At 41.9% G+C, this 144,179-nt stretch overlaps 2 protein-coding genes across 2 annotated transcripts in view; both read left to right on the top strand.

Annotated features, from left to right (window-relative positions):
- The window catches only part of MAPK11 (mitogen-activated protein kinase 11), a 53,260-nt gene extending 8,082 nt beyond the window's left edge, over nt 1-45,178 (top strand). The window contains exons 2-12 of the mRNA XM_065423308.1: nt 14,123-14,252; nt 15,354-15,412; nt 16,985-17,096; nt 18,512-18,541; nt 18,672-18,719; nt 21,922-22,036; nt 22,163-22,234; nt 24,319-24,398; nt 30,031-30,109; nt 32,601-32,774; nt 44,513-45,178. Coding sequence (XP_065279380.1) covers nt 14,123-14,252; nt 15,354-15,412; nt 16,985-17,096; nt 18,512-18,541; nt 18,672-18,719; nt 21,922-22,036; nt 22,163-22,234; nt 24,319-24,398; nt 30,031-30,109; nt 32,601-32,774; nt 44,513-44,586 — 973 coding nt within the window. The 3' untranslated portion in view covers nt 44,587-45,178. The remainder of the gene's footprint in view (nt 1-14,122; nt 14,253-15,353; nt 15,413-16,984; nt 17,097-18,511; nt 18,542-18,671; nt 18,720-21,921; nt 22,037-22,162; nt 22,235-24,318; nt 24,399-30,030; nt 30,110-32,600; nt 32,775-44,512) is intronic.
- Nucleotides 45,179-72,158: 26,980 nt separating this feature from the next.
- MAPK12 (mitogen-activated protein kinase 12) lies at nt 72,159-142,942 on the top strand. Its single transcript, XM_065404039.1, has 12 exons — nt 72,159-72,274; nt 73,817-73,946; nt 100,427-100,485; nt 110,545-110,656; nt 119,652-119,681; nt 121,598-121,645; nt 128,669-128,783; nt 131,322-131,393; nt 138,155-138,234; nt 139,205-139,283; nt 140,174-140,347; nt 142,872-142,942. Exons 1-12 carry the CDS (start codon nt 72,159-72,161, stop codon nt 142,940-142,942), a joined length of 1,086 nt encoding a protein of 361 aa, XP_065260111.1.
- The last annotated feature ends 1,237 nt before the right edge of the window (nt 142,943-144,179 follow it).

Genomic DNA, 144,179 nt, shown 5'->3' with positions numbered 1-144,179 from the left:
AGGTAGTTTACTGAAGTGGGCTTTGTAGAGTCTGAAAGGTGCACTCATTGGGATCCCTTTGCAGGATTTGGGCCTACATTCAGCCCTGGTGAGGGTTAGCTCCATTGTCTTCATTGGAGGCGCACCGCTTACATCAAGGCTAAACTTGGACCTAAGTATGGTTCTGCTGATGTCTACGTTGGTTCTAATGAGGTCTGTGTTTTAAAGAGGATAATGATTCTCACTGAAGATGACTATGCAAAGCTTTGTAGTGAATTGCAAGATATGGATCTTATTTACAGGAGTTGTAGACTGATTTCAAAGCAAGGCTGGCAAAGGAAATACAAAAAACCTCTGTTTTTGGCTGCAAGGGGACACTTACTACTGAAGATTTGGGTTTTTTTCTAACACATTTTGTAGAGAAAATGGAAGGACTCCTGCCAGGAGACTGACTTGTTCCCTTGAGTTTGCATTTCTGTTTCTTGGTAGAAATTGAGCGACAATCCTGATCTGATGAAAAATGAACTGAGCAGAGTCTTTGACAGCTCTGCCATTTTGGGTTTTTGATGCAATCTCTCCTGCTCTCATTCAGTGTCCCCCATTTCATGGTGAATCTTGACACTCGCACAGCAGGATTCTGATTGCTTGGGGACCTTGAATTATAGCTGCTGTTGTTGTTTGTTGTTGTTCATTTCTGTTACCACAGAGCCTGGGAGCCCCTAGTCATGAGCCAGGACCCCACCGTGCAAGACAATGTACAAAATCAGAACAAAAAGATGGTCCCTGCCTGAAAGAGCATGGAATCTAAATATGGGACAAGACAGCGGATGGATACGGACTTACAGGGTGCACAAGGAAACAATGAGACTATGTTGGTCAGCATGATGGGCGGTGGTCACAGCACACCCGCATCCTAACTGTTGTCATGTTTTTTGTAAGCATCATGACAAAGGAGAATTTCAAGGAGGGGTTTGAAGAAGGATAATGCATTAGTTATTCAGATGTTTACCGAGAGCTCCTCCCAAGCATGTGGGGCAGCATGGAAGAAAACATGAAGTTGCTTGTTTGAAAATTTAACAAGTGGGCCGTGGAGGTTGGCATCGTGTGTTGATCAGAGGTGGAAGTCAGCATCTCAGTAGCTAATAAGAGACGATAAATAGGGTGGGAATAAGCTGTGAAGGGCCTGCAAGTGAAGACAAGTGGCTTATGACAGATGCTTTAGAGAAAGGCGAGCTAACAGAGGGATGCAAAGAAAGCTGTTTCATGGTTAAGCTATAGGCTAGAAAAATGATCTTTGCAGCAGTATTACGAATGGATATGAATGGGGCAAGATTACATTTGCCAGTGCCAGAGAAAATGGTATTGCAGTAATCGAGATGTGAGATGCTGAGAACCTGGAGGAGAGTGCTAGCTGTGTGGATGGATCAGAAAGAATGTATCTTAGGGCTGGTCCACACTACCCGCCTAATTTGGCGGGTAGAGATCGATCTTCTGGGATCGATTTATCGCGTCTCATCTGGACGCGATAGATCGATCCCAGAAGCGCTCCCCCGTCGACTGCGGAACTCCTGCTCGCCGAGAGGAGGAAGCGCTGTCGACGGGGGAGCCTACCTGCGCCGCGTGGACCCGAAGTAAGTACTTTTAGTTCGATATAGGAAACGTCGACTTCAGCTACGCTATTCTCGTAGCTGAAGTTGCGTTTCCTATATCGATCCCCCGCCCCAGTGTGGACCAGCCCTTAGAGAGGCAGACAGAATTAACAAGACATAGACGTGGTCTGAGTTTGAGGATCTAGAGAACAGTCTGAGTCAAAGAAGATGCTCAGGTTATGGACCTGAGTGACTGGCAGGATGGTGGTGGTGTCCACAGTGATCAAGAAAGGAGGTAGCATGGAGGGCTGAAGTGGACAGGAAGAGATTAGAAGCAAGTGGAGCGGTCAGAAAAGGATGGCAGGTGAGTACTTCCGCATCTGCTCCATGGAAAAAGAGCAATTTGTAGTGGGGGGGAAAGGAAGGCAAGGTGTGTTGAGAGAGAGTCATATTGTATTTGTCAGTTTTCTCTTGGAAGAAATTGGTAAGACCCTGTGCAGAGAGAAAAGTGGAGGCGCATGAGAGATGGTTTGAGGACCCAGTCAAAGGTGGCAATTATGGTGGCTGGGATTGTGACTATCGGATTCAATTAAGCAACTAGGAATATGGTAGAACAGAAAGAGGTGAGAACAAATTCATAGTGGAGGAAGTCAGCCTGGATGTAGCATTTCCACCAGAGATGCCCTGCAGCACAAGAGCTGAAGCATAGGAAGCAGATGTTGGGGGCAAGCCAGGGCTATGGGTTGGTAGGGCAAAGCTTGTGATGGGAAAGAAAAGCAAAAGAGTCAAAGATGGAGTGAAGAATTGAGAGAATCAACAACCATATCAATGGAAGAAAGGGAAAGAGAGGGCAGGCAAGAGAGAACAGATGAGAAGTCATCAATGCAGATGAATTGGAAGTCATGGAATGGTCAAGTGACAGTGTTGGGGGAGGGATGCTGAAAGAGACCAGGTGATGGCTGGAGAGGGGGAAAGATCAGAGAGAGAGCAGTGCTTGGTGAAGACCAAGTCCAGTGAATGTCCTTTTGGTGAGTGGCAACAGACTGAGTTCAACAGGGGCTGCAGGTCAAATGAAGAGGTGAGGGCAAGGAAACATGCAGCTAAGGGGTCGCATGGGTCATCTGCATGAAACTTCAAGTCACCAGGGATGAGTATAGAATCATAGAAGATTAGGGTTGGAAGAGACCTCAGGAGGTCATCTAATCCAAACCCCCTGCTCAAAACAGGACCAACCCCAACTAAATCATCCCAGCCAGGGCTTTGTCAAGCCGGGCCTTAAAAACCTCCAAGGAAGGAGATTCCACCACCTCCCTAGGTAACCCATTCCAGTGCTTCACCACCTCCTAGTGAAATAGTTTTTCCTAATATCCAACCTAGATCTCCCCCACTGCTACTTGAGACAATTGCTCCTTATTCTGTCATCTGCCACCACTGAGAGCAGCCTAACTCATCTTCTTTGGAGCCCCCCTTCAGGTAGACTTCTGGGAGGGAGACTGGCTCATCTCATCAAAAGGGCTTTAAACTAGGAAATTGGGGGAGACGGTTGGGAGATGTCCAGTTAATCTCCACGCCAGATTCCAACACTGAAAAGGAGGGTGAAGAGATAAGCACAGATATAGGTAGGGGTAGGGGATTGGACATGAGAAGGAGGGGGCGGTTGGACAGTACGGGGTCCGTACCAAATTGCATAACTAATGGGAGAAAGGATAGACAGCATACAGTAAGATGCTTATACACCAATGCGAGAAGCCTAGGTAACAAAATGGAGGATTTGGAGCTCCTGGTCCAAAAAATGAAACCTGATATCGTAGGAATAACCGAAACGTGGTGGAACAGTAGTCATGACTGGAATACAGGTATGGAAGGGTATGTGCTGTTTAGGAATGACCGGAAGAAAGGTAAAGGTGGGGGAGTGGCATTGTATGTCAATAATGAGGTTAATTGTAAAGAAATAATAAGTGATGGAATGGATAAGACGGAGTCTGTCTGGGCAATAATTACACTGGGTAGAAGAACTACTAAAGCCTCCCCTGAGATACTGCTTGGGGTGTGCTATAGACCGCCGGGATCTAGCCTGGATGCGGACAGAGAACTATTTAATGTTTTTAGGGAAGTAAAAACTAATAAGAACTGTGTAATCATGGGGGACTTTAACTTCCCAGATATAGACTGGGGTACAAATGCTAGTAACAATAATAGGGCTCAGATGTTCCTAGACGTGCTAGCAGATGAATTCCTTCATCAAGTAGTAACTGAACCGACGAGGGGGGATGCAATTCTAGATTTGGTGCTGGTGAGTAGTGAGGACCTCGTTGAGGAAATGGTTGTAGGGGACAACCTTGGCTCGAGTGACCATGAGCTAATTCGGTTTAAACTAAATGGAAGGATTAACAGAAATAAAACTGTGACTAAGGTTTATGATTTCAAAAAGGCCAACTTTAATAAATTAAGGCAACTACTTAGGGAAGTGCATTGGGCTAACATACTTAGGGATCTAAAGGCAGATGACGCCTGGGATTATTTCAAGTTGAAGTTGCACGAGCTGTCCGAGGCCTGTATCCCGAGAAAGGGAAAACGGATAGTAGGCAGGAGATTTAGACCTAGCTGGATGAGCGGGCGTCTCAAAGGGGCGATTAAGAAAAAACAGAAAGCGTACAAAGAATGGAAGAGGGGAGGGATCAGCAAGGAAACCTACCTTATTGAGGTCAGAGCATGTAGGGATGCAGTGAGAAAGGCCAAAAGCCGTGTAGAGTTGGACCTTGCGAGGGGAATTAAATCCAATAGTAAGAGGTTTTATAGCCATATAAATAGGAAGAAAACAAAGAAAGAGGAAGTGGGACCGCTGAAGAATGTAGATGGAGTGGAGATTAAGGATAATCTAGGCATGGCACAATATCTAAATGAATATTTTGCATCGGTCTTTAATAAGGCTAATGAAGGGCTTAGAAATAGAGTGAGCAGGACAGAGGGGAATAAAGGAGGGGGGATTGACATTACAGCATCAGAGGTGGAAGCCAAACTTGACCAGCTAAACGGGACTAAATCGGGCGGACCGGATGATCTTCATCCTAGAATATTGAAGGAACTGGCACGAGAAATTGCAAGCCCCTTAACGATAATTTTTAATGAATCTGTAAACTCGGGGGTGGTACCGTTGGACTGGAAAATAGCTAATGTGGTTCCTATTTTCAAGAAGGGGGAAAAAAGTGACCCGGGTAACTACAGGCCTGTTAGTTTAACATCTGTAGTATGCAAAGTCTTGGAAAAAATTTTGAAGGAGAAAGTAGTTAAGGACCTTGAGGCGAGTGGCAATTGGGACAAATTACAAGATGGATTTACGAAAGGCAGATCGTGCCAAACCAACCTGATCTCCTTCTTTGAGAAAGTAACAGACCTTCTAGATAAAGGAAATGCGGTGGATCTAATATACCTCGATTTTAGTAAAGCGTTTGATACTGTGCCGCTTGAGGAATTATTGGTTAAATTGGAAAAAATGGGGATCGATATGAAAATCCAGAGGTGGATAAAGAACTGGTTAAAGGGTAGACTGCAGCGGGTAGTACTGAAAGGTGAACTGTCAGGTTGGAGGGAGGTCACCAGTGGGGTTCCTCAAGGTTCGGTTTTGGGTCCGATTTTATTTAATCTATTTATTACTGACCTCGGAACCGAATGTAGGAGTGGGTTGATAAAGTTTGCGGATGACACAAAGTTGGGAGGTATTGCCAATTCGGAGAAGGATCAGGATATTCTGCAGGGAGACTTGGATGACCTGGTAAATTGGAGTAATAGTAATAGGATGAGATTTAATAGTGAGAAGTGTAAGGTGATGCATTTAGGGATGACTAACAAGAATTTTAGTTATAAGCTGGGGACGCATAGGTTGGAAGTGACGGAGGAGGAGAAGGACCTCGGAGTCCTGGTTGATCGCAGGATGACTATGAGTCGGCAATGTGACGTGGCTGTGAAAAAAGCTAATGCGATCTTGGGATGCGTTAGGCGAGGTATTTCTAGTAGGGACAAGGAGGTGCTGCTTCCGTTATACAAGGCGCTGGTGAGACCTCATTTGGAGTACTGTGTGCAGTTCTGGTCTCCTATGTTTAAAAAGGATGAAATCAAACTGGAACGGGTACAGAGAAGGGCCACTAGGATGATCCGAGGAATGGAAAACCTTTCATATGAAAGGAGACTCGAGGAGCTCGGTTTGTTTAGTCTAACCAAAAGAAGGCTGAGGGGGGATATGATTGCTCTCTTTAAATATATCAGAGGGATAAATACCAGGGAGGGAGAGGAATTATTTCAGCTCAGTACTAATGTGGACACGAGAACGAATGGATATAAACTGGCCGTGGGGAAGTTTAGGCTTGAAATTAGACGAAGGTTTCTAACTGTCAGAGGGGTGAAATTTTGGAACAGCCTTCCGAGGGAAACGGTGGGGGCGAAAGAACTCCCTGGCTTCAAGATTAGGCTAGATAAGTTCATGGAGGGAATGGTTTGATGGGATAACGTGATTTTAGTCAATTAGGCAATAACGTGCCATCGCTGGTAAAATGAGGGTCCGGCTGGAGATTCTTGCCTGTATGCTCGGGGTTCTACTGATCGCCATATTTGGGGTCGGGAAGGAATTTTCCTCCAGGGTAGATTGGCAGAGGCCCTGGAGGTTTTTTGCCTTCCTCCACAGCATAGGGCAGGGGTCGCAAGCTGGAGGATTCTCTGCGACTTGAAGTCTTTAAATCACGATCTGGAGACTTCAACAGCTGAGTTAAGGGAAAGTGGGTGGGTCAGCTTTTGTGGCCTGCATCATGCGGGAGGTCAGACTAGATGACCACAATGGTCCCTTCTGACCTTAAAGTCTATGAGTCTATGAGTCTAGTTGATGGCCACTATCAAATCCCCCCTCACTCTTTTCTCTTCTGCAGACTAAATAAGACCAGTTCCCTGAGCCTCTCCTCATAAGTCATGTGCTCCAGCCCCCTAATCATTTTCGTTGTCCTCCACTAGACTCTCTCCAATTTGTCCACATCCTTTCTGTAGTGGGGGCACAAAATTGGACACAATACTCCAGATGTGGCCTCACCAGTGCCAAATAGAGGGGAATAATCACTTCCCTCGATCTGCTGGCAATGCTCCTACTAATGCAGCCCAATATGCTGTTAGCCTTCTTGGTAACAAGGGCACTGCTGACTCATATCCAGCTTCTCATCCACTGTAATCCCCAGGTCCTTTTCTGCAGAACTGCTGCTTAGCCAGTCGGTCCCCAGCCTGTAGCGGTGCATGGGATTCTTCCTTCCTAAGTTGTCCTTGTTGAACCTCATCAGATTTCTTTTGGCCCAATCCTCCAATTTGTCTAGGTCACTCTGGACCCTATCTCTACCCTCCAGCATATCTACCTCTCCCCCTAGCTTAGTGTCATCCGCAAACTTGCTGAGGGTGCAATCCATCCCATCATCCAGATCATTAATGAAGATGTTGAACAAAAGAAGACTGAGTGGTGGAAGACAGAGAAAGCCAAGAGTCAAAGAGAGGAAGGCTGATGGGGAGGAGTTGGTGGGCAGTAGGTGACAGTAACATTGAGAGGCAGAGAAGAGAAGAGTTGGATGCAGTGCTGGTCAAAAGAGGAGAAAGGATGGGACAGGGGACAAGGGGGAGGTGGGAAGCAGCAGGAGAGGCAGAGGAGAAGTCCAACACCCCCAACCTGGGCTGATTCAGGGTGGGGAGTGGGAGAAGAAGAGGCCTCTATAAGATGAAGGACTCCAGGTCTCTGTGAGAGCCAGGAGCTGGAGGGAGCAAGATATGAAGAGGTTGGAGATGGCTGGGAATTTTTTTAGAGATGGAGTGGGTGTTCCAGAGAAGGGCAGAGGAGGAGGAGGAGGATGGGCGTGAGGTTACAAATGGGGACACGAGAAGGGCGGCAGTGGTGGCAGAGATGAGCGTAGGAGGTAAAGAGGGAGGGCCAGGGCTAGGGCAAATGTCACCAGAGGTAAGGAGGAGAAGGCAGAGGAGGGTGTGGATGTGGGATCTGGATTTGTGCTGGTAGGAAGAGCAGGGAGATTGGGATGAAGAGGAGCATGTAGAGGGGGAGAGTAACAAGGATGTGGAAATGGAGCCAGTGAGGGGAAGGAAGAGGGAGGAGGAGAAGGAGATGGATGGATGATATGATGTGCCAGGGGTGTGATGAGAGCCATGGGTGAGCAGCAGATGGACTATGATTACAAAGAGAAAAAAAGGAGAGTTTGAAAAATGCAGTGTGGGTACTTGGGGTGGAGGGATTGGGACAGAATTGGTTCCCTGCTGCTGATACTAGACAGCCTGAGTACTTTTCCCGGGGATGGGAAGGAGACAACCAAGTTGCACTGCTGCAAGGATCTGGGTGAGAGGGGAGGATCACTGAAACAGGGGTGGCTCCATAGTGGTTGTAGCCATAGGGCAGGGGAGTGGCCTCATGGAAGGGGTGGAATGGGGGCAGGGCCAGGGGTGGGGGTCGAGCACCCATGGGAAAGAGGGGAAGTCGGCGCCTATGCTTCTAGCAGGACCCTCTGGAGGTCTGGTGAAAAAAGTAACTATAGAAATGATGCTCTGAAGAACTACAGCTTTCAGCAAAGAGAAATACCAAAAATGAGCACATTTTTCTGCAGAGTACAATTAATTCAGCCTGCTATTTGGAAATTGAGCAGCTTCCTTTGTGTTTCCAGCGTTGTAACTATTAATAAAGTCATTAGTTGTTTATCCAGTGCCAAAACGAGCATGGCAATTTACAAATGGAGTAAAACAGGGTCCCTTGTCCCAAAGACCTTTAAGATCTAACGCCTGGCTGCATGTAGCTCTTTGCAAGATCAGGGGCTAAATTTAGGCACGATGACCAACATTTTCTAGACTCCTAAGTCTATATTTATGGCCTAAGTGTGGGATTTTCAAAAGTGACTTAGGAGCCCAAGTCCTGCCTCTGAAAATGTTGACCATTATGGAGAGAGCGAACAAGATATGGGAGGACTTAGGGAAAAGGAGGACGTTGGTAATGTAAATGAGATTGTTTGCTTGGGTTTATGCATGCATCTTGATGGCACTTTTTTTTTAAAAAAATAGTAAATTTTATGTGCAGCCTAGAAGTTGACAGTTTTAATTATAGTTTCATATTCCATAATCTATAGCTACCTGACAGTTTTCTTTTTTGATGGTGGAATAAAATGCAGCTTGATCTTCAATAGTATATTAGCTTTGCAACAGTGACAGATCTTTATTATTTAAACACTGGCAGTCTACTCAAAAGCTGTATAAGAGACAGATACCACATGGTCCCTGCACTAAGAGAGCTAATCATTCCAAGACTCTAACCCTGCATACATTTACACACATGAGTAACTTTACATGTGTGATTAGTCCCAATGACTTCAGTCATAATGTCTATAACCGTTCCCCCAAAAAAGTCTTTAGTGTGTAAAGTTACTCATATGCACAAGTATTTGCAGGATGGAGGTCTGAAAGACAAAAGATTAGACTAAATCTCCCCGGTAGCCCAATGATTGAGTATAGTTAGTATACTGATTATTTTTATTTTATAAATTGTGTTGGTAATAGATTTATATTGACATTGATTAATGTTTGTAGTTAAGACCTAGGTTTCTTTGCTAGTAAACTAAGGCGACATGACTAAATAGAAAAATCATAGGAAGCAGATATGTGCAATTTTAGTATCTGTTTAATACAGTATATGCAATGTAAGTTAATATAATAGCTGTTTGCTGCTTTGGCATTCAGATGCTAGCTGTAAATTCATCTTAAATAATTGACACTGGTTGTGCTGGAGTTAAAGCAAAGCACAAGTTCTTACATACCTTATGTAATGCTCACAAGGTATGTAGGAACAATATCCACGTGATACTGCATTGCAAAACCATAATATATCGCATCACCATTTGTAGGGTGAAGTAAGTGTTGTTTCCTGTAGCAATGAGATTAGTATGTTGTTTTGCTGAAGACCATTACTCATCCTCTCTCCTTTTGTCTCACTACCTTTCATATTTTTTATAGATTTATTCTTACGCATGTACCTGTACAGAATTGTGTGTTTCCTAGTAGACAAAGAAGCACTCTGTGCTTTGTAGGGTAAATGTGGCTCTCTGAAAGTTGCATTCACTAACTTCCTTGAACTGCCATAAAATAATAAAGCATTTGTTTGGGGGGTGAGATGAAGGGAATATTTCAGTTCCCTGTGTTCGTTTATTTTGTTTGTTGGCACCACTTATCCAAAGCTGACAATGGGAAATGCTCGCTTCTTTACATTGGGACTGCAACATAGCTTCCTCCTGATTCTGCCATGCTGCCAATTGCTCTTATGGCACATTTCCTTGTGGTTGGATTGATGGCGTATGTGCTCTTTCCCAAGACTACACTCCATAATTCAGTAAACAGTGGCTGCTTTAAGAGCAGTCTCTTCTGGGTCCTTTCCAAGACACTGATGTTTGTAAACTTTGTGATATCTTCTCTATTTAGCAGTTTTGTTTTTATAAAAAATAAACAAATTGTCATTTTCACTCACCTTTATGGCATAACATGAATAAAATAATCAACAGTCATCACAACTGTACAAAAACCAAATTTCATGATTGGGAATGGTAAATATATATAAGTAAATGATATAAAATAAAATCATTAGTTTCTTTTGAACTGATTCAGAAGCACACTGAAAGAAACCAAGAATTCAAAATGATCATGTAATTACACCTCTACCCCGATATAACGCAGTCCCCGGGAGCCAAAATATCTTACCGTGTTATAGGTGAAACCGCATTATATCGAACTTGCTTTGATCCACTGGAGTGTGCAGCCCCACCCCTCCAGAGCACTGCTTTACCGCGTTGTATTCGAATTCATGTTATATCGGGTCGCATTATATCAGGGTAGAGGTGTATTTTTTACTATGTCATGCAATTCATAAGCATAAACCACATAAACCATACTTTTTATTTATAAACAGCTGTATTGCCAATCCCAAGTATTCCAAAATCATGAGTCAGGATTCCAAAATCATGAAATTGGTTTGAAAACCATGAGATTGTTTTAAAATACTACATTTTGCGTTCTTTTCATTTGACTTCTGGTTTCTGAGCGTTCAGCTACTCTTGCTTCATGTGTTCTCACTTTTCTCTGCAACCATAAAGTCTGGAAAGTTACTTCTTTAGGAAATGAAAGGTCAGATTCTCAAATGATCTCATGATTTAAGCAGCTGGGGCTTTCAGAAAAGCACTAAATATCAGGAGAGTAAGCAACACTGAAACAGTCTCTCTAAATTAAGCAGTGATTTAAAATTACACTGAGCAGAAGGTTTTGAACAGTGCCAAAACAACACTATTGCTCAAGCTTGATATCTCTTGACCACTTCCAGGTAGCAAATAAATGCTTATAACCACTGAGAGTTCTGGGTTGACAGAGATCACATCTGAAAGGAACACTGCTAAGAGAGGTCCCAGAGTTAGCTTTTATAAAAATAACATCAATAACAATGTTTTCAATAAATTAATGCTTTTGAATTTCTGTGGGGAAAAAGCCCATTTAAAGAAAGATTTCCCAGCAGTGTTTGCAGCCTGAACACCATGGCATACTGCTAACATTTGAGAACCAGAAAGTGAAACTAAAAATATGCAGTAACAAAATTGAATAGTTTATTTTTATTGTCCAAGGTGAATTAAATTCAAACAGTGAAGAGCATAAATGGTGGAAAGGAAACTAGATTTCACAAATTTCAGTTTTAATATCCAACATGGATGATGGGGCTGGTGAGACAAAGTGAGAAAAACACTTCAAAAATATAATGGGCCAGCTCATCACTTGGTGCAGTCCACTGGCTGTAAAGGAGCTGTGCCGATTTAAACCAGCTGAGTATCATGGGCATTCATTTTATATGCACAGTTTCACTTTAAAAGTCACACAACTCCGGTTGCTACTTGCTTTTTCTCCCTCATTCTGTTCCAATCTGGTCTAAGCCCTGCTGTTTTAAGAACTGCTAAGGCTAAAAAGCAATGCTTTATACCATCTGAAAGCTCTGACTCATTCAAATGGTAGAAAGCAATCCATCTCTAAGTTGAGCTTTTATCAAGCTACTGAATCCCACAATTGAACTGAAGCGGGGGAGAAGATGTTTATCGGAATGATGGGTCTTCCTAAGTCCTTCTACAGAGGGCCCAGGTTCTGCAAGGCTTTCATGTGCCAATGAAAGTATGAGTGGAGATTTATGCATTGGTACAAATAAGGTTAGCTACTTGCTAGGCAGTGGTCTGCAGTAGACGGTACTAAGCGTTAAGCCACCTGTCTATCCATTTCCTTCCTCACAAATGTGCCAAGTTTAAAAGACTAGAATGTAAGTGAAGAATAGGTATTCCTGAGGAGACATGGGGTGAAATATTGGCCCCATTGAAATCAATATATTTCATTCATTGACTTCAGTGGGGTCAGGATTTCACCGTAGGATCTAGGTCTAGTCCTCATCATGCTAACGAGGCATTTGGCTACATATTTCTCTTGCGACTTACTCCTGTCCACATCGTCCCCTTTTCCAGTCATGAAAAACATAGCCACTAAAATCACCTTCCTTGCCTGTACTTCTGATCACACCAGCCCATGTCTGAACCCCTCCGCTTGCTCAAGCAACACATCAGATTGTCTCCTTATCACCATCATGTCTTGCATAAATCTGCCTCCTCCCTACTTGTCAGGCCAAGTCTCTTATCATATCACTCTGCCTGCTCCTCCTCACTGGAGATGCCAGCCTTTTCCTGCAACTGCCTGTGCTTTCTTCCCTTTACTCATGGAGTCTCTTTTCTGGAGTGATCTACAGAGCTACTACCCTCTCCAACTTTAAATCCCTTTTTAAGATCCAGTTCTGTGATGCTTACAAACTATCTGACTAAATAATCACTTATCTGTTTCATTCATCTCATGATTGACTCACTTCTTCGCTGATCCCTACAAAAAACTTGCTGATTAAGTCTACTTCCTCTTTCAGTGTAACTATAATTAAAAACAAATTCATTGCTCCATCCTGCTTTGCATTGGCCTTTGCTGAGTTTCTATGTAATCTAGAAACCACTGAGAGTTCTGGGTTGACAGATAGATAAGATAACCAGTTGTATAATCTTACTGATGTTGCCCTGGTTCTTCGTCCTCTATTTTTCCCCATTGTCTTGTTTGCCCCCTTTTTTGCGTCTAGTCAGAAAAGAGGTCCTGATCCTGCAATGGGCTTCAGATGAATAGACCTCTGCCCCACATGGAGCGCCATTCAGTTCAGTGAGGTGCCATGCAAATGTGGAGCTCCATCCACATGGAGTACAGGAACTGGGCATTAGTTTGTGAACTACTTATGGAAAAACTTATGTCTTTATGCAGGAGCTCTTAGCACAATTTTGGGAGCCATTAAAATATATAGTATGACTACTAACCATTGCCATCTCACTCTTACACATACTATTGTTGTTGAATTTTCAACTAGATTTGTTACTCAGTAAAAGGCTTCCTGTAAGTTAATGTGTTAAAGATTATCCCTTTATGCTCATGCTGTCTCCAGCAACTGCAGATTGTGTTCTCAACACTTTCAGTAGGCAACTTCAGTTTTCTTAGCTGAACTGAATTTATTTTAATGGGAAAGTAAAAATGCAGGGATGGTATTAAATAGGGGAGGTAGAGTTTGATTATTGATTAGCCGAACAAATAGTTTTCAAATGTCCTATGCATTGTCAGGAGATAGTGTAAATAAACCAATTTTTCCCTCATTCGCAACATAATGAGCAGTATTTGTTTGGGGCTTGCTATATGTTATATAGACTTGCTACTACTGTATTGAAAATTAAGTCCCTATTCCTTCAAATGGTTACATACATGCTTAACTCTATGTATCTGAGTACTCCCACTGAAGACTGTGGGTTGCTCAAATGTGTAAAATTGAGTACACGCTTAAATGTTTGTGGGATTGGAGCCTTAATTGCATATATGTTCATTTATACTGGTGATTTGTTTGTTAGTAATGGTTCCTGAGGCAACTTTTATAGTCTGACAGTGGCTATTTCGAAATTTTAATCTGGTGTCAGTAGATTTATGAAGACGCATATACCATGCAAATGCTCGCTAGGCATAATTAATATTTGCTAGACAGTGTGGCATCATCCTATAATTACTAAAGGCTCCAGTCTGTTCACTAAGGGCTAGAGTTCAAATCCTTATATTCCCTAAGAGCGCCTTGAGTTTGGGCAGGAGTTGGAAAGCAAAATTAATGAAGCTAATTCTCTGGTTATTTTCCATGCCAGATGGGGACAGGGTAGTACCTAGGGATGAACAATATCATTAGGAGTTGGTAATTTGTCAGGAAGATTGCAAGAGAGCTATTTTTGAATATTGGAGGTTGTCTCCAAATAGCTCTCCCAGAGATCACTTTCAGGTGATACAGCAGGTGGAAATAGAATCATAAACTCAAACTTTCTCATGTTGACTTTGGACTGTTACATCATGAGGCCTTGCCTAGCAATGCCAGGGTAGATCATGTTTTTTAATTTTTTTTAATTTTCTCTTAGTTCAACTTATGATACCAAAACAAGACAGAAGGTGGCAGTAAAAAAGCTTTCAAGACCTTTTCAGTCACTTATTCATGCAAGAAGAACCTATCGAGAGCTTAGGTTGCTTAAGCACATGAAACATGAAAATGTAAGTGAAGAGTTTGTACTTTGCATTCTGTGTCTATAAATGAAAGTTTATAAACTGAAGTTTAATTTACTTTACCTACACTTATATTGGAAAAGTATATGTGATCCCTGTCTTTTCAAGAAACGGTTGCTGGTTCAGGGATTGATCCTAAATCCATTGACGCCAATGGGAAGACTTCCATTGACATGAATGGGTATTAATAGACACTAACGAGGTGTCTTTTGTTGAAAATGTGTTGTTACCCTAGTAGAGAAAGGCAGAGTAAAGCATCAAATGCAAATAAAACTCAAATCTGCATTTGTCAGTTTGGGATTCTACTGAGAAATTAAGGCCAGATTCTGTTCTCATATACGCTCATAGAGCTCTCACTGAAGTTAATGGGAATATAACGTACTTATCTGAAGACTGAGTTTAGTCTTTGACCTGGGTGCAAGCTGCTAGGATTTATGGCTCCGATTCAGCAAAGTACTTAGCATGTGCCTAACTTTAAACCCAGTCACATCAATTTCAATGGGACTACCAATTTACTTAAAGTTAGGCAGACGCTTAAGTACCTTGCTGAATTGGGGAATTCCTGTTAATTTCCCAGACTTAAACTAAAATGAAAATGAATCCAGTCTCTGACAGGAAATTACTCAATACTCATAGTTGAGAAGTGGTGTTACAGTAGATTGAAAAGTATGCTGGAGGGAGGTTACAATTATTTCAGTAAATATGTTACAAGAAAACATGTAAAGCATTACTTAGCTTTAAGTACAATAGAAGCAAATCGAAATCATACACTACTTGTTCTATAATGGGAGATTAGGTCTCCTCCTTCTTGACTTTAGATTGTCTGAAGTCTTGTTCCATTTTTTCATAAAGTAATGTAATTTTGGTTTGCCCTGAGAGATAATTTTTCTTCTAGTGGCAAAAACAAAACAAAAAAACCAGTCCTCTCCATTCAGGTTCATTCAGTACTATGCTGGTTTTGTTAAATATTCAGGGTGAAATCATGTTGTTCATATACATAGTTCCAGGGATTCTGAGGACAGCTAGCATAAATGATGTGTTATCTCATGAATTTCTGAAATAAAAAGGAGATCACCTTTTCTGTTTCAGGTTATAGGATTACTAGATGTTTTTACACCAGCAACTTCAATAGAAAATTTTAATGAAGTGTAAGTAAAATTTAACATCAGTGTGACTAATTGGTAAGCTATGAAGATAGATGCTTCAATGTTGCTGGAAAACAGATACACAGTTTTCTAGTCTAGCTACAGCCAAAATGAGCTTCGAGAGACTAATGTGCCTTTGGTCCCCTTTTCAAAAAAAGGGGAAGGGGATTCTGCCCGAAGGCCTTTGGGCATGGTACTTAATAGATTGCAGGGACTCTATTACTGTACCTGGCACGTGATTTGATCTAATGTATGTCTCACTAAATTTGTGGTCTGATCACCTTAACCTTGTTTTGGATGTGGAGTGTTTATTCTAGCCAGCATGAGTGACGTCAGCCATGTAAGGAATGCAGGAAAATATTCTGCAGTGGGTGATGACATCTCTGGGCCTGATTCTCCTCTCATCTAGTATTAGTTTTACACTGGTGTAGCTTCATTAACTTCAGTGTAGTTACTACTCCAGTGTAAGTCAGGAGCAGGTGAGAGAACAATTAGGCCCTCAGTCTTTTAGGAGAAACACTGGGTGAAATTCTGACTTTATTGAAGTCAGTGGCAAAACTCCCATTAATGTCAACAGGGCCAGGATTACACTCTCAGAATCTAGAATCTAAGGCATAGCCAGTAAATTAATTGGTTAAAGTTGATAGAATGCTTTGAACACTTGAAGTGCCAATAAATAAAAAACTTGATTTTCAAATATTTGTTTTTAAAATGTAGTTGGTTATAGGTATTAGCCTGGATGTTTGGGGTCTGATCACATAACCCTTGCTCGCTCCATTCATGGGATTACTCATGTGAATAAGGGTATGAGGTACCTGAGCTACATAGTTATTCAAGTGGACACATTTCAATGTTGAACAGAGTCAAAACAAAACAATTCGATCTTGGTTGACAAACCAAATGAAACGTTTGATTCAGGAATGTCAAAATGTTTTTGTTTCAGTCAAAAAAACTGAACCAAACATTCTGATATTTCCAAATGGAAATTTTTCAGAATTTTCTATTCTGTGAATTTTGACTTTTCATTCCAATTTAGGATGAAAACTAATTTCAAAATATCAGAATTTCCCAAGGGACTCAAATTTTGTCCATCTCTACTCATTGAACGGAATCTGTGTTGTAGCAGGAGCCTTACAAGCAAAACCAGGCCTGATTTTTTTATGGGAGATTTGCCTTTGACTTCAGTGGGAACAGATGGGAACTCAGATAGATTCAGTGTGGTCTTTCCTGGCCAACAGTTCTCTTGTTCTATGATCATTGTTTGTCTTGCTACAGTTGCAGTGAGAATACACTGACCACATACCTATGGCTATGAACTGCTATTGTTATATGATATTTTTTTCTTAAATTTCCCAACTTACTGAGTTTGTACAAACTTGTCTGGCAAAAAGACATTAAATGTCTTATGGACTGTAAGGCAAGTGATTAAACTCCTAATTTGGGGGAAGGAGGTGATTTTTATCTCTCTATTGATGGATGGAGAAGGAATATACACGGGAGTGAGTAATTAATATTAAATTAAACAAATTAGATTTACCTGCTGCTTGTCAGAAATAAGTTATTTTATTTTTACAGGTATCTTGTGACAAATTTAATGGGTGCTGACTTGAATAACATTGTAAAGTGCCAGAAGCTGACAGATGACCATATACAGTTTCTCATCTACCAGTTACTTAGAGGTCTTAAGGTACATGCTGCATGATGGCATTTATTTTATACCGAGCAACCAAAATGTTGTAATAATGAATATTTCAGTGGAAAGGCAATATTTGAATTCATTTTCAGAGCTGAATAGACTTACAAATACTCATGACATCTCTGGTGATTTATTTTTATAAACCATAGTAAATTTACAACTCCCCAGATTCCTTTCAGAACTAAAGACAAGACCCCAATCCTTCAAATACTTACACACAAGTTTGACTTCACACACGTGAGTAGCCCCATTCATTTCAGTGGGACTACTTGTGTGTAAAGTTAAGCACCTCTGTAAGCATTTGCAGGATTGGGGCCTATGACTCGTAAAATGCTATAGTGGGATTACAAGATTATAGACTCGCAATAATTTCATATCTAATCAGCTCAATTTGTACATAAAATATATGTCTATTTTTCTAATTGTCAGTGCTGTAAACTCCCCCTTGGATAAGAAAGGCACATCAGGTTATTTCTTTCTTGGATATTGGCCTCAGTAATAAAGATCCTGCAGGCCTAATTATGCCCTCTTGTTGATATGCCAAGAAGGAAAAAATCCATCTTGACTTTCACATCCCAAGGCAAGTTCACAGGGCTGAAAATTATAAGAAACAAATGCATCTTTTTACTTGTAAACGGATCAAAGTTTGATAAGGAGATACTGAGAGACAATAAACATGAAACCCCAAGGTGCCGTTTATACAGTCATTTTTCAAAGTACAGTTGCTCTTCAAACTTTAGGTAAATTGTACCTGAAATATGGAACTGTTCTTTTTTTAAAAGTCCTTGCTCGGATTTCACCTTATCTTATCAGCATCCTAAGAATGTTTTCCTCTTGTTTGTTGTGAAAAGCAAGGACTCCCATTAAAATGAGCACATGAATATCTGCTTGTAGCGAACCCACCATCCCTCTTCAATATAAATGCAGTTACACAGCCGTGTATTTTGTGTGTGAAGAGTCTAGCTTGTAGCTAGGTTATGCATCTATTGACTTGCATAGGAAGGCGGCATGTGGATGCAAACAAAATGGAGGTCCAAACTGAAATGAAATGAATGTCTTTTTATCAAATACTATATAGTCAATCAACTTTTGATAAAAGGGTGTGTATTACAGCTCTAAGGATATCAGTATAGTTTTCATGGTTAGTTTTCCTGAAGTGTTCATATTTGAAAGAGAGAGAGAACACTTATATCTAAGAGCAAGTCAGTGACACTTGTGCTACCTGCCTGTTAGTATTTGTGATTGCTGCTCAGATAAGATTTAGATCAGGAAACATTCCTAACTCTTTATAAAACCACCAAACATAGGGGACAAAAAATATGACTAGAACAAGTGACTGTTACCTTTTTTCCACTTTTTTTCCTAATCTTGCTTTCTTATCTTCTTTTCTTTTCTTTATTCCACAGTATATTCACTCAGCTGGAATCATCCACCGGGTGAGTTCAGTTAGCCAGAGAATACGAATCAATGCAGTGTGCACTGCCCAATGTCAGGCTTGATATTGTTACAATACTAATTTAACCTTATTAGGTGTGCATGACTAACGCTGTGTTTGTTCTGATACAGGACTTGAAACCCAGTAACCTAGCTGTAAATGAAGACTGTGAATTAAGGGTAGGATTCATGCTATTGTGATGAAGGTTCTTGTAATATCTCTGGAACTAGAACTTTAACTGCCATTTTTATGTTAGTACACATCCATGTATTTAGTTACTGTTGCCATACTGGCAGAGGAAAAAATAAATTGCATTAACAATATTTGTGAGGATACAGATATTAACTACTATTTCAGGTACCGTGTGCAAATTGTTTACAGTGAATAAAAATCCTCTTAACATTTAAAAACTGAGAATAGGAAGCACTTAGGTTAAAAAATGGGCTTATGGGCCCAACATTTTAGCTGATACTCCAAGTGACAAGACTCCAGGATCTGGCCCCAGATGTTGAGGTGAAGCACTACATACAGCAATTACTCTACATGTACAGGACATATACTTATAGAAAGTTAACAATGATTAAACTGGCTGAAATATATAAAAGGGTACTTTGGTAAAGCAAACACCCGTATTACCAACCCCAGGTGTTCAAAAGTCATGAGTCAGGCCCCAAAAATCATGATTTTTTTTTTTTTAAATAAATTGTGGATCGTTTTTTGTTGGGTTTTCTTGGCCTTCTGGATTATCGGTGTTGTTGTTGGTTGTTTATAATTTGTATCATCGTAGCACCTAGAAGCCCTGATGGTGGACCAGGACCCCATTGTGCTAAGTGCTGTATAAACACAGAACAGGAAGACAGCCCCAACCCCAAAAAGCTTAGAGTTTTCTGAGCCTTTAGGGTACACTCCCTTCCCATTTTCAAGTCTTTCTCCATAGTCATCAAAGTCAGAACACACTTCTTTTTTTTTTTTTTTTAAATGAAAGCAGAGATATGATGATGACGGCTTTACTCTGACATTTTAAAGAAAACACCAAATTCCATGAGACCTGCAACAAAATCACAGTAGTTGACAACACACCCAGTACAGTGCAGTTGACCTGAGGACTAAAGCCCCTATTCACCTCAGTGGCAGTTGAGGAAGCTCAGCAAATATCATGACTGGCCTTTAATATTTTCATACCTGTATGTGGAGTCTCATTTTTGAGGGATTATGGGAAGTCTTTGCCTGATCATTCTCTTTATAAAAGTCCATGTTATTCTTTATACTCTAGGGTGATAAAGGAGACTTCAGATCTTCTTTTCTAAAATTTACACACCACCCAACCTCCTCTCTCCTCACCTACTCTTTGGCTGGGTTCCATTCCATTTTTCATTATTTTCATTACTTATTCGCTTGTATGAGGCCAAACTATTATGGGAAAATCTAAATTGGTGGTGCTTTAAAAAGTAGCCAAAAAGGAAATAAAAAGTGTATCAACATATTTGAGCAAGAAATGATCAATAATGAGAAATCTAAAAATACATTGTTGCAAAATGCCCTTTCCTTGTCCTAGGCAGATGAAATTCAATGTTGATAAATGCAAAGTAATGCACATTGGAAAGCATAATCCCAACTATACATATAAAATGATGGGGTCTAAATTAGCTGTTACCACTCAAGAAAGAGATCTTGGAGTCATTGTGGATAGTTCTCTGAAAACATCCACTCAGTGTGCAGTGGCAGTCAAAAAAGTGAACAGAATGCTGGGAATAATTAAGAAAGGGATAGATAATAGGATAGAAAATATCATGTTGCCTCTATATAAATCCATGGCCCACATCTTGAATACTGTGTGCAGATGTGGTCGCCCCATCTCAAAAAAGTTATATTGGAATTGGAAAAGGTTCAGAAAACGGCAACAAAAATTATTAGGGGTATGGAACGGCTTCTGTATGAGGAGAGATTAATAAGACTGGGACTTTTCAGCTTGGAAAAGAGATGGCTAAGGGGAGATACGATTGAGGTCTATAAAATTGTGACTGGTGTAGAGAAAGTAGATAAGGAAGTGTTGTTTACTACTTCTCAAAACACAAGAACTAGGGGTCACCCAGTGAAATTAATAGGCAGCAGGTTTAAAATAAACAAAAGGAAGTATATCTTCACACAACGCACAGTCAACCTATGGAACTCCTTGCCAGAGGATGTTGTGAAGGCCAAGACCATAACAGGGTTCAAAAAAGAACTAGATAAATTCATGGAGGATAGGTCCATCAGTGGCTATTAGCCAGGATGGGCAGGAATGATGTCCCTAGCCTCTGTTTGCCAGAAGCTGGGAATGAGTGACAGGGGATGGATCACTTGATGATTACCTGTTCTGTTCATTCCCTGTGGGGCACCTGGCACTGGCCACTGTCGGAAGACAGGATACTGGGCTAGATGGACCTTTGGTCTGACCCAGTAGGGCCATTGTTATGTTCTTAGTGTTGCAGATTCTAGTCATTATTCATATGGCTCTTGCTTCAGATGTTGTATTTCATTATTTGCCTATTTAGAGAAAACTAATAAATAGAAGTAGATACCAGAAAGCAAAGAAATAAACTGAAACATAATGCTTTCTCTTGGACATAAGCTTTCCAAAAGGAGGGCATTCATTGGGCACTATTGTGCCATCAAATGTGTGTGTGGTATTTTTAAGAAAAACTCACTTTTCATTTCAATGGGGTGTTAGATGGTACTCTGTGAGCTTTTCCTTATGCATCTTACATATGCTTCTCTTAGTGGCATCAAAATGTGTGTGATTGAATAAATGCTATATGTGTTACAAGGCCTAAACACAAATAGCTGAGCTAAGGAAACATTGGGGCATTTGTGAGTAATACAGTGGTGCTTTTAATATGTCATGATTTGATGTTTTTGGGTGTTGGCATTTTATACCTATACAATTCAGGCTTAATTTTCTTTGTTGATATTCTTCAGCTCTGATATACTAGCAGTGATTATGGCTATCAATGTAATGTTACAGGAAAAATAAATTGAAGGTCAAATTCAGAGTTTGTGTAAAAGGGTCCAATTCCATTTAAGCTCCAACTTTGCCATCATATTACCATGGAGAGACCCTGGCACCAGCACATAGCCCCGATTACTTTAATGGGGCACTGCATAAGTCGGTCCACTTACATCAAGGTCAGATTCTTAGTCATTAAAGGACTCCATCTTTCTTAGTATTACCAGAAAGCATGAGATGGGGAGCAAACTTGGCTGGGTATGAAATGTTGAGGGTCGAATTCATTGCAAGCTGAGGTGTTTTGATGGCTGAAGTAAGCCAGAAATAAAGAACAGGGAACAAATCAACTCCTATAATAAAAATAATGAGAAATCTTGATTTTTTTTCTTCTGTAGATTTTAGACTTTGGTTTAGCCCGACAAACTGATGATGAAATGACTGGATATGTAGCAACAAGATGGTACAGAGCCCCAGAAATTATGTTAAACTGGATGCACTATAATCAAACAGGTAAAGTAAGATACTTATTTTTAAACTACAAACAATATAGTCACAACAGGAAAAAGCAACTGCATTTAACCATTTTTATTATGTTTATCATGCATCTCTCTCTCTCTCTCTCCTTATTTTTGGCAGTTGACATTTGGTCAGTGGGATGCATCATGGCAGAGCTATTGAAAGGCAAGGCTCTTTTTCCAGGAAATGACTGTATCCTTAACATAAAATGCAGTTACATGAAGTGCAAGTGCACCACAGTTCTTCATGTTCTCTAATCACCAAAATGTTCTTAAGGCTATATTTGCCAGGTAACAAGCCTTCAATACAGCAAACTGAGCTTTGCTAATTGTTCAATTTACTATATATGACTGCTGAACATAACAACCATCAGAAGAAAAAGCAATAACAGATGTTCTTAAACCACAAGAAGCTACATGCAATCTTTATTTTATGCCTGATATTTAAATAATGACCTAGTTGCAGAAGGATTGATTTCTTTCATTTGTGCAGCTTCTCAAAAACAACATACATTTATTAAAATTGAATTAATATGCATGTCACTTACTGTTGTAGAACTGCTGTTTTTATTTGTATGTAGGCAAGAGAGGCAACATAAAAATCCCTCATTCCAACATAAAGTAGTGGGACTATTATGGTTCATGGTGCAATATTGATGGGCTCTATTGCAGCCTATGTTGTTTCTCTGACTGATAGGAGGGCAGAAAAGGCAGTTGCTGAGTAGGGTAGAATAATAGTAAAAGGAAATGCAGAGGAAGTAAAAATGGAGACTGAAGAGACTGGATGACAAACAAATGATTGCTAGATCACATCAGAAAACCTCTCTGCATTCAAAACAGAGGCACAGTGTACATCAGATTCTGTTGTGTTCCACACTAAGGGCATGCCTACACTACTGTCCTAACTCGACCTATGTTAGGTGAACTTACAGCCACCACAGTAATTATTGCAGTGGCTGAGCTAACCTCCTTCTCTTGGTGGTGCGCGTCCTCACCAGGAACGCTTCCACTGACCTGCTGGAGCCACCTGGGCTTCTTGCCTCCCTGAGTGGGAAGTAGGGAGCCTCTGGGCAGCAGCCCATCTGGGAGCGTGGTGCTGGGGGGAGCTGGGCTCTAGTTGTCCAGCTTTCTTGTCAGTTTCTGGAGCTGTGAAATTGACAAGACAGCCAACAGCCCATGTAAGTAATGCATCTACAGAGACACTGCATCACCCTAACTTCACCGACATAAGCCCTGCACCTCTTGTGGAGGTGGCATTATTATGTCGGTGTAGTAGGGCACTTACATAGTAGCTGCCTTAGGTTGACCTAACTGTGTAGTGTAGGCCAGGCCTGACTGTTCTCGCTACTCTGAAAAGCGAAAAAATCCTAACATTGCAGCTAAAGCTAGAATATGGCCAGGTGTGGAAAAGGCATGATGATATTATAGCTCTCTGAAAAACAACTAAGACATGGTAACATCTTGCTATTGAGCTTTCTGAAGTGTTTAAATCGGTCAGACTGTATTGTCAACAATGGCACCAGAGCATCACTCAGATGTTCTTAATAATACCTGTTGCTTCACATCCCTTGACTAAGGTGGTGTTTCTGACTATTTTTGGTAAGCTGGTATGTATTGTTTCCAAAAATAGGATTTTTACATAATATAGACTTACCAGGGTTGTTGTTTCTTTTTTCTTGTAAAATACAATCTAGGGTTATAGTTTCATCAACTTCACTGAGACTTTAATTTAATCTTGAATCACTAGAGGAAGTGTTAATGTGGTTCACTTTTCAGATCATATACTAACTCAGGAAATGTACATTTTAAAGATTATGGGCCTGGTTCTACACTCCTTTGCCCCAGTGCAAAGTGGGTGTAATATGCTACCCAGTCAGAATTCTCCACTCAGCCCCCGAGTCAGCAGTCATCCCTGTTCAGCAAAGCACTTGAGCATAGGCTGAAATTGTTAAGCACATGCTTTAACCCCATTCAACTCAAAGTTAGGCATATGACTGTGTTGAACTGGGACCTTACACTGGTGGTAGCATTTTACACTCACATTCCACAAGTGTAAATGAATACACGATGTTCTGGGCAGTGGACAATAAGACACTCTGGACCTAATCTTCAGTTGGTATAAATTGGCTAACTCCATTGCAGTCAATAGAACTGTGTCCCTTCCTCCACCTGAGGATCTGATCATCTGTGCAGGAGTTCGGGGTTTATTTAAACACACAAGGCTTGTCTGTTGCTTACTTTTACTATCTTTCCTGGAGTTTTCTTGAATACTTGCAGATATTGACCAACTAAAGAGAATAATGGAAGTTGTGGGAACACCCAGTTCTGAACTTCTCAAGAAAATATCATCGGAACATGTGAGTTCACCATTCCATAATTTAGCTGAGTTAATAATTTACTTTTTCATAATAATTGATGTGGTATGCCATTGGTTGTGTTAGATAGCGTGCTGCTCAATTCCAAATACAAAAAGCTGTTTAAAATCATTGCTTTTTTGCTGCTAGTGGCAACATTCAGCAAGTGGGGTAAAAATTTTCAAAAGTAACTTGAAGCTGTCATCTTTCAATAAGACTTATCTCCTAAGTTGCTTAGGTGCTCTTAAAAATGTTAGAGATTAGTTTTAGTACTTAGAAAAACAATCACTGAATATGTGAGAATGTATTCAGTAATCTCGCAGTCAGTTTGGATGATCCTTTGTTTTGCTGTGGTACTTTGAAAAATAAATAAAACTGATATTTAGCGAAGAGCATTAGATTATTATCAACTGATTTCTATTTAGTTTTTGCATTCTCAATACTAGAGATACATCAAAACAAAAATGCTGGATCCAAACACCACTATGTTCTGAGTAGGGCTATATCGTTTGGATCCCAGTTTTGTGGCTCATATGCACTCACCTTTGCTGACTACTTATATGGGATCTGCTTTCATTATGCGACACCAAAGGCATAATTTTATAATTAAAACTCTACACATAAGATGCATGAATGGGATAACCCATTAAAACAAATGTTTTCTAGCCAAACTACTGTTTCTCTTTGTGTGAGTTTCCCTATTAAATCTATAATAATTTTTTAATTTTTTTTTAAATCAAGAATCTAGATTTTTAAGCAGTAACAATAGAGGCCCCAGGGGAGTCCTTAGGAGTGTTAATTAGCTGAGAGTTGTGACCTGGGTTGGGCTGTCAAGGCACTGAAATGCTATGGTGATGGGCACAATATAATAAACATTTGGTGAGATAAACCACAGCACATTTATACCTTCTCAGCAATAACAACTTTGGCTCAGCTCATTTAGTTACATATTTTACATATATAGAGCTCAATCCTTTACATGGCTAAATCCTTTACGTGGCTCCCAGAGTAGTCCCTGGAGAAAGTGAGAGCAACCACCCTTGCTTGCTTATACTGTCTAGAACATCAGAGGACAGACCTCAAGGAGAAAGAACACATTTTTGGTGGAGAAATCTGTGTGGTCACAAGACTGCTTTCTGAGGCGCTCAGTGGCATAGGAGCATGATGGACTGTCACACACTGGTTACACAGGCAGTCAATATTTTTCCTCTGTGTTCAATGTGCTACTCCAACACTTAATGCAGAATATAAGAGCTGTGTAGGTGACAAGTAAATAAAGCTGGTCTAACACCGTTTTGCTAATTTGCTGGATTTCTAACAGTGCTTTATTTCTCATTCTGTAAAGGCTTTTTTTTTATTTATTTTTTTGTTTGTTTTTGTTTTTTTGCCTTTGTGTGTTTTAATGTTTTTCTTACCGGTATATTCATATCTGTTGAACAACTGAGGAAACTAACATGGCTAGGCTAACACTCTGTTTTCTTGCAACTTCCAGCTTTTTATTTTTTTTAAATGTAACCGTTATGGGCTTGGGGCAGCCCCACAGTTTGTGAGCATTCAGGCTCCTGGGAAGAGTTGAGGCAGGAATTAGGTGATTAGTTGGCTCTCCCTCCATACCCTGTGCTGAGAGACTGGGCCAGCCAAGAAATGTAGGGAGGGCTCTCCAGTGCATGGTCACTTGGTTGTTCTTGAGGCCAGTGTAGTACAAACCTCTGTGCTTTGAACCTATCTTAGGTTCAGAGGTGTATCATATGTAACTCATTAATGCTCAGAGTAATTTTGTGGGCTCACTGGTAGGGAGAGTAGACTTCTTATTATGGTGGCTTTTATCTTTTCATAGTTCATTTCTTTGGTTCAGAGCCACCTTAATGAGTCAGATTGCGTGTGTATGTGCCCCAAAGGGTGGGTTTATTTCTGGCGGTAATATTTCCTTACAGGTTAAATTCCTATGCCTTATCTGGAAGGCAAGTCTGTTTAGTTTTGTCCCAGTTGGGCACTAATTTGCCTGTACAAATGTCATCTGTTTGCTATTCCCGTACAGAGCTTTACACAAATATTTTACTATCTTATCTGCAAATATGAAACTCGCTTAATAACAAACGATTGCATGTTCTTAGATGTTCACTGACTAAAGCCCAGTAAGTCTAATTCATGGATGCCAGGAATCTTTTTTTTTTTTTTTTTTTAATAGTTCATGGTTTTTTTTTTGCAAAGGTGTCTTTTGTGATTCCTTGGAAGATCATGTGATGGGAAATGAGGTTTAAGAAGCTTTACAAATTTGTATTTTGATGTATTTGTAGATCTAAAACTTGATTATTAAAATTCTGATTTTTCTAAAGCAATTGGGAATTTGGGGGAGGAATTCACCCCTTGCATTATATCCTAGCTGATCCAAAGTAGTGACAAAGGGTCTATACAGACCCTGCCTCCTTTATGACTCCCCCCTCCTTTGGTGTATTCCCCCCACTGCAGAACACACACCTCTACCCAGGGCAGAGCCATCTCTGTATCACCTCCAAAGAAGCCCTGGGACAGGGGGAATTCTGGAGCAGGGTGGTGGGGCATATTGGGGACCAGGAAAGGGATGAGATGAATGGAAGTGTGACCAGGGGAGACCTGCACTTGGTGATTCCTCACTGCTTCAAGCCCCATAGGGGAAATGGCACCAGGAGGCACAAATTAGATCAGCCCCAGGGCTTGCCCTATATTGCAACTTGGGCACCAGCAGCAGCAATAGTATAAGGGCCTTTGTTGGCCCTAACTTTACCACAGAGATCTGGCCTGTCCTTGAGTTTTTTGGCCTGATGGGTCAGACAAAACAATGGAGCAATCTGGCATAGTCAATGAGGCCTTCGGGTGTTCACCAGTTTCTCAGAATATTTGGCTCTTGGTTAAAATCCCTCTTTCTCGCTCTAAATTTAAAATGAAAGCCCATCCTCTTCTCTCGTACACTGAAAAAACCTGTTGTCAGTTTCTTAATCTAGGTAAAGTAGAAGGTTTTATTTTGCTTCCTTATAGCTTCATCCTGCACATCGCAGGTTAAAAATGTTGTGTGTACAAGTGAAGAAGTGCTGTGCAGCATAGAGAGTACAGGAGAACCAAGAGCAGCAGACCCCAGTTAATGAGTCCTGTGATATGACCTCCAAGTTACTGGAGTAATGCCAGGGAAGCTGGTCCATAACTGTATACCTTGTTTTCAGGCTGAGGATAGCACTTACCTCCCCATCTCCTCAAGTAAGCCCATTCTCTACCTGCATCCTGTTCCTTTTACTTTTCAACTTCTGCTCAGAGGACTATGTCTACTTTTTAATGTTGCTTGTGGCCTCCATTTGTACTTGTCCTGAAGAGCAACAATTGTGCATTCCCAGCTACACTCCACTCAAAGCAGGATCAAGACTTAAATGGAGATTCCAAACTTATTTTCAGTGATAAACAGAGGATTAAAAAAACTGGAAAAAGACAGGGAATCTTTATATAAACTTCACCAGATGTTTCCGAACAAGTCTCTGAGTTAGTTTGAAGATCTGATGTCTTAATTTGGGATTAGCCCATAATCCCACTTTCAGTATTTCCAATGGGTGGGTTTCTGTGGAGATGACAAGGACATGGAGGAAAGGCTGGTGAGTAAACAAGATACAGCCAAACTGATGTTGGTCGCAGTTGGAGGTAGCCGGAAGACAAAACAGGCCTGGTCCCCTACAATCACTGATGGATTCTTTCAATGAGGAATTGGGATGTTAATAAATCAGCACAGATTAGGCACAAATATATTCAAATGCACAGATGTCTGATGATTTCTGTTAAGTAATGGTTGATTTCCATTTTAGCCCATAGTTTCCATGCAAGAAAGTGTAGCTGCTATATATTTAAAAACTGCACAGCAAGTTATATCAACATATGTCCCTAAAGGTCTGATTCTCTGAGGTGCTGAGCTCTCTCACCAACTATGGGAGGAGAACATGCTCAGCATCATCTCCCAGGAGTGCACAACACCTTTCAGGGATGTATTCTCATGGGAGGGGAAATTAATCCTGTTCTCTGTCCTTTAAACCTGTACTCTCTGTAGATGACTGGCTGCCACTGGTAACAGCAATCACACTTTTAGAAAGCTGAGTTGCCAACCTCCATAATAAAAAGAGGAAAATATTTTGAAATATGTTAGTAATGGCAGCCATATTGGTCCAACTCCTCTTGACAACTTCCAGTAAAATAGAAAGTAAAAAGAAATATATTTCTACTTCTGGTTTCACAAGTTTGTTGTAAATTAAAGATTAACCCTGTACTAGGATACATTTTGAATGAGACTGTAGCTTGGAATGACCTCTCAAAATACTTTAAAGTATCTTTTGTTTTAGTGCATAATTGAAAAGCTTAAAAAGATTGCAGGGAAATTAGAGAAATATCAGTGATGTGTTGTCACGCAGAGAGAACGGAGTTCAGAGCAGGATTCCATCTCTCCAGTGGCTGTATCCTGACCCAGAGTACATACCAGGAAGGCTCACAGTAACCTCTTATTAGTATGTAACCAGGATGTGCAGGGCCAATTGATCCTGAAGATCATCAGATCCAGAGGAGAAGGGAAACGCAAGTCTCAGGGCCTGCTCTCTGACCAGGAGCCAGGGAGTTGGTCGGCATGAGCTCACCACCAGTTTGAGCAGCTCTTTGCATATTCTGTCCCGCTTGCTGTCTTCTGTGGGGCCCTGGAGAGTTTCTCAGTTTCCTGCAGTAACATGTGAAGAGGGGAAATAACCCGTGTATAGGGAAGAGAGATGGTCAGGGATGAAATCCCTGTATTATTAACAACCTTTCTTAAAGAAACTACAGTTTTCTCAGAGACTCTTTTTCATGCATGCAGGGATGCTCTGTCCTCTCTCCTTTGACAATTCCATTTTCAGAGCTGTCATCTGCGAGGGTCTGTCTGTCTACCATCAGGACCCCATTTAGTCTCTTCTGTCCCATTAACAGTAGGTCACCTGCTCATCAGCTTGGACATCAGGAAAGCAATGTCTTCAATGATGTCAAGTCCCAGCACCTTGCCTGCAATATGTGGGTTAGGCAGCTGAGTATGTGCTATGTGGCTGTCTCTAGTGTGGGGGGCCTGAGGATTCCAGTTCAGCCCCACAGCCATGGAGCCAAGGCAAGCTACAAAGGTCCTGAGGCTCTGCACCTTGGAGGCATCTTAGGTCAGGATTTGATCCTTAGTTGATTAAACATTAGTATTTGACAATGGTGAGCTGTATGGGAAGGGTAGGATAGTACCCGTTTGCCAGTGGTAACTGAAAGGAGATATAGGCTGACTTCCTGCTTGAAAGACGTGGCAGATATGATGGTTATTTTAGGATCTATGGTGATAAACCAGTTATGCAGGTAGATGAAAACATAAACAAGTGTTTCCATGTGAAATAACTTTAACTTTAAGGGGAAAATTCCACCTTTTAAAACCTTCTTGCCTGTGGGCTTTATAATTATAAGATATATAAAGATGATTGACTATATCTAGACACACACAGAATGAGTTTGTATAGACAATGTCTTCCCTGAATAGGAAACGTAGCAATTAGAGATTTTTATTTTCCAGAATTGCCATGCTTACTATTGAGAAAATGTAATCTGTATGTATGCCTTGATCTATTCCCAGGCTAGAAAATACATTGAATCTCTACCACATATGCCTCAACAGGATTTGAAAGCAGTATTTCGTGGTGCCAACCCTTTAGGTAAGAATTTGTTAGGGTTTTCAGACTGATGTAATTTGGTTCCTTCACCAGCATCTGAGCTCAAGTTTTACACTTGCTATATTAAACCCAGCCGAATGACAATGGTGCACAATGTCATAAGCATTACCAAACCTCTTGATTCTGAGACCACCATCTTACTCTAATTAAGCCCATTCAGACCCTTTTCTGGGTAGGAAGAAAAGGCAGGTAGCTCCCAGTGAACAGCAATCCATGGATTAGAGGGCAAATGGCTGCTTTCAAAAAGTAAAAGCCCGTCAAATATTGCATAGCTACACAGATAGAAAGCTAACCAGAGTTAGAGCAAAGAGAAATTTGGAACTGCCTAACAGAAGAATGATCCAAAATGTTTTATTTGAAATGAGTACCCATCATCTTTTTGCTCCAGAATGGTTCAAACCAAAGATCCTAGAATGTAATGACTCTCCTGGGACATATTAGGCCATCAATATTTTATTTAAATGGGGTTCCTCTTAAATATGACCCACTGTTAGGAAAAAAATACATAAATACCGAGAATTAATGAGGCAACATTCTCAATACTCAAATTAAAATGTAGCTAAATCTGTAGAAAAATATGGGGTTTAATCCTACTCTGCACAAACTCACAATAAAACATTAAAGTTACAATTTGTCAGTTTTTCTAATCCCATGCAAAGGTAAAGCAGAAATGTTTTTAATAATTAGTATTTTTGTCTGATAGTGAAAATGTACTGAAGTTAAGCAACATTTTTATTGATAAGGTGTTGATTTGAGCTCTCACAATTTAATTGGTAAATGGAGTGCCGTTCTCTGATACAAATGAATTAAAAGATAAATTGTCTGAATCAACATTTTGCCACTTGCTCTGGGCCACTAGAACAAATTTAAGCAGCAGATAGTATGATTTGAGAAAGATGCTAGTAAGAAATACAATACATTAAAGAGAAAAAATCAAACAAAAAATCTAATGATTGTTTATATATTAAAGCAATAAAACTGCTTAAATTTTCATATATAAATTATAATATTTGTATATTAAAAACATGACATATAAACCACTTCCAGTCCTCCAGATATCTCTCATGTATAATATTGTATAGTTTTATGCAAACTTAAAATGAATACATTTTGTATGTATTTTGTGACTGTCCCCTTTAAGGCTATTTTACAATTGTCATATGAACATTTTGTATGGATACAAATAATTGCAAGTGTAATCTTGCAGGTCACTTAGGCCCTGATACTGAAGACACATATGCATATGCTTAATTTAAGCATGTGCGCTCATCATATGACTACTGATGTGCTTAACATTAAGCATGTGCTTAAGTGTTTGCAGGGTCAGGGCCGTAGAAGGAAGTCTAAATCAGGATTCAGATGTCTAACATGACCTAACTTGCACCCATTATAGCCTGTGTCATGCACCAACCAAAACAGAGGCCTGTTTAATGGCTGAAAATTCTACTCTGAATGTGTATCTTCATAGGCTATGGGCTGTATTGCACAAAAGGATGCTTTTTACATGATCTTGGGAGAAGTGATGATATACTGTGTGTGTATAGACACAGTATGTGTCTAATTTTTTTCTCCCATTAATTTTCCTTTTTCTTGCACTAAATATCAAGAACAAGGAAAAGGATGATTCTGAGGTTGCATGTAAACTTTCACTATGAAATATCTTCACTTCTAGACTTTCTCTTTAGCTACTGTGATAGACCCAGGCCAGTTGGGTACAGCAGAATAGCAGAAGGCAGATATACTGGCCACTGGATTAACAGTTTTCTGTTCCCTGACTGACCAGAGCAGGGGCTGCTCCAGGCTATTGAGAACACCTGACTCCAATTAACCTGCAAAGAGTCAGGTGAGGCCATTAAGCTAATGTGATCACCTGACTCTAATTAAGGCCCTGCTGATACTATAAAAAGGGCTCACTCCAGTCAGGCAGAGGAGAGGCAGTGTGGCTGAAGGGCTGGTTAATGAAGGCACCCTCAAGTTATTGATAAGGGAGCCCTAAGGTAAGGGTGAAGAAGGGAGAAGCAGGAGAAGTGTGGGGAAGTGGCCCAGGGAAATGTAGCAACTCTGGCAGTGAAAGGTTGGCTGCCAACAGCTGCTACCATTAGGGTCCCTGGGCCGGAACCTGGAGTAGAGGGTGGGCGTGGGTTCCCCCCAACCCACCACTACAGGAACACCTCCTGGGAGGGGAAGTCAGGCCCCTGTCAGGACAGGAGGCTAAACTGTTCAAAAACAAGCCCTCGGGACAACAGAGACTGTGGGAGTTCTCTCACCAACCTCCTTGCTGGCTTATGATGAAAAGGGCTCAGTAGACTGTAACCCTGGCCCTAGAGAGAGAAGGGCTACGTGGAGGGTCACAGAGAGCCACTGAGGCTAGCATATACCGCCTAGAAGCGCAGGACCCACGGGGACAAGGTCAGAGCTCTGCCACACTACACAATATGTTTTAAGTTTAATTTGAGTTTCTTTTTTGCCCTAGCTGTAGATCTTCTTGAGAAGATGCTTATATTAGACAGTGATAAAAGAATAACTGCCTCAGAAGCACTCGCACATGCTTACTTTGTTCAGTATCATGATCCTGATGATGAGCCTGAGGCCGAACTATATGATGAGTCGATAGAAAATAAAGAACGAACCATAGATGAATGGAAAGGTAAGGGAGAATTGTATGCAGCTGTTCAAATGTGCAGCAAAAAATTTATTTGCTTAAAAAACAGTTTTTGTCTGGTTCTTGCCCAGGGAATTGCAACACAACTTGAACTCAGAAACTTCAGAATAACAAGGCAAATCTGTGTGTATTTCCCCCCTATGGTTCTAGTCCCTCTTTCCATTATCTGATCGCTGGATTTTCCTCAACACGCACAGCCCCACGTGAAGGCAGGTGCAAGTGATCTTGTAAGGATCCTGTATTTTTATTCTTCTGTAAACTCTTGTGGGCCAGATCCTCAGCTGGGATAGTGGAACGATGCCAGTTTACTTCATGTTTGGTTTTGGCTCTGATCCTTCTTCTGCAGTCATAGCAAATGTGTCAACAAATGGCCTGTTAACTGTTTCCTATGCATGCAATCACAGTAAAAGCTAAAGCAAATTAGGCCTGCACACCCAGGGTGAAATTCCCCTTTGTGTAGAGGGCCAGCCTGTGGCCTTTGCACCATTTCAATTCCAAAAGGATTATGTGGGATTAAAGTGCTGGGTATGTTTTTGTTGTCCCTTTCTACAGGGTGAATCTGAACCCCAATGCTTGCCCAAACTATTTGTTCCAGTTGTATAGTGGGCTTCCTGAAATTTGACCCCATATGTGCAGCTGCTATGGCCATTAAAAGATCTGTTGTGATTCTACCTTTCAGCATACACACATAAACAAGAAACTCACTCTCAATATTTTTGGAAATTTTTTTACATATTCCAATTGAGATGGAAGAAATTGAAAACATGGCAAGATAAAGTGGAGTGCACAAGACATCTTGATTCTTTCTTAAATCTCCCATCCATGTGTATGTTGAGAGGGTGCAGGAATAATCATTGCCCCTGGCTGGGTTCTCTGGGGATACTCTCTATTTAGCACCTCCTCCTAAGAGCTGAGACCCCGCAGTCCAACTGCCTAACCCCTGGGACCAGTGGTGATCCCTGTAGTTTAAGCCCACCCTTTCCCAGGATTCCACCTCCTGGACAGTGTGGGTTTACCATTTAACTCTGCAGGGGCACATGACAATGAAAGCCAACAGACGTACAGACAGCCTTTGCATAGGATTCTAAACATAATTACTCTTTACTTACCATGATAAACACACGTATATGCATTTTTGCTGCCTCAGTTTCCTTACCACTCTATAGAGTTCTTTGGGGTGTCCAGGACCCTTCTCGTGCAGCTCATGGCTTCTCTTCAGAAACTTGGAACTTCTCTCCCTCTCTGTCAGCTAACTTTCTCTGACCTCGGCTGGTCCTGCTGTTAAACAGGATGCTCCTCTCTCCTGCCCAAACTTTCCCGAGTCTCCGACCCACCCAGCCTCAGTGGCTTTTAAAAGCCAGCATCAGTCCCTTGGTTTCTTTGTTCTGCTGCTGGGGATTTTCCACTCCCTTCACCGAAGTCTGAGTAACTAACTCCCAGCTTCAGCCAAGCCATTGTCCCAAGGTGATTCCACCAGAATAGGTGACCATTTTAGGTCTAATGACCAACCATTGTCCCTGGTCTGATTGACCCAGAGACATAATACAGCCCCTGTCAGCAAACAGTGGGTTCCACATACACAGGCATTCAGAAATACAGCAATTTCATAACATCAACCAGAATTCATAAATGGTACATAGACAGATTCCCCAAATTATCATAGCGGTACACAGGGGGATAGTCTGTGGGCAGAGGGTGGTGTTTCTTTATTTTTGATTGGCACCCAGACTCTAAGGTTTTGATTCTCTATTCCATCCAAACTATGGGGCTTCATGTAGCTGGTTGCAGCCCCTTAGTTCAGGACTGACCAGTGCAAAGGGAGCACTAACTAACGTATACTACTGGCATAAGGAACTATAGGCCAGTGGAAAATCTGTGTAGTGAAGCTCCAGTCTGGCATGCCTCCTTCTCTCTCAGACCTTTCCTATCACACCACCACCACACCACCACTTCCCCTTATGCAAGTGGTGGGGACAGCTAGCACAGGATGCAATGGAGCTACCTCTGCCAGCTTTCCACTAGTGGAGAGTTTAGGGGGCGTGGGGGAAGGGCAAGAATTCTGTCTCCAGCCAGAGCAGAGTGCTGAGTGGCCTGAGCAGAGAATCCTGCCCTGACCCTTTGTGCGGTTCCCTCATCGCAAAATGGATATGGCAGAGCTGGTTTATCCAGCATATTTCTGCATGTAGTTTAGCTATGGGGAGCCTGGTTCATTGTATGCTCTTCTATGGCTATGTGGATGTGAGTGCTATAAAGTGGGCGCTTGAGGAAACTGCTCTTTGTGAGGAATCTCTAGACTAGATCTTGAGCTGTGACTGGTGAGGGCTCAGTGCAGAAGGGGTGCTGCAAAAATAACTGTAAATGATCTTTTCACTCCCCCAGTTCTGAAGCTGGTCCCTGTTTTAAGTGAGAGCAGACTGATGGCTACTCCAAATTACACTCTTACCCAGAGCTCCAAGGATCTGTTCCAGCAGCTGGAGATACCTGGAGTTTAAGGGATCCTCTCCAGTGCCCTCTTATCCTCCCTTCCCCCCTCTCCCTCCCAGTCGTGTCCCCATAAACTGGCTGCCTATATCTGTGCCACCCAAGAATCCCTCCACACTGGTGAAATCCTACAGAGGCTGAGTTATAGTAGTGGTGCAAAGCTACGCTAGTGCAGGGCAGGAAATGGGTCACAGTGTCCAGTCAGGGAGGAGCAACCCTCTGTTAGCTTGAGGAGGGCTGTCCCATAATTCTGCTACCTCTGGATAGATGATGAGAGCTGATTGCCATCAACTGCTCCCTCCACAAAATTTGTCTGCTGCAAAGCCTGGAAGCATGTGTTGCCTTGCAGTTATCTTGTCTAATATGAATCCATGCTGCATTTGCTGCTGTAACTACAGGTGCTTAATTTGTTTGTCTGCTGTTTCCTCAGATGGTTGAGACCTTGACAGGAAGGTTTAACAATTTCCTTTTCACAAAATTAATTCCTCTTCATGATGCAAGTCTCTTTTAAAATGGTTGCAGGGGCAAAGTTGGTTTAACGCTTCCTGAGCTGAAACTGGGAAGTGGGGATAACTTCTCTATAAAAAGCAAGAATGTTTTATGCAGCAGCAGCAGATTCTGTTGCATCAAAAAGATGGTGAAATTAACCCTTGTTCAAAGGGCCAGCCTGAGGCCTATGGGCCACGTAAGCCTAGGGTGACCAGATGTCCTGATTTTATAAGGACAGTCCGATTTTTGGATCTTTTTCTTATATAGGCTCCTATTACCCCCCACCCCCGTCCCGATTTTTAACACTTGCTGTCTGGTAAGCCTTCAAAGTAGGGCTTGCATGGAATTGAAGCTGAGCATAGGTCTTTTTGTTGGGCCTCTGCACAGGGCAGGGCCGGCTCCAGGGTTTTTGCTGCCCCAAGGCGGAAAAAAAAAAAGCTGCAATCACGATCGGCGGCAGCTCCACCGCGCCGCTTTCTTCTTCGGTGGCGGCAATTCGGCGGCAGGTCCTTCCCTTGGAGAGGGACCGAGGGACCTGCCGCCGAATTGCCGCTGAAGAGCCCGACGTGCCGCCCCTTCCCCTTGGCCGCCCCAAGCACCTGCTTGCTGGGCTGGTGCCTGGAGCTGGCCCTGGCACAGGGATGAATTTCACCACAAGAGATGTTTCAGAGTAGCAGCCGTGTTAGTCTGTATCCTCAAAAATAACAGGAGTACTTGTGGCACCTTAGAGACTAACAAATTTATTAGAGCATAAGCTTTCGTGGGCTACAACCCACTTCTTCGGATGCATATCATATGCATCCGAAGAAGTGGGTTGTAGCCCACGAAAGCTTATGCTCTAATAAATTTGTTAGTCTCTAAGGTGCCACAAGTACCACAAGAGATGTATAGCTCTTCTCATTCTCTTCTCTACATATTTAATCTATCATTAGAAAATGGCCCTTGAAAATACCTAAGGCTCTGAAAATAAGACAAATACTAAGTCTGATTCTGCAGTCTGATTATTTCAGTTTAATTATTTTGACTTTTAATTGTATGAATAGAAGCAGAAACATCTAGGTGATCAAACAATTTATCTGAGGAAAATCACAATTAATATTTCAGATGCTGCATTCCAGCAAATGTGTGTTCTCATTCCATGTGCTGAATAATTAAGTGCACAGGCAGTCTTATATAAGAATTATTTGAGCGGTTTGTTTGGTTAGCACAGGGGTCGGCAACCTTTCAGAAGTGGTGTGCCGAGTCTTCATTTATTCACTCTAATTTAAGGTTTTGTGTGCCAGTAATACATTTTAATGTTTTTAGAAGGTCTCTTTCTATAAGTCTATAATATATAACTAAACTGTTGTTGTATGTAAAGTAAATAAGGTTTTTAAAATGTTTAAGAAGCTTCATTTAAAATTAAATTAAAATGCAGAGCCCCCCGGACCGGTGGCCAGGACCCGAGAAGCGTGAGTGCCACTGAAAATCAGCTCGCGTGCTGCCTTTGGCACATGTGCCATAGGTTGCCTACCCCGGGTTAGCATATCTTTAATGGGCTCAGGTAAAAGCATTCCTTAGTGAGGTTAACCTGGTTGAAATTCTTGAAAGGGGAGAAATCAAGGGTTTCTGATTGTTTAGAAAGAAATGTCCTTATCTCCTTTGTAGGTCTAAAGAATGGCTTGATTGAAATAATATTTTTGCAGCATTAGCTAAGAGAGCATTAAAACATGGCAAAATACTGTCCTTTTGTTCTTATTAGAGAAGAATAATATTCCAAATGAAGAATAGAGCCATTTGTGCATGATCGCTTGCAGACATTTACTAGAAGATCCCTCACAAAACTGAAGAAGTTGCAGATCCTCTAATTTTATCACAACTGAGTTTCTGTATTACCAGAAACTGACACATTCTGAAGCTTTGATATAGTATTTTTGCCTCTCTTCTGTTAGAATTTCTCTAGAGACTAGGAAGCTGCTCCTTCTGAGTCTTAAGACATTTATGGTAATGTTACTGCTGTGTTGAGGGAGGGGTTTTTCTGCTTCCACCACATATACAAGTTCTTGATTTTTATCATTAAAACATTTACTTGGCTTTGCTAAGTAAAACAACTGTATAGGCCCAGTTATGGGCTGCTTTACTAATGGCTGTGGGTTTCAAATAGAAGTTTTTAGTCCTTGGATATATTCCATATTTGAAGCTTATTTATTACAAAAATGTAAATAGGCACTTTGTAAGTATAACAGCTTCCTGGGGGTCAGGGGTGAGAGATGGGTTAGTCAGTATGTTCCTGACTGTCAGTGGAGTTTTGGCTTAGAGATGCTGCGTGCATGCAGACCTGTGAAGTGTTTACGTCAGTACATTCAAACTGTTGTGTTATATTGACAAAAAATTCATTACATAGATAAGTACCATATTAAATCTGTACCATAAAGGAAGGAATACCAGGAACTAAAACTCCAATACAGAATTGTGGTTTACGCTGCTCTGAATGCAAGAACTGTCACTTTCTTATGCAAGTTGCCCATTTCTTATTTTATAAGGTAATACATTCAAACTTGTACTTAAAAGATTATTTCTGTTCCATTTCAGAGGAATCAATTTTTCTTTTTCCTTAAACATTATTTGTATTGTACCAATATTGTGGTTTAAATTGAACACTCTGATTAGACCTTTGTAAACTAGCTATTGGTATTTTTAATTTGAAGGGACTCTTTGAATGGCTACATAGTCGGACGTGAGCTCCTCTTAAACTATGAATTGGAGAATCATCGTTTACATCACTGAAAAAGCAACGTTACCTAGATCTTCAGTAAAGCTTCAGTTTTAACTTATAGGCTACATCTATACTACAGCACTTACAGCAGCACAGCTGCACCGTTGTAGTGCTTGTGATGGAGATGCTGTAAGCTAAGAGCTCTCCTGTCAGCTTAACTCCTGCCTCTGCAAGAGGCAGTAGCTGTATTGGCAGGAGAAACTCTCCCGCTGACATAGCGCTGTCTACACTAGCGCTTGGGTCGGTGTCAATTACGTCCCTCAGGGGTGTGGATTATTCACACTCCTGAGCGACATAAGTTATACCTAAGTAACCTGTATATAAGGGGAGAGTTTGGCCATTGGTTAGCCAAACGGTTCCTTGACTGATTATTGTCTTCTTTTAAGAAACGAAAAGTTAGAGACAAGTGCCGTGGGCATGTGCTTTTTTTAAACCATGTTTTCCTTGATGAGGGTAGAAGGGTTGTCCATTGAAATGCTGATTTACTACCTAAACAAAAAAGACTGGGACAGGGATTTTTTAATTTTTCACACAGCTGCTTAGCTCAGTTTGTGAATCTAGTTTCCCATCAGTTTGTAAGATTTTTATGCATGTCTCTCCTCTAGCTTTTATGGAATTAACTCCTGTCCCCATCAATGTAAGAATTATACTGTATTAAAGAATCTAATATGTGCGAGATATCTCTATTCCATTTGTGAGGAACTTCGTAGGAAAATTCAAACAACGAGGGGAAGAATGCACATTATTCCTTTTTTAGTCTGTTTTAAAAAATATATTTTAATATGAATTTTTTATTGGTTTGTAAGGAAAAAACTATGTTCCATTTAAGCACGTTCACAGAGTAGTACAGTGTACTTCATTTAGTTTGGGGACATTGAAAGGGAGATGTGGGAGGTATAACAATATACCATCCGTTGTTGGTTGTCAGTGGTCTCAGGAATAAATGAAACAGCTAATCTCACATTTTGTAAAAAGTTCTATGAAGGATCTGTTTTCTGAGACATGAATCCTGCAACATGTAAAAACAGCATGTTGCTTTAACATTTGTGTATTAATACATTTTGAACATTCTGTATTGCATGGGCCTTTTAGAATCAAAAGCCTTAAATATCGAATTATTTACCTTGTATCACTTGATTGCAGGAGTTACAGTGGAATGGGATGGTATTTTTATATCAAACTTTTTACATGCTTTTACTCATAATATTTGTTTGCCCTAAATCTTTCCTGCCTATTTTTATTTTGTTGAGGATTTTTTTATATCTGACATTTTTCATATTTTGGTATTTATAGTCCCATGTGAGCAGTAATAAAGGACAGATTAGCAAACACAGTATTTACTATATACCCTAACCAAAAGCATTGGTAAGGTAGAGTTAAGACTGTACATCAGCCATTAATTGATAATGTTTTAATAATATGGTGATTTCAAATCAGGGGTGTTTGGGGGTGGGTTGAGAGTCTGGAATTTTGAATGTTTTAGTCATTGAAAAACAAAACAAAAAATCCAACACCTAACTGCCGAAAAGAATACTTCTGTTGAGGTACCCAAAACAACCTTAACTCTGCCCCCTTATCCTACTTCTCCTGCCAGTGAGAGAACTCCACTAGCTGCAACAATAATGAAATTAAGAGCCTGACCCTCTTTTTACTTACACCAATCAGTGGAAATCAAGAGTAACTCAACTGAAGTCAGTGAAATAACACCTTTGTGACGACAGCTAGGCTTGGTCATTCCTGTTTCACATATGAATTATTCTTAGAATTGGTTAGAAACATTTTGAATTTCAAAACTTTTTGACAAAAGAGAAATTTATCTGGGAAAATCCTTTTATCTGCAAGCAGCTCCAATTATTATGCAACTGATATTTCAGTTTTGGGTGATATAACCCGCTGCTACCCTTCTAACCTAGATCAGGGATGGCATCTCAGACGTCCTTTGGGAGTGCATGAAGGGTCGTATGGTTTTTGGTCAATATGTTCAGGATCAGGCAGTCCTAAGAGATTTTGAGAGGATGTACAAAAAGTACCCTGGGAGTTCCTGTTCCCCAAAATTCACACAATCCTCCCTATTAAATCCACCCCGGCCCCGCCCTAATTCCCCCTCCTCCCTCCCAGCCACGCGAAAAGGGCTGCCCGAGCGCTACCGGCTTTACGGTTTGCCGGGCAGCCTCCAGACCCTGCGCCCCCGGCTGGCGCTTCCCCAGCACAGCTGAAGCCCAGGAGGGGAAGCGCCCAGCCGGGGGCGCAGGGTCTGGAGGCTGTCCGGCAAACCATGAAGCCGGTAGCGCTCGGGCTTCGGGCAGCCCCTATGCCTCCGGACCCTGCGCCCCCGGCCGGGCACTTCTCCCTGGCTCCAGCTGCTCTGCTCCTCCCCGGACTCAGACTTCGGCTCTGTTTAAGAGCCAAACTGCCCGAGCCAGCGCTACCGGCTTTGGGCAGCCCCCGTGCCTCCGGACCCCAGCCACCGGCTGGGCACTTCTCCTCCCCGGCTCCAGCTGCTCTGCTCCGGCGGCTCGGGGTCCGGAGGCAAGGGGGGCTGCCCGAAGCCGGTAGCGCTGGCTCGGGCAGCTTGGCTCTTAAACAGAGCCGAAGTCTGAGTCAGGGGAGGAGCAGAGCAGCCGTGGGAGAGGAAGTTCCCGGCCGGTATTTTTCCCGGACATGTTCGGCTTTTTGGCAATTCCCCCCGGACGGGGGTTTGATTGCCGAAAAGCCGGACATGTCCGGGAAAAACCGGACGTATGGTAACCCTATATTAATACTCGTCTCCCCACTGCCACCTCCCAGCCCAATTCAGTCAGTTAGCAATTTTCCCCCAAGAGGCTAAAGCTTTTCAACCAAAATTTGTGACCAGACTGGAACAAAAATATTGTACTTTGCTTAACAACATGTTAGTCACTTTAGAAGAACTGTCATTTAATGATTCAGCTTTTAAAGTGTACACCGCCTTAATATTCATCAACTCATATAGTATCTACAGAGATTCTTTGAGCTAGTTTATTTGGGGGGATTATTCCGTTGCTTTGATACATGCTATAAAAATTTGGGGAATAGTCTTCAAAGAAAAGTTAACATAATCAGCAAAGACAGAAAATTTCCAAGTGCTTAGGTGTCTGGCTTCCTTTATTCAACTCTCAGGTAAGAGATTCTCTGGTGGATAAGCCTGAGCATATGTGTAATTTTATTTAATGAAAGCCATCTTGATAGTAGAAAAGTCCTACTATCTCCATGTAGTCAATAGAGCAGGACACATTAAATGGATGACAATAGAAGAATCCTTCTAGGAAGACCAACAAAATAAATAAGAACATTCCAGTCAAAATTTTTGAAGTTGGGTGCTTAAAGTTAAGTCCATATTTATTCACCTGAATGAAGGTGGCCTGATTTTCACCATCCATCAACACCAGTGCCAGTTCAGCAAATCAGGTTAGTCTTTCTTTTAGGTGCCTAAGTAGGTAGTCAATCAGGTGGCTGACTTTCAAAATCTGGCTTTTATGTTTATAGTGACTCAACTCTCAGCAGGCAACTAAAATTCATATTCAAGTGGAGTCAAGTTTGTTGGACTCAGCATTTCACTAGGCAGTAGAAAACTGATTTTCACCCAAACAATATACCAAGGGAAACAGGGTTGATTTTTCTTCTTTTGATTCAATTCTGTAAAGTTAACAGTCTATTTTTATTTTATATTATGAATAAAAATAAAAGGAAACACGTAGCATTAATTCAAGTGCTTACCCAAATATCTTTATACAAATAGTCTAAAGTGTTAACACTTCTTGTGAGAAAATAGAATAAACCAATTCTGGATTTCTAGATCAAATTGTTTGTGTGGCAAAAAAAAGGGCAAAGATAGATTTTAAAAAAAATGCACTGTACTGATTTTCCAGCCTGTTTCAAGAATGCCTTCATGATTTCCTCTAAACATTCCAAAGTGAATTTTCCTTGGCACAGGATACCACAAGAGAAATTTCAGAATAATAGATATAGGTTAGATGAAAGTAGAGAAGTGATCATAACTGGGACTTGAATAGAAACCAACCCATAATGTTAACTGCAGAGAGACTATGTCCTCTCATTAATCCATACGAACTCCAGGCTCATGTATCTCCACAGTGACAGCATTTCATGATGGAAACAAATAATCTCTCTTTCCATTAATAATATGATCCTGAATATTTCCTGCAAGCAGAAATTTCTACAAGTTTTATTATGACAATTAATATTATTTATTACTGCTTCTCAAGCACAGTAAGTGCTACATTGAAATAGGGAGACCCTGAAGGCCTCATTTACATAAAGGATTTCTCTGAGTTGTTAATGGAATAATGGCCTAATTTCAAAAGAAATTGATAGCACATTTCTCCCTATTTTTTATCCTTCAAACTTAAAAGTCCCTAAGTGGTTGATCCTGAGCGGGGAACCGAGCACCTGAAGTTAATGGGGATTACAAGTGCTTGGCATCTCTCAGGGTATGTCCTAAGAGCTTCCTAAGTCTCCATGACATATTGCTGAGGTTTGCAGCCAGGAAATTCCTGGCTGTTAAATCAGTTAGAAAATATCTCAAAATGCAACGGCCTGGAACACACCATTTGGAGTTGAATGTATTATGCAGTACGTTTCCTTAGCTGCTGCAGCACTTCCCCTCATTTTGGCACAACATCTGCAGTAGTACTCTCAGTAGAATAGATGGCGTGAGAATAGAATAAGCAGCTTAATAATCACAAAAGCACAACATACACAACCTACAGTATTCATTTCTAATACCGTCTCCGACACCAGCTTTTGAAGAAATTAAGGCCTTCACCCTAGGTTGCATCTGAGCAAGGCTCAGTGGCTCAAGGCTGCTCTTTTCTATACCGGGCTGTCTTAGGCTCAGAGGGGCCATTCTAGGAGCTAGAGATCAATCACTGGGACATAGAGACAGCCCAACTGTTCCCACCTATTTTAACTATTTTAAAGAAATGCCATACATGCTTACTGCACATGTGCGCTCGCTCTCTCTCTCTCTCTCTCTCACTGCCCCAGTACGTGGATCTTTTTACTAAACCAGTTCACATGAGCAGTGTTGATCAGCTCTAAACACTGGCCAGTGATCAAAGGCTTGTTCCTGCGCCAATGTGAAGTATGTTATTTACTTCAGTGTGGAGAGGAATAGGCCCTTAAAGTCTCTTTCCAGCTTGAGAAAAAGGTGCATTTAATAAAAAGGAGCCATAATTGTGATCTTTTTTTTCCCTGTCAGTTAAAAGACATAACTTGCTCCTCGTTGAAGGGAGATTGCTGTCATCATGGAGAGAAAAGGGTTGGGCAAAAGGCAGGGCAAAATAGCAATGCATAGTACCACTTTGGGCGAGTCTTGGGGTAAGCAGGCTTGAGAGCTAACATGCTGTACAGCAAACGAATATCCTGTAAGAAAACCTTAAATCTACATACATTACAGCACAACCCTCAAAGAACTTAGCGTAACTGCAGAGTTTCAAGTGTTTCATTTATGTTTGAATGCAATGGATTGAGAAATAGATGAAGAACACTTTTCTGCAGCTAAAGAAATGTGATGGCAAAATGTACATTAAAATAAACATGTTTGGACTTTTCTAAAAGGTTGCATGTTATATTATATTTTGTCTTTCATTAAGCCATTCTGGCAGCTCTTTGACAGCATACTCTGCATTTCCTTTTCAAGGCTAGTGTGTTTTAGTAGACAACTGCTGGACATAAATATGTCATAAAATAATATCTTAGAGCATGATCCGCAGTCTATTGAAGCCAATGGAAAGACTCCCACTGACTTCAGCAGGCTTTTGATTAAGTCCTTAGTAAGGTTAGAAATACAAATAATTTCACTGTACCTGTGTTCTGTTTTGCCTTGAATATTTTTTTTTAAATCAATATTGTATGATGCCTGTCAGCTACTTTAGGCCAAAGGTCTACATGCAGTCACTACTTAAATGCGATGTATTTCAGATAGTTCACACCTATTTTTCTTTTTTGTCCCCTCCAGAGATTACGTATGAAGAAATGATTAGCTTTAAACCACCTGATTTAAAAATGGATAGCCTGGAAATAGAACAGTAAATACAACCAGCTGTGTTTTGCCATGCTGCACTATCAAGACTGTTGAAAACATAGCATTACAATTTAACCTATATTCCCAAGAGTAGATTTCACTATCCAAAGATGTTGGAGAAGGAATGGAAGAGCAGGTAAATGATACTGAAGTCAGATGTTTTTTGCCTTGTACTATGAATGTAATCACAGAACATAAAAGGCGATAAAGAACTGCTTCATTCTGACAAAATGATGCACTGAGTTCTGTTTTGCTGGATTTTTCTGCATGTTTCATTTTATCGGTTGTAATGCCAAAAATGAAGGTAACTTTTTTATTATTTTGAATATACTTTTTTGAAATTGTACATTTAAAGCATGAATGTGTGCAAACATGAAAGTAGACGTCCATACACGCAACCAGTTGTTTCCTGGCATTACCCTAATTTTATCTGTTTTTTGTTTTTTATTTATAGCTAGTGCCTTTAAGAAAAAGAAGGCATGGTAGTGAGTTAGACATAATATGCAAATGTAGTCATATCTGTGGTGGTCTTATAAACATATTGGATGTCTCTTGAGTGGTTTAACACCAGTTGGAAATCAATGAATAAATCTTTGTCATGTTGCCATTTAAAGTGTCTGTTCTCATTATTTTCCGTATAGTCTTTAAAACTGCAGAGGATAAGTTTTTGAGAGCAGTGTTTCTGTGTGATGCTACTATAGACTGTGTCATCAGCGAAGAGTTAGTGAATTTGCACAGATTACAAGAATTCATGCCACAGACGCTTTGTGGAATTTCTCTAGTTTTCCAGAAATCTCACCAAAGATACCACAGATTGTAATGTAGGGATAATGTGTTCATTCATTGAACTCAACATCTCCCTACTCTCTTCTTTTCCTTCAGTCAATCCATGAGAGGCCAACGTAATAATTGAGATGAAAAAACAAAGCAGGGATAAGACTTAAGAAGAGTTTGGACATTTGTGAATAGCAAAATATCACCATCTCATTGGAATTGCATTTTATGCAGTATTTTAAAAGGCCCAATGTCTCTGAAGAGTTAGACAAACTAAATTTAAAGCTAATTCATAGCAGGATGTAGCCGATGCCAAGATGTCTTAAAGAATTAACCCTATAATCTCATTTATCCCCTGGAAGTGTAACCATGATAAAGGAACATTATTATTAACATCTTTTGGTCTGAGATCCTCTGGTTAATATATGGCCATGTTTGTCTCATTCCTTTGTGATTCACAATTGCAAATACCAGTAGATGCTGTCCATTTTTTGTGTAATTTGTCATGCCATGTCTCATTCTGTCAGTGTCTCATTTCGGGGGGTTGCTTGTTTTCATATTAATGTTGTTACTTTGTTTTGCTGTGATGACTTTGTCATTAGTTTGGCTTGTACAGCTATTCTATCAGCTGATGAATTTGAATACATTTGTTTACTTTCTCTGTATTTTTGCTGTTTGATCTTTTTTCTTAATAAACAACTACAAAAAAAGGCAAAAGGAAATTTTTTTTTCCATAGCACTTGACTACTATCGATGACTGAATTAACCTAAATTAAAATATGTGAACACTGTACAGGCGCAGGAGGTAATAATTCTAGGAAGGGAAAATAAGTATTCACTTCATGATAAATATTCTGATGCAGCAATATCGTCTTATTTGTGAGAACTTGTTTTCTTTAAAACTTTACTAATTAATGAACAAATCTAGTGCTTATGTTAAGCCAATTGAGACTCAGTAGAACCTGACCATGGGAATAATTTGTCTTCATGATTTTTTTCGTTTGAAAATTGCTGTGTATATAAGGCCTCATACAAAGGCAATGGGAGTCTTTCTATTGAGTTCAGCAGACTTTGAATCAGGCCCATAGTGGCCGCTGAGTGATTGCTTATGATTTCACATTGATTAAATCAGTCAGATTTCCTGGGAATAGTGAATTTTGTGTAATCCACCCCCAAATGACTTCCCTGACTGTATAATGAAAAATCATGATCAGTTCATCTCCAGAAATAGAAATTTCATGTAATTGATCTACTTTTTCTCTTAGCAAGTAGTCAATGCCTGATCGTCTTGAAATATTTTAATGTTGAGTCCCAGCCTGCTGTGCAGCTACTTTAACACCTAAGAGCCACAAATAGTAAGGTTTGTGAACAGAAGAAGATAAGAACAGCCATACTGGGTCAGTCCAAAGGTCCATCTAGCCCAGTATCCTGTCTTCCGACAGCGGCCAAAGCCAGGTGCCACAGAGGGAACGAACAGAACAGGTAATCATCAAGTGATCCCTGTCGCCCATTCCCAGGTTCTGGCAAACAGAGGCTTTTAGGGACACCATCTCTGCCCATCCTGGCTAATAGCTATTGATGGACCTATCCTCCATGAACTTATCTAGTTCATTTTTGAACCCTGTTATAGTCTTGGCCTTCACAACATCCTCTGGCAAGGAGTTCCAAAGGTTGACTATGCGTTGTGTGAAGAAATACTTTTGTTTATTTTAAACCTGCTGCCTATTAATTTCATTGGGTGACCCCTAGTTCTTGTGTTATGAGAAGGAGTAAATAATACTTCCTTATTCACTTTCTCCACAACAGTTATGATTTTATAGACCTCTATCATATCCCCCCTTTGTCATCTCTTTTCCAAGATGAAAAGTCCCAGTCTTATTAATCTCTCCTCATACGGAAGCTGTTCCATACCCTTAATCATTTTTGTTGCCCTTTTTCTGAACCTTTTTCCAATTACAATATATCTTTTTTTTAAGATGGGGTTACTATATCTGCACACAGTATTCAAGATGTGGGTGTACCATGGATTTATATAGAGGCAATATGATATTTTCTGTCTTATTATCTATTCCTTTCTTAATGATTCCCAACATTGTTAGATTTTTTTTGACTGCCGCTGCACATTGAAAATAACAGGAGTACTTGAGGCACCTTAGAGACTAACAAATTTATTAGAGCATAAGCTTTCGTGGGCTACAACCCACTTCTTCGGATGCATGTTTTCAAACAACTATCCACAATGATTCCAAGCTCTCTCTCTTGAGTGGTAACAGCTAATTTAGACCCCATCATTTTATATGTATAGTTTGGGATTGTTTTCCAATGTGCGTTATTTTGCATTTATCAACATTGAATTTCATCTGCCATTCCACATTGTTGAATGTTTTGCATGTAGCTAAAGATTTCAGTGTGGGAACTGAGGGAGACAAGGTGGGTGAGGTAATGTTATTTAGTAGAACAACTTCTGTTTGTGGAAGGGACAAACTTTAGAGCTTCACAAAGCTCTTCTTCAAAAAGCTTGTCCCTTCCACCAAGAGAAGTTGGTCCAGTGAAAGTTATTACCTCACCCACCTTTTCTCTTTCATATCCTGGGACCAACATTGCTAAAACATCGCAACCGTCATGCTGGATCAAACCCGAGGCCCAGTGGCCAATACCAGATGTTTCCAAGGTAGGTTAAGAACCCAGCAGTAAGTAGTAGATCCAGGATAATCTACCCTCAACATAGGTCCCATCCTAGTCTCTAATACTTAGAGATTTGCTTAAACCTTGAAGCACAAGGTTTAATATCGCTTTCAAAATTTGTTATTAATTATGAAAACTCTGGATCTTCTTGATATCCATATAACTATCCACTCCAAGAGAGATGGATTGATTAACTCCGTTTTGCACTCAAAAAAGTTGTCAGTCTTCCATAGGATGGGTTTAAAGCTACATTAACACACACACATCACAGAATCATAGAAATGTAAGGTTGGAAAGAACCTTGAGAAGTCATCAAGTCCAGCCCGTCTTATTGAGGCAGGACCAAGTAACCTCCACTAATAGGGATTCCACAACCCCCTTTGAATGCCTATTCTAGAATTTAACTAACCTTGTCATTAGAAAGTTTTTCCTAATATCTAACTTAAATCTCCCTTGCTGCAGATTAAACACGTTACTTCTTGTCCTACCTTCAGTGGATACAGAGAACAATTGATCACATTCTTCTTTGTAACAGCTTTTAATGTATTAGAAGATTATCTGGTCGCCTCTCAGGCTTCTTTTTTCAAGTTCTCAATCCCAGTGTTTTTAATCTTTCTTCATAGGTCAGGTTTTCAAAACCTTTTATCATTTTTGTTGCTTCTCTGAACTTTCTCTAGTTTGTCCACATCTTTCCGAAAGTGTGATGCCCAGAATTGGACACAGTACTCCAGCTGAGGCCTCACCTGTGCTAAGTAGAGCAGGGCAGTTACCTCCTGGATCTGACCTATGACACTCCTGTTTATGTACCCCAGGATGATATTAGCCTTTTTTGCAACTGTGTCACATTGTTCACTCATTCACTTTGTGATCCATTATAACCCCAGATCTTTTTCAGCAGTACTTGGTAAACAGAGCTCACGGTGTGAAGTGGGAGTGCTGAAGGCCCAGAGGTCTAGTCTAAGGAGGCGATGAAGCCACGTGGCTTACCCTGGAGGAAGAGTGAGGCCCCCTAGAGGGTGTGGCACACTGAAGGGATTCCTTCTAGAGACTGTTCCAAAGTTGGGGGCATAGCACCAATCCTGTAGATCTGTGACGTTAGCATGCTAGCTCAAGCAGAGCTAGTGCATGTCTGTCTAGCCACTCTAGGAATTACGTCTCCAAGCTGTTGTGTATGCATACCCTAAGTATAGGCTAATATGAGCTCAGTTATTTCTACTGACATATAATCACAAGCCATAAAATGTCATTATCTCACCTGAATGCCTAAGGGCCTTTTTTATGGATTCACTTAAATCCCAATAATCAAAATATTTTCCAGTTTTAGGTCAGAGATTCTCCTATGCTATGGTAATGTGATAAGTTTATCAACTTACCCTGGCAGGACAGTGTAATTGAAAGGGAGTTACCCCCTTGAAGTGAATATGTGGAAAATGTATTGCTAGCAATGCTTATCATTTGAATGCAGGTGAAGAAATCATTTGTTAGCCCTGCCAAAATAGACTGTTTTAATGTAGGTAAGCATTTTAGGAGCAAGTCTCTTCATGCCTAATAGACCTACAAGGCAGATTGTATTTAACAAAAAAAAAAAAAACACATGTAAACTGGTGAAGATTTTATTTGGTTTGGGACTTTCATTTAAAAACTTTATTTTATGAGGAAATTGCTTGTTTGGCTCAAGTTACGTTAATAGAATTTGCAGTAGTGGAGTCTGTTAGAGTATGTATGTTCTTTAAGATCCTGACATTTTGCTTAGTCAGGTTATTGCAACCAAATTTTAATATGTTCTTTGTACATAGTGTGTGTATTTTTATAAAGAATTTCATATTCCTAGATTTTAAGGCCAGAAAAGACAATAGTAATAATCTAATTTGACCTGCTGTATAACACAGGCCATAGGACTTCTCTAGGAATTCTTGCTTCAAGTCCAGTATCTCTGGTTGAACTAGAGATTGTTTGTTGATTTTTTAGAAAATCATCCAATCTTGATTTTAAAATTTCCAGTGATGGAGAATCCACCACAATCCTTGGTAAATTATTCCAATGGTTAATTACCTTCACTGTTAAAAATTCACACCCTATTTCCAATGTGAATTTGAATATCTTCAATTTTCAGTGAATGGATCTTGCTATACCTATGCCTGCTAGACTGAAGAGCCCTCCATTATCAAATTTCTAACTCTAATCCATTTTAAATGCAATGCCAATTAATAAAGCTTTTCTTGAAAGTCTTGTACATAGCACTTGACTATTGTGCCATATGCATTAGCAGCCCAGTATACATTTCTTCTAATATTTTGATACTTTGGAGCTATCCACCTGACTGGCCCTAGAAGGACCATAGTAGAGCATAAACCCCCAAGCTCCAAGAGTTGTAAATAAATCTGAAATTCATGTACCATACCAAAAGCAAAAGTACACATTAACTAGAGAAATCGCTAAATTACAGGCATACTAGTAGGAAGTAAAGTTGTGGGGACTGATGAGGAAAAGCATATCATTGTATTGTATTTTGTACCATAATCCTCAGAGTGCTCTCCTCACAGGAGAATGTAGAAAAAGGTTAAACATCAGAAGAAATGTACTTGGCTGCTGATGCATTTTAGAATTGGTAGCAGAACAGAAATCAAAGTGGGGAAACTACATTCCACAAAACTGTAAAATATGAAAAGTGCATTATGCACCTGTGGGTCAGAGGTCCAATTACTTGATAAAATAGTTTTTAAAATCTTCTTATGGATTCATAGATTCCAAGGCCAGAAGGGACCATTGTGACCCTCTTGTCTGATCTCCTGTATAGCACAGGCCATAGAACTTACCCCAAATAATTCCTAAAGCATATCTGTTAGACAAACATCCAATCTTGATTTTAAAATGGTCAGTGATGGAGAATCCAACCTGACGTTTGGTAAGTTGTTCCACTGGTTAATGACTCTCGCTGTTAAAAGTTTACGTCTTATTTCCAGTCTGAATTTGTCTAGTTTTAACTTCCAGCCATTGGATGGTTTTATACCATTCTCTGCTAGGTTGAAGAGCCCATTATCAAATGTTTTTTCCCCATGTACGTACTTATAGACTGTAATCAAGTCACCTCTTAACCTTCTCTTTGTTAAACTAAATAGATTGAGCTCTTTGACTCTATCACTCTAAGGTATGTTTGCTGATCCTTTAATCATTCTCGTAGCTTTTCTGAGTCCTCTCCAATTTATCAACATCCTTTTGGAATTGTGGACACCAGAACTGGACAGGATATTCTAGCAGCAGTTGTACCAGTGGTAAAATATGTGGTAAAGTAACCTCTCTACCACTACTCAAGATTCCTATTTATGCATCCAAGGATCACATTAGCCCTTGTGGCCACAGTGTCGCAATGGCAGCTGATTATCCACCACAACCTCCAAATCTTTTTCAAAGTCAGTGCTTCCCAGTATAGAGTCCCCCATAATGTAAGTGGTCTCTCCATTTTTTTTAAAACTACTGCATGGGATTAAGGAGATGATGGGGCTCAGCACTCACAGGATCAGGCTTATTCACACTTTTGAAAAAAGTTATCTTCAATTCGTTGAGTTCAGTGATCAGTTTCCACCCTCTCCTTGAAGTTGTTGAAGAGCATTCAGTGTAAAAACCACTTCCTTCCTATATATTTCTAGATCAAAAGAACACACATACTCCTCCAATTCTCAGAAGCTGCCAAAGATGACTATGAAGAAAGTACCTTCACTTGTGGCATGTTTAGTATCAGTCAAAGATTATCTTAATATCTTTTGCAATATTAGTAATCACAGGCTCCACTCATGAATCTCTGAAAAATTTGCTGGTGATACAAATACAGTAGAACCTCAGAGTTATGAACACCACAGTTATGGACTGACCGGTCAACCACACATCTCATTTGGAATAGGAAGTATGCAATCAGGCAACAGAGACAAAAAAAAGAAAATATTGTACAGTACTGTGTTAAACATAAACTACTAAAAAAATGAAGGGAAAGTTAAAAAACAACAACATTTGACAAGGTAAGGAAACTGTTTCTGTGCTTGTTTCATTTAAATTAAGATGGTTAAAAGCAGTATTTTTCTTCTGCATAGTAAAGTTTCAAAGCTGTATTAAGTCAACGTTCAGTTGTAAATTTTTGAAAGAAACAACTCTAAAGCTTTGTTCAGAGTTATGAACATTTCAGAGTTACGAACAACCTCCATTTCCAAGGTGTTCATAACTCTGAGGTTCTACTGTATGCTTGGTTTTTGTTTGTATTTTTTATTTCATTCCATTCTGGAAAAGTTTTTTTATATCTAGGCTTGTAACGCAAAACCTGATGGCTGTTCCCTGGATAAATTCTATCTTTTTTTTTTTAGTAGCAGCAAATCTTTCAACCTAGCCATCGTCACAGTGTCAATCTTATTAGGAATCTAAGTGCTAATTACAGCACCTCTATTTCTCTCAGCAGGGGTAGGAGCAACAGCAGTGTTTGTTGCTGCAAGCTGCTCCATGTGAACCAAGCAGCTAGCACTCATAAGCACATTGCAACTCATTAAACCTGACTCTCTTGAAAAAGCAGCACTTCCTAACAGAGTGGTCAAACCAGTGTAATTCATTTATGAGGCTGTAATGTTGGTTTTCAACTCAGTGTGCAGTGTGCATTACTAAATGGGTTCCGGGTAAGTAGTGAAGATGAAAACGTAAGGATTTTTATGTGACTAGCATCAAGAAGGATGGAGAACTGCAGGAGTGCAGCTGCCAGTGACCTTGTTTTCTCCTGTAATGTAAAATATCCAAGTGACATTCATAAAACTGTTTATACTGTTTCCACTGAAGAGAGTGGATGCACTGGGAGGTGTCTGAATATCTAACCCATCTGATGTCCAATCTGTTGTACTGTAAGTCTCTATAACAAGCAAAACTGTTAAATTAGGCCTCAATCCCGCAAACATGCACATGCTTAATTTTATGTTCATGTAGACCCACTGGCTTCAATTATTGTCACAATAACTTGTTGGCAGGATTGGAGCTTTAGTCAGTTAAAATTCCTAGCCCTTTTAATTACAGATCTGAACTAAAGCAAAAGTGAAATGAGTGTAGTGGTCTCTACCTAGTCTCTAGTGACTATTTGAAAACTGCCACATAATGTGGTGTAGTTGGCAGCCTGTGATCACCAGTACCTCATTCTTTACAGTGCTTTCTAGTGACATGCAGTAGATTAGTACTGAGCTAGTATTACCATTTATTTTACAGTAATCCAGTCAGGATTGAGCCCCCATTGTGCTAGGCACTGTACACAGATAATATGACAGGTTCCTGCCTGGTCCAGCTTCCAGTCTAGTTAAAACAAACATGATAAATGAGTGAAATAACAACATCAGGGTACCAGGGAAGAGAGGATGAGTGGCACACTAATAAGCATGGTTGGTTGCATAAGCCAGCGATGTGCATAACTCCATAATGCCAAATAATTTACGTAAATAACACCTCAGGCTTCTACCCATCCATTTATCAGTTGGCAGTTTCATTTAGGCATTGCTGTGCATGAGGGTCCTAAGGCAGGATTTGAAAGAAGAGAGGATAGTGGATATGTGAGAGAGTTTATAGACAAGTGTGTTTATTAGTCATGACAGTTAACATACCACCCCACCCTACTGGCTTTATTTCCTCTGCTCTTCCCTCCAACAAAACAGTAGATAAACAGCTGTAGGTCAGCCATAAGCTCTCACTGTAACATCCAAACCGATTGATTTGTAAAATGCAAATTCATAAAAAGAATTCAGCTGGCTGGTGTTTATTCCATTTCACTTAGTGTTTAAATTGTTATTTATTTAATGACAAAAACTGTACTCAGCGCTTTACTTAACAAATCTGAATGCAAGGACCTAACCATGAAGTCACAATAACAGCAAAAACAAAACACTGGGCAGCAGTTCAGGCATGGAAGGGTATGAAGACAACAGTGAAGAGAACAGCATAAAATGGATTTTTCAGCAGAAAAAATGATTTTTGTTTAGTTTTTTAAATAAGGAGTAATAGTGAATGAAATAATTCTATTTCCTTCAGACAAACTAAGGTCTACTGATTAAAAAAAACTATGCCTTTAAAAAAAAAAATAGACTAGAAGGAGTATTATGAACGTGCCTAATTAAAGGGGGAGAGGAAGCTGTTTTAAGAAACAAATCAATTTACACCTAGGAAATACCCTTTAATGATGCAGCAAGACAGAGCCTTATTTTATATTTATTGAACTGTTTTTATCGCAAAACATAAGAATATGGGCAATAGAACTACAGCCTGCAAAGGCAATGTTAATAAATCTCATCATTAAAAGCGTGTAACTAAGTAGACAAAATCATGTGCACCTTTAATTTGTTCTGACTGGAAATATACATAATCTATCATTTAAGCAGCTGGGCTGGGAGGGGTTTGCTTTTCCTTTTGCGTTTGAATCCCCTCATTTCCACTGGCAGAACTCATGCTGCCGGTTGCCTCGATTGAGGGTGCAGTATGGTAAAATACCTGCAAACACCCCATATCCTCTCTCTCTCTCACTCACACACGCTCTCCTCCCCCTCCCCCCCCAGGGTCCAGAGTTGACAGGTTAGCACGAGGGGAATAGCTTGCAGCGCTGCGAGGGAGCGTGCAGCGCTGCAGGCGCTGATTACACTGGCGCTTTACAGCGCTGCACTCGCTGCACTTGGGGTGTGTTTTTTCACACCCCTGAGCGCAGCAAGTGCAGCGCTGTGAATTGCCAGTGTAGCCAAGGCCAAAGTGGGTAAGGATGTCCCAGGAGTGGGTGTGGCTGGGAAATGTACTGATTCAGCACCTCTCTGAGGTAGCCTGTGCTGGTGGGGCTACTACTGAGTCCTTACCAGAATTTATAGCTATCTTCCCCAGCAGAAACCCACAGGGAGAGCTGAGTTAATCTCCCTGCTGCAATCCTGTAGGCCCAGGGATGAGCCTTCCTCTGGCACAGCTTGTCCCTATGGGTGCAATAGGGTGCAAACTAAATTATCAGCACCTGGGGTAGGGGGCGGCGTATAAGAGCTCCTGTACCTATCCCACATCCCAATCTTCTCTTGTGCCTCAGCACTACTGGCAACCTTCCAGCAGGCTGTGGTCTGGCCCTTTTAAAAATAAATACATTTTTTGACAATAACCACCTTGCCACCTATTGCCCATTTGCAAACCTTCCCTTTCTGGAGAAGGGCATTGAGAAGGTGGTGATGTTCACATAGTTAATATATTACTTTTTAGAATTGGAAATGCCCCCATCTTACTATTGACAGCCTTGTTTTTGGACTGTATTTAGAGCCTTTCAAACAGCACGTGTGACTCGTACTTACCATGCAAACCTTATTTCATGGTTATATCCTTCTCTGCCTTCGGCATAGATGTTTGTTTTATCTACTTATTGTGGCTTGTCATTATACAATCACGGGTATGTCTACACCGCAGGCAGTAGTGTGATTGCCGCACGTGTAGACAGAGCCTAGCTAGCGCAACAGCAGCAATGAAACCACAGCAGCATAGGCTTCAGTGCACGCCACCTGCTGAATAAGTACCCAGGGCTCTGGGCAAACTTTTACAATCTGTGCTGACACCCATGTTACCATGGCTTTGCTGCTATGGTAGTCACACTAGCTAAATTAAAGCTAGCTTGGGTATGTCTACACATGCTGCAATCACACCTCTAGTTAGAGCATAGATATGCCCCAAGATTATAAATTTTAGGGGTAGGGGCTGTTTTTTTGCTTCACGTTTATACAACACATAGGGTCATGGGGACCTGACAGCTACAACGACTGTAATGCAAATGATTAAATAATGTGCCAATGCCAGCCACAGCTAAGATCACTCTTTTATTTATTTATTTATTTTTAGCCTCAATCAATCTAGCTTAGGACTGGGCTAGGATATATCAGTAGCAATAGTCTCAGTGATAGATATCCTTTAACCAGAAGACAATGTCAGACATCCATGTTGATACTATTCGATGTGCCAGCAGCTGCATACCGTTGATCGCAAGTGCTGAGACTTGACTGTAGGACCTGGCAGAGGTAGACATAATGTATGTTAGTGTCTCTGCTCATTCCTTTCTCAGGGTATGTCTACACTATGACATTAGATCGAATTAATAGAAGCCGGTTTTATAGAAATCGGTTGTATACAGCCGATTGTGTGTGTCCCCACGTAAAATGCTCTAAGTGCATTACGTCGGCGGACGCGTCCACAGTACCGAGGCTAGCGTCGACTTCCGGCGCATTGCACTATGGGTAGCTATCCCACAGTTCCCGCAGTCTCCGGCGCCCATTGGAATTATGGGTTGAGATCCCAATGCCCGAATGATGCAAAACAGTGCCGCGGGGGGTTCTGGGTACATGTCGTCAGGCCCCTCCCCATCCGTCACAGCAACGGCAGACAATAGATTCGCGCCTTTTTACCTGGGTTACCTGTGCAGACAACATACCACGGCAAGCATGGAGCCCGCTCAGCTCAGCTCAGCGTCACCATATGTCATCCGGGTGCCGGCAGACGTGGGACTGCATTGCTACACAGCAGCAGCAGCTAACTGCCTTTTGGCGGTAGACGGTGCAGCATGACTGGTAGCCTTCATCGGCGATCTGGGTGCTGGTAGCTGTGGGGCTGGCAGCCGTAGGGCTGCATTGCACCAGCCCCTTACCTTTTGCCTTTTGGCAGTAGATGGTTTATTACGACTGGTAACCGTCCTCGTCGTACAGCAGTGGCTGTCAATCATGGGCACCTGGGCAGACATGCTCTGTCCTATCGAACTGTCTTGACAATGATGGCTATCAGTCGTAGTATGCTATTTTCTGCCAAGTGCCCAGTATTTTCTGCTAAGCACCCAGAAGAGGCCGAGGGCGATCTGGGTGCTGGCAGACATGGGGCTGGCAGACGTGGGGCTACATTGCTACACAGCAGCAACCCCTTGCCTTTTGGCAGTAGATAGTATATTATGACTGGTATCCGTCGTCATCATACTGCAGTGGGTATCAGATCGTGCAATAGGCCTGAAGGCTAACTGCCAAGCGCCCAGTATTTGCTGCCAAGCACCCAGAAAATGCCGAGGGCTATCAGTCATGCTGCACCGTCGTCTTAAGATGTAAAAAATAGATTTGTTCTGTATTCATTTCCTTCCCCCCTCCCTCCGTCAAATCAACGGCCTGCTAAACCCAGGCTTAGGAGTTCAATCTCGGGGGGGGGCATTCTGTGTGACAGTTGTTTGTGTTTCTCCCTGATGCACAGCCACCTTTCTTGATTTTAATTCCCTGTACCTGTATGCCATGTCGTCACTCGCCCCTCCCTCCCTCCCTCCTTCCCCTGGTCCTTCAGATACTAGTTTTGCGCCTTTTTTCAGACCAGATGCCATAGCTAGCACTGGGATCATGGAGCCCGCTCAGATCACCGTGGCAATTATGAGCACTATGAACGCCACGCGCATTGTCCTGGAGTATATGCAGAGCCAGGACATGCCAAAGCAAAACCAGGACCAGCCGAGGAGGAGGCGATTGCAGCGCGGCGACGAGAGTGATGAGGAAATGGACATGGACCTAGACCAAGTCACAGGCCCCAGCAATGTGGAAATCATGGTGTTCCTGGGGCAGGTTGATGCCGTGGAACGCCGATTCTGGGCCCGGGAAACAAGCACAGACTGGTGGGACCGCATCGTGCTGCAGGTGTGGGACGATTCCCAGTGGTTGCGAAACTTTCGCATGCGTAAGGGCACTTTCATGGAACTTTGTGACTTGCTTTCCCCTGCCCTGAAGCGCCAGAATACCAGGATGAGAGCAGCCCTCACAGTTGAGAAGCGAGTGGCGATAGCCCTGTGGAAGCTTGCAACGCCAGACAGCTACCGGTCAGTCGGGAATCAATTTGGAGTGGGCAAATCTACTGTGGGGGCTGCTGTGATCCAAGTTGCCAGGGCAATGAGAGACCTGGTGATATCAAGGGTAGTGACTCTGGGAAACGTGCAGGACATAGTGGATGGCTTTGCTGCAATGGGATTCCCAAACTGTGGTGGGGCGATAGATGGAACCTATATCCCTATCTTGGCACCGGAGCACCAAGCCACCGAGTACATAAACCGCAAGGGGTACTTTTCAATGCTGCTGCAAGCCCTGGTGGATCACAAGGGACGTTTCACCGACATCAACGTGGGCTGGCCGGGAAGGGTACATGATGCTCGCGTCTTCAGGCACTCTGTTCTGTTTCGAAAGCTGGAGGAAGGGACTTTCTTCCCGGACCAGAAAATAACCATTGGGGATGTTGAAATGCCTATCGTGATCCTTGGGGACCCAGCCTACCCCTTAATGCCATGGCTCATGAAGCCGTACACAGGCAGCCTGGACAGGAGTCAGGACCTGTTCAACTACAGGCTGAGCAAGTGCCGAATGGTGGTGGAATGTGCATTTGGGCGTTTAAAAGCGCGCTGGCGCAGCTTACTGACTCACTCAGACCTTAGCGAAAAGAATATCCCCATTGTTATTGCTGCTTGCTGTGCGCTCCACAATATCTGTGAGAGTAAGGGGGAGACATTTATGGTGGGGTGGGAGGTAGAGGCAAATCGCCTGGCCGCTGATTACGCGCAGCCAGACACCAGGGCGGTTAGAGGAGCACAGCAGGGCGCGGTGCGCATCAGAGAAGCTTTGAAAACGAGTTTTGTGACTGGCCAGGCTACGGTGTGAAACTTCTGTTTGTTTCTCCTTGATGAAATCTCCGCCCCCCCACCCACCCGGTTAACTCTACTTCCCTGTAAACCAACCACCCCACCCTCCCCTACCCTCCCCCCTTCAAGCACCACTTGCAGAGGCAATAAAGTCATTGTTACTTCACATTCATGCATTTTTTATTAATTCATCACACAACTAGGGGGATAATTGCAAAGGTAGCCCGGGATGGGTGGGGGAGGAGGGAAGGAAAAGGACACACTGCAGTTTAAAACTTTAAAACTTTAACACTTATTGCTCGGGAAATCATCTAGGGTGGAGTGACTGGGTGGCCGGAGGCCCCCCCACCGTGTTCTTGGGCGTCTGGGTGAGGAGGCAATGGGACTTGGGGAGGAGGGCTGTTGGTTACACAGGGGCTGTAGCGGCGGTCTCTGCTCCTGCTGCCTTTCCTGCAGCTCAACCATACGCTGGAGCATATCAGTTTGATGCTCCAGCAGCCGGAGCATCGACTCTTGCCTTCTGTGTGCAAGCTGACGCCACCTCTCATCTTCAGCCCGCGATTCAGCACGCCACCTCTGCTCTTCAGCCCGCGATTCAGCCCGCCACCTCTCCTCTCGCTCATATTGGGCTTTTCTATAATCAGTAATTGACTGCCTCCACGCATTCTGCTGTGCTCTGTCAGTGTGGGAGGCAGTCTGTAGTTCTGTAAACATTTCATCACGCGACCTTCGCTTCCGCTTTCGAATATTCACTAGCCTCTGTGAAGGAGAAAGATTTGCAGCTGGTGGAGGAGAAGGGAGAGGTGGTTAAAAAAGATACATTTTAGAGAACAATGGGTACACTCTTTCACGTTAAATTTTGCTGTTCACATCACACAGCACATGTGCTTTCGTTACAAGGTCGCATTTTTCCTCTTATATTGAGGCCCGGCCGGTTTGGTGTGAGAGATCACTCACACAGTGCCAGGCCACAGATTTCAGGTTGCAGGCAGCCATGGTAAGACACAGTCTTTTGGCTTTTTTAACCTTGTTAACATGTGGGGATGGTTTAAAACAGTACTGCTCTCATTAACCATACCAAGCACCCGTTGGGTTGGCCATTTAAAATGGGTTTGCAATGTAAAAGGAGGGGCTGCGGTTTCAGGGTTAACGTGCAGCACAAACCCAACTAATTCCCCTCCCCCACACACCCAATTCTCTGGGATGATCACTTCACTCCTCCCCCCCACCGCGTGGCTAACAGCGGGGAATATTTCTGTTCAGCAGAGCAGGAAGGGGCACCTCTGAATGTCCCCTTAATAAAATTGCCCCATTTCAACCAGGTGACCGTGAATGATATCACTCTCCTGAGGATAACAAAGAGCGATAAGGAATGGATGTTGTCTGCATGCCAGCAAACACCGGGACCATACGCTGCCATGCTTTGTTATGCAATGATTCCAGACTACGTGCTACTGGCCTGGCGTGGTAAAGTGTCCTACCATGGCGGACGGGATAAGGCAGCCCTCCCCAGAAACCTTTTGCAAAGGCTTTGGGAGTACATGAAGGAGAGCTTTCTGGAGATGTCTCTGGAGGATTTCCGCTCCATCCCCATACACGTTAACAGACTTTTCCAGTAGCTGTACTGGCCGTGATTGCCAGGGCAAATTAATCATTAATCATTAAACACGCTTGCTTTTAAACCATGTGTAATATTTACAAAGGTACACTCACCAGAGGTCCCCTGTGTGCCCACAGGGTCTTGGGTGAGTTCGGGGGTTACTGGTTCCAGGTCCAGGGTGATAAACATATCCTGGCTGTTGGGGAAACCGGTTTCTCCGCTTCCTTGCTGCTGTGAGCTATTTACATTATCTTCATCCTCATCTTCCTTGTACCCCGAACCCGCTTCCCTGTGTGTTTCTCCAGTGAGGGACTCATAGCACACGGTTGGGGTAGTGGTGGCTGCACCCCCTAGAATGGCATGCAGCTCCGCGTAGAAGCGGCATGTTTGCGGCTCAGCCCCGGACCTTCCGTTTGCTTCTCTGGCTTTGTGGTAGGCTTGCCTTAGCTCCTTAATTTTCACGCGGCACTGCTGTGCGTCCCTGTTATGGCCTCTGTCCTTCATGGCCTTGGAGACCTTTTCTAATATTTTGCCATTTTGTTTACTGCTTCGGAGTTCAGCCAGCACTGATTCATCTCTCCATATGGCGAGCAGATCCCGTACCTCCTGTTCTGTCCATGCTGGAGCTCTTTTGCGATCCTGGGACTCCATCACGGTTACCTGTGCTGATGAGCTCTGCGTGGTCACCTGTGCTCTCCACGCTCAGCAAACAGGAAATGAAATTCAAACGTTCGCGGGGCTTTTCCTGTCTACCTGGCCAGTGCATCTGAGTTGAGAGTGCTGTCCAGAGCGGTCACAATGAAGCACTGTGGGATAGCTCCCGGAGGCCAATAACGTCGAATTCCGTCCACACTAACCCAATTCCGACCCCCTAAGGCCGATTTTATCGCTAATCCCCTCATCGGAGGTGGAGTAAAGAAACCGGTTTAAAGGGCCCTTTAAGTCGAAAGAAAGGGCTTCGTCGTGTGAACGTGTCCAGGCTAAATTCGATTTAACGCGGCTAAAGTCGACCTAAACTCGTAGTGTAGACCAGGCCAGATATTACAGCAAATACTCTCCCTCACCAAGTCTCACAGTAGTAATTCCTAGTCCTTTCAGGGAAGGCTATTTGCTCTTGTGATCAGCTTGTTCTGTATGACCGTGTCCCCCTTCTTATTGGGAAAAGCCTGTTTTGCATTTGATCTGTCCTGTCATTGCACCCAGATGCAACAATATTGGGCATATTATCATTATTTGTAATAGTAACTTAGACAAAAGGGGAAAAGAGCAAGAATTAGCCTTAGGTGTTTGGGAAGGTCTCTACTAGAAAGAGTCAGCCTTTGCTCTATAATCCTCTGAGCTGCTGGCAAGTGAAAGTTTTGTCCTACTGCTGGTTCAGTTCATCCCACACTGTCAAATCAACCACACCTCTCTCTCCCCTGAATGGCCCCCCCCCCCAAAGTTTCTGATGGCATTATTTTGCTAGAGCCTGGAATGGGAAAAAGGGCAATCAGGGCTGGGATGTATTGTGGAGGGGCTCACACTCACTATAAAATCAGACACAAGCATATATTTGTTCTAGGTATGCTTGATGTATATAATAGATTGACTGAAAATTGAATAGGAAGCAAACTTACTTCAGCCACCCAATGACAGTCCCAGCCTACCTCTAACCACGCCAGATTTCATTGTAGCCAGCTCATGCCCTAAAAGTTACCATCTTCTGTTAGTATATTAATTTTAGTAAAGCAATCCTACTGGAGTCCTGGCTTTTTTAAAAAAAAATCTATATTGTTAATCTAACACTGTACACACACAGATTGTACTACAGTATCTGCCAAACAGGAGTGCAAGTAGGGTGGTACACTCCAGTACACCGTACCAGCAAGAGATTTTTAGTGGGTACGGGGTACCGGAAAGACTTGGGGTGAGGCTACACTCTGCTCCTTAAAGGAGCAGAATGGGGCTAGGGAGGGCATTCATTCTTTAAATGGTTTTAACAGCACAATACATATGCTAACAAACTTAAACAAAGCCTTTGTTTAAGTTTGTTAGCATATGTACTGTGCTGTTACCTTGGTCAGGAGTTCTCAAGAGGGGTGAGGTGGGGGGACGACAGAAGGTGTTTAAACAGTGTTTTTTATTCTGTTTCTCCCCATTGGTCTGAATTATCCATGACATCCATACTGCATCACATCAAGTCCAAATCATTAGAGAAATACCTCCGCTTGCACTGACCAGAGGATGTTTGTATTCTGATGTCAGCCCAGTTCTGTAGCCTTACAGGAATCAGGCATTGTCCCCAGTGTACACAGAATTCTTCTTTGCAGCCAAACTAGTCTAACATGCATTTTGTTAACTGGAACTGGAGCAGCAAAACAAAGAAAACAAATGCCTCATTTTCCAGCTTCGTGTGTGAGAGAACTATAAGTGAAGATTATGATGCCGGACTCTGATGGCTTTAAACCATCTGCCTCAGGAATCTGCCAAGAACTTTGCTGAAAAATATGTTCCTCATCTTAGCAATGGCACTAAGACTTATCACATATCTGCCCACCTTTATTCGAATGAAGCTCCTTCTGATCTGACAGCTCAGGCATTGGCAGTTTCATCCAGAACAATTTACAAAGTTGGAACCTAATCCTGTAAACCCTTAATCATTTGATCAATCCCATTAAAGACAATGGGACTATTTGCATGACTATTCATAGATTCATAGATTCTAGGACTGGAAGGGACCTCGAGAGGTCATCGAGTCCAGTCCCCTGCCCGCATGGCAGGACCAAATACTGTCTAGACCATCCCTGATAGACATTTATCTAACCTACTCTTAAATATCTCCAGAGATGGAGATTCCACAACCTCCCTAGGCAATTTATTCCAGTGTTTAACCACCCTGGCAGTTAGGGACTTTTTCCTAATGTCCAACCTAGACCTCCCTTGCTGCAGTTTAAGCCCATTGCTTCTTGTTCTATCCTTAGAGGCTAAGGTGAACAAGTTTTCTCCCTCCTCCTTATGACACCCTTTTAGATACCTGAAAACTGCTATCATGTCCCCTCTCAGTCTTCTCTTTTCCAAACTAAACAAACCCAATTCTTTCAGCCTTCCTTCATAGGTCATTTCTCAAGACCTTTAATCATTCTTGTTGCTCTTCTCTGGACCCTCTCCAATTTCTCCACATCTTTCTTGAAATGCGGTGCCCAGAACTGGACACAATACTCCAGCTGAGGCCTAACCACTGCAGAGTAGAGCGTAAGAGTGACTTCTCGTGTCTTGCTTGTATTAACAACACACCTGTTAATACATCCCAGAATCATGTTTGCTTTTTTTGCAACAGCATCACACTGTTGACTCATATTTAGCTTGTGGTCCACTATAACCCCTAGATCCCTTTCTGCCGTACTCCTTCCTAGACAGTCTCTTCCCATTCTGTATGTGTGAAACTGATTTTTTCTTCCTAAGTGGAGCACTTTGCATTTGTCTTTGTTAAACTTCATCCTGTTTAACTCAGACCATTTCTGTCCTACAAAGCAGTTGCAATCCCTCCCAGTTTGGTATCATCCGCAAACTTAATAAGCGTACTTTCTATGCCAATATCTAAGTCGTTAATGAAGATATTGAACAGAGCCGGTCCCAAAACAGACCCCTGCGGAACCCCACTTGTTATGCCTTTCCAGCAGGATTGGGAACCATTAATAACAACTCTCTGAGTACAGTTATCCAGCCAGTTATGCACCCACCTTATAGTAGCCCCATCTAAATTGTATTTGCCTAGTTTGTCGATAAGAATATCATGCGAGACCGTATCAAATGCCTTACTAAAGTCTAGGTATACCACATCCACAGCTTCTCCCTTATCCACAAGACTCGTTATCCTATCAAAGAAAGCTATCAGATTGGTTTGACACGATTTGTTCTTTACAAATCCATGCTGGCTATTCCCTATCACCTTACCACCTTCCAAGTGTTTGCAGATGATTTCCTTAATTACTAGCTCCATTATCTTCCCTGGCACAGAAGTTAAACTAACTGGTCTGTAGTTTCCTGGGTAGTTTTTATTTCCCTTTTTATAGATGGGCACTATATTTGCCCTTTTCCAGTCTTCTGGAATCTCTCCCGTCTCCCACGATTTTCCAAAGATAATAACTAGAGGCTCAAATACCTCCTCTATTAGCTCCTTGAGTATTCTAGGATGCATTTCATCAGGCCCTGGTGACTTGCAGGCATCTAACTTTTCTAAGTAATTTTTAACTTGTTCTTTTTTTATTTTATCTGCTAAACCTAACCCCTTCCCATTAGCATTCACTATGTTAGGCATTCCTTCAGACTTCTCGGTGAAGACCGAAACAAAGAAGTCATTAAGCATCTCTGTCATTTCCAAGTTTCCTGTTACTGTTTCTCCCTCTTCACTGAGCAGTGGGCCTACCCTGTCTTTGGTCTTCCTCTTGCTTCTAATGTATTGATAAAAAGTCTTCTTGTTTCCCTTTATTCCCGTAGCTAGTTTGAGCTCATTTTGTGCCTTTGCCTTTCTAATCTTGCCCCTGCATTCCTGTGTTGTTTGCCTATATTCATCCTTTGTAATCTGTCCTAGTTTCCATTTTTTATATGACTCCTTTTTATTTTTTAGATCATGCAAGATCTCGTGGCTAAGCCAAGGTGGTCTTTTGCCACATTTTCTATCTTTCCTAACCAGCGGAATAGCTTGCTTTTGGGCCCTTAATTGTGTCCCTTTGAAAAACTGCCAACTCTCCTCAGTTGTTTTTCCCCTCAGTCTTGATTCCCATGGGACCTTACCTATCAGCTCTCTGAGCTTACCAAAATCCGCCTTCCTGAAATCCATTGTCTCTATTTTGCTGTTCTCCCTTCTACCCTTCCTTAGAATTGCAAACTCTATGATTTCATGATCACTTTCACCCAAGCTGCCTTCTACTTTCAAATTCTCAACGAGTTCCTCCCTATTTGTTAAAATCAAGTCTAGAACAGCTTCCCCCCTAGTAACTTTTTCAACCTTCTGAAATAAAAAGTTGTCTGCAATGCAGTCCAAGAACTTGTTGGATAGTCTGTGCCCCGCTGTGTTATTTTCCCAACATATATTTGGATAGTTGAAGTCCCCCATCACCACCAAATCTTGGGCTTTGGATGATTTTATTAGTTGTTTAAAAAAAGCCTCATCCACCTCTTGCACCTGGTTAGGTGGCCTGTAGTAGACTCCTAGCATGACATCACCCTTGTTTTTTACCCCTTTTAGCCTAACCCAGAGACTCTCAACACTTCCGTCTCCTATGTCCATCTCCACCTCAGTCCAAGTGTGTACATTTTTAATATATAAGGCAACACCTCCTCCATTTTCCCCCTGTCTATCCTTCCTGAGCAAGCTGTACCCATCCACACCAACATTCCAATCATGTGTATTATCCCACATATGTGTATTATCCCATATGACTATGGACCACTTTTGTGAACTGGTAAGAGTTTCATGAGTCTGTTCCTATAAAGGAAGTTGAATCCCCCATTGAAATGCAGTGTTTGGGTACAATACCATAAAGCAGTTTAGGATACAGTTCTACTTAAAATTTGTCTTTTAATGAGTCATACATATGCTGAAATGGTCCTCACCCAACTCTCATATTCCATATAAATAGACTACATATTTGTGAGTAGTTAAGCATGTTGATGTTTGTATATACAAACGGGGGTGTCAGAGGAGACAGGGAGAGCATGGGGGCTCTGGGCTAGGGGTGGGGCGGGGAGGAGTCACATGGAGTGTCATATGGGGAGGTCACATGCCCCCCCCCCCTTGTGTCCCTCCCATGAGTGCAGTACCGGCAAGAAATGATTTCTACTTGCACCACTGCTGCCAAATGTCAGAAAGTCTATAGTTTCCATGTTCATTGAAACAGTGAGTCAAGCAGGTCAGCTATCAGTAGAGAATGGCCATGGAAAAATATCTATGTAGTGAAAGGATGTCAGAGTTGTTCTGGTGTGGCTGCGAATGAATTTACAATGTGTCTCCACAAACAATTTGGAAAGCCTGTTTTTCTCCTGCGTCTGACATCTAAATCATCAGATGAAGAGAGGTGGGGCTGTTTTTCCAAACGTGCTATTTACACATGAAGAGGAATGGACCCATGGCAACTACCAAAAAGGCGAACGGAACAATCAACTTGTCCACAGGTGGAGTTTGGGAGCCCATTTTGAGCTATGCCACAAATAGAACTCCAGTGACAGCAAGCCTGAATTATCTAACTTCAGCAACATTGCTTTGGGGTGAAGTCAGACAAAACAAAGGGTTTACCAGCTCCCCAAAGGAAAAGAATTTTAATTATATTCACACAGAGAAAATGTAGAACATTTTTAAAAGTAGGTGTTTGCTCTACGCATATCTTACCGCAGTGGTCCCCAAACTGTGGGGCATGCCCCCCTAGGGGGGGTGAGGAGGAACATTCAGGGGCACATGGCAGGGCTAAGGCCAGCCCCCCTCCGCCCAGCCCAGCTCCAGTTCCATGCCATCCCCAGCACACCTCCTTCCCCAGCCGCAGTTTCGCTCCGCCCCAGCCAACCTCCGCCCGCTCTGCTCCGCCCCCAGCCCAGCTCTGCCTTCAGCTCAAGCTCCTCTGCTGAGCCAACTGTACAGTGATGAAGGGGGTGGGGCGCAGACAGATTCCATTACTGGTAAGAGAGGGGTGCGACAAAGTTTCGGCATCACGGCCGTACTAAAGAAGTACTGTCAAGGGGCTTAAACTTCATATACTTGCACTGAAATTGTTCTAAGCTGATGTAGGCACATTTTCCTGCAAATGTGCACCAGGCTGCTTGCACTGAAAGACTGTATAAGTCAAGTGTAGTTTGGGGCTTTTTTATTATTATTTTAAAATGTTGTAATTTGGAGTGTGCTCCTGGGATAAGGCTGAACAGCAGCGAGCACAATCCAGTGGTGTAGATATGCAAAGGGACTTAAAGCTCACTTTTGCACTCACTGCTCTAACTTACACCAGGGGGCAAGGGCAAATAGAAGGCCAAAAAACAGCCAAGCACTGACATAGCACAAAAGCAGCTAGTGCAACCCAGCAGCAGGAAGAGGAAGTGGCATAACAACCCCTCCATATGGCACTGAAGAATTATCCTCACACAGCAGTGGTGCCTGCTGCCCCAGGTAAGGCTTCTTATCCGTCCACACAGTCTTGCCACTGCTGGCGCAAGTGCCTTTGCAGTTTCTGCCACCTAATACTGCTATCATGTGGGTTTCTGTTTCATTGACTCCACAGAGACAATTCTCTTTCAATTTACATCCTCTTACTCCAACATAATGCCAATAACTGCAGTGGATTCATCATTTACACTGAGATAACTAGATGCAGAATTAAGGTTGGTGTCTCATTTTAAACCAAAATTGAAAATAAACCTTTTCTCCCTTGCCTATAACTTTTAATTTCTTCCCTGCTCTATTGCTATTTTTACTTTTTATCCCAAAACACTTCAAAGAGTCAAACCCAGTTACAGGTTAGATAACACATATTATATAAAATAAAGCTGGATCGGAGATGGTGCAGTGTAAGCCCTTTGTGCATACGTTAAAGAAAAGGCTGAGATGTAGACATTCATAGTTAAGGTTCTTCATTTGTCCTTAACTTACACCACTGTGTCAAGGTGTACCGTAGTACAGACCTACCAAGCCTCTCACCTGAAGTGATATTACCCCATATTACAGACCCATTCCCCAATAAGCCTCCAATTTTCTCCAGCCAGTTTTTGCTCACCACTCTCCGGTTCCAGGCTCAGCTGCCACAGCAGAGACCCTATGGTGCTGCAGAAGCATCACAGCAATGGACTTCCTAGTGAAAATGATCAGACTTGGGAATTTTCCCTTAGCTTTGCACTTACAGGGTTTGCGACCCCCGCAGGTAAAACCTTATTGCAACAGAAACAATTCAGTGAAACCAAAACTTGAGGACAATGGATTTTGAGCACCATCTGCACTAAGTAGGACAGGTCTCACTGAAAGCAGAAAGGAAAGTGAGTGCTTGAGACACTGAATCCTGACAACCACATTTATAACAAGAGTCGGCACGTGGAATGTGCATATTCTGTATAGTATGGGAAAGCTGGCACAGGTTACATGAGAAATGAAAAAATACCATCTGAACATACCTGGTGCCAGTGACACAAGATGGGTAGGGAGTGGCAAGATGGAGTCTGATGGTGCTACAGTCTTATACTCAGGAAGAGGAACACACAAATGTGATGTAGGAATTACACTGGATAACATCACAGCAAAGACCCCGCTGGCTTGGGAGACAGTGAAGGACAGACAATAGCCAGGGCAGCAAACAAGACATGTCAAGTGTACAATAATCCAAGTATATGCACGAACAAACACAGCAAGTGACAGTGAAAATAATACATTCAAGGAGCAGGTGCAGCAAGTATCAGATGACGTGCCTAATCATGACATCAAGCTGATGATAGGCAACTTCAATGCACAAATCGGCAACAACTTTACTGGCTGGGAAGGAATCATAACCACAGTAGTGGAAGGCATCTGAACCGATAATGGCAAATGGCTCTTGAATGTCTGTGGCACAAACACCCTAAAGATAGAAGGTAGTCTCTTCCAACACAAGAGGATTCACAAGCTCACATGGAGATCACCAGACAATGTAACTGTCAACCAGACAGACCATGTGTGTATATCTAAGAGATGGGCATCTTCTTTGAGGCATGTCAGAGTCAGCAGAAGTCCAGATATTAGCTCAGATTATTAGCTTTTAGTGGCCATGTTACATCTTAAACTCAAAAAGATCATGAAGCTGGTCAAAAGAATGTTATAACAACAGAGAAGTTCAAGGACAAAGAAATGCAGATCAGATTTGATTGCATTTAGCAACCATTCCAATGTTTTAAAGTACCAGGCATTGGTACTGGAACTAGGGGTTCTGGGGGTGCAGTGGTTTCCATCATATACAAAATTTACAGTTTGGTTCAATGGCTCTAAGCTCCCCCACTATACAAATTGTTCCAGCACCCCTGGTACCAGGCTGATGAAAGCCTGGAAGACAGATGGTCAAACTGGGAGAAGATGGTACTTGAGACAGCAGAGGAAGTAGTAGGCCATCAGGGAGGGTCGAAGAACGATGCATGGATTACATCTGGAATATGGTCAGTGACTGATGAGCTGAAAGCTCTGAAGGCAAAAATGGAACAGTGCAAGACACAGGCAGAACTCTTAGAGGAGCTTACGAGATACAGAGAAAAGAACAGAGAAATAAAGAAGAGATGCAGGCAAGATAGAAATGCCTGGGTTCAGGAGAAGGCTGCAGAGGCAGAAGAAACAGCACAGATGGGAGATTTCAAGCAGCTCCATAGAATACTGGAAGACATTTAAGGAAGAACCAGACTGTCACAGGTAGTGCCCAGCGGGGACTCTCATGGACATGTGTTGAAAATGCATGAAGAACAAGCCAGCCAATGGAAAGAACATTTCCATTCTATACTAGACTGTCCAAAGCTGATGATCACTCACAGCTTGGAGAGAAATGCCAACGCTAAATTAGAAATAGAAGAGGGACCAATAACATCCAATTAAATTAAAGCAACCATCAAAGGTCTTAAACTGGGGAAAGATCCTGGGATTGACAGAATTCAAGTAGAGGTAATAAAGGCTGGAGGCAAAATTCTGATTGAGCAGCTAACAAAACTCTAACGAAATATGGGTGAAGTAACAAGTGCCACAAGACTGGAAAGATGGTGCCATCATGGCATTGCCAAAAAAAGACTGATCTTACTCAGTGTGCAAGCTGGAGAGGTATTGTACGGTTATCAATGCAAGGCAAAGAATTGGCTACCTTTATGCTGAATAGAATGACGGTGGCAGTAGATGAAAGATTACAAGAAAAGTCTGGGTTCCCTCCAGGTAGGTCATGCTGTGAACAGATATTCACTCTTTGACAGATCATCGAAAAAGCTACTGATTGGCAGCAACACCCCCTCTTAATTAATTTTATCTACTTTAAAGAAAGCAGTGTCCACAGAGAGACTCTGTGAAATATTGCTAGAAGTTATGGGATACCAGACAAGCTTATCAACATAATATGATGGAAGGAGATATAAATTAAGATGAGATACAGGCCTAAGTGAGTGGTTCAATATTGTGAGTGGAGTCAGACAAGGGTGCGTGTTATCACCAAACTTTTTTGCATTAGCAATAAACTGGGTGATGAAGTGAGCAACAAAAGGCATCATGGACAGTGTAAAATGGGTTAGCAGGGCCAAGTTACATGACCTTGACTTTGCCAACAACATTGCTTTACTAAATATGACGTGGAACTGAAGGATTACCCTTGCATCAGAGGTAGAACAAGAAGCAGCAAAAATTGGATTGAAAGTAAATGCATACAAAACCAAGATGATGAAGGTAGGAAACTGTACAACAGATACAAAGATGTACACTGCTGGAAAAGAAATTGAACAGGTAGAAGAGTTCTGCTATCTGGGGAGTGTGATGACATTTGAAGGTGGTTGTGATAAAGATATTCATATGAGATTAGGAAAAGCAAACACCACTTTTGGAAGGATGAATAACATCTGGCCTGACAGATCTCTACACCAAACTAAGGGTCAGATTATACCATACAATTATACTAAGCATGGTACTGTATGGAACAGAGACTTGGCCAATGACAATTGCCTAACAAAGAGACTGGAAGCTGCCCCCCATAGATGGCGAAGGAAGCCACTACACATTTCATGGGAAGACAAAATAACAAATGAGCGAGTAAGGGAGCTGACAGAGCAAGACATGCTAGAAAATATCAGCAAAGAAAGAAGACACTAGTGGTTGAGACATGACACCGTATGGAAGATGGGAGACATGCTAAGAAAGCATTGAATTGGTTACCTGCGGGAGGAAAGAGAAAGTGAGAAAAGTCAAGGAAGAACTGGCAGAAGATGGTGGTGGGCAGCTTCCAGTCTCTTTTTGTTAGCAATTGTCATCAGCCAAGTTACGGAAGTTACAAAAGTTATAGAACTAAAATATATACCAAATTTTCTGGAAATCCACCTTGCTTTTGGTTACTCTCCTCTACTTATGTCTGTGCAATGTTTATCTAGGATCAAACTGCTCACTGAGACAAACCCATGGGCTCCATACAGGAAACTAAATGGATTAGCCGGTAGGTCCCAGTTTGCAGGACTGGCTGGTGCCTAAACCCCTCTTGGTAGGGATCTTGTCTGTAATGCAGAGTGCAAACCTTGCCTTCTTCCTTGTCTTGTTGCTTGCATGTCCAAGCACAATCTATTTAAACAAGAGTGTGTGATTCAGATATCCCCTCCCCACACACACACTTTTTTTTTATAGAACTTTTCAGGGAGGGAATCTCACATATCTAGAAGGTTGCCTTCAAATACAGCAGATTTCACAGAAACAGGCTAGAAGTGGCTTTTTGGAAGGGGAGGGGTGTGTGTGTGTGTAGGGATATCTCACCACGTGATCTCAAACAAAAAGGCCAGTTTCTAGTTGGTTTGAGAAAGCCGAGCAGCTCCTCCCTAGCCCCTGGGCCCAGCCTTGCCACCAGGCAGCAGCCACACACAGGAGAGTTATTTATCTGTCACAAAGCAGGCAGCCCCCAGATGCAGGGGGGGAAGGGAAGGGGGTTCATTCACAGTGGCTCCAGCAGGACCTCCTCTCCTCTGAGAGGGCATGCTGCGGGGGGGGGAGAAAGCAGGAGCCACATTCAATCTCCGCTAAGAGAGGGACACACACACACACACCGGGAGCGCTTCCAAGCCCAGCCCCTCGCAGCAGCCCAGCCGCCGCAGCTCCCCTCTCTCTGCTCCTCAGGGCTCTTTGTTGGAAGGCGCCGACAGGGGGCTGAGTCACCATGTCCTCCGCCAAGAAAGGCTTTTACCGGCAGGAAATCACGAAAACCTTATGGGAGGTGCGGGAGCGCTACCGGGACCTGCAGCCGGTGGGCTCCGGAGCCTACGGCGCTGTCTGGTGAGTGAGGCAGAGGGGAAGGGGGTGGGTCTCCCCTCCCCAAGACACCCCCTGGCCGGGCGGGGCGCCCAGACTAGACGAGGGCTGCCCACTGCCTGCGCACCCCGGCCGCGGGAGCCGGGCTGGCGGCTCCCTTCACAGCCAGGGACTTTGCTCGCCCTGGCGCGGCAGGCAAGTCCCTGGGGAGGCGGCTCGGCTCCCTGGCTCGCGGGGACACCCGCCGGTTCCGCGGCCACTTTCGCTTTAATTCCTTCCAACTTTTTGTTTTGGCTGCCCCGGCCCGGCCCGCGCTCCCCTCGGTGCCGGTGTAATTGCAGCCAATTCGGACGGGCAGCAGTTTGTGACATCGCCCCGGCCCGGCCCGCTCCTGTGTGTGGGGAAGGTGTTGGCTCTTCCCAGCCCAGGTGCGTCCCGCCCCGTTTCTTGCTCTGCCCGGGACTCCACGCCCATTTGCCCAGCTAGCCGGGGGGCTTGCTGCTACGAAGTTGCAAGAAAAGCCCAGAGCGGACAGTTCTACAATAATCTGCCCCCAGGGGGAATCTCTTCTTCAAGTGCCAGCGAGGGTTTCTGTCCCTTTTGTTTTTCTTCTCCTGTCTACGGTAACTTTGCATGTTCCCATCCATAGAAATGTCCAAGTGCTTTCCCAATCACTCTAAAGTGTTGCCCTCTGTGGTGTCCTGGGGCAGTGAGTGCCACAGTTACAGGGTTCTGTAAAACTGCATTTCCCTATTATCCTTTTACATTTCTACTTCATAAAAATGTTCCACTGTTTATTACAGTATGAGAGCTGATTGACCTTAGTGCCATCCATTACTTTATAGACCTCTGCTGTGGCTCATCTGACTTGGCTAAGGGAAATGGTCTATTTTTTAGCCAATTTTTAATTTCCCCTCTTTCTACCTTTACCAAAAATCCTTTCTTAGTCCGATAAAATATAGTGGAATTAAGACATCTCTCTTTTTCCTGCCTAAATGTTCCCATTTACAGTTTTCTAATACTAGCTTCTTTTCATCAAAGGGTCTGGGAGCATGCTAGATTCTCAATACCCTGGTGAGGTAGTACATAGGGAGTTATTATCCCCACTTTACAGTAGGATAAACAAAGGCACAGAGAGGGTACGTCCAAACTACCCGCCGAATCGGCGGGTAGTAATCGATCTATTGGGGATCGATATATCGATCCCCAAATGTGCTCCCATCGACTTCGGAACTCCACCAGGGCGAGCGGCGGTAGCGGAGTCGACGGGGGAGCCGCGGCCGTCGATCCCGCGCCGTGAGGACCTGAGGTAAGTCGAAATAAGATACGTCGACTTCAGCTACGCTATTCCCGTAACTGAAGTTGCGTATCTTACATCGGGAAACCTCCCCCCCCCCCCCCCCGTGTAGACCAGCCCAGAGGTTATGTGACTTTGCCTCTGTCACATGGCAGAGCACAGCCACACACCAGGAGTCCTCTAACCTATTGTTCAGTGCATCTTGGGTGGCAGGACTTGCAGCATCACTCCAATCCTCACTCACAAACTCTATTCTTGTTCTCTTAAAGTTCAGCTATCGATGGAAGAAATGGCACCAAAGTGGCTATCAAGAAACTGTACCGCCCATTTCAGTCCGAACTCTTTGCCAAACGAGCCTACCGGGAACTGCGCCTCCTGAAACACATGAAGCATGAAAATGTGAGTTTAGTCATTAGCATATCCCCTCAAGTCTGCAGCTTGCACAACAAAATGCGTACACGCCACCGTGCACACAGCCTGATCCACTGCCCCCCTGCCTCCACTATGCCCATAATTTGCCAAGGTAGATATGCTCTTGCACAATATCATCAGTAATTTAGCTGTAACAGAGATTTTTAGCCATATATTACCAAAAGTTCTGATAAAGAGCAAAGCCATCAGTGGGTCAGCATACAAAATCTGATGATGGGGGTGTGTGTATGTGTCATCAGAGAGGAGCCATCAAAAAGTGACTATAACTTCAACTGTCTGCACGATCATACATTTGTAACACTTGTTTTTCCCTCCTTTGTGGCCACTCCGTTGTTTGTGGCTATCCTGAAGATTGTAAGCTAGGAGGGATAGGATTTTTCTGGGTGTCTATGCAAAGCCTAGCACATTTGGGGCACTACTGTAATATAAACAAATCAATAAATATACCCATATATACATTGTAACTTATGCTGTGAATATGCCTGTTTCCAGCGATGGAAGGCTTGTTGGAGTGGAGGGATATGTGAGTAGCTTTGAGGATTAACTCGGGGTGATTTGGAAGAGAGTAAAATGGTTTTGTGAGGAGCAGCAGTCAAGGCTGGCATTATTGGTGGACATACGGGATGGGGGAAAGTGATAAGAGATGAGTAACTAGGGAGAGGTAGAATTGTGAAGAGCCATGAAGATTAAGGTTACGTCTACACTAGAAACTTCAAAGTGCTGCCGCGGCAGCGCTTTGAAGTGTGAGTGTGGTCGCGTGCGAGCGCTGGGAGAGAGCTCTCCCAGTGCTCCTGGTAGTCCACCTCCACGAGGAGAACAGCTCCGAGTGCTGGGAGCACGGTTTCCAGTGCTCGGAGTCTGTCCACACTAGCGCTTTAAAGCGCTCAAACTTGCTGCGCTCAGAGGCGTGATTTTTCACACCCCTGAGCCAGCAAGTTAGAGCGCTATAAAATGTAAGTGTAGACAAGTCTTTAGGGTAACATTTTCAAAAATGCCTAAGAAACTTAAGAGCCTTAGTCCTACTGATTTTCAATGAGATTTAGGCTCCTAAATGCCTGAGGTCAGGTCTACACTCAAAAGTTAATTTGACCTAGCTACGTCGCTCAGGAGTGTGAAAAATCTACACTCCTGAGTGATGTAGTTAAGCTGACTAACCCCCAGTATAGACAGCCATAGGCGACAACTCCGTGGGTGCTCCGGGGCTGGAGCACCCACGAGGAAAAATTGGTGGGTGCACTGCACCCACCGGCAGCTCCCCGACCTGCCCCCTGGGCCCCAGCTCACCTCCGCCTCTGCCCCTGAGTGCGCCGCCAAGTCCTGCTTCTTCCCCCTCCCTCCCAGCGCTTGCGCCGCAAAATAGCTGTTTCGTGCGGCAAGCGCTGGGAGGGATTGGGGAGGAGGAGGAACATGGCGCGCTTGGGGAAGGGGCCGAGGCGGAGATTTGGGGATGGATCCAATAGGGGCAGGGAGGGGACGGAGTCAGGGCGGGGCTGAGGATGCAAGCACCCACCGGCGCCAAGGAAAGTTGGCGCCTCTGTAGAGAGCATTACGTCGACCTAGCTGCTGCCTCTTGGGGAGGTGGATTATCTGGACTAATGGGAGAACCCTTCCCGTTGCTATAGTGTGTGTCTACACTGAAGCGCTACAGTGGTGCAGCTGCCATGCGCACTGGCACCACTATAGTGTTTCAAGTGTAAACAAGCCCTAAGTCACTTTTGAAAATGTCATTTAGGTGCTTCTTGAAAATTTTACCTAAAAGGAAAAGCTTGAATTGGATATAGTCAGTGGAAGAGGGAAACCAGAGGGTGATTCAAAGAAAATTAGAAGGTAGGAGGTGATACCGTCAATGTAGTGGAAGAGGAAGGTGATTGTAACAGCTGTGTTTGCTGTGGATTGGAGGAAGGTATGTGTCAGGGAAGTGGAAGAGGATGAGGCTGCAGTAATCAAGATGGGAGGTGAGGGAGGAGTCAAAGATGACTCCCAGAGTACATGTCAGATGGACAGGAAGGATAGTAATATTGTCAACAGTGGGAGAGAATAGTGAGCAGTGGAAAGGGGTTCAGATGAAATCTCAGATTCAGTTTTAACTATGTTAAATTCAAGTTGATGGCTGGAATACCAGAAAAAGTTCTCACAGAGAGAGAGGCTAAGTTGTAGGATTAGATGTAGGAAGGGAAGACAGGTCAGTAGTGGAGAGGTTAATTTGTGAGTCATTGAGATACAGATGTTAATTGAAGATATCCCCTAAAGAGAGGTGTATACAGTCAAGGACAGAGCCCTGTGGGGCTCCTGCTGGGAGGGGAGGAACCACAAAAGAGATGTTGAAAGAGTGATTGGAGTGGTAATAGGAGAACCAGGAAAGGACAGTGGAAAAGGTTTAAAGGAGAGCATGATCAACAGTACCTAAAGTGGCAGAAAGGTCAAGGAGAACAGGTGGAGGCCAGGGCCTTAAATGGAGCCAGGAAGAAGTTATAGAGACTTGGGTGAGAGAAAGGTTGATAGAGTGAAGGGGTTGAAGCCAGACTGGAAGGGGCCCAAGATGGAGGATCAGCGTAATGGCTACAAATGGCATGTTCCATGGGTTTAGAGGGAAGGAAGGGAGGAGATGGAGACATTAGAAAGAGAGGGAGGGTGGGGCAACTGGCAAAACATTTGAGGATGTGGGAGATCAGACCATGCTTTTAATCTGAGAAGAGCAGGTTGCTTGAAAAGAGCAAGAGCTTGTGCAGGAGGGAGAGTGGGGGGCAAGGGAGGCTAATGGCTTGGAATAGCCAATCCTTGTCATTTAAAATGATGGCATTGACACTTAGAACACAGCACCAACACTGTCTGAGTTCAGTTTTAAAACTAATCTGTGAAACACCTTGGTTCCCTGTCTAGATGAAGCAGACTGTACTTTAGACTTACAAACCCACTAGCGTCTGTCCCTCAGGCATTTTAGCCTTAAGCCTCCTTTTATAATTTATGGTCAATTCATTTCACTCACTGCACCCCTAAAGTAATTGTGTTCTGCCATTAGCAGCTAGCATTTTATATGTTCAAAGTGCTGTTCAGTTAATGTTTGTACATCACGTAGGCCTTTTTACTACATTTGGAACATTCACAAAGCACTCTGACTGAACACTTACGAGATGATGGACTCCTGCAGTTACCAAGTGTCCATCAGAGCTGGGTGATTTTTCCCCCCAATTTCTCAAAGTAATCTGTCCTTCACTTGGCTAGCGTTTTTCAGCTGCTGTCTTTGTGCTGTATATGCCCTTGGGGATAGTAATCTTGAACTCTTCCATGTGCTTACTTGATAATTAAAGACTCTAGAAGAGAGCAGACTCTGGGGATGTGATCTCAATCCATAAAAGGCTTAAGAATCACCATATATGAAGGAAACAAGTAATTTAAGGTCTCAGAAGGGAAATCAAGGAGCGATGACTTGGAGCTATGGGAGGAAAAGTTTAGGCTAGATATTAAGGAAGATTCATCCCAAGCCTCCTAGAACAAAGCCTGAGTAAGTGGTATCTGTGCTGGGAATTAGTGAGGATTGAGGGGGCTAGAAATCAACCACTCTTCCCAGCCAGGGATAGCTGGACCTGCAACACAGTCCCTCTGAGGTTTCCTAGCCACTGAATATAGACATGTATGGATCCAGAGGCCCCCTACTCCAAGCCACCCCAATGGTTCCTCTGCAGAAACATGCACTGGACCCACCACCACTGTGCCCCAACAATTCCCTCTTCTTTGGACAACCCTGCCACAGAGCTGAAGTGACAATGAGTATTTTGAGAGGCCTTCCCGCATTTGAATGAACTTCTCCTGGTAACAGCAGTTAGTCAGTGGAATAGGCTATAAAGTAAGGGGGCTCAAAGTACCTTAGCTGCAGTTATTTAAGAACAAGTTCCAAAAGACATTAATGGGAAAGATATAGTGGGTAGTCCTTTCCTGGTTCTACTATAAATACAATTGTTATAAAACATGAATAGAGTTGCAGTGCTGGTTTCCAAAATAAGATGATGTTGGAACAGGACAGAGGTGAATATTACTAATATTTGTCTTCTCTATCTTAGGTTTTAATAGCACCTAGCCAATGACATCTAGAGTAGGCAGTATATAATAGGCAATCTATCAGCACTGCATGCCAACGTTAACAGTGCTGCTGCTGCATTTTATGCTCGGGACACTGCTGCAATATTGGATTAATCTGCTAGTACGCAGTCTTCTTCGATTTGCTTTTTTCACCCTCAAGATGTAAATGATTTATAGATTCTGGAATGCCATCAGAGTTAAAATTATATCCAATTTTCTACTATGTATAATGTTTTTTCTTAGAAAGTGTCTTATGCAGTAGTTAAGCATTTAATATGGAATTCTTATGAAAAGTATTTGTCTATTATTGACAATATGCTATAGAAGTATTGCAATGATTTTTTTCATTTGTGAAGCCATTGTGATGGAATTTGTCAAGTAGCTAGTAAAATGAAAGATCTTACGTTATGTTGAATATATATGGCTGTATTCAGCTGTAATCATTTCACTTGATGGCATATTCAGAATGATAGAAGAATATGTTTTAGGGTATGATGTATTATGTCAAAAATCCTTGCAATAATTCTTTGAACTTTCATTGTGGTATGCTTACTCTATCCACTACTATGTCACAACAGTGCATCAGCACATTTGGAAGCAACTACTATCAATATTCTAGAATGCCTTACTCACATGAGTAATCCTTATTGGAGCATTCCTATTGACTTCAGTGGGACTGCTCACATGAGTAAGAGTTGTAGGATCAGTCACCTAGGGAACAATCCTGCAAATATGTGAGTTGTCTTACTGAATTTAACTGGAATGTCATCACAGGTGGAGCTGCTCATATCAGTAGATGTTTAAGCATTTTCAAGACACAGCCCCACATCATAAATCTCTGGATGCCGGGATACCATCTTCTTTTATGTACTCTAGATCTTTGTGCATGTTGGTGGCTTTGAAATAACAGTACACTATTAAATGTACTATAGAACAGAGGTTCTCAAACTGTGGTCTGCGAGCTCCATTCAGGTGGTCCGCGGATAGTTCCCTCTAGGGTGCACGCCTGGGCGGCCGCACACAAAAGAATGAAGAGCCACCCTCCTAATTAGTGGAGCCGTGCAGGCATGGCTCCACAAATTAGGTGCCTGGATCCTGGAGAAGATGCACATGTAAGGTAAGGGGGGGAAGTGGGGGTTGGTAGGAGGGGGCAGTGGGGTGAGAAGAGTGGGTGGGGAGGAATTTGGGATGTGCAGAGCTGCAGTGGCACAGAGAGGCGAATTTCCTCAGCTCCAGGGCTGCGGCTGCTGGGGAGACAGCCCTCCTTCCCAGCCCCAGCTTGGGGGCTGCTGCGGCAGGGGAGAGAGGGCACATCCATTGCATTAGAAAAGTAAGACTACTGATATTTAAATATGAGTTATGTGCTTTTATTTGTAGAACAAAAAAACGTTATTTATTATTAAGGGTTTTTTTATATAGCACTTTTATCCAAAGCACTTTACAATAGTTAGCTAACGGTACAAACAACATTTGAAAAGATCATTAAGTGGTCCACTGAGACTCTCAGCAATTTTCAAGTGGTCTGCGGAAAAAAAAGTTTGAGAACCACTGCTATAGAAGATTTTTTGAAGGCAACAAAGTCTTGGTAATGAGAGACTTCACTTCAGCCCTCTGCTGCTGAATTCATGTGGAGAAGTGATGTAAGACCACAGAGGTTTTGTGTGTGAGGGTTGTTGTGTTTGTGGAGCAGAGAAGTGAGAACTTGGGAGATTCTGTTCCATTTGTATCCGAATTACAAAACGAACCACTTAAACTAGTAGCAGTAGTGTCCATCTTTTTTTAATCTTTTGAGTTTACCTTTAATTTGAAAAGTTCTGGGTATAAGCTGATGGAGGATATTGTGGAGGTCAAGGCATCAGCCCATACAGAAAAACAGGCTGTTTACCAATGGGAGGATTTTTTAGCAGTTTTTTTTTCTTTTGAACTTGACTTTAAATCTATAATTGTGACCTTTAAAACTCTCTACATTATAGGTTTAAATCTGAACGGAAAAGAAAAAGTTGTTTGTAATACCCAGAAGGATACAAATATTTTAATGTACCAACTTCGGACCTGATCCTGCAAACACATGTGTTTGCTTATGTAACAGGGTGCTGGCTAGGAGATCCAACCTAGGCCCCTGTTAGCCCAGCTCCGCTTAAAAGGGGGATTAGTTAGGACTGGCTGGGGAGGCCATGCCCTAATCACCTGAGGGGATGCACCTGCGGGCCTGAGTGGCCAGCCTGCTATATAAAGCTGGCTGGGAGGAAACAGAGGAGAAGAGACAGGAAAGGGAGGAGTAAGGAGCTCTAGATCCCTGCTGGCAGGAGAAGCTAGTGGTCTCCTAGGGTGTTGGTCTGTAAGATATGTAAATAGAAGGGATGGGGACAGGCACGAACAATAAAAGAGCACTGGTGCATTTAGTTTGGAGCAGTCTCTGACTGAGTTTGTGAAGGGGCCGGGAGCAGGCACTGCTACAGCTTACCTCTCCACCCATGAATCATCGCACTGAGATCAATGGAGCATAAAGTTAAATATGTGCAAGTACTTGCAAGATCAGGGCCTTTGTTACTTCCATTTGACAAATGATTTTGGTTTTTGTTTTGCACACTGAATGAAGCTGGCATTAACATGCCTGTTTTCATTTAATAACAATTTGTGTAGCGACAGATATTATATCCATCTTGGTGTCCTTCTGGGAATATTTGTTAGTTAATGGCTGTTGCAAAGCCACCAGTGGGAGTACAGAATATTGAGGGGGGATTTTATGATGCTCAAAAACAGTGTCTATTGTCAAAATAATTTATTTTAATTTCTCAGCAATGGAGTGAAATGTTTTTAAAATATCCTATTGATAAAATCTAGAGGACATCCTTAACCCAACCCTTCCAAATATAAATTCAGAACATATTTTTGGTCTGAACCCCTTGATAAGTGACCTATAATATTTAAAAGTTTTGAATTGGTTCATGTGCTACAGATGTTTTCTCTTCCTTGGAACACTGCATTTGGAGATTCAGATTCAATATTTATTTAGAAGAAACTCTATACTGTTCTCCTATTCATTGTTTGATTTACTGATCATTCTCTAGTATATTCCCAGGTCCAAAAAGCAATGTATGTTTTATAATATAAGAAATATTTTACTTTTTCCTGACTTTTGGAGAGAATTCAGTTGTGTATTAGATACCAAATCAGCTCACAATCGCCATATATTTTTCTGAGAAAGCTACAGCCCTCCAGTTTTTAGATAGATAATATTAAACAAACGGAACTCTGTGTTTTGCAAAATGCTCATATTGTAGGGCTATTTGTTTAGTCTTATACAGTGCGCCTATCAGCAAACTCTAAATCCATGAACAATTTAAAATGCATTTTACAAAATAATTCATCCCGAGGCAGTGTCAAACCCCCATCCCACCTAAACTGATGTTCCCCTGTCCACCCATTCATCTACCCGAAATGCCTGAATAATAGATAAGCTTTCCAACATGTCCTGAATGCAAATAATTTCAGGTTATGTCAGATCAAGGGAGGAATTTGTTCCAGAGTAAAGTGCCCTTTGCTGAGAAACTCCCTGTCCCCAGCTGAACAAATCTTGGGACTGTCAGCTCAAACATCTTGGCTGATCTCAACTGCCAGTTAAAACATGGGAAGAGTGGCAGTTTCTAAGATACATAAAACCCAAAGCAGGAAGGAAGTTATAGATCAAAACATGCATCTTGGATTGCAACAGGAAGTGTAATGAAAGTCTGCAGTTTTTGGAGCACAGACTCCCTGCAAGGAATACTGCTATGTAATTGGGCAGCCACTTTTGGCATCAGCTAAAATTTCACCTACATCAGGTGTAGACTCCAGTAGAGTGCAATGCAGTAATGTAGGCTGGAAGTGACAAAGGCATACGAGTGTGAGAGATCACATTCAAAAGACACATTCATAGCCTTTTTGCCAAGAACAGATGGAAAAAAGCATTCTTGGCTACCTCTGCTGTCTGTGTATTCAGAATAGCCAAGGATCTAACAGAATCCCCAAGTCATGAACTTCAGTAACAAAAGGCTGGAAAATTTTTGGTGCAATGACATATCACTTCTGTCACTTCCTTTGTTGGTTTTTGACAACCTACCAATTTTCCTTTCTGGACCAACCTTCAGCTAACTAGCTATCATCCAAGCCCCAAGCTTGGCTAGACACTAGGAAAGCAAATCAATTGCACAAACTTGATCCAGTCAAACAGAGATGTAGAGTTGAGGGTCATCAGCATACTGATGTCACTGCAACCCACACCTTCTTTCTATCTGCCCTACTGGCCCTATATACACACTGAACAGGATGAGTGACAGAATAGAATCCTGCAGTACATCACAGAAAAGAGCCCTCAGGGCAGATGAGAAAGCAAATATTACTTTCTGAGACCTCTCAGAGAAAAGAATGGAGCTACTCAAGCCTGACTTGAGAGTCTGTAGGCATGTTGACATCACCTCTTGGTCATGTTGCTGGAGTGTTACTTCCTCACCACACAAGTCAGCATCCAGTAGTCACCTGAGTCCTGATGTGCTTTTATTTTACAAAGAGCATCATCTCCTTCAGCTCTCAGGAATCTATGACTGGGTAGGGAAGTTTTCTTCTGATTGTTCTGCTACTTTTTCTTCTTGGTTATTGTGGCAGGGTGCTGTTAGAGAGGCCTTAATCAGCTCCTGCTACTCCAGCTGCAATAAGGGGGATTGGATTGGGGCTGGGTAGATAGCCTGATGCTTGCCTGGTAACTGACCACACCTGCCAGCCTCGTTAGCAGGAGCTATAAGGCTGTGAGGAAGTGAGAGCACGAGGCAAAGGTCAGGCTCAGAGGGAGGTGGGAGTCTCCTAGTCTGTTGCTGGCCAGGCCTGTGGTAGGCCAAGCTGTTGTAAAAAGCCTGTATATAGTTGGAAACTGGGGGAGGGGACTTGATCGTAAATAAAGAGCACCAGCCTGAAGACGAGAGGGAGAACACCTGAACCAGAGGGGCACAGCGTGTGCCCCGTTAGTTATTCATTCTTTTATAAAATGGGGGGATGGAATTATGTGGGGACTCTTAGAAGGGCAGAGCGCTCAGCCTGTCAGGATTATGTGGAGGAGAGAGAAGGGAGTTCTCTATCCATCAGCAGTGATCCTTTTCTTTGGTGGAGTGGAATGGACAGCCACTGAAGAGAGACCCATTCAGGAAGAAAGGTGGCTGCAGGACAGGCCTGGTGGCAAGGTAGTTTAAAGAGGAAAAAGGATGGGGGTGTACTTAGAACACTATATGAATGCAGAGACCCTGTGATGTGAGAGATAAATGATGTGATGTGAGAGATAAATATGCACAAAATGAAACTAACCCTGCAGGAAATAAACTGTGTGATCTGCAATTAATGCACACTCCACAGCAGGGATAACTCCTATAGTATAAGAATGTCCTTACATTTGCAGTATGAGTGCCAAAATCTCTCAGCTTCACTGTTTTGCCCATGGATAACACCTACACTATGAGGCACTTACAACATGAAATGTGCCCTACATTATGTATTAACGTATGCAAGATCTGAGACTGCAGGTGACACGCTGCATCTAACTTCAGAAAACTTTCTTTTATATACACCAGTGGTTCTCAAACTTTTGTACCAGTAACCCCTTTCACATAGCAAGCCTCTGAGTGTGACCCCCCCATATAAATTAAAAATACTTTTTTATATATTTAACACCATTATAAATGCTGGAGGCAAAGCAGGGTTTGGGGTGGAGGCTGACAGCTCACAACCCCCCATGTAATAACCTTGTGACCCCCTGAGGGGTCCCAACACCCAGTTTGAGAACCCCTGATATACACCTTGTGGAATCATTCCTCAGATAAGACTGCTTCAGTAAATGAAACCATATTGAAACACAGAATATATATTTGTTCTAAAATATATCAGTATAATTCAAACAGAATCAGTGCTTGTAATAAAGTATTTATTAGTCTAGGGGTATTTCTACACAGCCAACATTAAAGCGCTGCCACTTTAATAAAGAATAAATAGTGGGGAATAAAGAAAAGCGGGGTTGCTCTTACAGTTAAAATCTAGTATACAGAAGACAATCAGCATATTGCAAAAAAGCATAATTTGACATTCAAAAAAGGGATTATATATCTGCTCAAAGAAGCCGCTGAAGTCTTTATCCAGTGACGTTGTTTTATCTATTCAGATACTTTTAAAAATGTAATTTACATCCTTGAGTCCTGCAGTCTGATCTGGGTGGATTCTTGTGTGTGTGGAGTCCTGTTAGAGTCACTGGGGCTCTGCAGGGGTGCAAGGGTTCACCCATGCAGATCATACTGCAACATCGTGCCATACTGATATGGTTGCAAACAATGAAGTTTGATGAACAAATCTGGCTTGAAATTTATCCAGACCATCTTCAAATATATATGTAAAACACAAAGTTCACTAGAAACAGAAGTATGGACAATCTTGGAAATAAAAACTCCCTATCAGACAAAAATAACAGAGGATACAACAAAACCTACATCAGAAATCCTATAGTAATTCTACAGTGCTGAAATGATGGTGGTATAACTTTTTTTCATTTGATTATAATTTTATTAGTTCATATTAAATAAAATATAACAAACAGTGTTCATTGTTCATCAAGCCATAATGCAAGGCAGAGTCAGTATATCAGTGACTCTAGTCACGGTGGGAGAGTGCAAGAAAGGAGGAGGAGGAGAGTTTGGAGAGGCAGCCAAGATAGAGCTGCTCCCCAGCCTGCTTTGTGAAGTCATAGGGCAACAGCACTCCAAGAGAGCTAAGGGTTTGTAGCTCTCAGATTGGTTCTGACATGCCAGTGAAGTCGAACATTGGAACCAAGGTGTCAGTGTTAATAGCTAACACTTGACATACGATTAGATACTTTTATCCAGAGTAGACTTAGGCCAAGTCTACACTATACATTTACATCAGTATAACTACATCACTCAGGGGTATGAAAAATCTACAACCCTGAGCGATACAGTTATATCGACTAATCCCTGGTGTAGACAGTGTTATGTTGACGGGAGAGCTTCTCCTGTTGCCATAGCTACTGCCTCTTGAGGAGGTGGATTAACTAAACCGACTGGAGCAGCTCTCCTGTCAGTGTAGTAGCATCTTCACTGAAGCACTATAGTGGTGCAGCTGTGCTGCAGCAGCAGCATTTTAAGTGTAGACCTGCCCTTAGGGCTTAATTCACTCTTCTTTGAATAGTAGTAGAAATAAAACTGTTTCAAAACAGGGTTTCATTAAGTACCCAAAGAGGTAGTTAAACTTAATGAACAGCGCTCTTTGTAGATGTAGACTGCAGGGAAAGCAGAATTCAGCTGACAAGTTCCCAATCCCTTCAATCTTGTACTCAGGGCCGGCACCAGTGCAGCAAGCAGATGCTTGGGGCGGCCAACGGAAAGGGGCAGCATGTCCTGCTCTTCGGTGGCAATTCGGCAGCGGGTCCCTCAGTCCCTCTCAGAGGGAAGGACCTGCCGCCGAATTGCCACTGAAGAATGAAGCGGCGGCGGCTCTGCCGCCAATCGCGGCTTTTTTTTTTTTCCCCGCCGCTTGGGGCGGCAAAAACACTGGAGCCGGCCAGCCCTGCTTGTGCTATTCATATTGCCACTTTTGCATGCAAAGAAAAAAAAGCATGTAAGTTTTTGTGGTACACTGTATTTCATCAACTGTTTGAAAGTTGTATTTGATCAGAAATATGCGTATATGGCTACAGATATTTTAGAAATGTTCTCAGACAGATAGTAGCCATTTGTGAGAGATGTAATGGAGAATACTGCTAGAAACTGCATAAACTTTTAAAGTTTTCCCTACTGTGTGGTCGTTTTTAGGGATTATAAGGAATTGGGCCCAAAGATGTCTGCACCCTCAGTGAAGTTTGCAAATATTTCTGATAAATGGAATATACACTCATATTGTAATAACATCACAGCCTAGGTATGCTCAGAAGGATTCCTACCTATAAAACAAGAGAGGCATGCTGAAGCACAAATCTCTTCAGGAAAAACGAATTTGCAGTTTCAGAGAGCAGTCCTGGTTCCCTCACCCTCTTTCACCACAGGCAGTAATGGATTATGAGAGCATTGAAGAATTCAACTGATCTGTCCCACAATTGCCATGGAAACATATCTGCAGATTTGAGGCTATTTTTTCATCAGTTGGGCCACATTTAGATGTTAGTCTGTCTTTGGCCGCAGGTATCCCTTGCTTCCTTATGTGCCCTGATACAGGTAGGCACTTAAGCATGTTAAAATGGGACCTAAGCACATACTTATAGTTAAACATATGCTAAGTGCTTTCCTCAATTAGGGATGTTTTCCTGAACAGGGACCTCACCAGGTATGTCTACAACAGTATTTTGGAGCAAGCCTCCCAGCCAGGGCTGACAGACTTGGGCAAATGGGGCTCGATATAGACAACATCTTGAAGTTGTGACTCAGATTCTGAAACCCACCCAACATCCCAACATTTCAACTTTTTACATCCTTTAAATAGGCTGTGATTTTTCTCTCATGTCTTCTAAATGAATACTATAACAATTTTTAAAAGAATTAACAGAATGTGTCTTGTGAAAATAAGTAACCTTTATTCTGCATGTTTCTCCCTCCTCACTCTCCTGGAATCTTCTTGTCATATAATGTTTTCTCTAATCTATGATCTGAACTTGAAAGCACTCTCTAGAGCACCCACTGAGACTGTTCATGGTACTATGCTGCTCAGTAGTAAGCATTTGCAGAATCAGCCCCCTAAATTGTAAGCTAGGGCAGGGACCATGGGTGGAAGCCTGGGTTCATTGAAGTCAGTGGGAGTTTTGCCATTGACTTCAGTGGAGCCAGAATTTTACCCCCATATTTTTACTACATAAAGCACTATGTACATCTATAATGCTATATACAAATGTTCAGTACATAAATGCTGATGGATACGGATAGATGAACCATAATAATTAAAGGTAGGCGCCAACGTTCTTTGTAACAGTTACTTAAGCTAAGGAACATGTTGAAACTATGTAGCCACAAATGGTAAAATTCAGGAGAGAGAATCTACTCCATTTTTTTAATCTTGATGTAATTTATCTTAATTTTAGCTTTATCTTTAAAAATAATTAAATAAATAATTGCAGGCAGCTTGATGGTACTACATAAAAATAAATACAAAAATGTAAATTAAACTCTCTGTTGGCTCATGCTAATGGAAGTGCTGCCCAATTAGGTCTGTCAAATTGACTCTGATGCCTCTGGATTCCCAAACTAGCAAACGTATATTAAAGAGAATGGCTGTGATGGTTCTTGGGGCACCCAAAATTGTGAGTCACCTTGTTATCCCCTGCCTCCAGTGTGAGGGAGACTTGCCTGTGCCTGGTTGGGTGTCAGCTCATCTAATACCACCAGCCTGTCAGCCACTTAGGCACTCACCTCTGGGCTATGCCAGCCCTGTCTTCGCCTTACAAGTTAACTACAGATGCACCCGAGTCCCTTTGAATCATTCCTCTCTCTCTCTCTCTCTCTCTCTCTCTATGTGATATCCAGCCCTTAACACTGGCTACTCGAAGAAATCCCAGATCTGCTGCCCCCAAAGGAGCAATGTACCTTAAACCACCGCTCCTGTAAGCCACATAGCACTTGTGAGCACTTACAATAAAACAAAAATAAGTTTATTTAAGAACGGGTAAAGATTTAACTAGAAATGAGAGGTTACAGAGTGGTAGCCATGTTAGTCTGCATCAGCAAAAACAATGAGGAGTCCTTGTGGCACTTTAGAGACTAACAAATTTATTTGGGCATAAATTTGTTAGTCTCTAAGGTGCCACAAGGACTTCTCGTGTTTTTGCTAGAAATGAGAGAAAGTGATGGAAACAAATGGTTTCAATCCAAAATGCAAACCTGGGTCTATTCTTATTAATGGTTACCTTTTCTTTCTAATAAAGTAGGTTCCCTCCCCCCCCCCCCCCCCCCAAGTTCAAACTATTGCAAAGCTGACCAGTTTCCCAAGAACCTGGATCTAAATGTTCATGGAAACACCCCCTCTCCATAAAGGGGTTCCCTCAGTGAATGGATCCATAGTGCTTCTCCCTCCTCTGTGTCACACTGAAAACAACCTTCTACTCACAGACAGGGTGAACCACTGTCTTGTTTGTTTCTTACTTCTAAGTGGTTTTGATTGTTTGCATTTGCCTCTGATGGTTTTCCATTGAAAATCCTAGTATTGCGCAGAGCTAAATAATTGAGCTTTGCATTGCATCACCAGCTAAACAGGGTGCGGTGACAACTCCCCCCATCCAAATGGGCCATCACTGAGACACATTATCCCCTAGTGACTAAGGCCATGTCTACGCTGGCAGAGTTTTTTTGCTGCAAGTTTTGTCGACGATCAAAAAGCGCTAACAGAAAATTGTTGTTGCATGTTCACACTGTCTCCCTTGGTCGGCATAGTGCGTCCACACTTGGGGCAATAGCATCGACAGTGAGAGCAATCTACTGTGGGTAGCTATCCCACAGTTCAGCTCTCCACCTGGCGCGAGGTCTTGCGGGAAGGCAGAATGGATCACAGCGCATCATGGGTCTGGGCTCAGTGTCCCATGATGCATTGCTTTCCATCCCAGCATTCCATGTGCTTCTGTCTTTGGTTTGTGGAACTTTTCAACATCCCTTGTGTAGCGGGGTGGTTACCCCGTTCCTGCCCTGAAGGGCTTAAAGCAGCCCTGGGAGGACTGGCTGGGAGAAAGCAGCTACTAAGCTGATTGGGGAAGCAGCTGCAGCTGGGCCACGCCCCAATCAGGCCACCATTGGCCCTATAAGAGGGCTGGGGTCAGAAGCCAGAGACAGACTCTCTCTAGCTTTCAGAGGGAGGGACCTGGCTGCAGGGAGCTGAGAGAAGGTACCTGGAGTGGAGCAGGGCTGGGGAAAGGCCAAGGGAGCTGGGGAGCTCCGGCCTGGAAACCCCCCAGGCTGCGGCCTAGTAGAAGGCCAATTAGGTACTGAGGTTGCAGGGGGCAGCCCACGGGTAGGCAGAGGCAGCAGGTCCAAACCCCCCTTGCCTATGATGAGTAGCTTTTACACTGCAGTCTGTCCCAGTGAGCGGGGGCTAGATGGTAACTGGCAGTAGCCCATGACTGAGGCAAGGTTGGGATAGAGGGTTGGGGGTTCCCCTGGGTGGGGAGACCCTGAGACTATAGGGGTATTGCCAGGGGGCTGCACCCCAAAGACAAGGGGGCACCAGGTCCTGGGAGGGACACGGAGGCCAGCGGCAGCAGAACACCGGCCTGCAGAGGGTGCTCTGGAGGCTGGACGAGCTAATTCCCTGAGAGACCAGCAGGAGGGGCCGCCGCGCTGAGTCGTGCACCGCGACACCTTGAAAGAATGGATGCCACACTGCTCTTCGATGCTCTGCTAGCAGGCAGTAGCACATCGTGAATGGCAGTACAGTTAATCGTGAAGTTCTGAACTCAGTGGGATTCATAGTTGCATGAAGGGCTGTCTGACATCGATAGGAGCAACATTCGATTACTTTTGGCATTCACAGAACAGCTGAACATGGTGGAACATCATTTTTGGACTTGGAAAACTAGCACTGAGTGTGGAATTGCATCATTGTGCAGGTCTGGGATGACGAGCAGTGGCTGCATAACTTTCAGATGAGGAAAGCCACCTTCCTGGAACTGTGTGCTGAGCTCACCCCAGTCCTGCGGTGCAGGGACACTCAAATGAGAGCTGTCCTCTTGGTGGAGAAACACATGGCAATTGCAATGTGGAAGCTGGATAACACCAGACTGCTACCGGTCGGTTGCAAATCAGTTTGGAGTCGGGAAGTCGACTGTTGGGGCTGTGTTAACGCAAGTATCAGGGCCATTAATCGCATCCTGTTGTGAAGGACCAAGACTCTTGGCAATGTGCGAGAAATAGTGGATGGCTTTGCAGAAATGGGTTTCCCTAACTGTTGAGGGGCAATAGATGGCACTCATATTCCAATTTTGGCACTGGACCACCTTGCGATGGAGTACATCAATAGGAAGGGGTACTTCTCCATGGTGTTGCAGGTGCTTGTGGATCACTGCAGGCGTTTTACTGACATTAATGCAGGGTGGTCCAGAAAGGTGCATGACACACGTATCTTCAGGAACACCAGCCTGTACAGAAAGCTGCAAGCGGGGGCTTTCTTTCCAGACCAGAAGATTACAGTAAGGGATGTTGAAATGCCCATAGTGATCCTGGAGATCCAATGTACCCCTTAATGCCTTACACAGGAAACTTAGATAGCAGTAAGGAGTGGTTCAAGAATAGTAAAATACACCTCTAATAACATACCAATTACTTTTTCACTGACCCTTGACAAGCACACATGCATGGTGAGTTTACCCAGGGGCGAGGTGCATTTTACATGGGGAGAAAAGCAATATGAAAGGGATGCAGTGCAGTCGACTAGGGACAATATTTAAAATTTTTCCATCCTTTTCGACATGTGCGCGTGGTTGTACCAGATATCTCACTCCTGAGAGTAAGTAGGGAAGCAAGAGTGCATCTACTACATGCCCCGGTCCCTGTGCTGCTCACCTGTGTGCTGCTTTGGTCCCTGTGCAAGTAATTGCAGAATGGCTCAGGAAAGGGACAAAGCAGCTCTGCCAAGGAACCTTCTGCAGAGGATTGCCGAGTACCTCCAGGAAAGTTTCCCAGAGATTTTTCAGGAGGATTCCCATGAAATCTCCATGTGCATCAACATCCTCTTTCGCCATACTGCTTAGCTGCATGGGGAAATGTTGAACACATAGTAACACGGCCAGCCTTGTACATTTCTATGCCCTCAATACACCTCCGCACTTCACAAAGCAAAACCACTTACCAGGGGTTTCCTCTCCTGCGTCTTGCTTGCCAGAGTGCGACTGCTGAGACTGGCTAGACACCCCTGGAGTAGAGAACAGCTCCTGACTGGACACACCACTGCGTGACCCTGCTGTGGGCTCCACAAAGGGCTGGATTAAAGTTATGAGGGGCCTAAGGCTAATGGGAGGGAAGGGCCTAAGTATGAATTATATATTGCAAAAAATTATGAAGTCATCAAACATTTATCTACATACATATTTACATATTATTTATTTATGTAAAGTTAATACATTTATTCTACTCTCACTACACTCCATTCTTCAAACAAATAATTGTTTTCCCCTAGCTTTAGCTGTGGCAAAGACATGAATGATGTCATCGTCATTCAAAGACCTGACAATTTCATTCTCAGTGCTCAAGAGGGACAAAGCACTGGGATGCTCTTGAGTCATGGTGGAGTGGAGGACATTTTTGATCCTTGTTAGAAGAGAGAAGGAACATTCTCCACTACAGTTAGTGATCATTAGTGACAAATACAGCTGTAATGCAGTTTCAACAATTGGGAAACATTCTATCACATTGGATTCAGTGATAACTTGCTACATCCAAATAGATTTGCTTTTGTCATCTTTTCTCTCTATATCTGAGAGTGATGTGAATTCAACAAATTGAAGAAATTCTTTAGTAAAATCTACTGGGAGATAGTCTGGGTACTTCTGACACCTTCACTGACTTCAGAACTTGAAATGTTAGGCGAAAAATTTCTGTACACTAAAGGTTTTGTCAATATTTTTGTAAGCCTCGATCCGATGTTCTAATGAACTCTTCAGTTTGTCAATGATTGTGATGAAGGTATTAACTCTGAAGGCCTCCTTGTCACTGAATGAGTGGGCAGTTGCATCATTGCATGTCTTCTGTCTTTTGCGGCGTTTGGCTGACTTATACTCATGGTTAGCAGTCCTTGCAGCCCCCTGAATTTCATACTCAGCAGAACTATCCTTCATTTGTTGAAGAACAGTTCCAAGACTCCACATTAGGTTTACAGCAGTGGAAAGGTTAATTTCAACACTTTGCAAGCTTTGACTGCACCTGCTGAATGGCTGAAGTATATCATTCCAGACCGCACACAAAATATCAGTTTCCAAAGTGTGCATTGCATCACTCAGGATCTTCGCATCTTTTCTTGTTGCTGATTTTTGCTCTCTAGCACTTCAAGGATGTTGGGGTATCCCAGAAAAACTGCATTCACAGCTTCAGCGTTGGCACTCCACCACATCCCTGAGAGTGATTTGGGCACTGGGCATCCCTTTGGTAGTGAATCTCTGAGAATCATCCAACGACTGGTTGATGCAGAGAAAAAATTATACAATTCTTGGACAAATCCAAAAAAAGAAACTGCTTCAACACAACAATCCATGGCAGACTGGCCAACAAGGTTGAGTGAGTGTGCAGCACATGGTATGTAATCAACCAAAGCATTGCGCTCTTTTATCCTTGCCTGCATCCCTGAATATTTGCCACTCATATTACTTGCATTGTCATCGCTTTGGCCAAAACAAAGGCTGATGTCAATCCCATTTGGTGAGGAAATCGAGTAGGTACAGGGCAAGTTTCTCCCCAATGTGGCTAGTGATGTTTATGAAGGTCATGAAACACTCAACTGGTCTACTGGGTAGCACATAACGCAAGATGACAGTCAGCTGATCTACATGTGACACATCCGGTGTTGAGCCGATGGACACTGAAAAATATCCCACATCTTTGATCTCATCTATAATGGCTGATAGCGTCGTCTTTGCCAGTGGTGTAATGAATTCATCACAAATAGTCTTTGATAAATGTATGGCCTTTCCCATGATTTGCATGTTGATTGATGTGCTGAGCTAAGAAAGGATCAAACTTAGCAATTAGCTCTAGAACGCCAAGGTAATTGCCATTGTGTTTCGATCCAACAGTATCATCTGAGCCACAGAATGGCAGACCACAGTCAGCAAGAAAAACTATGGTTTCAGCTACGCATCTGAGAATGTTCTTCCAATAAGCACGAGCTTCCAAAAACTGGTTTTCCATTTGGGTATCAATCCTGCCACTAACTTACTTTCGGGCGTGGTAGCTGTTAACTGACAATGTATGCTGCTCACTCATTGCATGTTTGGTAATGTATGCAGTATTCTTCCAACCACTGAAGCCTTCACAGACCATTCCCCACTTTTTGGTATCAGGAAACAGGCGGCAATAAAAACAGTACATTTTTTTCTTAGAAGGCGAATAGATGAGCCATTCTCGCTTGCCAATCTGTTTGCTAGGCTTCACATATTCAAACACTGATTTGGTCAGATAACTATTCTGATTGGTGTACTCTCACTTTGTCAATGAAAAGTCAGCATCTAGATTCTGGCATTTCTGTTGGCCCTTCTGAGTCCAGTGTGCAGTGAGATCTTGAGAAGTCATGTCCCACTTGCCTGGATCGTTGGAGAAGAATATTTTTGTATTACTATCACTGGGAAAGTCTTCAGAGGAGTGGGGTGAGACTGCAGCTAGAGAAGTCACAGGAGGCTGCTCCTTTTCATCAGGCACAGGTGCAGCAGGTTCACTTGGGCTGGTATTCACCTGGACTTCTTCGCCACCAAACTTAATAGGAGGAAAAATAGTTAGGAGAGAAGGAGTACCTTTCAGCACTACATCTTGTCTTTGCCATCTTTCTTTGGCCTCCTTCAATTTCTACCATCCTCCTTTCTTCGACATGGTTTCTATTGTCCAGTGTAGGCCTACTGTGTACAAAGTTCAATATTGCTTGGGCCCACAACCACTTCTTTAGCCCATAAAGACAAAATCACAACCACCATAAATTGAATTCACAATCTTGATGGATTAATTTGTCCAAAGCAATATCTAATGAGACAAAAAAATTCTGATGGCCCCACTACCATCGCTCAGTTATTACTTCAGTATGGAATGGAGGGCCTACATTAGGGCCTAAAAATAGAAGGGCCTAAGGTTATAGCCTTATTAGCCTACGGGTTAATCCGGCCCTGGCTCCACATTGTTGTCTGCCTCCACCTCTTCGTCAATGACTTCGTCCTCTGGGTTAGGTCCACTTTCTGCCGGTTCCATCCCCGATGAAGTATCCAAAGGGCTCTTGGCAGTGGAGGTGGGGTCGCTGCCGAGGATAGCATCCAACTCCTTGTAAAAATGGCAGGTCTGAGGCTCAGCACCGGAGCAATGGTTTTCCTCCCTTGCCTTCTAGTATGCGTACATCATGTCCTGATCATAGCCCTTTTCGCACAAGCCTCAAGAAATCTGCCCGTAGGTATAGAAATTCCTACGGCTGGAGTGCAGCTGGGACTGCACACCTTCCTCTCCCCAAATACTGAGCAGATCCAGCAGCTCTGCATTGGTTCAAGCAGGAGAGCATTTGCTGCATGGAGCTACCATGGTCAGCTGGGCAGACTCGATGTGAGCTCTCCATGTCATGCAAACAGGAAGTGGAATTTCAAAAATTCCCAGGGCTTTAAAGGAGGAGGGGCGGATGGTTGCTTACCTGGCTGCAGGGCAGCAGAGTTGGAACTGCTGACCAGAGCGGTCAGGATGGGCATTGTGGGACACCCTCAATTAAAGCGATAAAATCAAGTGCAGTGTCTACACTGGCACTTTGGCAACAAAACTTTTGCATAAAAAGCTCTGACTCATTGAGGTGGTTTTATTTTGTCGCTGAAACTGAGGAATTTTGTTGCCTAAAGTGGCCTTGCAGTGTGTTCACCTCCACTGTTTCGTTGCCAAAGCTGCAGTGTAAACAAGCCCTAACTTTTACTCCAAGTTCATAGAGCATACTTTCAATATAAATACATTAGTCCTTAAATATTACCCATACATACAATGATTATGAATCTTGACCAGTTATGAGCTTTCTGTAGATACCTTACGTGTTACTCTTCAAGGATATACATCCTGTATGATGTGTTTGGTGTGGTGAGTTTGTCAGGTCTGGGGTGAGACTTGTTTGCAAAGAACAGGGAACCCTTTGCCAAGGGGTCTCTGTGTCACAGTAGTATGTAAAGAAATCCATCCTTTTGCTTGCCAGGAATCAATTCTTTTAACAACTTAGTGTTGACTGTCTTGCCTTCTCTATCCCTAGACCTTCTTTCAGAATCTGTTCTTCTGGAAATATTCTTAAACATGGTGTTGCAAGCTGCTACTAACAATTCCTGACAGCAATTGAATTTTATTGCTATTCTCTTTGTTACCTTGCACTCCAGATTTTCAAGATAAGTCATACTACTACTTTATCCTCAAAATAGCTCCTCCTACTCTATCGGAGAAGGAGAACGGGGTGGGGGGGCGCTACGCAAGACACTAATATTGAACAAGAAAATCTGAGTTTGATTTTTTTTCCCCATACCATTGACACCACTTTGGATTTGTCTTTAAAGGGATGGTGGAGGGGCTTTCACTGAGTTTACAAGGAACCAATGAACACAGGATAAAATAATCAATCACTCAGGTGACCATGGGTTGATGGCATACACACCTCATTGTGCTAGTCCATGCCAGAAATCTCATCTTAAAAACTGATTGGTAAAAGTGAGACACTGGAGGAGAGCATCACTGCTAGTGTCTCCCATAGACATAGACCTTTTCCAGTGGTATCTCATAGTAGCATTCCTTGTCCACAGAACTTGCATCTCTAATAATAGCAAGTGCACTGTGTTGTAGGAGCAGCAGTGATCTGTATGCTCTGTATAACCTGTATGTTCAAAAGGTCTGTTACACCTCCCCCCCCTTTTGTCTCCTCTCCCTCTTTGAATACCTGTGAAGTGGCTTTCCCCCTCCTCTCCCTCCTGGAATGCTTGTGGGATGAATGGGCTGCTTGAGCAGCTGGAAGATCAGAAGAGTTCCAAGGTAGACAAGGTGTCTGGGACTCTGATTAGGCAGTGATCACACACCAAATGCATGGATACTGCCCAAGGTGGGTGGAGTGTGACCAACCAGATGTGGCCAAGTCATCTCTAGTCGCAGGCCATGAGGAGCAGGTCCATAAAAGGGGAAGGGGCCATGTGCTTGGGAGTGCACTCACAAGATTGTACCTCCCATGAAGGCCCTTCGCCCGGACCACCTGGCCAGTGGTTTGCCGTGTTGCATTTCATCGTGCCTCGGGAAGACTTACCTTCATCGCACCATTCATCGCTACGCTCTGGGACACTTACCTTGAAGGATCCTGACATCTCCAGTGCTGTGCCTGTCCTGGGAGCGTGAGTATGTGAGTGTGAGTGTAGCCCCACCCGCTTTCTTTTGAGCTTAGCTATCAGTATAATAAACGTGCTGCTTTCTGCCAAACTCTGGTGGGTCATTAGTCCTACCTAAGCTTACTAGCTGGCCCAATTTCGGGTAACACACTGGTGAAGACAACGAGGAGTCCTTGTGGCACCTTAGAGACTAACAAATTTACTTCGGCATAAGCTTTCGTGGGATAGAACCCACTTCATTGGAAGCAATCAAAATATAATTGAAGAATGTTTTTTCATTGATTCCAAGGCCAGAAGGCTCCTTGTGATCAAGGCTATAGAACTTCTCAAAATAATTCCTTTTGAACTAGAGCATATATTTAAAAACAATCTCGATTTTAAAAATTGTCAGTGATGGAGACTCCACCATAACCCTTGGTAAATTGTTCCAGTGGTTAATTATCCTCATTGTAAAACATTTACTCCTTATTTCCAGTCTAAATTTGTCTAGCTTCAACTTCCAGCCATTGGATTTTGTTATACCTTGTCTGCTAGATTGAAGTCACCCTTTAACCGTCGCTTTCTTAAGTTAAATAGATTGAGCTCCCTGAGTCTATTGTTATAAGGCACGTGTTCTAATCCTGTAATCATTCTTTTCGCTCTTCTCTGAGCCCTCTCCAATTTATTAACATCCTTCTTGAATTGTGGATACCAGAACTGGACACAGTATTTCAGCAGGGTTGCACCAGTGCCAAAGAAGGTGGTAAAATAACCTCTGTGCTCCTACTTGAGATTCTTCTGTTTATGCATCCAAAGATAGCATTAGCCCTTTTGGCCACAGCTTTGCCCTGGGAGCTCATGTTCAGCTGATTATCCACCATGACCCCAAATCTTTTTCAGTCACCACTTCCCAGTAAGGGCACTGGAACCTTTGTAGAAGCGTGGGGCCGGATGCAGGGTCACATGCCCGCAAAGATTTGGTGCTTGGCTTGTACTAAGCAGGCTCAGATGGACTGAGCATGCTCAGTAACATCTGCTGAAGCCACTGCCCTCACTGTGCCCACTATGGGCAGGCATGGATCGCCTCTGGGGGACCAAACTCATGGTGGGTTTTTTTGTTTTTGTTTTTTGTTTTTTTGTTAAAAAGTGGGGGGCATGGCCCTCCCACTTTTAAAAGTGTGTGGGGGGGGGGCATTGCCCACTGCTCCCTTTCCCAGTTCCAGCGCCATTGCTTCCCAGAATAGAGTCCTCCATCTTCTAAGTGTGACCTACATTCTTTTCTCCTAAATGTATACATTACATGTAGCTGTATTAAAACGCATGTTATTTGCTTGTGCCCAGCTTACTGAGTCTTCCAGATTGCTCTGTATCAGTGACCTGGCCTCTATATCATTGTTGATAACTTCAAGGTATTTTCTATTTTATTTTATACATACCAAGTTATAAAAGAAATAAGCCCACGTGTCATTTGTGCTTTACTATCCAAACTGGTCTTTATGTCAGTCATTATGTTTAAGTACCTTATATTTAATAGAGGGATGGCATTCCATGGTAGCAAATGTTTTTGCAGGGTATTATGGAGAAGAATATTTCCAACATACTATCCAGTCATTTTTCTTATATTTGCATTAGTCACTGAAATTACATCTTCCTTAGAGTATTTATTTTATTTTGTATCTGTAGTAAGCTGTGACATAAATGGAAATATTGATAACTATATTCTAGTTAGGGAAAAACTCTGAAACACAGCTATTAAATAAAGGTCACTGATGAGAAGGAAACAGAGTTCTCTCTTTGATATTTATAAATGATTAATTATTCTTAGTCTGACTTATCCATGTCAGTTTCAATGATGTTGCTTTAGAAAATCCATTATGAAAAAGAAGAAACTAGTTTATCGAATCAAATGGGTATGACTAAGAGGGACTACCATCCATTGTTTGTTTATAAAAATATTCTGTGTTCAGTTCCTATTTTGCTCTCTACATTGGTCTTTTGAAATTTCCTTCAAGATGTTTAGACTGGAGTTGCTGCTCTTTCCCTGGTCTTTTCAATTCAGAGGATTTGCAACAACAAAGACAGATGACAAGCTTGTCTCAATTAGTTTGCCAGTTTACCTGAAAAGTATGAGCTCAGTTCTTCGCCTCTCAGGACAAATCCTGCTTTTAACGAACAGGATAGTCCAAGTAACTAATATACTCCCACTAACTTTAATGGGAGATGAAGGGGAATTTTAATGAGCGATTTTTGGCTGGTATTTTCTGTTGAAACACCTTTTCCAGCTTCCCATGTTTCACAACAAGAACAGGAGCATAATACAGGTTCCCATGCTTTGTTTGCCTTAAGGATACTGGTTGCAAATCCATGTGATGCAGCATCCATACATTGCCTCATCTTCTGCGGTATCAATTACTTTTCCTGCTGAAGCCTGCTGTCACCATCATGTAGCTTACAATCTAAGATAGACAAGACATAGGGCAACAGTTCGGGTAAATGAGGACACAGAAAGCTTATTGGTTAGAGGACAAGGATCACTTCTTCACAGGAAGTAGTGGGTTTTAATGGGAATAGAAAGCACTTGATGGACCAGGTTGAAGTTCAAATACTAACTTTCCATTTCTAATGACACACTCTTTAGATGCTATCTATATATATTTTAAGAATTTTTGAAATTTAGATTCAGCAAGGTGCAGCTTTAGAAAAGTGTACATGCACAGTTTTAACTAGCCTTTAGAATTCCATGATTCAGCTTTGGTGTCACTTTCTGCATCATGAGTGAAAAGTTTCTATGGTGGATATTTATAAAACTCTGCTGTAGAAATCTGAAAAATAAAATACTTGCTATAACCTCAGCACTTTAAAGCATGGTTTTGAATACATACATCCTCTTTTACTTTATTTTTGATGGTCTAGTAATGGGTCTTATTAATGTTTAGTGGGATGATTCTTTCATTTTTGTATTGTTCTTTTAATGGCTTCAAAAAGACTATATTACAAACTCCAGGAAAATGACATGCTTAGTAGAGCTTCCAAAGATTCAGCATGGATGCAGAGATAAAGCTTTTGTATCAGGGTATTTAATATGTAGGGGTTTCTACCGCACTCATCACCATAGTATTTTGATTGCGTCCAGGCTAACTTTAAGAACTCCTCCTGTAAACTTTTGAAATAATTGAAAAAGGTGACAGTTTGTGTGTAAGGGATTTTTGAAGGGGAGAGAAGACTTTTTATATTTAAAGATTTAAATGAAAGAAATCCTATTCCTTATCTTTATTTATTTCACCCCTTCTTCGCTGCACTTCCTGTTTTGTTTTTTAAAGATCTTTGGTAATACCTCTTAAGTACTGGAAGGAAAGAGGCAATTTGGCATTTCTCAAAGCAGGTTTTAAAATAGTTTCTAATGTTGATCCTTAATTTCATAGTAATGCTACAAAGCATGATAAGCTGCTAGTCCTGATTATTGTATTTTTCCAATATTTAATTTACTGATGGTTAATTTACTTGAGTGGAGTATTGGCAGTGATTGTAAGTATATCCAGCCAACTGGTCTCATTCCACTGAAGGATTTACTAGTGGAAAATCAGGGAAAGACATGTTTATTTTATACATTTTATTACAGTTTTGTTGAGACACACCGAGTATTGTTAAGGAGAATCCAAGATATAGAGCTGTTAAATTCCCAGTTGCATTCTTGATGACTTATGGTCACTTAAGGCCAATTAGCCCTTTTCACAGGAATAAACAAGTTTAGTCCCAGGGTCCTGACCAAATTCCATTCTGGGAATTATATTCTGCCTACCAAAATTTCCCTGCAGATGAATTTGGAAAATTCATTTTATTTGCTATCCTAAATTGTTTAGTGTTACTATGCATTGACCCACAGTTGGCTCACTTTTCCCCAGAGGTGACTGAATAACAATGATGGACTATTCCTGTGTGTACAGTGTGGCAAAGTTTTAGTTTGTTTGTAAAACACTTTGGAATCCTTCAGGATGAGAGGTTTTATTGGCTGTTTTATATAATTATCACTCAACCTTGCTTATATATAAAAAAACTGTATGTTTAAAGCTTGTTATCCTTAGGTCAAGCAGACCTAGTGATGGAGGTGAAAATTGATGGATAATGGGTGACAGACCTGCTTTACACTAGAAGTTCTGTGTTTTGCTATAGGCAAGCTACTTCTCATCTTTATGTTTGTAACTAATGTCTCATTTTGGTAATGTTCTCCACTATATTTCTTCATTTATTATGTGGCTTGGGGATTTTGTGTTGATGAAATCTTAATCCATATATTTCTGTTTTTTCTCTCTCCTGTTTTTAGGTTATTGGAATATTGGATGTGTTCACACCAGATGTAACACTGGAGAAATTTAATGATTTGTAAGTTTTTGATTCTATGGGAAATCGTAGGCATTAGATTATGGTTTATTTCTGAATTTCACTTTAATGTAAGTATTATGTGCATATCTATAAAATTTCAAAGGATTGTAAGAGAGTTAGGTGCCTACCTGCCATTGAAACTCCATGGGAATTGGTACATCCCTCCCTTAGGCACCTTTGAAAATCCTAGGCTTAACGTATTGATTTCATATCAGAGAAACAAAGGGCGAAATTCTGATGTACATCTAGAGTAAACCCATTACCTTCAGTAGATTGTAGTATGTTTCCTCTATTATACCTGGGATCAGAATCGGATCCAAAATGTTTTGAAATCACTCCTCTGGTAATACAATCTATCCCATGTTGTTTAAAAATACAAAGTTAAAAATAAAACAGTAGAAAACGAAACACAAAAATTGGGTTAAGCCCAAACATGTGGACTGAGTGCCCCCTCTACCCACACATGCCTTTGAGGCAGAGACCTTACAGTCTAATGTGCCTAGCAGGCTGGGTAAAACATCACCCAGGAGTTTTGAGGGTGCAAGAGGCGGATAGAGGCTTCTTTTAATTACTAGAAGTGCAGCAGTCTGCTGCAAATGTGTTGTAAGCAAGTACAAATGTGTTTACAGTTAAAACAGAAATGAGGGGAAGCTTTTGTGCATTAAAGGTCAGATGAGTCATTCAAGGGGAGATTTGATTGTTTACATTTTGCTAACTAGTCATGTGGGAGCTTGTTTGGTCTGTGATATGAATTTGATCTTACTATAATGCAGCTGCCTCGTGGCTAGAAACAGCAGTGCTGGGTCAGGCAGTTCCACCATTGCCAGTCCCCTGGGGCGTTATTTCTGTGTGAATCCTTTAGAATTGGAAGGAGCATACGCTGATGTGGCTCCTACTCCTTTTTAGAGGGAAGGATACACTTAGGTCTGCCATCAGCATCAATCTGCCAGACAACGTGGAAGAGGTATTGGAGCTAAAGCCCACCCCTTCTGAGACCCCACGTGCTCTCCCAGGTGGCACCTGACCATTTCCCCCACATACCCACCCCTCCCCAGCCCTTTACCTCAAGAAGTGCGAAGATAGGACCCTGATCCTGCAAAGATTCATGCTTTCGTTGAACTTTCTGCACTGTGAGTAATTGTGTTGCTTTATTAGGGCTACCCATGGAACATACAATTAACTTTATCATAGAATCGTAGGACTGGAAAGGACCTTGAGAGGTCATCTAGTCCAGTCCCCTGCACTCATGGCAGGACTAAGTATTATCTCTAGACCATCCCTGACAGGTGTTTGTCTAACCTACTCTTAAAAATCTGCAATGATGGAGATTCCACAACCTCCTTGGGCAATTTATTCCAGTGCTTAACCATCCTGACAGTTAAGACGTTTTTCCTAATATCCAACCTAAATCGCTCTTGCTGCAATTTAAGCCCACTGTTTCTTGTCCTATCCTCAGAGGTTCAGGAGAATAATTTCCCCCCTGCTCCTTGTAACAACCTTTGATGTACTTGAAAACTGTTATCATGCCCTCTCTCAGTCTTCTCTTCTCCAAACTAAACAAACCCAATTTTTTCAATCTTCCCTCAGAGGTCATGTTTTCTAAACCTTTAATAATTTTTGTTGCTCTTCTCTGGACTTTCTCCAATTTGTCCACATCTTTCCTGAAATGTGGCGCCCAGAGTTGGACACAGTAATCCAGTTGAGGCCTAATCAGGGTGGAGAAGAGCGGAAGAATTGCTTCTTGTGTCTTGCTTACAACACTCCTGCTAATACATCCCAGAATGATGTTCACTTTCTTTGCAACAGTGTTACACTGTTCACTCACATTTAGTTTGTGACTCACTATGACTCCCAGATCCTTCTCTGCAGTACTCCTTCTCAGGCAGTCATCTCCCATCTAGTATGTGTGCAACTGATTGTTCCTGCCTCAGTGGAGTACTTTGCATTTGTCATTATTGAAATTCATCCTATTTTCTTCAGACCATTTCTCCAGTTTGTCCCGATCATTTTGAATTTTAATTCTGTCCTCCAAAGCACTTTCAACCCCTCCCAACTTGGTATCGCCGCAAATTTTATAAGTGTACACTCTGTGCCATTATCTAAATAATTGATGAAGATATTGAACAGAACTGGACCCGGAACTGATTCCTGCAGGACCCCACTCGTTATGCCCTTCCAGCTTGACTGTGAACCACTGATAACTACTCTCTGGGAATGGTATTCCAACCAGTTATGCACCTACCTTACAGTAGCTCCATCTAGATTGTATTTCCCTAGTTTGTTTATGAGAAGGTCATGTGAGAGAGTATCAAAAGTCTTACTAAAGTCAAGATATACCGCATCTACCGCTTCTCCCCTATCCACAAGGCTTGTTACCCTGTCAGAGAAAGCTATTAGGGTGGTTTGACATGATTTGTTCTTGACAAATCCATGCTGATTGTAACTTATCACCTCATTATCTTCTAGGTGTCTGCAAATTGATTGCTTAATTATTTGCTCCATTATCTTTCCAGGTACTGAAGTTAAGTTGACTGGTCTGTAATTCCCATTATTTCCCTTTTTATAGATAGGCACTATATATGCCCTTTTCCAGTTCTCTGGAATCTCTCCCGTCTTCCATGACTTTTTGAAGATAATCGCTAATGGCTCAGATACCCCATCAGTCAGCTCCTTGAGTATTCTAGGATGTATTTCATCAGGCTCCAGTGACTTGAAGACATCTAACTTGTCTTAGTAACTTTTAACTTGTTCTTTCCCTATTTTAGCCTCTGATTCTACCTCATTTTCACTGGCATTCACTATGTTAGAGATCCAATCGTTACTAATCTTTTTGGTGAAAACTGAAAGAAAAAAGTCATTTCATATTTCTGCCATTTCCACATTTACTGTTATTATTTCCCCCCCCCCTCATTGAGTCATGGGCCTACCCTGTCCTTGGCCTTCCTCTTGCTTCTAAGGTATTTATAGAATATTTTCTAGTTACCCTCTATGTCTTTAGCTAGTGTGATGGGGCAAGGCCAGATGGCTACAGTAAAGTAGTGAGGAACAGGTATGTTAGCCCCAGGCTAAACAAATCCCTGCTACCATGGTAACCAAATGGCAGTTGCTCCAGGTTAATCAAGACACCTGGGGCCAATTAAGATCCTTCTAGAAGGTAGTGGAGATAGCTAGATTGATTGGGACACCTGAAGCCAATCAGGGACTGTCTGGAACTAGTTAAAAGCCTCCCAGTTAGTCAGTGCGGTGTGGGTGTCAGGCGCTATAGGAGGGAGCTGTGCTGTTGGAGGAACGAAATAGTATGAATCCATATCAGGTGCAAGGAAGGAGGCCCTGAGGTAATTGTGAAGAAGATATTGAGTGGGGGGCTGCTGTGCGGAAGTAGCCCAGGGAATTGTACACGTCCTATTTCCAAAAAGTCAGCTTCCATAGCTTCTAATTTTAGGGTCCCTGGGCTGGAGCACGGAGTAGAGGGTGGGCCCGGGCTCCCCCCTCCCCTCCCTGATTAATCACTGATACTGGGAGACAACAGAGACTGTGCGAGGGAGGGTTGTTTCTCCTTACCTCCCTTGCTGGCTTATGATGAAAATGGCTCAGTAGACTGTGACCCTTGCCTCTAGAGAGAGAAGGGCTATGTGGAGGGTCACAGTGAGCCTCTGAGGCTAGCAAAATCCATCAGGAAACGCAGGACCCAAGGAGTCAAGGACAGAACTTTGTCACACTGGTTTAATCTCATTTCGTGCCTTGGCCTTTCTAATTTTGTCCCTACATATCTGTGTTATTTGTTTATATTCATCCTTTGTAATTTGACCTAGTTTTCACTTTTTGTAGGACTTTTTTGAGTTTCAGATCATTGAAGATCTCTTGATTAAGCCAGGGTGGTCTATTGCAGGGATCAGCAACCTTTGGCACACGGCTCGCCAGGGTAAGCACCCTGGCGGGCCGGGCCGGTTGTTTACCTGCTGCGTCCGCAGGTTCGGCTGATCGCGGCTCCCACCGGCACATCCCTCGGCCTGCACCGCTTCCCGCCGCCCCCATTAGCCTGGAATGGCAAACCGTGGCCAGTGGGAGGCGCGATTGGCCCAACTTGCAGACGTGGCAGGTAAACAAACCGTCTCAGCCCGCCAGGGTGCTTACCCTGGCAAGCCGCGTGCCAAAGGTTGCCGATCCCTGGTCTAGTGCCATACTTCCTATCTATAGTTTGCTCTTCTGCCCTTAATAATGTCTCTGAAAAACTGCCAACTCTTTTGAATTGTTGTTCCCCTTAGACTCACTTCCCATGGGATCTTACCTACCAACTCCCTGAGTTTGCTAAAGTCTGCCTTCTTAAAATCCTTTATCTTTTTTGTGCTGTTTTCCCTCCTACCATTCCTTACAATCATGAACTCTACAATTTCATGGCCACTTTTACCTAAGCTGTCTTCCACTTTCAAATTTTCAACAAGTTCCTCCCTATTTGTCAAAATCAAATCTAGAACAGCCTCTCCCCTAGTAGCTTTCTCCACTTTCTGAACTAAAATATTGTCTCCAATACATTCCAAGAACTTGTTGGATAATCTGTGACCCACCGTATTATTTTCTGAACAGATGTCTGCATAGTTGAAGTCCCCCATCACCACCAAGTCCTGTGCTTTGGATGATTTTGTTAGTTGTTTAAAAAAAAGCCTCATCCACCTCTTCTTCCATAAGTCTTTGCAGGATCAGAGCCTTGGTCTGTAGTTGCTTCCTGAACAAGTATGGAAGGGGGGGAGGCGAGAATGGGGGACTTTGCACTGTCTCTTGCCTGCTCTTTACTCCTGAGGGAATTCTGCACCAAAAAATTAAAAATTCTGCACCAAAAAAATAAAAGTTCTGTGCAAAATATTTTAAAATTCTGCTCATTTTATTTGTCAATAAATAAATGTGGAGGCTCCAACATGGCAGTGGGGAGCACAGGCCGCTGACTGCACAGAGGTGGGAGATTACCCTGCTTTCCCCACATCTCCCCAGGACATAGACTCAGCAGTGAGGCTGCCCCTGACCTTCACACAGTGAAAGGGCCAGGCCTGCCCCAGAAACGCCCTGGGCCCCTGCCCCTCCACACCAGGCACACCAGGTGTGGGCATGCAGGCTCAGCCTGGCAGGATCTAAGTGCGGAGGGGCTTAGTGTGGGGGAATCCAGGTGTGGGGTGAGAGGGTTCTGTATCGGGCAGTCTGCGAGTGGGTGGCTCAGTGAGGGTCTGGGTGCGGGGGGAAAATCTGGATGCGCAGGGGCTCCGTAGGGGTGTGGGGGGTTCTGGGTACTGGGGGTTGAGGCTTGGTAGACGGTGGTCTGGGTGCAGGGGTGGGGGTCTGGATGCAGAGGGTGAGGTTCAGTAGGGGGGTCCAGGGGGCTTGGTGGTGGGGTTCTGGGTGCAGAAAGTGAAGCTCATCGAGGGGGGTCTGAGTATAGGGGGTCCAGAGGCACAGGGGTTGGGTGAATGGGGGATGGGTTTGACCTGGCCCTGGCTCCTGGAGGGTCTGATCTGGCACCAACTGGGGTGTCCCCAGACACCCCCCCCCCCCCAGTGATTTCTCTCTCCAATGACTGCTCTTGGCACCTGAAATGACACGCCTGCACTGCTGGGAAGGGGCACGTAACTACTCTTGCTGCTTCCCTTTGCTTCCTTGTCAGAAAGTCATTTTTCTGTGGGGAAGCAAAGAAATGTGTGACGGGTGTGAATTCTGCACACGTGCACTGGTGTGGAATTCCCCTAGGAATAGCTCTTGTATCTGCACAGTGGGAACTATAATGTAGTCTGTGGTGTCACTATTTTTGGTGCTGTCAAGTGCTTCTTTATAGCTGCCTGTTTGTAGGGATTAGGCTGGAATTCTTAAAGGAACTTAAGGAAGTTAGGTGCCCAACTCCCCTTGAAATTAATTGGGGGTTTTGCACCTAATGCCATCAGACTCCTTTAAGAACTCCAGTTTTGGAATTAACTATGAGCTTTGTATCCAGTCCAAATAAGCCCAGCATATTTTTAAAGAAATAGAAAATAAAATGAAAACTCAGTCTGAATTGTATCAGTGGTGAATTAATATTAAAATCAACCTTTGTGCGTATTAGTACTCAAATAATAGCTGTGTTTATAAAATTACTGTCAATAAAACAAAGGTCTCTGCTGCTCAGTGAATTTGAACTGGTATGTCTAGATCAGGACTTACCTCCTAATATTCAACTACACTTTTGGAAGTAAAAACATTTAGCAGATAACTATGCAACTGAAGTAAAATATTTTCCTCGATTAATTTCCCTTTCTTCCTTGATGAATGTTGTTATTCCAACAAGCTCCTGGGACCTTGGATTTATAACCAGGTGGTGAATTTTGAGAGCATACAGGAATCTCTAGGATAACATAGAGATAGACCACACACCCTTAGTTGGGCTGGAATTCTGCCAAAGATGGGCTGGACCGAGTGTCTCAGTTTAGCTATGTCCAGATAACCCTGAGTCAGTCTTGTCTTCTCTTGACTGACGCAATCCTGAAACATGCTGCTTGTGCAGGGCCTTGGAAGAATGAAGCCTATTTATTTATGTAGATTTTAGTGATCTTCGTATCCTAGAGGCATGTTTAAAACAATGTTAAATTGAGGTTTTGTTCTGGAATCCTACATTGCAGCTAATTCCTTTGTCTCTGAACCTTACTGGCCATAACCTGAGACTCCATTGTAATTTGTTTCCAATAATATCCAGAAAATACTGGATATTCAAACTTTCTGTTTTATTGTACCACACCTGTGTGTTTCTCCCAAAAGATTGTTCTTTATCCTGATTCTTAAAAATTCAGAAACATCAAATTGTATGTAGTGTCCCCTGTCCACCTGGTTACCTCCTTTAGCGCCAATCTCCTTATGTGTTTTGATGGACAGGCCTGGGTTCTTCTGGGTCCTGCCATACATTCAGCAGGGTGTAACTTCTTTTTCTTCCCATATGAATTTATTCGGTGGTGCCTCCACTCCCTTGCTCCTTCCTGGCAGGGTCACCAGGGCAGCTTGGGAGGAAAATTCTAATCACTGGGTAACCACCACTTACTTGCCAGATAGTTGGAGACTTCCATGAAATAACACAAACACATATAATATATTTAAGACAGTACTTATATTAAACAGAAGATAAATATATTAGGGTAAAATACTATTCTCAGGGTCACGAGGGCCCCTGCAATACCTGTGAATTTCCCCAGTCATGTGACCTGATATAGCAAATGTAAAATTAGTGTCCTGTTGGTGCGCGTACTTTGTAGGGGCTCTTGATGATGTGTGACCACAATATCGTCTGTGCAGCAGTTAGCAATGTGGCTGACTGGGTTCAGTACAGCCCAAGAGACTCACAAGTCGATAATGTGGTAAGTCCCTCTGCAGATCCAATAGGCAGCAGGTAACAAAATTCCAAATCCCTTACCCCTTGGCTTGAAGACACGTTTCAGGAAGTGGCAGTGGAACCATTTCAGATTTTGGTCAGGTGGCGCAACTTTTAACTGTGATTCTAGGGGCTTACTTAGGCACTTGAAAACTCTAGTTTTTTGGCAGATAACTTAACAATTAGCTGACAGAAGCACTGTATTTAATTCCTACATGAAAGAAACAAAATTAAATAAATATTGGACCCACTCAGCGCTAATACTAACGTGTTCTGACATCTTGTGGCAAGTCACTTAAGGGACACTGGTTAGGTTTAAAATTTGAATGTATATTCTTACTTTGTTACTAACTCTGTGGATAGAGAGCTCCCATCAGGATTCCTGGGTTCTGTCTCAGCTCTGGGAGGGGAGTGGGGTCTAGTGAGTTACAGTGGGAGGCACATACATCTGAGATCTATATAAGAACATCAGAATGGCCATACAGGGAAGACCAATGGTCCATCTAGCCCAATATCCTGTCTTCCAACAGTGACCAATATCAGATGCTTCAGAGGGAATGAACAGAACATGGCAATCATCAAAATGATTCATCCCATTGCCCATTCCCAGCTTCTGGCAAAGAGAGATTAGGGACACGCAGAATATGGTGTTTGATCACTGCGCCGCCCCACCTCCCCCTCCGAGCTAATAGCCATTGATGGACCTATCCTCCATGAACTGGAGGAAACTGGAAGTCACCTTTGGAGAGGGAAAGGCCCAAGCTGAAGGACCTTGCTTTCAGGTCCCTAGAGGCCAGTCCTGCCCTTTCCCTGGCTGGTGTGGCCTCTGGGAGGGGCGGGGCAGGGCCAGGGTGTTCAGGTTTGTGCTATTAGAAAGTTGGCAACCCTACCCCTTTCACATAGCAAACTTATTAATGCGACCACCCTTATAAATTAAAAACTTTTTTTTTATATTTAATACTATTATAAATGCTGGAGGTGAAACAGAGCTTGGGGATAGAGGCTGACGCTCGCGACCCCTCACATAATAACATTATGAACCCCTGAGGGGTCATGACCCCCAGTTTGAGAACCCCTGAATCATTGCTTCTGAATCCCTTCAGCATGTTTGAATATCTCTAATAATAATAATAATTAGTAATTAATAACAAAAATATCGTTAGTAAATCCTCTAGATTTTTTCCTTAAAACCTATGTTTTTGCTAGAACATTCAGTAAGTTCTTTCTAGCTCACTTCAAATATTCATGGCCTCTCGATAATTGACTTTGATAAGATTGTGGAAAAAATAATATGTCCATCTATGCTTTCATTGTTCAGGAACACCAATATATTTGAGGTTAAAATCTATTGTCTAGGTCATCCACTTTATCAGTGAGACATGTTTTTTCATGTGCCATAAATATACTGATAGAGAGCAGAGAGGTTTCATTCTCTGCTCCTCCACTTATCTTCTGTTTCTCCACATTGTACTTGAATTAAATTGCTTAAACTTTGCACCAAAGGAAGTCTGAGGGAGTTAGGTGCTTAATCCCATTGAAAGGGATTTAGGAGCCTCATTCCCTTAGGCTCTTTTGAAAATTCCAGCCAAAATTCTTTGGAACTACCTTATTGTCCCCTTTCTCTGTGATTTACGATTCAATGTCTGTTGCTTTTTCTTTAATTTGAGAATCAAATTTTCTATTTCTCTCTTAATGACATTGATGCTGTGTGGCAAACCTCAGTTATTGTAAGACTGAACATAAAATATTGAAACTCCATAGATTTTAAACAAAGAAAAACCCTTTAAGACAAATTGGTGAAATCTTTATAGCTCAGACAATGACCAAATGTATTTCTATACTTCATAATTGGGTCTAGTTTTCATTATATGCAGGTGCAGCCTTAAGGTTTGATCCTTAAACTGCTGGCAGTGTATTTGGCTATATTAGTTGCTATAGGCTAGCCCTCCTGTCAAAGTTGGACATCAGGCTAGATTCTGAATTGTGAGCTTACTGAAGGCCCTCAGAAACATGAGGTCCCAAACTATCCCATTCTTAAGGCTAGGCCTGAAATATCAACTTGACATACAGCAATAGTTCTCAGCCTTTTCTGTACCTGGACTCCCTTCCCATTTAGAAATATGGGAAGTGCAGGGTGGTCATGACCCCCTGATACTTTTTCATGACCTCCAGGTTGAGAAATCATGCCTCACAGTAATACCCTCTTCTGACTTTGATCAGATCTTGTTCCCGTCACTTTGACTGAGGTATGTAGTTGACCTTGTTATGGATAGTACCCACTGGTTTGCATAACTCATGATAGTTCTTTTTAGGTAAACAATGTGTAAATTACAGAGCTTTTTATCTAGTTATCTTTTAAGCACACAAAGATCTTCCTTGGGCTCTTTTATCTTGTTCAGAATTTGTCATTTCCTGTTAATTGACAACATCTATAACCAGTGATTGAGTTACTCAGTACCTGCTTCAAGCAATCATAATTGATAAAAATAAAGCATGGAAGTCATATTATTTTTAGTAGAAATTATTTGGTTCTAGAGGTATTTAATTAAATGGGAGATCAAATTAACCAGTAGCTTAATTAAATGGTAAGAACTGTAATTTCTAATTATCATTGAGATATAATGTACGGGTATGTTTCACTTTGACAAACTTGATGGAGTTATTTTGTACTCGATTTTCTTTAGCTACCTAGTCATGCCGTTTATGGGAACAGACTTGAGTAAGATAATGAAGCATGAGAAACTAACTGAAGATCGAATCCAGTTCCTGGTCTATCAAATGTTAAAGGGCCTAAAGGTTTGCCATTTTTATTACTTTCTTACTTTCACACGTTAAATTTTTTCTCAGAAAGTTGATTTAGAGAGCTGCAACATTTTTTAGTATTTGAAAGCTGAGCAAAATTTAATCTCCCTATAGACATTGTGAGCTCTGGAATTCCCCACAATGGATGTGTTTCTTGATGATGAATATTTGCTTATATTTTTTCAAAAAATCACGTGTGGGGGTTGGAGTGTGAGTCCCTTGTCCTGATGATTTTGTAGTTGCAAATATATTTGATGCACGCAGACTCTCTTTTAGGCCATCAACACTTTTATTTTAACAAGCCAGAAAAGTCACTACTATGATTTTAGTCCATCCTCCTCCAGCAGTTGATTGTGCTGCTTCTTTGGCACACCTAGCCCCTGCTAGCTGAGGTAATTAGAAACCAGGGGTGAAATCCTTGGCCTGTGGAAGACAATGGCACTGATTTCAGTGGGGCCAGGATTTGATCCCAAGCCAAGAATCAAACTTGGATTTCACATATGGCGGTGCAGAGCACCAGGTTACATGGTCAGTTTTAAAAGTCTCCTATTTGCTAATCTGCAGATTTTGTCAAAGTCAGTTTAAAGTGCTGTGGTTAAGAGAACAGTGCTTTTCCCCTGCTGTATCTACTGGAGATGTGACATCAGATGTGATGCCTTTCCAGTTTTTGCTTTCATGTTAGTTCTGTTTATTTTAATTAACTGTCTCTGGGGATCTCCTTTCATGCTCATATTACCTATGCTTATTGTAAATTTGTTTTAATTCCTTTTTGATAAGATGAACAGAGACCTTTAGGCATGGGCATCCCAGAGTAAAGACCTGCCCCTGTGAGGTGCTGAGCTTCCTTGACTCCCACTAGAGTTAATGGGAGTTGAGAGCCCTCAGCCTCTTACAGAATTGAGCCCCAATTCAGCAAGGCACTAAAGCACATGCCTCACTTTAAGCACATGACTCAATGGGATTGCTCACAGGCTTAATTACCTTGACTAATCAGGGTTCTAACATTACCTGTGAAATTCTAAGATATATTTCCATCTCGTAACGTTTTATGTAGCCTTTCCCTATAGATCTGAAGGATCTCTGAAGTCTACTAGCATGAGATGGTGGGGTGGCTTGGTGTAGAGAAAAAACAAGCTAACACATACTCTGGATTTTTAGTGACAAATTAGTGTGTAATGTGGCTGAGAGAAGCTAGAACTTCTTCAAAACCTTTGTCATCCCTCCACCCCCCAAAAAGAAGTCAACCGTCTGTACAGAAAAATTGTAAATGATGGGGGAGGAAAGATGCTGGAAAAGTATCCATTGAAACAGCATCCCTTTTCAATGATTTTTGGGAACATAGTTTGATACTATCTCAGGGTTTGATATTTTTATTTGATAATGGACGTATTCATAAATTTTAAGGCTAGAAAGGACCATTGTGATCAACTAGTCTGACCTCCTGCAGAATACAGGCTATAGAATTTCACTGTTTCCTGTATTAAGCCCATATCTTATCATTGAGCTAAAGCATTTTTTTTTTAAAGACATCTAATTTTGATTTAAAGACCTCAAGTGTTGAAGAAATCTCCACATCCCTAGGTAAGTTGTTCCAATGGTTAATTACTCTCACTGTTTAAAAAATTCCGGCTTGTTTCTAGCCTGAATTTATCTAACTTCAGCTTCCAGTCATTGGATCGTGTTTTTACCTTTGTCTGATAGATTATAGAGCCTTCTGCTATCAGAAATATTCTTCTCATATGTTCTGTCTTTTAATAATGATGCTGTTTATAAATGACTGTGGATCACCTCTGAAGTATCCAGTCTCATATACTAAACTGCTGTACAATGTGTATGTTTGTCTTTCCCTCATTTCAGCTAAATAAACAGATTTCCATCTTCATTGTTCTCTGTTTTGTTTCACCTGGCTTTCATAAGAACAGCCATACTGGATCAGACCAAAGGTCCATCTAGCCCAGTATCCTGTTTTCCAACAGTGACCAATGCCAGGTGCCCCAGAGGGAATGAACAAGTGATCCATCCCCTGTCGCCCATTCCCAGCTTCTGGCAAACGGAGGCTAGGAACACCATCCTCGCCTATCCTGGCTAGTAGCCAGTGATAGACGTATCCTCCATGAAGATATCTAGTTCTTTTTTGAACCCTGTTATAGTCTTTGCCTTCACAACATCCTCTGGCAAAGAGTTCCACAGTTGTCTGGGCGTTGTGTGAAAAAATACTTCCTTTTGTTTGTTTTAAACCTACTACCAATTAATTTCATTGGGTGACCCCTAGTTCTTGTGTTATAAGAAGGAGTAAATAACACTTCCTTATTTACTTTCTCCACACCAGTCATAATTTTATAGACCTTTATCATATTCACCCTTAGTTGTCTCGTTTCCAAGCTGAAATGTCTCAGTCTTATTAATCTCTCCTCATATGGCAGCCGTTCCATACCCCTAATCATTTTTCTTGTCCTTTTCTGAACCTTTTCCAATTCCAATATACCTTTTTGAGATGGGGTGACCACATCTGCATGCAGTGTTCAAGATGTGGGCATACCATGGATTTATATAGAGGCAATATGATATTTTCTGTCTTATTATCACAAAATAGACAATGATCATTAACATTCTATTTTTAAACCATGAATGATAAAAAAAAAACAGAAAAATATTTTTGAACCCCCATGTTTCTGAATGATTCCTATAAATGAAAGATTACAATCCGTCTCATTCTAGATTAGGAATGCAAATGAAAACGTTGACTCTAACTTTTAAATTACAGTGTGTGTTGTTTTGGTTTTTAAGTATGTTGTTTATCATAAAGGTTTATTTTTTGTTGTTTCCTTCTAGTGAAAGCAGTGCATCCAAAAGGAGAGAGCTTCCTTATAAAAGATGCTGTATTCTGTCCTTATTAACACGCTGTGCTTCAACAACAATTTTAGCATACAGTTGAGATTTGATTGCTGAAAGTGCTTTGACCTAGTTTGGCAGGCTGAAACCTGTCTTTCCTACAGTGACAGCCATTTCTGTAGAATTGAATTCCCTTCACCCTGGGAGACAAACTCTAACAAGGCCATGGAATAGCAGAATTTTGAATTAGATGTATATTTTTGGCGATTCCGTGAATGTTTGGTCTTTAAGGCCTGGATCCTGCAATTTACGACACACAAGAAGAGCCTTGCACTCATGCAGCGTTTCACTGAAGTTAATATGGGTGGAGTGGATCCCCCTGTGCTTTGTAAACTGCAGAATCAAGCCCTAAATGAGACAGGCATATCATGCCTGATCAGATTCTAACCATCTTTTCTTCCTAATTTACATTGGACCTTCAAACATTTGAAACCAAAAGAACAGGACACATTGTGCCTGGATACTCTGGTGATGAGTGCCTAGGAGTGCTGTTTTCCCCTCCCCTCTGACCTCACTCCACTACTTCATACATTTACCCCTTTGTGTCTGTATTGTTTTCTCCTGTCTCCAGATTTAGTGTATATATTTTTATCTTGTCCCCCATTTATTCATTTGCCCCTGGCTCCAAGTAAAAAGGTTTGTGCTCAAGGGTTTCATGAATGTTAAAAGACCAGCCTGAGTTGACAGTAGTGAGGTAGATGGGATCTTCAGGGGAAAAAATCAATTATGAATTTCCAACTGTAGGGCTTGATTTACCTTTTTAGGATATCTTCATAAGGAAAAGGGCTAGAAACCTACTGTGAAAAAAAATACATAGATTAGCCCTGACATATTTAGGCCCCTACAATCATAGAGCACCCACAGGAGTAGGCTTTGTGAGCCCCAAAGGATGTCTTTGTCTCTGCTAATCAGATGCACTACATTCATAGGAAGCTGGGAAAGCAGGTGTGAAGTGCTGATGTATGAAGCAGTCAAAGCAGTACACTGGGTAAAGAGGAAATGGGAGGACGCTCCTTAGGTGACCCGGCATCCCAGGGTTTGGAGAAACTGGGGCATTCCAGTTCCAGCAAATCTTGCAGAGATGCTGAGATAATCCTAGTAAACCAGTATAGCTCGATACCCTAATCTTACTGTATCTTTCAATAGAAATTATTCCCTTGACTATTTGCAAAACTGCTTTCCATCTGGTCATATGGAGGAGTGCATCTCTAATAACCTCAGCATTATCAGCAAAAACGTACGGCTTTATTCATCCATTAATTTTTGATGTTTTAGTCCTTTCATATTGTGAGTCAGACATTCAACAATAATCTTTACTACTTCACCTGTCATTTACGTCACTATACTTTGGATCTTTCTCCCTGCGATAATTCACTCTGAGCAAGCACTGTGTCTAGCTGGAAAAGTCTCCAAGGAACTGATCTAAAAGCAGGAACATTGCAGTGCTGTTTGTCTGAGTGACACTCCCACAGCACCAGCCCTTGTTACGTTAGACTCAACTTAGTGCTATTAGACTCTTGTTTTCATGAATACTAAATTCAGTCATTCCCTTTTTTTCCCCTTAAAAAATATTCCCTAGACTTCACTTTGCAAACTCCCTTGCCATATCTTCCTGTATTGATTATACTCTAAACTGCTCAAAGGAGTTGGTCCAAAAACCGTTGAAGTCAGTGGGAAGATTCATATTTGGATCAGGCTCCTTACTCTGCCCTTATATTTTATGTGCAGCCAAGAACACTTATTATCAGGTGACTGATGATGAAGAGTTTACCAACAGGGTGCAGTAACTTACTGAACTGAATTTGCATAGAGTACCAAAATTTGCCTTTTAGCTATTCCCAAGGTTCCTGTACTACAAATCAATTTGTTCACCCTAATCAGAGAAACAAGACCAGTTGTTAAGATGAAATCGTGACAGTGTTGTGAGGGAAATGACTGATATGGTCTAAATCTCTCTGCTAATAGATACTTTTATGAGAGAATGGGTAAAAATCCATAATAGGAGAGTGCAAAATCCCATTTTAGAGAGAGACTCCGTCAAAATGAAAATATTCTGAACTAAGCTGGAGTAGTTTCCTCAGTATTGGGGTACACTGCAATGTAGATTCAAATATCTTGATTTACAAAAAAACGAACATTTATAAAAGAAACCTGGCATCAGAAACGAAGTGCTAAATAATTTGGTCTCACCATCTCTCTATTAAGAAGAGTGTTTAGTAAACATGTAAATTATATCCAACGTGTTTAAATGAGTTGTTTATTTTCCTCCTTTGCATTTCTAACACTCATTCCTGGGTATGGTGAGGGAGAGACCGTTAGCGAAAGTAGGATGTTTAAGGAAAACTATTCTCTTCTCTGAAGGTGGTTGAGGCCCATTTTTACTAAAGCTCCCGAGGCTGAAATTCTTTTACAATTCCTGTTTCTAGATCCCGCGTTCTTGTGCAAAAGTCCCTAGGCCTTCTGTTTACTTCCCGACTATGTACAGTTTTGCACTCTGTCTTAGCATCTGAAGTATTAGGGGATTCAGTGAGAAGACATTAAGAAACAATTTGGAATGTATATGGTCACTGTGACATGCTTGTTGCTCAAAAATTAAACCTGCCATTGGCGGGAGATGTCTACCCTTTCCTTGTTACCGGTCTTTGCTGGGAGTCTGACTGCGAACAAATACTTTCCATAGGAATACTCTCAGGACTCTGTACCCAAGTGACAGGACTTCCTCTTGTTTAAGCAGTCTTCTCTCATCCTGATATACTTCACCCTTCCATCCACGAAATAAATAGCACTTCATAGTTTCCAGTCTCCTCCAGTCAGTGGTAGAAGTAGTGCTACAGGCTATGTTCCATGGCACCAACGTCTTCTCTCTACAGTAGTCAGTTCTTTGGAAGGGAGTATGGGAGGTGGTTTTTCACTCCCTAGTGATGGTGCTGGAACTGTCTGATCTGCAGGCAATTCACAAATGGAACTGATCCTCCAGGTGAAAATGTCCAGTATATGTGGTCCCTCTCCCAGGCCTACTCATTTATTGTGGCATTTCTTGTTATGACTCGTCTTGCACCCTCTGCTCATATTATGTCAAAACAAGAAACTATTTTATAATCGCATCAGCTAAGGGTGGTCTAGGAGAACATAAAGCCAAGGGCAGACAGATATGTCCCAATATGAAAGCAGCACTAGGAATGCAAAGATGGGGCTTGTAAACTCACTACTGTAAGCAGTTCAAGAGCAGGCTGGCTTTCAAAACAAGTTATGTCAGGTGAGAGAGAGGGGAGCTCTGTGTAATGTGGTAGGATGAGGAGTTATTTAGTCTTTGCAATGGGCAGAGATAAAATGGACTCTGAACAGCATTGCTCTAAAATTGTATGTCTGGCTGCATGGATGGGAAGCTTGTGTTCTTGCTGTACTACACTGGGCCTGATCTTCAAGTAGGGGTACAGGTCACTGGATTCCAGTACTGAGTCTTAGATTTCATACATGGAAAAGAAAAAAAAACAATTTTTTGTCCATGAAGGTTTGTTTCCTCTTGCACTAAATGCAATAATAGTAGCTAACTATATAATCTTAATTTCTAGATCCTTAAATGATCTGATGTATCCATTGAAATACAACAAAGGGAAAAAAGATCACAAAACCAATACATGCATGGGAGGCATTTCATCTTGTCATATTATTCTGGTTTTTAAGCAGCGTACACCTTGAAATACTAGTTCCTGTGCTGGTCTGTTTCCTGTAAAAAGAGATTTAAAACTAAAATACACAATATGTCTGCTGAGGAAGATGGCTAGGACACCAATTAGGGTTGCCAATTTTGATTGGACCTATTCCTGGAGGTTTCATCACATGACATAATCGTTAATTAAAGATTAATATTTAATTCCTGGAGACTCCAGGACAACCCTGGAGGGTTGGCACCCCTAACACCCATCTGTGACTCTCCTTTCTTCTTGCAACTGTAGGGCTTATGGCTTAACTTCATGGTTCCTTTTGGGGGTGGATAGAGGCAGGATTTGTGGAGGGCTGCCCTGAAGGCGAGCTCATTTGCCTGAGCTCTGTACCAAGTTTGGAACTCCTTTGCCCTCCCAGTACACCAAGCTGATTGGTGGGCCTTACTGTCCCTTCCTGCCACTTAGGTTCCAATCCTGATCCATCCCTGATTGGTTGTTTAGTGTTCGTAAAGCACTGCATATGGACATAACTGCTACTAACCCACCCATTATAAGTCTGTTAGAGAATCTCTGCACAAAATGGAATTTTCAAGCAGAATATTCATCAATAACTGCTCTGCTCTCTATGGAGATTTTGTGGACTGTTGGAACCATTAACCCAGCTGGGAGAGTCAGAGGTGGAACCAGGCAGAACTGTTCTTCTTCTAAAGTGTTAGGATGAAGGCAAGGCGGGTATTTGTCTTCTGGTTGTTTTGTTTAGAAGTTGAAGTGGTTTACAAATCAAGAAAAGTCCCTTATTTGAGTAAAACCGCTATGCTCCTGAGCATTTAAACTAAGACTACAAATCCAAACAACACAGAGATTTTCATTTAACTCCCAAACGGTTATATAGTGAGCTTAGAGAGTCGATTGTCATGCTATGACATATTTCAGAAATGTGGCACAGTAGCAGATAGCACACTATTCCAAGTGGACTTGTCAAAACTGCTCTAATTCAAATTGCTACTAATACCAAAAAAGCAAACATTACATACATCTCAGTCTGGCTTTTGCCTCTTTCTGGTTGCCCCTTTGAGGAACCAAAGTTATTAGACATAATAGTAATGTAACAACAATATTATCTCCCTTATTTACCAAACTATCTACGGAACTTCAGAAGGTCCTAGTAACTGGAATGTACACATTGGCATGTCCCTATCAGAACATAGCCAGTGCTGCTCAATATGGTATAAACATCAGTTTCTCCAAAACTCTAGTATCAGAGGGGTAGCTGTGTTAGTCTGGATCTGTAAAAGCAGCAAAGAGTCCTGTGGCACCTTATAGACATGCATCCGACGAAGTGGGTATTCACCCACGAAAGCTCATGCTCCAATACGTCTGTTAGTCTATAAGGTGCCACAGGACTCTTTGCTGCTTTTCCAAAGCTCTAGCCCTTGGACCTCCATTATGTTGAGTTGTGTGTTTTGAAAACTTGAGCATCCTCACACAGAGCCCTGGAAAGATGATGAAAATATTCCAACAAGGTAAAATGCTTTTTGAAGATTACTTTCAGGTTTGTTTGCATTCAGGCCTTTATTCTGGAAAGGATACCTATTCAGGAAGGGTGCTTAAGCACATGCTTAAAGCTGAGCATCTGCTTTCCTAAAGCTAAATTTGTGCTTAAATCTAATGACTGCAGTCGTACAGCACATGCTTTCCTCAATCTGGGGTTTACCAGAGGCATCTGAACCTAAACTGTGATTGTGCAGTTTAGATTTCTGTTGTAGCTAGCTCAGGAATTTACAGTAAGTAAACAATAGGATTTATTTTAATCCATATATTTCACAGCCCAATTTCAGGATGATTTTATTTTTCTAACAATACCAGAGAGTTTCTGGACACAAAAATGATTTATGAGGAAATTAAAAGTGAGGAAACATGGTGACCTGATTCAGTATCAATATTCAAATAGAGCTACAGAAATAATGATTATAGGTTGAAAAAAGCAGCAGCTTTATACTTGAGACTTTCTTTAGAAAGCAAAAATAATCTTATACCTTAAATTTAGTTTTAGGAGTCCAGTGTGACCTTCTCTAAAATCATTCTCTAATCTCTCTGGCAGGAAATCCATAGGGTAGAATGAGTTGCAATTGTGTCATAAAATGAATACACTTTTATTTTTTTCTTTGAATATTTGATGTAAAGGTGTGTAAACCTGATTATCACCTGCCTCTAACATTGTGATCTCTCTTCACTTATCTACTTGGCATCTAATGATATTTCAAATTTTTTATATGACAATACATTTGATTGCCTCATTGTTTTCTAAAAAGTGTATTATTAATTTCAGATCACTTTAGCACCACATAAGGCCAATTTTTGCAGCAGAACTGAAATAATAATTTATTGAGAATCCAGCAAGTGTCAATTAACATATCGTTTTGTTTTCACAGTATATCCATTCAGCAGGCATAATTCACAGGGTAAGTGAAAACAGAATTAAAAATATTTGTTTTTTTATTCGTATTCTGTAGATGATGTTTGTGCGCTTGTATGTCCATAGATATAGTTCTCACACCATTCTTGACTTGATTAATTTTGGCTGGATGTTTTTTAATTGATATGGTCCCCACATTGGGGGTTTCAGAACAGCCAATGACTAAACTGGAACTGGTTGAAAATTGGGTTTTAGACTAAACAAAAATTTGCATGAAAAGTGTGTTTTCCTCAGAAAATTAATTGGAAAACAGCACATAAAAACTGAAAAATTTTCAGCCATAATGCAAAAAGTCATAAATTGCCACTGAATATTTTGACAAGAATATTTTTCATCAAAATTTTGTGCACTGAAATAAAACTGGCCTTTGTGATTCCTTTTGAAAATCCCACCAAAGCTCTCACAAAATCAGTGTGAGAATTTTGAAATGACAACATTTTGGGTTGCCTGCCCTTGTACTTGCAAACTTCACCATTCCTCCACAAAGACTTGGCTGTCCTATCTTAACCAAGAGAAGAAATCAGTCCTTTTTAGTAAAATACCAGGAGCATCATAAAAAATTTACTTCGCCCATGTGGCTTCAATTTGACTGCTGGAAATTATATCAGTCATCACAAACCCAACATTATGTAACACTTCAGTAAGTGTGAATGTTAGCTCCCAAAGCTGTTGTAGTCATAGTCTAATCTTGACAGACACTCAGCTTTCTCTAAGTTTCCCCCGCTGACTGATCATCTTTCAATTCCATTGTAGAGCCTCTGCAACTCGAAGTCTCCCTTCTCTCACTCCAAGGCCCCTATGATGTTAACAGTCCACATCCCCTGCTTTTTTTTTTTTTTTTCCATCCATTCTTGGGATGGACAATTGGAAAGTTGTGCAGAAATTTTCTACAAGGATCTTGTTTTATGGTGTAGTTGACATAAATCTGCAAGAGTTGTGGGGATATTCTGCTCAGATTTTCTCCCTAAATCTGGAATCTCTACAGATCATTAATCTTGTATAATAAAATTTAAGGGTCTGAGTTTTTCAAACTGTTTGAGTATCCTCCCCTATCTATAGTCTCAAACTCTTGCAGCAGTTAAATGGAGAGGGATATTGCGGCGATCAAGACCTGACTCTTTATTGTTGGCATTTTTTTAATGTAACAAGTAACAGCCTCCATTCAAGTGAGTCAAATTAGCAGGAAATCCCTTTTTATCCAAACTTTGCCTAAGACAGGAGAGCATGTTCTGGCTAAAGAAGGTATGATCATAAAATCTTGTTTATCTCTTTTAATACTCAAGAGCATCCCGGGTGAATAAACAATCTGCTTAGGTGCATACTGATGTATATTAACAATTTGCTTATGTGTTATAGCTCTTCCCTCACCCTCGGTCTACCTTGTCTATTTAGATTGTAATTTCTTCAGAGCAGGGACCGTCTACTCTTCTCTGGTTGTACAGTACCTAGCACAATGGGGCTCCGTTCTTGGTTGGCCCTTGGGCACTGCTGCAATAAACACAATTAATACTAATGGACCTTTCATTGAAGATTTCTTCCAAGAACACATATGTGGCTTAACAGCCATGAAGGAAAGCTATTTAATTTCAGTTGAGTTTATGTAAGTCCCAGGATATAACTTCAAAAGGTTGGGGCCAGAGTTGGGAATTTGCATTCATCTCCTCACAGGTATTTTCTAGGAAACCCACATACCTTTGTTTGTCCCAAAAGTTCTTTCTTGTCTGGCACATTGTTTAAAATAGTACTTTTGAAGCTCATAACATTCAATAAGGTTTTTCAAGGCTATTGCAAGAAATTGCCCTATCTTTCACAATTTCCTTCACATAACGCAAGTGTTTTTATTTAAAAAGTGTATTTTTCTGTTTGTTGTAAAAGTCCATCTCAAACTTGATATATTTACAGGATCTAAAGCCTGGAAATTTAGCAGTAAATGAAGATTGTGAATTGAAGGTAGGAAACACTTCCTGAAGTATGCAGTTGAATTTGTTACAAACATACTGCATAGGAGAACATGGGTGAAACCAAGTCAATGACAGAACTCCTGTTGACTTCAGTCGGGCTAGGATTTTACCCTATGACTTTTGAAGAGTCATGGAGATATGGGAATTACCAGGAAATTGAGGTGAGGGAGGACCAAATGTGGTCCCAGGACGTTAGCAGGAGGAAGAACCAAATGGAACTTATATTATTGGGGGGGAGGGGGAACCTGAACATCAAAAGCCTAATCATCTCATTGGGTGTATCTACACAACTCTGAGTGATTGCAAGCAGCTGATTGGATGATTGACCTCTGAGAGGATTATGGAACCAAGCAAGTAGCACTATTTCTAGAGGAAAAACGTTGCCAAATACCCTCAATTGCTGCTTTTTAAACAAAATAGAATTCAGTGGATGTTATCTATATGGATTTTCGTGAATCATTTAATAGTGTCATATGAAATCCTGCTTTTTAAATTACATCACATTAGCTTGAATACGAGCAATGTCAGGTGGTTTGAAATTGGCTGAAGGATTGTTTTAAAAAAAATTCATGACAAAATAGCAAAGTATCAAATTAGGGATCAATATTAGGTGCAGTCTTATTTAAATCTTCCTTCAAGAAGCTTCAGAGCATAAGGAAATTCAACTATGATACTAAGTATTGGTAATGAGTTCACATAACAGTTGGATGTGCAGAGGATAACTGTTAGATGAGCAAGCCTATGGCACGGGTTATAATAATGACAGCACAACCACAAGTTATTGCTGAGATCAACACTGCCAGGAATTCCCCACAGGGTTGGAGGAGGTGGTGGCAAAGCTTTCTGTAAAAATTGAAATTGGCTGCTTTAGAGTGGGTATAAAAAGAAGGCTGTTTATACATAGGCCTGTGGTTTTGCAGAGTGGATTGCTATAAGTGTGTATGTTCCCTCATAATTGTATTAACTATAATAATCAGTGTAGGTATGTATGCAGTGTTGTTGTAGCCATATTAGACAAGGTGAGTGTGGTAATATCTTTTATTGGACCAACTTCTGTTGGTGAGAAAGACAAGCTTTTTGAGCTTACAAAGAGCTCTACTTCAGGTCTAGGTATGTGTAATACATAAACTGTGATGAATATCTACTTATTTTGTCATGTAGTCACTCAGCTAAAAAACTGACTTTTTCCAAAAGAGTTAATGTCCGTGTTGCCAAAAGGCAGCTAGTGTGTAAGGGCATTGCTGTGATACCCTTTCTCATGTTGAATACCATTTTACACCACCTAGTCCCATCCACTTCAGTGGGAGTATTTGTGCAGTAAAGTGCTACTCAACATGAGCGAGGATATCAGAATCTGGACCTAAATTCACACAGCAGAAATGGGGCTCTTGTTTCTTTTAAAAAGACACTGAAACTAGGAAAGCCAGTGATAATGTTAAATGCATACTGTAAAGTTTCCTAACAGCAGTACTGGTTCTAGTTGGTTTCCAGAATAGCTTGTGTCCTTTAATTGGGCAGTTGGTAATTTTTTTGTTAATTAGGGGCAGGTATTTAAGATCTTTTAAGCATAGGTGACGACTCTGTGGGTGCTCCAGGGCTGGAGCTCCCACAGGAAAAAAATAGTGGGTGCTCAGCACTCACCAGTGGCCCCACTGATCAGCTCCTTCCCCTTCCTCCCCCCCCCCCCCAGTATTTCCTGCCTGTCGGCAGGCCCTGCCAATCAGCTCCTCTCCCTCCCTCCCAGCACCTCCTACCCACCGCAGATCAGCTGTTCAGCGGCATGCAGGAGGTGCTGGGGGGGGAGGGAAGGAGTGAGGGCAGGGCATGCTCAGGGGAGGGGGTACAAGGGGGCAGAAAGAGAAGGGCAGGGGTGGAGTGGGGGCAAGAAGGGGCAGGGATCAGGCCTGGGGGAAGGGGTGGAGTGGGGTAGGGGCTGGGGCAGAGCGGAGTCAGGCACCCCCAGGGAAATTAGGAAGTCAGCGCTTTGCTTCTAAGACATTTTTACATGGAAAGAGGTATGAGCTGTTTCTTCTGTTCAGTTATCCCTGCATACGAGTCTGCCCTAAGCAGATTCCTGTTGAACTGTTGTGCAAGTAGGCGTTGCCATCTGCAAGCTTCGCTCTAGATCATTAAGCTGAAATACTGAATCTGATTTTATCACTCTGCTTCTTCTCTGTCTTGGGAATCTTCCAATCCATTAGTGTGTTAGAGCATAATATTTATTCTCCAGAAATAATTATGCAAAATAGCCCAGACCCCACAAAATGTATTTGTTTAATTGTAGTGAAGAGTTTGTTATAAAAAAGCAAATAAGAAAACTTTATGAAATGTGATTTATACATGTCTCCGTCAGCTTATTACAAGACTTCTGGTTATATCCCTTATATGAGGTCAGTAGATTCAGACTGCTCCCAGCGGCCACTTCACCTGGAATGGTCCTTTAGAATATGTGCTAACTATTTATGCTAAACTATCTGTTTTTATTTAGTATTTCGCTGTGACACTCTTAGTACCTTTCCCAGACCTAAAGAAGAGCTCTGTATAGCTCAAAAGCTTGTCTCTCTCACCAATGGAAGTTGGTCAAATAAAAGATATTACCTCACCTACCTTGTCTTTCTAATGAATTAAAAGGTATTCTCTCCCCAAGATTTCAAAAGTCTTATTTATTTTGTGGAACTTGTTTCTATGTGAGCTATCTTACTGGAAGGATTGCCAAAGTTACAAACATCACCCTCATAAAAGGCTAACAAGTAATTCAACAATTAAACTCAAAAACTGTGCACAGTCAATCATTCAAAAATCAGGAAATACAAAAGCAGTATTGTCAACACCAAGCATTCAAAAATCATAAGTCAGGCTTCAAAAAATTATGAAATTGGATTTAAATAATGAAAAATTTAAACAATAATAAATTTGGGGTTTGGGAGTTTGTTTGTTTGTTTTTTTCTCTCTCTCTCTGTCTCTCGGTTTTTGAGCCTTTTGGTTACACGTGGGACATGTGGTCCATCTTTTCTCCCTGTCCTTCTTAAAAAAAAAAAAAAAAAAGTTAAAATTCTCCCCTAGTTGCATGACTCCAGGACTGGGACTTTAAGAAAAACATCCAGCAGCACAAGATTCATGATAAAATTGGAAGAGTTGGCACACTGAAAAGTTTTAGTGCACAACTTTAACGCTCTGTACCTGCACCGAGGCACTGTAATTAGAGTTGGTTGGGGATCTGTCGACAAAACATTTTTTGTTGGAAAATGCTGATTCAGCAAAATCAAAACTTTTTCATGTGAAAGGGTCAAAACTTGTATCGAGCAGGTTTTTTAGGTCCAGGACAGAATTTCTGCTCAAAGAGAGAGAGAGAGAGAGAGAGAGACCCATCCTAAAATAGCAAATGCCTCGTGGTTAGGGCAAAGAAACTGTAGGAGAGATTTAGAGCAGGAGCTTTTGAACTTAGGTCTCCCACGTGCCAGGTGAATGCCCTAACTACAGGGACACTGGCTATTCATGGGTCGGTGGGTGTCATTTTGTTACAAAACAAAAAATTCAAAAGGTCTCAGTTTTCTCCCAATGTGAAATGGAAAAGATTTTGAAATACTGAAAATATGTGCAGGATGGGAAAACCATTTCCTGCCCAGCTCTCAGTATAATATAGACTCCCTCCAATTCTCTGGAGCCTTAACCTGGTGGATCCAGCCACTTACAGATTCCCCTTGTTAAAGGGATACTATGACCTTAGATACACGAGTATTAAGATAAATTAAGATCTCATAAAGACAATTCCTGACTTTCAGGTACTTAACTTTGCAAACTCTAATGTTGCAGTAATTTCTAAAGTTTATTTTATTAAAATGGGGAAAGAAATATGCAAGGCTGGTAATTAACAGGCATCAGTTGTGAAAAGACACCTGGTACCTGTAAACAGCAGGGAGCAATCTATAAAAGGTAGACTAGTCTGTGTAAGAAATGCAGGAGAAGGACCTGATTCTCGTCTCATTTATACCAGTGTAACTCCATTGACTTCAGTGCAGTTATAATTCCTCTGTCCAGAATTGGGGAAACGTGGTTCCAATCAGGCTGTAATCTCATCACTACAATACCTGCAGCTTGAAAAACTTAACAACCTCTGCCACCTTCCCTGGGAGTGAAACATTTTGCAGAGCTTGCAAGGTGCACAAGTTCACTGTTCACTAACATACAGAACTAATAAACTCCACTGCTTTTATGAGCACAATTTGAAAGCCTCTTTCTCCACAGCTAATGGGCCTATGGAGTATAGCTGTTCTCTTAACTGTGCACCACATCCATCTTTAAATCCACAGCTAAGAGCTTAGCATAACTTTCTAAAGCACGTGCTCGGTCATGCATTTTCAAAGTCATCAAACTAATTTTTTTGCCCCCCTATGCTTTTAACAAAATGCATACTGGACATTAAGGCCTGTTTCTAGGCTATCTTTGAAGTGTCAAAGTTCAGTTGTGTTTTGTTATTAAGGTGGGAAGCTGGAGTTTTATTTATTTATTTATTTGTGTGTTTATTTTTGCAGTGGGGAGAAATGTGTTTTCCACCATCCTATTCTTAACTTTAAAGTGGCTATAGTGATTTTGCCTAAACATGTTCAAAAAATCACTTTCCAGCATGGTAAATTCCAGCCCAAAAGGTTAAATGTTTAGGTCAAGAATGTATGAAAACAGTGGCTTGATATGGAAATTGTAGTGCAACCTTAACTGTGATAATCTTAACCATAATAATTAGAAATCTGTTCATAAGAATGAATAAACATTTACTCTGTACAAAACAAAATGAAAATCCTAAAATGGCTGCATGACTACAGCTGGGCAAATAATGGATTTTTTTGTTTGCTGACAATTCCAAAACATTTTTTTTAATTCCATTTTGGGTTGAACCAAAACCAATTTTTTAACTTTTTCAGTGAATTGAAAAGTAGGAGGGGGATATTTCAGGTTAAGCAAAATGTTTTTGGTTTTTTTTAGATTTTGACCATTTTAATTTTTTTTAAATGTTTTAATAAAATTAACAAAAATTCTGAAACAATAGGTTATTTCAAAGTGAAAAATTGAAACATTCCACTTAAAAATGTCAAAACAAAATGTTGGGTTTGGGGGGGGGGGAGGGTTAAGCTGTTTTTTCTTACCAGAATATTTTGGCAAAACAGTAAAAAAAAGTGTGTAATATTTCTGTGTTGCTGTATCTGCATTTTTTGCCCACCCCTCAAAAAAAAGACGTGTGAAACATTTTGCCCAACCCTATGCATAACATATGTACTAACTATTTTTGTAATTCTTAGCTACCTTTACTAAATAAATACACCAGGATTTGCAATATATTGCAACTGTTTCTAGCGCTCAATGAAACCACAGATCTTAGTCTGGCAAATCAAAAAACCTGTATAAGTAATAATAAATGTTATGTAAATGATGCAGACCATAGAAAAGCATCGAAGTGTTGCATTTCTTTTCTTTGGTGTCTTGTGAAGACCTAGTGGAGAACACTGTATAGGATGTCTGGATGCTTCATTTAAAAGTATATCTTGCTATCCTGTTTATGAAGATATTTATTTGCCTTGTGTCCAGTATTTAAATGAGAAAGTTTATGGGTGATGTAGTACAAAATAGGGATTAAGTGCCATTGAGCAAAGTGGAAATTATTGGTAAACATAGCAGATCTCTCTTTCTACTTTGCATCCCATTTCTGTTTTAAATGCAGTTGACACCTCAGCTGATATGAAATATGGAAATTATGTTAAAGTGATGCAGTGAGAATAAAGCCATAATATTTACATTTTACATCCTGCATCCACGAATAACAGCCTAATATAACTTTCCTTTTTCATTAGTGCCAGGAGAGTGATGATACTATTTTATTGAATAGTGAAGTATTTAAAATGGTTGAATTATAGTCAGCATGTTACAAATACCGGGTCCTTTTGCAGCGTCAATGAGTGCTTGTACTATAAATCTCTGTCCATAAGGTATCCATGCAGTCTGGTAAGCATGGAAATTTTAGCAGTTATTTCATTGGTAGATCTACATATTCAAGCATGTATTATGTTTTTTAAATCTTCCCTGCCATAGATGGTCCATTCAGTTCTATTTTTCAACAAGCCAGTGGATGGGTACATTTTTGCCATAAATCTGTTAATTCACCTCATCCAAGAGGCTCACTTTTCTGGTTAGTAATTTCTCATTGCTGACTATGAGCCTGTTCACTGTTGGCCTCCTGCTTTAGCTGGTCTCTGCTGCTAGTCCTCTGATTTGGACCATTTTGTAGAAGTTGATCCAGGCTTGTACTTGTATTTTCAAGTGGTTGCCACCGGAAATGGCTAGCTGTATAGATAAATATCCAAGGGACTGCAATAATAGTTTAATGAATAAGTAAGTTTAATCATATATAACTTTATAATTCTGAATGTATCACCTGTGGGCCTTGAACTCCTTAAAAGGCCCTTCAGAAGAGGAAGAGGGAGGAAGGTTGGTTAAAGCAGTAGCCTGAGACTCGGGAGACTTAGGTTCAATTCCCTGCCCTATGACCTTGGACAAGTCTCTCTCTGCCTCTGTTCCCCATCTGTAGAATGGAGATACTAATACTTCCCTACCTCAGAGAGGTGCTATTAGAATGAATACATTAAAGATTGTGCGGCACTCAGCTGCAACAAGAATGGGGGCCATATAAAGTACCTAAGGTGGATAGCTTCATTATAACCCTGGAAAGGTTTGATGGCGATTCCTTGGACAGGGAGTTTTATTAGTAGAATGAAATATTTGACCAATATTTTAATAACATTAATTAAATAATTTACTGTTTCCTTCAGTATAGTTACAAAGCTCAGCAGCTCCATTTTTGTTAAAGTATCCTAAATGGGAGAGAAGCGTTCTGAAACGTAACTTGTATGTTATTTCTGTCCCAATTTTACATTGCAGCAAGAAAACATCTATGTGAAGTGTTCACTTTTTCTATTGTCTCCAGTTGGAATGTCTCTGCATTCATTTTGTTCTTCCAATATAGATTCTGGATTTTGGGCTGGCAAGGCATACGGACAGTGAAATGACAGGCTACGTGGTTACTCGATGGTACAGAGCCCCGGAGGTCATACTTAATTGGATGCATTATACTCAAACAGGTAATGTGTATGTGTGGGTGCTAAGATCAACATCCTCGCTCTGAATAGTCTTAGCAGCTCGCACGTATGCATAGAATAAAGTAATATATAACCATATCTTTGTTCCTCAGAGAGAAATGAAAAATGGTGGTGAGAATATGTGAAAATTAGGGTGTCGATTAATTGCAGTTAACTCACACATTAACTCAAAAATGAATCGTGATTAAAAAAATTAATTGTGAATACCAATTGAAATTTATTAAATATTATTAAATGTTTTTGGATGTTTTTCTATGTTTTCAAATATATTGATTTCTAGTACAACACAGAATACAAAGTGTATAGTGCTCACTTTATATTATTTTGATTACAAATATTTGCACTGTAAAAATGATAAAAGAAATTGTATTTTTCAATTTACCTCATACAAGTACTGTAGTGCAATCTCTTTATCATGAAAGTGCAACTTACAAATGTAGGGTTTTTTTGTTACATAACTGCACTCAAAAACAAAACCATGTAAAACTTTAGAACCTACAAGTCCACACTCAGTCCTACTTCCTGTTCAGCCAATTGCAAAGAGAAACAAGTTTGTTTACATTTACGGGAGATAATGGGGGAGGGATAGCTCAATGGTTTGAGCATTGGCCTGCTAAACCCAGGGTTGTGAGTTCAATCCTTGAGGGGGCCACTTAGGGATCTGGGGCAGTACTTGGTCCTGCTAGTGAAGGCAGGGGGCTGGACTCGATGACCTTTCAAAGTCCCTTCCAGTTCTAGGAGATAGGATATCTCCACTAAAAAAAAAAAAAAAAAAAATGCTGCCCACTTCTTAATTACAATGTCACCTGAAAGTGAGAACAGGCATTCGCATGACACTGTTGTAGCTGGCGTCACAAGATATTTATGTGCCATATGTGCTAAAGATTCATATGCCTCTTCATGCTTTGGCCATCGTTCCAGAGGACATGCTTCCATGCTGATGACGCTTGTTCAAAAAATAATGCATTAATTAAATTTGTGACTGAATTCCTTGAAGGAGAATTGTATGTCTCCTGCTCTGCATTCTGCTATATATTTCATGTTATAGCAGTCTCGGATGATGACCCAGTACATGTTGTTAGTTTTAAGAACGCTTTCACTGCAAATTTGTCAAAATGTAAACAAGATACCAATGTGAAATTTCTAAAGATAGCTACAGCACTCAACCCAAGATTTAAGAATCTGAAGTGCCTTCCAAAATCTGCGAGGGGCTAAGTGTGGAGCATGCTTTCAGAAGTCTTAAAAGAGCAACATTCTGATGCGGAAACTACAGCACCGAAACCACCAAAAAAGAAAATCAACCTTCTGCTGGTGGCATCTAGGACTCAGAGGATGAAAATGAATATGTGTCGCTCTGCACTGCTTTGGCTCGTTATCGAGCAGAACTAGTCATTAGCATGGACGCATGTCCTATGGAATGGTGGTTGAAGCATCAAGGCGCACATGAATCTTTAGCGCATCTGGCATGTAAATATCTTGTGACACTGGCTACAACAGTACCATGCAAATGTCTGTTCTCACTTTCAGGTGACATTGTAAAGAAGAAGCAGGCAGCATTATCTTCTGCAAATGTAAACAAACTTGTTTGAGTGATTGGCTGAACAAGAAGTAGGACTGATTGGACTTGTAGGCTCTAAAGTTTTACATTGTTTTATTTTTGAATGCAGGGGTTTTTGTACATCATTCTACATTTGTAAGTTCAACTTTCATGATAAAAAGATTGCACTACAGTACTTGTATTAGGTGAATTGAAAAATACTCTTTCTTTTGTTTTTTACAGTGTAAATATTTGTAATAAAAAATAAATATAAAGTGAGCACTGTACACTTTGTATTCTGTGTAATTGAAATCAATATATTTGAAAATGTAGAAAACATCCAAAAATATTTAAATAAATTGTATTCTATTATTGTTTAATAGCGCGATTAATCACGATTAATTTTTTTTAATTGCTTGACAACCCTAGTGAAAATGTAAAACTGTAATTAAGAGCAAGTTCCCTGCAGTTAAAAAATTTGGGTAATCCTTTGTTGTTGTCAATTTTCAGAAATTAAACTCCAGTGTAGACAGAGAAAAAGGCAATCTGGGTTTGGACATAGGTGGTAGCGAGCTCTACCCTTGCTACATGCTGTAATCCTTCTGTAGGATGTTGCAGATTGTACCCTAACTCCAACTGGAAGGGCAAACCAGTCAGCAAAGAAGGGGTACTAAAGAAGCATGAAGGTAGCTGTAGTCCCTTCCTAAATGACTGGAAGAATTACTTCCTGTATGCATCAGCTTGATATTGAGGAGCTGCCCTCTCCCTGTGTCCTGGTCATGAACACCAGTTACCTTATTGCAACTTGCTTTTGGTAGACATTTATTTTCATATAAAGGATCAACTATATTAATACGCTTCTTTAAAAAAGTATAACTGAAACTGTATTTTAACCATACATTTGTGAGGGGATTTAAAAATATAATTCAGCAATTTAATGTTATTGATCTTTTTTTTTTTTTTTTTTTTTTTAATAATTTCAGTTGACATCTGGTCAGTGGGCTGTATTATGGCAGAAATGATAACAGGGAGGCCACTGTTCAAAGGAAATGATCGTATCCTTTCATGATGAATTCCTGGCAGAAAGATATGAAAAGTGTGTCGGTATTTGTGTGTCACAATACGTTGGTTTCATAATGGATATAGATTTAAAACAATGGTCAATTAATCCCCCCCCCCCCACCTGCTTTTAAATCTTGGGTAAATTACTGGATGTTTGTGCCTTAGTTTACCCATCTGTAAATTAGGACTAATATTACTGAGCTACTTCACTACAGAGATATGAGCATTGAATGTTACAAAGCACTCTCAGATTCTCAGGTGGAAGGTTCTATGCAAAATCTTCAATAACAGGCACCCCGGTTCAGGAGTGTACACACACAAACCTGGTGTTGTGTGAACACCCAACCTTACGGGTACATACAGAGCCCAGTTTACATATGTGCCTCGGGTTCGGGGCACACACTTCTCAAGATTTTATCCAGAATTGTTAGGATCTGGTTAGGAAGGTTCTCCATATTTAAAAGAGTTGTATCATTCATTGCTGAGAACTTAAAACTTAAATCAACTTAAAAAACATTAAAAATCCCACTTCAGTATAGACATTTTTGACCTACTATTGTTACAAGTAACTCTTAAAATTAATATCAGTGAACAGGAATTAGAGGGGGAAATTGTCTAATTTTTTTCTGTTTTGTTTATTTGAGAGGGCTTGTGTATAACCAGTTTCACTCTTTCCCTTGGATATGTATTCATTAAGGCCCGGGTTCTGCCAGCAGATACTATACATGCTTAAAGTTAAGCATAAGATTTTGGGGCTTTAGTATGTTTCTATTTCGCTTGTTTGTGTCTTATTCTCCCCTTATTATGTGAGAAAAACACTTCAAAAGAGAAGAATGGAGATTGCAAAACCACAAAGATGAGATGAGGGGACTAGGGAAGCTGCAGTACCTGAAACTATTTTTAACACATTTTTTTAAATTAATTAGATTCAAGTATGTGTCCCTTGTTAACAACAAAATACAAAAATATCTTTTCCTGCTGGCCTAAGGGCAGCAGTTAACTAACCAGTATTATTACTGGAGCTGTGCTGGCCTTGAGTATACTTATGTAACGTTTATGCATACACAAGGAAACAAGTGAGTCACAATTTCAAGCTGCACCAGAAATTCAGGAGTGGGAAAACCAGTATTTTAATAATCTTAGGAGATGAATATTGCAGAAGGTATCGGGTGAAGTTCTACAGCCTATGTTATGCAGGAAGTCAGACTAGTTAATCATAATGGTCCCTTCTGACCTTAAAATCTGTGAACCTATGTTAGCTGTTGCAAGGAGAACACAATCTCATTCCAGTACTTTTCAGGTAAGCAAAGCAAGAAATATAATTTTTAGTTCTTTTGTTTTAGTTCCATAAATAAATTCTGTTGCAAATTTGATATCAAATAATTTTTTTAACATCATTTGTAAAAGCTTTTCAGTTTCATCCATCATCTCCCTCTGACTCTACAGGCATTTGAATGTGTGATCTTCATGTATTTGGAGCTCTGCAAGATCAATAGGCAAAGAGGTGCAACGCCAGACAAGAGCTGCTTTCTATGGCATCAGCCCCTGGAAACCTGCTGGAATCCCTGGAAAAGATAATGCTGGTGCTGAGTAAGCTATACTTCCTTAGGAGACATAAGGTCAGGGACTACTCGCCTTATCCCACCCAGGTTGTCTCAGGAAATCTCAGGGTTTGGAATGGAGCAAGGAGGGAAAATGACTTTTAAAAAGCTACAATAACATTTCATGGAATATTTGTCAAAATTTCAAATTTTCAAAAAATTTCAACCAGCTGTAGTCAGGAAGCTACCTATGATGATAATCAGCTGGTCACCTCAGTTTCGAGGATGATGTCAACAATCATAGTTTGTACTAATGGGTCTTCATGTGACTCCATAGACCAATTCAGGAAGAACAACATTTACCACACTGGCCACAGAACCATTTTCCTAATTGTGTTGATTGAGCTGCACATTGTTTCTGTGTCTGGCACTGTGCTTCCAGCTGCTCCCATGATTCTTCTCAAAGTCGTGGCCACCTGCCCTTATGATGTGGCACCGTGCAATATGATCCATCGCCAGTTGCTCAAAGGATGAGTAAGAAATGTTCATTTTGCACAGTTTTTGTTTCATCTGCCCTCCATGCTTACAATTGCTGAAGCTTAATTCAGAATATAAGATTTGTTTTGATAGACGGGTCTCAGGCATTTGAATTACATGGCCAGCCTATCTCAATTGGGTGTGGATCATATGAGCCTTGATGCCAACCGAACCAGCTTTCACCAGGACTTCTGTGTTGGAAACTCAGTCCTGCCATATCATGTGCAGCAATCATCATAGGTGTTGCAAATGGAAATTGTCAAGCTTTTTAATGTGTCGTCAATAACAGGTCCATGTTTCGCACCCATAGAGCAATGTCATGAGGACAACAGCATTATAGACTTTGATTTTTGTCTGTAGACAGATTCTATGTTGCTTTCAAATTTGGTGATAGAGGCGATCATATGTAGTGCTGGCTTTCTTAATTCGCACATCCACTTCATGGTTGACTATAGCTTTGTTGCTCAATATGCTGCCAAGATATGTAAACTGTTTGACAGCTTGCAGCATAAAACTTTCCAACCTTATTGATGGGTCTTGGTAAAGTTGTTGAGGAGCTGGCTAGTATATCATCTTGGTTTTCGTTCAGCTGATGGTGAGGCCAAAGTTACAAGCTGTCGCAACAAAGCAGTTTGTAAGATGTATAAAGATTGGTGCTGTTTGTGACATTTTTCCTGTAATAGTCACATGATGAAGATCATGTCAGCAGTGCTCCACTGAGCACGAAAGCTGCACTGTGACTCAGCTAGCATGTTGTCGATGATTTGGGTCAGGAGTGGTTCAAGAGGATCCATGCAAGAATCTTGCTGGCCACAGAGAGCAAAGAGATACCTCAGTAGTTACCACAGTCGGTGTTTGAGCCTTTACACTTATAAATAGTGACAAGGTTGGCATCTTTCAGTTGTTGTGGTGTAATTTCTTGAAGCCAGACATGTAAGAAAAATTCGAAGAGCTTGTCAATGAGAAGATTTCCTCTGTGTTTGAAAACCTCAGCTGGAATTACACTGGGGCCAGGGAATTTATTATTTTTATTACTTGAACAGCCTTCAACACCTTGGCTCATGTGAGTGGATCGGCAAGTGCAGTAGATGTGGGGCATTTCTAGACATTATTTAGTGCAGGGGTCTCAAACACGCGGCGCGGAGCTCTTCCCTGCGGCCCGTGGAGTTCCCCACGCGCCTCCCCCCCCCCGTTACTTCCTGTCACCGCCAAACTCCCCTCACCCCCGCCCCCCGAGTTATTTTCTGTGCCTGTTAAGCTCCCCGTGTGCTGCTCCCCAATGTCTGGGGCACCTGCCACCCCCCCTCCCCCCCCCCCCCCCGGAGTTAGGGTGACCAGCCGGCAAATATGAAAAATCGGGACAGTGGTGGGGGGTAATAGGAGCCTATATAAGAAAAAAACCCAAAAATCGGGACTGTCCTTATAAAATCGGGACATCTGGTCACCCTACCCGGAGTGTCTCCCGGCATCCACTTGCTGCCTCCTCACTGCCCCAGAGCCTGGAGCCTGCAGCACAGGGTAACTCAGGAGCCTGCACCACACGTTGAATCCGCTCCGTGCTGCCGGCTTCCGGCAGGTCCTAGTGTCCCTCTTCACTAGGGCCAGGGCAGGCTGCCCTTCCCCTGCCCTTCTGTCCTAGTCCTGAGCCTCTCTCTTCAGTGAGGTGCTGCTACCCTGGAGTCGCTCTAGGTAAGCGGCACCAGGCCGGAGCCCGCACCCCACACCCCAACCCCCTGTCCGGAGCCCCCTGCCACATCCTGCACCCCAACCCCCTGCTGCACCTCTCACCTCTCCTGCACCCCAACTCCCTGCCCTGAGCCCCCGCCGCACCCTGCACCCCACATCCCAATTCCCTGCCCTGAGCCCCCTGCTGCACACCTCCTGCACCTCAACTCCCTGCCCTGAGCCCCCATCACACCCCGCACCCCTCTTGCACCCTAACCCCATCTGGAGCCCCTGCCACATCCCACACCCTCACGCACCCCAACTCCCTGCTGCACCCCTCACCCTTTCTGCACCCCACACCCCAATTCCCTGCCCTGAGCCCCCCGCCGTACCCTACACACCTCCTGCACCTCAACGCCCTGCCCTGAGCCCCCATCACACCCCACACCCCTCCTGCACCACCTGGGGACAGAGACGGGGCAGAGTTGGGGTGAGGACTTCGGGGAAGGGGTTGGAATGGGGGCAGGGAAGAGGTGGGGCAGGGGCGGGGCCTCATGGAAGGGGTGGAGTGGGGGCGGGGCCGGGGGCAGCAAGGGGTGGGTGTCAGTGATGCGGCCCTCGGGCCAATGCACTAGTCCTCATGCGGCCCTCGTGGTCATTTGAATTTGAGACCCCTGATTTAGTGACTCATCAGAAACAGTAGATGAACAAGTAAGTAGTTCACTAAAATGTTCATGCCACCATTGGTGGATGGCAGTGCGATCTGTCATGAAAGATTCACAATCAGCACTTGGTAGTGGTGTCAAGACAGATCGGATAGGCTATACACAGCTTTGACTGCCTCATAGAAACCTTTGGAGTCATGTTTATCAGCAAGGGTGTGTGATTCCTCTGCTTTATGGTCAAACCACATATTTTGCATGTGGCAGAGTTTGGATTGGAGCGTACTGCAGGCTGCCCTATGTCTGGCCTATTTCAACCCATAGAGTGCGTCAGCTAAGAGCACAGCATGGACTTGTCACCTGACATCAAGGAGATTCGATATTTTATGACCATTTTCATCGAACCAGTCTGCATGATGGCATTTCGTATGTCCAACACAATTCACGACAGTGTTATCGATTGCGTCACGCAAGGATATCCATTCGGCAGTTACGTCATCACTGATCATTGGAAGAGTTTCTAAAAGAGTAGTTAGCTGTGTTGAAAATTGTTCGGCAATTGACAGATCGTTCAGTCAAGCAGTATTTATAAGCTTGACTGATGGTTTTTTACACATTTTTGGCCAAATAGTGAGGGAAAGCTTTGATGGAACAAGATAGTGGTCAGTACAACAATTAGCTCCATGTAATACCCAAGTTATGCGCACATCTTGTAGGTCCCATTGTCGGACCAACACCTAGTCAATCAAATGCCAATGACTTGTGCAAAGGTGCATCCAGATTGTTATATATTTGTTGGGGAGTCAGAAGATAGTGTTTTCAATATTTCGATGGTGCACAGCATCTGTCCTTAGCAGAAGTAGGCCATTGCTGTTCATCTTGTTGATGCCATGTTTGCCAAGTACACCATGCCACATAGAGTCGTCAAGGCCAATACAAGCATTAAAGTTGCCTAAAACAAGCAACTTTTCTTCACAGGGAGCCAATCGGATCAGGTAATTTAGTTCAAAATAAAAATTCCTCCTTCAGAATTAGTCATTGTTGGTGCATAAGCAGTAATCAGTGAAGCATAACATCTGCCTCTTTGGGCAGTCGAAGCTTCATCAATCTATCATTTATGCCAGTGGGTATGGTCTCCAAACGAGAGACAAGATTATTTCTGATTGCAAAGCTTATTCCTGCATTGTATGGCTTGTTTTGTGGGCATCCCTTCCAGAAGAAAGTATACCCAGCACTCTCCTCAATCAACTGACCCTCATCAGCAAGTTGCATCTTGCTCAGTGCTGCAGTGTCAATACTTATCTTCTAGGCTGTTGAGCAACCAGAGCAGTCTGCCTGACAGGATGATCAGTTTGGTTTGGACAGTCGAGTGTACGGACATTCCATGTCACAACATTGAGACAAAAAGGAACTTTTCAAGGCGTATTTGAATTTCGACCACATGATGGGCCACCCTCCAGCCGTGGATAGCTGGTCAGGGCTGATCAAGATGAGCAATTATTAGGGTACCTTTTTGAGCCCCTCTCCTTGTATTGAGGTCGGCTGTGCTGTCCCTGAATAGAGGAGACAAGTCGATCAAGATGCTGCTGGACTACAGTATCACCTCAGGTCAATGCAGAGTGACCAAAGTCTTGACCTGCCTGCATTCAGATTCATGACTATGAGTCCCAGTAATGTCCATCACCTGTCACTTTCCCCATTCTCCCATAACCGCAGGACTTGTTAGACTGTTGAAGGATGCATGAGAATTTGTTTAAAGTGAACGAGTAGTTGCGCACCAACTTGCACACACTTTTAGTCAACAAGACCATTTCCAGTGGCAAGGTAAACCAAGACAACTGAAGGACTTGCTGGCTGCAGGTTTATTTTTGGAGTATATGTCTTCTGGAAGTCCAGCCTCTCCTCCCCATGGCATGGTGGGATGGTGGAAACAGGAAAAGTAGGGGATTGCCCTGTAGGACAAAATATGGTGGTGAGCTTTGCTTTCCAGGCCGCTATGGTAGCCATGAAGGCCTACAGGGTTTTACTCCAAAACACCCTGGCTAACGGAGCTAAACCCTAGCTCCAATCACATGATCCATTGTAAACTTCACAAGTATAAACTACCCAAGGGGAAGGACATTATCTGGCCCATAAAGTTGGAATATACTTGACTTTAGGTGTTTCAGTGTCCTCAACTTTTGCAAAAGAAACACAGAACCTTGAGCTGCACAAATGTAAAGTTTCTCATTTCACCTTTATGTTGTGTGTTCTGCTTTGATCTCCATTGGCAAGGAAATTGCATAATTTTTGTAGGGCTTTTAATTTTGTCACTGTACAAAGACTTGATTCCTGACATCTGGTATTCAGATCTGGACCAGCTCACAGAAATAATGAAGGTAACAGGCACACCAACTCAAGATTTTGTTCAGAAACTACAGAGTCAAGATGTGAGTATACTGCTTGGTACAGTATTCTGCTAATATTCTGCTTTTTCTAGTTTCAAATGCAAGAAAACTTAATGGAAAGTTGTTCTCTGAATCTCATCATAAAAATATTCAAGAATTTTCTGGAAACCTTATTGATTTGGTTTATTTAGTCAAACACAATTATCAAATAGTTTTAAATTAAGTACATTGCAATAAGGTAATGGCCTACGTTTTCAAAAGTGTTCATTAATTATGGATACCCAACCTGAGATTCCGGAGCCTGATTTTTTTTTTAGAAGTCTTGAGCACCTACAATTTCAGCTGAGGTCAATGAGAGCTGCAGGTGCTCAACATGTATGAAAATTGAGTCCTATCTGAAGGTGGTCACCCAAAACTGAAGTGTTAAAAATTAATGGTCACTTGGAAATATGTACGCCTACGTGCTTAAAGTTTCTTACATATGTGGCACATCAACAGCTCTAGTTGAATGGCTACTACTTTTATTGAGAGCACACTGATGATACATACAATGTATTTAGAAGACTGACATTTGTTCTTGTGTTTTTAACATTGCCTTCCCTGGTCCCATGTGCACACTTCTCTAGAGAGTTTAAACCCTGTTAAATGCACATTAACGTTCCTTAAAATACCTGTAAATTTTAAATACTCATTGAATACATCTTAAAAAGAAGGACCTACTTTTCTAGAAACTTGTATCAACCCACAGTGGGGAAAAAATAATTATAACTCTGTTGAATGATGCATGTACATTTCCCAAACTAAATACAGTAATATTCAGGCTGTAATAAACAGTACTAAGGATCAACCTTAGGCATTGTTTCTCTCCTTTTTCTTAAAACTTGCAAACAAGGTGTTCATATGCATAGCATGCTCTCACAAAAATCATGAAAATTCACCTAGCAAGCATATTGCTAAATTTATCACTTAAAAAGGAAGAACTGTTCTAACCAATGTTCATGTTTCTTTTAAGGCAAAAAATTATATCAAAAGCCTCCCAAAAGTGCAGAAAAAAGACTTTGCAGCCATCTTGAAGTATGCAAATCCTTTGGGTAAGAAAATATGTCTGGATTTCTACCATTTGTGGTGGTGTGCTACAGCAGGCGCAGCAGCTGCTGCTATAATTAAGGTTGCATTATGGTAATTAAGGTTGGATTCTAACCCCTTGTTTTCCATTGCTCATAACTTTAATCTTAAGGACTGAACTTTTCCAAGACTAGTCCTTGGATAAGCAGGACTTAAAAAGTTAAGCCAAAGTAGTTTATGCTGTTGGCCCTGATCCAGCCAATGCTTAAATGTTTTGCTGGATCAGGGTCTCTGAGTAGCAAGAAATCAAATATAGATAATATAATTTTCCTATTTAAAAAAAATTATTCTTAAAGCCCTATTCTGAATGATTGTACAAGACAAACAGATAGGGGTTGAAAACTGAAATTTGTCATGAAAATAGTCCTCAGTGAGAAGTATCTCAGGTTCCAGAGAAAATTGGTTTTGATTTGGTAGTTCTCAAGATAACATACTGAGTAAGCACGGTACATTTTGAATTTTTCAGTAAGCTCACACAGGGCCTGATCCAAATCCCACTGAAATGCATGTAAAGATTACCATGGAGTTCACTGTGGTTGCATAGCTGAGAAAATCGGTGCTATAGATATACACATGGCTGTCTGACTGCACTAGTGGATTGAAAGTGTACTGAACATGTGGATTGGCTCATAATGAAGTGGTTTTTGTATTGAATATCACAATAATATGACTTGACAGCAGCAAAACACTTTTTGTATTTTTATTTTCTTCTTAAAACAGCATATGTCTATGAAATGAAATAACTCATCTTTGTAATCATCTGTAATTCTAAAAAACAACAATGGTACAACAGCTTAAAATCCAAGTTGGATTCAGTGGCAATATTTGAATGTCCTTTTTGGCTTGTGTTGAACAGCTGTAAACCTTTTGGAGAAGATGCTGGTGTTAGATGCAGAGAAGAGAATAACGGCAGTAGAAGCTTTAGCGCATCCTTATTTTGAACCAATTCATGATCCTGAAGAGGAAACTGAGGCAGAGAAATATGATGACACATTTGACAATATGGATTTGCCACTGGATGAGTGGAAGCGTAAGTTCATTATGGTGGGGTTCAAAGGGACTAAGAAGGGCTAGCTGAGAAGTAAAAACACTGTTCTCTCCTTACAAATGACTTTTTTTGGTCTTGGCAGAAAATAGGCACCAATGGGGTCTAGAATCATAAAATGAGTCAGTGCCCCATCTCACCTTGTACCTCCTCCTAAGGTTGCCCCTCTGCTAGTTCCATCTTTCTCCAGGGCACCCCCTCCGCTCCGCCTCCTCCGCTCCTCTCAAACCCCCCATGCTTTATCTGTTTTCCTCCCTCCCTCTCCTTCCCCATTCCCCACCAAATTTCCTCTTCCTGAGCTCTTTCAATTCACCCTTCTTGGTCCCCCCAAGGTTAGCTAAGGTTCTAACAAGCCTTCCCTGACCCATATGGGAAATGCCTTTAGATGACCAGAGATTTTCTTTACAGTGCAGCTATTTATACTATGAATGGAAATAAAAAATTACTTTTTGGGACAGTCTTGCTTAGCAGTGAGGTTAAGCAAAGCTGGCTGGTAGATCTAGAGTGGCCTCTGATCTTTATGGATCATTCTGGGTTTTTATCAAACATTCTCACTGTCCAGAGGTGTCTTGAAAGTGGAAAATAATTAGATTTATACTGTTTGTAGAACACTATTACAAGGTTTTATTGCTATGTATAGAATAAACTTAAATGATAATTTCCTCTTTTCTGAGGGAAAGAAAGAAGAGTGGGAGTCAGTTATTGAGGATTTGGGTTCACTTTTTGTTCTGGGTTTTCTTTTTTTCATTTCCCTGATTCATACATCACAGGGATGGGAGCAGTGATGATGGATTGTTACAAATCTGCCTTTCCTAAAACAGACCTCAGCAAAGCTATCAACACCCTCCCATCTGTATGTGTCTCCCAAAGGTTGGCAACAAACCACAGTTATTAGCCTGTGCAAGGGAACATAAGACTAGTATTCAGTGTGCTGTTGGCTCCAGTGACTGAGTGCAGGTCATAGTTATTACCTTAGCATAACAAACGTTAAAAATAGAGGGGAAGAGGAAGTAGCAAGTTGTACTTTGATCTCCTGGTTTTCTGCTGAAAGATACCTTGAACTGTACAGAAAGGAGGCATTTCTGAATTCTTACGCTGTGTATTATTGCTTACTGTCAATGGAGCAGGAGAATACTTCTCCTAAACCTAGTGAGCTACAGATTGTGCTTAGGTGTCCCATGAGTGGATACATCTTCATATAAAGCAGGTTATGCGGTTGCATAATTAATGCATTTGAGTGATATGCCTCTATACACAGGAGAGATTGTGCTGATTATTGGTTACTTATATACTTTTTAAAAAAAAAATTAACGTGAATATTTTTTTTAATGTTGCTGATTTTTCCACCTACTCTTTCCCCTCTGCTGCTGGGTCTGCTGGCTGTCCTCTTTCTAATCTCCCATTTCTAACTGCTTTGTTTGGTGTCACTCAAATTAAAATCAAATTCCCTTAAATTTCCTAAAATGACCAGGGCTACCCTTTACAATCTACAAAACCTGAGACTGCTGACTTTTAAATAAATATAAATGTTGAGTTAATTTAACTTTCCGTTAAAAAACAAACTAAAAAGGAAGTTACTAGTCCTCACCCCATCATGCAAACCAGGCTGTTTCTGAGATTCGTGCTTTTCTTTCATTTCCTCACATCCTTACTTTCTAGCGTTGGCCAGTATGAGAAATACTAAAATGTCATCAGAGATGATGTTCTTGCAGCATTTCTGTGCTCACCGGAACTAGGAAGTTGTGGTAACTAGATTTACAGACTATGATGAATTAAAAATAAACTTCAAGCAAAGGAAGCAACTGATGTCCCTCCACAGGGGAATTGGATACTTAGTATGTGAATGTCTCATAACAAAACAAGACAGAGACATCAGTGGTTCCTATACATACCAGGCTCAGTTCTGGAAATCTAAGGCTGCCTTCACCCAGATGTCTGGCAGTCATAAAAGTGGGGATTCAGCTCCTTTTTCCCTAACAGCTTCCTGCCTGCCTGTCCATGATTGAATTCTTCTTCGGTTTACCCTTTTATTAGGAGCCTTTCACAGCATGTTCTCCTGGTGTGAGACTGACAACCAGCTGTAGTCCTAAGGTAGTCATGCTGCCTATTGCTAATAGAGGCTGAGAGACCATCTCTTTCTGATGAGATTTGGAGGCTCAGTTTTGGTCCTGATTCTCAAACTTTGGCACTTAACTTTCGGTGCCCATATTTAGGCCCCTAAGCGAGAGGGCCTGATTTTCACATTTGCTGTGCATGGCAGCAGCTATTGACGATAATGCCAGTTGTAGGTGCAACACTGACAATCAGGTCACTTATTTAGATGCCTAATTTTAGGCATCCACTTTTGAAAACTTGAACCCTAGCTCTTGGTATGTTTTCTTTCCCTCATCTGTGTCTCATTCCCAAATAGACAATGTTCCAGCCATTTTGGGATTGGCTCCCGACTACTGTCTATGAGGCTCCTTTTATGAACATACTAGCAATGCTTTCTCTTACTGTTGTTTTTCAGGCATTACCTATAAAGAGGTAATAAACTTCAAGCCATCTCCCCTGCTTGAGTCAAAGGAAACAGCAGTGTAACCGTATGAACCATCTCTTCAAAAATCAAAAGAAGCAGGAAGGGTGTTAATGCTTGTGATAAGTCAGTTGTACAAACCTTTTTATAAATAAACTGGATGTAATCTGTTATATCTGTATTGTAAGGAATAATGGTGTTTTTACTCTAACCAGGAAGCTAGTGCCTTTGGAAGTAGCATTTCAAGACTGCCTGGAAACTTACCTCTCTCCAAATTTTCTCATCTTTTTGTGCAAATTTGTGGTTTCATTTAATCAAAATACTCCTCAAAATACCAGGGTTTTCATGAATGTGTTTTTAGACCAGGTATTGCTAGTTCGAGTCACAGGGTAATAGAGTAATAGTTAACCCCTTAAGCAATCTGAGGCTAGATGGACAAGTGTTTCCCTCTTCCTACATGAATGGAGGGGACTATGAGCCCCTGGAGCCAAGCCCAGAAGGCCTCAAAGGGAGTGTGCTAGCTTCCCTCTTGGTTCTTTCCTTCCTGCAGAAGCCAATTTGTGGATGATCTGCAGATTGTGAGGGAATGAAAATGTTGCTGGATAGGCTCAACAAACCTACTCTGAGAGATGTGTACAAGAGGCAGCAGTGGCACTCAGGGACACCCATGGCTATAAGAGGTTTAGCAGGGGACTGAGTAGAGCTGCAAGTGGTCCTGATTTTAAATAATACAGTATTTTCTTCCTCTTCTGAATAACTTGCTCTCATTTTATATAGTGGAGTAGAGGGTCCTGATTTCCAGGGGGAAATTGTGAGGATTTATAACATTCTATAAGCTCTGTAATTTCTTCATAGTTTTGATGTGGTGATTGAAAATGTACATAGTGATCGGGAGGGGTGGGATCAGTGTGCCGATGTGAGATAGAAATAAAGCTACATGCAAAGTGTCACTTCATGACAATAGGGATGGGGATAATAATATTTTTATTCTTCTTCTGACCTGCAGCTAGATGTTTTGTTCATATTATACATAGGCAGTATTAGGTGTACAGAACTAATTATTTTTAAATCTCATTATCTCATTCTCTTGTGAAAAATAATCCCTTGACAGAAGGTACAATATCCACAGGAGACATCTACCTGATGAGTTACTCTGGGATATTGGTTAGAAGCTTCTATGGGTTCTTCAGCTGTGTTCATCTCTTGCACTTTCCTAGCTGCTTAGTTCATAATAATCTCAGGGGAGCAGGAAATGGAAATTGGCAAACCTTTGTATGTGTTTTTATGGTTAAAGCTCATCTC

The sequence above is a fragment of the Emys orbicularis genome, chromosome 1, assembly GCF_028017835.1.
Source record: "Emys orbicularis isolate rEmyOrb1 chromosome 1, rEmyOrb1.hap1, whole genome shotgun sequence".
NCBI lineage: Eukaryota > Metazoa > Chordata > Testudines > Emydidae > Emys > Emys orbicularis.
This window is presented reverse-complemented; position numbering and strand designations above follow the sequence as displayed.

What these genes read in the sequence shown, in the direction of transcription:
- MAPK12 (XM_065404039.1), top strand. Translation starts at nt 72,159, where the DNA reads ATGTCCTCCGCCAAGAAAGGCTTTTACCGGCAGGAAATCACGAAAACC. An exon ending in AAATGTTAAAGGGCCTAAAG is followed by an intron (nt 110,657 to 119,651) that starts GTTTGCCATTTT and finishes TTGTTTTCACAG; the next exon opens with TATATCCATTCAGCAGGCAT. An exon ending in AGAAACTACAGAGTCAAGAT is followed by an intron (nt 138,235 to 139,204) that starts GTGAGTATACTG and finishes GTTTCTTTTAAG; the next exon opens with GCAAAAAATTATATCAAAAG.